The sequence below is a fragment of the Lampris incognitus genome, chromosome 2 (assembly GCF_029633865.1).
Source record: "Lampris incognitus isolate fLamInc1 chromosome 2, fLamInc1.hap2, whole genome shotgun sequence".
Taxonomy (NCBI): Eukaryota; Metazoa; Chordata; class Actinopteri; order Lampriformes; family Lampridae; genus Lampris; species Lampris incognitus.
Genome location: NC_079212.1, coordinates 19882645 through 19983929, shown reverse-complemented (window position 1 = coordinate 19983929; position 101285 = coordinate 19882645). Strand labels below are relative to the sequence as shown.

At 42.6% G+C, this 101285-nt stretch overlaps 5 protein-coding genes across 8 annotated transcripts in view; 1 reads left to right on the top strand and 4 right to left on the bottom strand.

The window, feature by feature from the left end:
• Positions 1–14832: 14832 nt before the first annotated feature.
• On the top strand, positions 14833–57430 carry mitfb (melanocyte inducing transcription factor b). Its single transcript, XM_056275117.1, has 10 exons — positions 14833–15054; positions 33334–33571; positions 46965–47180; positions 47381–47476; positions 47590–47707; positions 48118–48210; positions 48312–48368; positions 53190–53265; positions 53384–53531; positions 56172–57430. Exons 1-10 carry the CDS (start codon positions 14951–14953, stop codon positions 56580–56582), a joined length of 1557 nt encoding a protein of 518 aa, XP_056131092.1. The 5' UTR covers positions 14833–14950; the 3' UTR covers positions 56583–57430.
• Positions 57431–61076: 3646 nt separating this feature from the next.
• On the bottom strand, positions 61077–64839 carry LOC130129094 (2-epi-5-epi-valiolone synthase-like). Its single transcript, XM_056298895.1, has 5 exons — positions 64697–64839; positions 63544–64177; positions 63017–63229; positions 61752–62004; positions 61077–61162 (listed from the first exon to the last, which is right to left on the bottom strand). Exons 1-5 carry the CDS (start codon positions 64837–64839, stop codon positions 61077–61079), a joined length of 1329 nt encoding a protein of 442 aa, XP_056154870.1.
• A 434-nt stretch (positions 64840–65273) lies between these two features.
• LOC130108516 (myoD family inhibitor domain-containing protein 2-like) lies at positions 65274–66786 on the bottom strand. The gene is made up of 2 exons (XM_056275479.1): positions 66558–66786; positions 65274–65683 (listed from the first exon to the last, which is right to left on the bottom strand). The coding sequence occupies exons 1-2, from the start codon at positions 66754–66756 to the stop codon at positions 65421–65423; spliced, it is 462 nt and encodes a 153-aa protein (XP_056131454.1). The 5' UTR covers positions 66757–66786; the 3' UTR covers positions 65274–65420.
• Positions 66787–69133: 2347 nt separating this feature from the next.
• On the bottom strand, positions 69134–86358 carry LOC130107343 (forkhead box protein P1-B-like). 3 transcript variants are annotated; one of them, XM_056273890.1, is made up of 16 exons: positions 86249–86358; positions 82553–82717; positions 76057–76194; positions 75763–75849; positions 75280–75403; positions 74760–74865; positions 74483–74590; positions 73701–73788; positions 72615–72692; positions 72315–72510; positions 72051–72127; positions 71808–71909; positions 71470–71597; positions 71213–71279; positions 70262–70431; positions 69134–70062 (listed from the first exon to the last, which is right to left on the bottom strand). In XM_056273890.1, exons 2-16 carry the CDS (start codon positions 82700–82702, stop codon positions 69900–69902), a joined length of 1782 nt encoding a protein of 593 aa, XP_056129865.1. In that variant the 5' UTR covers positions 82703–82717; positions 86249–86358; the 3' UTR covers positions 69134–69899. The 3 variants fall into 3 exon arrangements, with proteins under 3 accessions (XP_056129865.1, XP_056129866.1, XP_056129867.1); XM_056273891.1 differs by having other exon boundaries at positions 71213–71276; positions 86148–86262; XM_056273892.1 differs by lacking the exons at positions 82553–82717; positions 86249–86358 and adding an exon at positions 78243–78336.
• An 11888-nt stretch (positions 86359–98246) lies between these two features.
• The window catches only part of LOC130107090 (eukaryotic translation initiation factor 4E type 3-like), an 8698-nt gene continuing 5659 nt past the window's right edge, over positions 98247–101285 (bottom strand). For both annotated transcript variants that reach the window (XM_056273496.1, XM_056273497.1), the window contains exon 7: positions 98247–101285. This exon is cut by the window's right edge and continues 1399 nt beyond it. The gene's annotated coding sequence lies outside the window, so the exon portion shown is untranslated.

Here is a 101285-nt window from a genome sequence, read left to right as displayed (position 1 = left end):
GGGGGAAAAACACGAGAGCAATAGAAAAAAGAAAAGACAAAGGAAAATACATCCTACTGTCATGTACCAAGAATAAACAGATCTCAGTGCTACGTACAACCCAAATACCATCTTCGACATCCCTTTATCTCTTGATAATCAGTCCTTTGTACTTCTTGAACTGCATAATGTTTGTACTTTGTTTGAGTTCCATGTCCAGACTGTTCCACGGTTACTTAGAGACAATAATTTATTGTTTTTCACATTTTATTGATTTAACGTGTTAATCATAATAATATGATGGGGGTCATACAATTTGTCTCCTTGATCCGCTATGGTTTGTTTAATTTGTGTGGAGCATGCTCCCAGAGGCATGTAAATACGATGGCCACTAGATGGCGCAAAACTTTTTTTAATGTACTACACATCTCTCCAGAAATTCATACGGAGTGGATGGCTTTTTCGACTAGCATGCACTATTTAGGAATTTCCATAGACTATGATTAGCTCAGCAGACGATAATTAGATTCAGCTTGAATGACTGGTATTTATACAATATGGATGAAGGGAGTGGGAGGAGGAGGCCTGGTTTCAGGAATCCATACCATTTGTCATCCGAGTGCTGTAATTTCCACCAGAACTGCTATTTATATCTCACTGGACGCAGCAGTCCAGCAACCTTAACTTACCATGAGGTTTCTCATTAGCGACCCACAGAAATTCATCTACGGTGAACCCAAATCAAACTAACGTTAAATTTCTAGTATTTCCCGGCGACTCCGGAGTAACGCACGTCATTATCACCAAATGCTTCATTTACAGTTATTGCAAATGTACACTCTGGTCATATGATGAATGATGCAACTATACGGACATCTGGGCCAGCATGTGATTTACTTAACCATTGCCTTACTTCTCTAATTTGTATGAGTCAGGGGTTGCTGGTTATGCTCGCCGTACAACAGACAGTCCTGCTCAGTCAGCCAAGCACGGCCTATTCACTGTCAGTAAAAGAGCCGCCTTGGGCCCATGGGGTTAAGACAGGCAGTAAACCTTTATGGAAAAAAAAAAGCTGCAGGGAAAGATGAAAGAAATGTCAGTCTTTGTGTCTGTCTCTCTAGAGAGTGGGGAGACACATTTTGAGGAGTTCTCCACGGGGAGAGGGTATGGGTCTAGTCTACGAGCCCCGAACATGGCCGGTACCAGACAGCTTGTTATAGTTTGCAACAGCGGAAATAAATCCCTATAGGGGTTGACTGGCGGTGCATCTGCGGCCCCCTTTTGTGGTAGCGGCAACATTACAAATGAACAAAAACATACAACACATAAACCGATCTCCTTCGTTTCAACACAGAAACATATTTACACATAGTGACAGTGATGACTACCAAGTGAAGATACCAACCAGAGAACATGGAAAAACAAAACACTGACCGGACTTATTGCACTGAAGAACCACATCACTTCTAGTTTTCCCCCCGTCCTCTGTCGTCGTCCTGGTTCATAGTGTTTAACACGTCACGCTGGTTAAATGCCATGTCTTTTCAACCTATCTTATCTCCGTTTCCCATTTCCATGCATTATTGATGAGCGCCGGTCTCCCGAACCAGCCAATGTCTGCTCTCTATACTTACATGTTCTTTTCAGCACACATGCTACATTTACACAACCATGGGGATACAGTCCCCTTCATTTATTTAAAAATTACTTCATGGAAATCACTTTTTTAAACTACATTATAAGAGCACTCGTGAAATATATATGTCACTGTTAAAAGTAACTCGCGGAGTATGTCTGCAGTAAGATGGACACAACAACAACAAGAAGGTATCTGTTTGTTGAATTCTCCCACCGAAGCAAAGACAAGAAGTCCAAGGGGGTCATAACATCTTCCTGTGAACTCATGTGGACGTAAACAGGCAACTCAACAGGACGCCCCGTCCAATGCATTTCGGTGAATCTAAGTGCAAAACAACCAAACACTGGCATAAGCATGCAATTTTTGCAGAGCAACAAACTGTTTCAGTGCCCTGGTGATGTTATCACGAGACAAATGGCTGCACAAAAAGAGAATAACCCTCCTGTGGCTGTCGCTGATATGTGAACTGACCTTTGACCTCTAGCCCCAACTGGTTGATGACCTTGAGGCCTGCAGTCAGTGGTGACTTTAAGTCAATTTGAAGACATTCAATTTGTTTGGGAGTGTTGTACAAAAAAGCAGCAGATCATGTTTGCTGGGTCTTCTGAGTCTTTACCATGGGTAACACTGGGCGATATCGACAAAATAAAACCCCACCATATTTTAGATTGAAGACCTCAATATTGATAATGTGACATATGCGGAGATGACTATTTCATAAGATATTCACACAAAAGAAAATGTTTTCTGAGGGGGGATTACCCCCCCTCCTTTTTCTCCCCAATTGTATCCAGCTAATTACCCCACTCTTCCAAGCCCACGCCGGTCGTTGCTTTCTGCCGATCCGGGGAGGGCTGCAGACTACCACATGCCTCCTCCGATACATGTGGAGTCGCTAGTCGCTTCTTTTCACCTGACAGTGAGGCGTTTCGCCAGGGGGACGTAGCCCTGAGAGGATCACGGCATTCCCCCCAGTGCTCCCTCCCTTCTGAACAGGTGCCCTGACCAACCAGAGGAGGCACTAGTGCAGTGACCAGGACACATACCCACATCTAGCTTCCCACCTGCAGACACGGCTAATTGTTTCTGTAGGGATGCCTGACCAAGCCGGAGGTAACACAGGGATTCGAACTGGCGATCCCCGTGTTAGTAGGCAGTGGAATTTTTTTTTATTTTGATTTTTATATACTTTAATGATCCCCATAGGGAAATTCCTCTCTTCATTTAACCCATCATAGCTGTGTAGCTAGGAGCAGTAGGCAGCCGCCATGCAGCCCCCGGGGACCAACTCCAGTTCATCTTGCCATGCCTCGGTCAAGGGCACAGACAGGAGTATTAACCTTAACACGCGTGTCTTTTTGATGGTGGGGAAAACCGGATCACCCGGAGAAACCCACTGCAGACATGGGGAGAACATGCAAACGCCACACAGGGGATGACCTGGGATGAGCCCAAGGTTGGACAACCCCGGGATTCAAACCTAGGACCTTCTTGTTGTGAGGCAACAGCGCTAACCACTGCGTCACCGTGCCGCCCCACTATGATATACTATATAGACTGCTATGCTACCCGACACAAAAGGAAATGTTGACAAATGATCATTAGTAATGTGGATATGATGCCCAAGCAGGTAGAAACATCCATTGTTCAGTTCAGTCAGCTAAGACAGTCGAATAACTTCAGAAAATTGTCTCATTTTACTGTAATGCAGCCTTTAAGACCAGGGCATGACATTTAAATTATATCACCATATTACCAGAACCACAATCCCAAACAATATCTAGAATCATTTCACGATATCGATGTTATATTGATATATTCCCTGGTTCTAATGACAGTACAAAGCTTTATGGGCCGAGGAGTCTAAAGGCATATGGGAGCTTGTTGGTATATGCCAGCTTAAAGGTAAAACTACTGAGAGTACTTTGGGTTAACATACTAGGAAGTGTGGGTTACTGGGCAGAATACATTCTCCCTCATCTGATTTCTCAGTATGACTAATTTGGTCGGCGGTCAAATGGTAACCATCAATTCATCGAGCCAAGAAAGCCACTCCTGCTGGGCTGTATCTGATATCTGGGGCATTCACGGCCACGATGTGGTTCAGGATATTAGAAACGTCAGAACAAAGTGAGATGTAATTTGGGTTTTGTAATATCTGCTTTCATACAGAAATGGCAGACTATGACTTGGGGATGGATGGAATTTATGTGAATGATGTTGTTATGTGGCATGGCTCTATTAACAGCACACTGGAAAAGACGGCTGTTTGAGAGCAAGAAACGTGTAAACCTGGAAGCGGCTGTCCAATGACATATAATTACGGCCTCGCTGAAGGTAGTTGTTCTTTAACAGTTGCAATTATAATAGATCTAATGGAAATGTCAGCTGCTAGGTTGGCGCAATGCAAATAGTAGGAGTAAGAATATAATTATCATTAAAAGTAGTCTTGTTGTATTTTGACACTAATTAAACTAATTACACGTATGAGTATTTGAATAGTTAATCAGCAAATTCTGGCTGTGGTGAAGGACACCCGACTGTTAAAAAGTGTCTAAAAGGGTGTCCGGGTAGCGTAGCGGTCTATTCCGTTGCCATCAACACAGGAATCTCCGGTTCAAATCATCACGTTACCTCTGGCTTGGTCAGGCGTCCCTACAGACACAATTGGTCGTGTCTGCGGGTGGAAAGCTGGATGTGGGTATGTGTCCTGCACTCCTCTGGTTGGTCGGGGCGCCTGTTCAGGGAGGAGGGGGAACTGGGGGGAATAGTGTGATCATCCCAGGGCTACATCCCCCTGGCAAAACTCCTCACTGTCAGGTGAAAAGAAGCAGCTGGTGACTCCACATGTATCGGAGGAGGCATGTGGTAGTCTGCAGCCCTCCCCAGATCGGCAGAGGGGGTGGAGCAGTGACCAGGATGGCTCGGAAGAGTGGGGTAATTGGCCGGGTACAACTGGGGAGAAAATTGGGGAAAAAAATCAAAAAATAAAATAAAGTGTCTTAAAAAGGCCTATATTGTGTTGATAAATCTTGAAAAATGACCTGCAAAATACAACAGGAGACATTTGTATCTTTAGCTGCATTGCTAAGCTAGGTGCTATTAAAGCTACCATTTAAGATCTCAGGGCTAAATTTACTTTAACGATGCGTAAAACAAAGCGTTAGATACCACTACAAGGTTCATTCCTTGAAATAGACGTATTAATTTTGTCTTGATTTCAGTTGTTCGCTGTCAACTTTGTCTCATTTTCATTCTAATTTCTCCCATTGAGAATAAAAAAAGAAAGGACTAGCAGCAGATGAGTAGACTTGACTACCCTCATGGGAAAAAACAGACGAACTCAGAACATAATTAAAGCTTCAGCTGAACCAAATATGGAGTCGAGCAGAGCTCTGAACTTATTTTGTGCTGATGTGTATGCAGACACACATGATTTTATCTGATCCTTACTCAAACAGACAGGTACTGAACCGGCGGGGCCTTGTCATTATAATATCTATAGGGAGTTTTGGCAGCTCACGTTCCAATCATGGCTCCACATTAGTAAAGACTGCAGCCAGGCTGTCAAACTGCTCATACCCCATCTGAGACTGTCTGCACATTACGAGTACAGATTTCTGACAAGTTTCAAATCTCAGACGTGCCTCAATGCCTCTTACTACTACTACTACTACTACTACTACTACTACTACTACTACTACTAACTACTACCATGTTTGACTGCTCCCGTTAGGGGTCGCCACAGTGGATCATCCGTTTCCACCTCTTCCTGTTCTCTGCATCCTCCGCTGTCACACCAGCCACCTGTCGGTCCCCCCTCAGCATATCCATAAACGTCCTCTTTGGCCTTCCTCTTTTCCTCTTCCCTGGCAGCTAAATATTCAGCATCCTTCTCCCAATATACCCAGCATCTCTCCTCCACACATGTCCAAGCCATCTCAATCTTGTCTCTCTTGCTTTGTCTCCAAACCGTCCAACCTGAGCCGTCCCTCTAATACACTCGTTCCTAATCCTGTCCTTCTTTGTCATGCCCAATGAAAATCTTAGCATCTTCAACTCTGCCACCTCCAGCTCCACCCCCTGTCTTTTCGTCAGTGCCACTGTCTCCAAACCAAACAAGCAGCACCTGATACAGTGCTGCTTGTTTTTAACTGTGTTCTGTAAGGTGTCCTTGGTCCTTGAGTGCTCTGAAAAGCACCCACAAATAAAATGTATTGTTGTTATTATTGTTATATTGGGGGCGGGGGTCGGCAACACTTTTTGGGTAGTGTTAGCAGCATAAGGGGAATATCATGAGCTGCTGCGCTGACACCGAGAGCCGCTGGGACAAGCGTGTGAATCCAAGGATGTTATGAAATAGCAGCGCATGGTTTTACCTGGACGCAGAAATCAGTCTGTCTGTAAGGCCCTGCAAAAATCACATGAAAAACTGACGACTGATGTTTATGTATTGGAACGAATTACTATTCAGTGACCTCGCTCTCAAGATAATATGCTTAGAGCAAGCTCCACCGGTCCATTACTGCTATCTGTTATCAGGTCCGTACGCTGCCCATGAAACATACACATCACTATCACCAACTCTGGTATCTACGAGAGACCGTTTCATGCTAACCTTAATGCTCTGCTATGAAGCTGAAGAGTTATATCCTCTACAGGAAGTGTAGGAATATAGGACGCCTTGCTTATCTAAAAATGGAGGGTTTTTTTTTTCTTTCATCACGTGTGTTTCTCAGACTCTCGGGATACTATGGTTCCTACAAGGAGTGCTGAGGTATTGCTCAGCAGCAGTAAACAGGTGAGGGAGCATCTCTTACTCATGTAGGAAGGTGGGGGAAAAATCCATGACAATGTGGGCTGTGTGTCACGTTTTGGTGACACATGTCTATCTTACATATCGAAGAGACCAAAACATGCATGCAGCCACCCCCCTCCTCTGTGCAGAAACAAGACAATAGTGTGTCACTTTGCTAAATGACATTAACTACAGACTGTTTGCAGCAGGACATCCTGTCCAATGACTAGGGAGGGCAGCAACGTGTCAAGGCTGCAGGACAAAAACTATCATATAACCAACTCGTGCATGTAAAATACCCAGTGCTTCGAAAACATCTCTGTATTTCTCTGCCGGCTTTGAAAATAAAACAAAAGAGGCTCTGAAAATGTCAAAATAAGTTTCTATTGCACGGTGTGCAGACATAATCAAAGCTAATATATATGGTGTGTGTGTGTGTGTGTGTGTGTGTGTGTGTATATATATATATATAAATATACACTACCGTTCAAAAGTTTGGGATCACCCAAACAATTTCGTGTTTTCCATGAAAAGTCACACTTATTCACCACCATATGTTGTGAAATGAATAGAAAATAGAGTCAAGACATTGACAAGGTTAGAAATAATGATTTGTATTTGAAATAAGATTTTTTTTACATCAAACTTTGCTTTCGTCAAAGAATCCTCCATTTGCATTAATTACAGCATTGCAGACCTTTGGCATTCTAGCTGTTAATTTGTTGAGGTAATCTGGAGAAATTGCACCCCACGCTTCCAGAAGCAGCTCCCACAAGTTGGATTGGTTGGATGGGCACTTCTTTGAGCAGATTGAGTTTCTGGAGCATCACATTTGTGGGGTCAATTAAACGCTCAAAATGGCCAGAAAAAGAGAACTTTCATCTGAAACTCGACAGTCTATTCTTGTTCTTAGAAATGAAGGCTATTCCATGCGAGAAATTGCTAAGAAATTGAAGATTTCCTACACCGGTGTGTACTACTCCCTTCAGAGGACAGCACAAACAGGCTCTAACAGGTACTATTTAATGAAGATGCCAGTTGGGGACCTGTGAGGCGTCTGTTTCTCAAACTAGAGACTCTAATGTACTTATCTTCTTGCTCAGTTGTGCAACGCGGCCTCCCACTTCTTTTTCTACTCTGGTTAGAGCCTGTTTGTGCTGTCCTCTGAAGGGAGTAGTACACACCGGTGTAGGAAATCTTCAATTTCTTAGCAATTTCTCGCATGGAATAGCCTTCATTTCTAAGAACAAGAATAGACTGTCGAGTTTCAGATGAAAGTTCTCTTTTTCTGGCCATTTTGAGCGTTTAATTGACCCCACAAATGTGATGCTCCAGAAACTCAATCTGCTCAAAGAAGTGCCCATCCAACCAATCCAACTTGTGGGAGCTGCTTCTGGAAGCGTGGGGTGCAATTTCTCCAGATTACCTCAACAAATTAACAGCTAGAATGCCAAAGGTCTGCAATGCTGTAATTGCTGCAAATGGAGGATTCTTTGACGAAAGCAAAGTTTGATGTAAAAAAAATCTTATTTCAAATACAAATCATTATTTCTAACCTTGTCAATGTCTTGACTCTATTTTCTATTCATTTCACAACATATGGTGGTGAATAAGTGTGACTTTTCATGGAAAACACAAAATTGTTTGGGTGATCCCAAACTTTTGAACGGTAGTGTATATAGATATATATATATAAAAACAGTGCATCTGGAAAGTATTCACACCCCTCCACTTTCCCCACATTTTGTTATGTTACAGCCTTATTCCAAAATGGATTAAATTCCCTTTTTTTCTCATCAATCTACATACAATACCCCATAATGACAAAGTGAAAAATGTTTTGTAGAAATTTTTGCAAATATATTAAAAATAAAAAAATAAAAAGTTGCATGTACATAAGTAGTCACACCCTTTACTCAGTACTTGGTTGAGGCACCCTTGGCAGCGATTACAGCCTCAAGTCTTCTTGGGTATTAAGCTACAAGCTTGGCACACCTATATTTGTGGTATTTCTCCCATTCTTCTTTGCAGATCCTCTCGAGCTCTGTAAGGTTAGATTGGGAGCGTCGCTACACAGCTATTTTCAGGTCTTTCCAGAGATGTTCAAAGGGGTTCAAGTCTGGGCTCTGGCTGGGCCACTCAAGGACATTCACAGACTTGTCCCGAAGCTACTCCTTTGTTGTCTTGGCTGTGTGCTTAGGGTCGTTGTCATGTTGAAAGGTAAACCTTTGCCCCAGTCTGAGGTCCTGAGCGCTCTGGAGCAGGTTTTCATCCGGGATCTCTGTACTTTGCTCCGTTCATCTTTCCCTCAATCCTGACTAGTCTCCCAGTTCCTGCTGCTGAAAAACATCCCGACAGCATGATGCTGCCACCACCATGCTTCACTGTAGGGATGGTATTAGCAAGGTGATGAGAGGTGCCTGGTTTCTTCCAGATGTGACGTTTGGCATTCAGGCCAATGAGTTCAATCTTGGTTTCATCAGACCAGAGAATCTTGTTTCTCATGGTCTGAGAGTCCTTTAGGTGCTTTCTGGCAAACTCCAAGCAGGCTGTCATGTGCCTTTTACTGAGCAGAGGCTTCCGTCTGGCCCCTCTACCATAAATGCCTGATTGGTGGAGTGCTGCAGAGATGGTTGTCCTTCTGGAAGGTTCTCCCATCTCCACAGAGGAACACTGGAGCTCTGTCAGAGTGACCATCAGGTTCTTGGTCACCTCCCTGACCAAGGCCCTTCTCCCCGATTGCTCGGTTTGGCTGGGCGGCCAGCTCTAGGAAGAGTCCTGGTGGATCCAAACTTCTTCCATTTACAAATGATGGAGACCACTGTGCTCTTCGGGACCTTCAAAGCTGTAGAAATTTTTTATACCCTTCCCCAGATCTGTGCCTCGATACAATCCTGTCTCGGAGGTCCACAGACAATTCCTTTGACTTCATGGCTTGGTTTCTGCTCTGACATGCACTGTCAACAGTGGGACCTTATATAGACAGCTGTGTGTCCTTCCAAATCATGTCCAATCAGTTGAATTTACTAGAGGTGGACTCCAATCCAGATGTAGAAACATCTCAAGGATGATCAGTGGAAACAGGATGAACCTGAGCTCAATTTTGAGTGTCATAGCAAAGGGTGTGAATACTTATGTACATGCAATATTTCAGTTTTTTATTTTTAATAAATTTGCAAATATTTCTACAAAATCTTTTTCACTTCGTCATTATGGGGTATTGTGTGTAGACTGATGAGAAAAAAAAGGAATTTAATCCATTTTGGAATAAGGCTGTAACATAACAAAATGTGGGGAAAGTGGAGGGGTGTGAATACTTTCCGGATGCACTGTGTATATATATATATATATATATATATATATATATTATTGAAGCATTGAAATAATGTAATGTCCTTTGAAGCACCATTGAATAAAAAAACACAGTTTGTTTGCAGATAAAGGCTGAAAGCTGCTTGGTATTGGTCACTCATTAGCAAAATTTTACACAAAACAAAAGTGGCTAAATTAGAAATAAAAAGTGATTAAAAGTACAATTCATTCAGCGTCATCAGTAGCCATCACATTTCCAAAATCTAATCTCCAAAGGATCAATGCATCTATGTACAGATTATGTAATGGTCACAGCACCTGCTGGAGTCAGATGGAGGTGATATGTAGACAATAAGCTACACACAGTATCCACCTATAGGCTATACTGTTTCTGTCACACTGTAAAATTACACAGCTAGGATTTTCAGTGAACACACACAGCAATGTCAATTTGCTTCTTTTTTTCTAAATTAAAAACAATGCTGTATAATCTACAATGATGAGGCTGTGTGTGAAAAGGACAGTTGTCCCTGGTCAGATAGAGAACAATGAATGTGCTGCTACTGTAGGCTACCTACTGTCAATGGGTGGCTTCAGCCCGAGCCCCTTAGCTGTCCGGCCATACGGCACATATGCGGTCAATGAAATGACATTTCTCGTCTTTCTTACGCGAAACATCAGCCGATAACTAGAAGAAGCCAACCCACTGTAGCGACAGTATGAGCATATATATATATATATATATATATATATATATATATATATATAATATATAATATAATATGGCTACATAATATATTGTTCGGATGGGACGCGCGACTCAGTTTCATTTGGTTCTCTTCGCTGGTATTAATCGCGATCCTTACCTTTATTCTCTGTTCCTTTTTACTGTACTGCAGCCGCTTATATGTCACCGGGTTGTCGGTGAGACCGCATACCGGACACCCAGTCAGTCCCCGCACAGCTCACACGGCGCCTCGGCAGCGTTCATTCTCCGGCCCGGCGCTGCACGCTTCGCCTGTGTTCATCCTCCGCCCTCACCACGCCTTCAGCCGGCGGCTGTGAATGTGAACGGAGGACACCCCCCCCCCCCCCACACACACACACACACACACCCTCTACCCCCCCCCACCCTTCCCCTCACTCCAATCTCACCCCACCCTCCTCATCCAGCAGCTGCCGGGGGTTGTCTCGCATTGACGACGAATAAATGAGGGGGGAATAATACATGATGTACAAATGGATGGGCATTAGACGCAATTTAGATGCACCGGTGTAACGAGAGCCAAGATGCGATGATACCCCGTGGCTCTGTAAATACATATCTGCCCAGGGTTCAACACATTCACCTGTTCCCCTCCTACCAAGTTATTTATTTATTTATTTATTTATTTTACAATGACTGCCATAAACAGCCAAAGTTAATGTGACTATAATGCTCCCCCCCCCCCCTTCTTTCCTCCTTTTGGGGGGGGGGGTGGAGTAAGACGAGTAATAACTCAATCTTCTCATCTGGACAACATGCATCCACATGCAGTGTTTTCAGGTCTACATGGCATTGAACAGCATGCCTTAAGGGTGAACAGTAAGGTTTGCTTGCTGCAGAGGCTATACAGTGTATTTTGGTGTGCATGCATATGTGTGTGTGTGTGTGTGTGTGTGTGTGTGTGTGTGTGTGTGTGTGTGTGTGTGTGTGTGTGTGATGCTGGGATAGATACGTACTGACAACAAGAAGAGTTGCAGACGCTTCAAGTTTGGTTACGACAGCTCAAAGAGCCTTCATTATATGACATAAATAAGTTATATAACCTGACCCGGAAACGTGGTATCTGTGGTCAAAATAAGTAAATTGTAAAATTATAATTTTAGTCAATCATATGGAGAATGTGTGCACCAGTGTGTTATGTTATGTTATGTCGTTTCTGGATCTGCAGACTGTGTGTGTGTGTGTGTGTGTGTGTGTGTGTGTGTGTGTGTGTGTGTGTGTGTGTGTGTGTGATGTTGATCCAGAAGAGAACACATGTGTCTGTAGTGTCATAGAGATACTACATAGTACAATATGATAAAGTCACTGTGCAGAGCCGCTACTTCGTTTCTTGTGGTACATATATACATATAACCAACAGCATTTTCATGTTAATTATATGGCATAACAGTGTTTCTTTCTATGGTAAAAACTTGTATTTATATGGTAAAATATGAACATATGGAATCAAACTCCAACCTTAACCGTAAAATCAGCAGCACTATCATTTTACCATACTAGTAGAAAAGAAAAAGAAAAATTGTTTGAATCAGCAATGAATCTGGCCTATGGAACTTTAAAGTGCAGAACAAGTTGGGACAGACAGTATTTTACATCCTGTGCCAAACATACAAGATGCTGCTGAACCAGATAACTGTCACGTATTATGTCATACATTTCACCTGTTATATTCCTTATATACGCCTCTGGTTCCAGGTTCCAGGTGTGATGGGACTCCAAAAACATTTGCACCCATGTTATTCAGACTTATCCCCCCCTCCCTAAAACAAATTGTTTCGTTCAATTAATTTCAGATATGAAGAGCAAGGTAGCTTATAATGGAAGTAAACAACATGAAGATCAAAATGATTTTTTTTTAGAAATTTGACAGAAACAAAACTAGGGGAACTGTGTTCTGCTGGACATTCTCGCAGTCTGCAGTAAATCCTTGCTTGTCGGGAGAGTCGGGCCTTTTGGTTTTAGTCATTAGACATGAATAAGTATCTCATTAGGTACCCCTCAAACCATCTGTCCAAATGTTTCTCCTCCACAAAGAGAAAGGCTCGCACAAACAACAGCACCGGATTAGCCTCATTAGGAATGCAGCCCTGCAGCCATACTGGCACAGTGTATCATGAGGACATTTAGTGATGCACCCATTTAGTTAAAGACAGTTGATTTAGATAATAACTTGTGTGTGTTGAGAAATCAGTAATTTTACAGTAGGGGGTGAAATGATAGCGTTCATGCTGCAATGTGCATTGCTATGTGACAATGTCACAGAAGTTTTATTTTGGATTCTGGGGAGTGATTTTGCAAAAAGTAGCCCCCCCCCCTTTATTTTGGTAAGCTGCACAATCTGTCATGTGAGAGTTTGTTGACCCATTCTTGGGAATTGCAAATTTCAGGGATTGTAATTTTGCTCCTGAAACCTCTTCTGAAACCTCTTCTGTTGATGTATGTTTTTCACTGCCTTGACTATGTTTTCCAATAGAGAAGGGAACAAGTTTACCATGCAACATGTTTACCATGCAAACATTTCATTTACATGGTTAACACACACTTGGACTTGTTCAGCAGGATGAAGTGGATGCAAATATTGAACTTGCCCTTCCCTTTTTGTCAAAACAGCTTCCATCCATGGACTGGTAAGAGCTCATTTCCTCAGCTACACATTGCCTCCCAGTGGTGATAAAGGATCTGTCATACAGTCAAGAAACAGAAAGCAGGATGGGAGAAGACCAACCACTTCATAGCTGCTGGCACAGTCATTTTGGATTTGCTTTTGCATGGAGGAGGTTTTAGGTTTAGTGTTGCAGTAACTACGTGACACCACGAATCCCACAACTGTTAGTTTTGTGTAATGAGGTCACATTTTTATATCTAATATATTGTTCTATCATTAATATATTGTACTACTACAGGCATCAGCTATTACTATTGTGCCCTTACTTGAGCACTATCATTAGTATTATTATAGGTGTCTATTATGGCAAGCATTTGTCTGTTCTACTGATATGTGACAATATAAATCTGCATTGTATTTTCATTCTTCCTTTCACCACTTCTTGATGATTTAAGGCCCACTTACACTAAATGTACTTGACATACACTCTTTGCTATGATGTGGTGACAAATATAAGACTACAACAACTTCCTATTGTACAATATGACTTACTATGTTGTACTATTACTACTATTACTTCATATAGCACTACTCTGATATTACCACTATTTAGCAAATGTACTATGACTACTACCATCACCAGGATATGATTACCATGTAACAAATGTGCTACTGCTATTGCTACTACTTACTAGGATATTACTATTTAGAAAATGCACTACTACTACTTCATATAGTACTACTATGATATGACAACTATGTAGCGCTCTATGATGTCAGTTGGTAGCATTCAAAATGATTTTGTAATTTCTGACCTGGATAAAAATGTCTGCCAAATAAGTAAATGTAGGCCTAAATGTAAATGTGTATGCTGTTGAAACATGAGTTTGTGGCTGATTGCATAGTTTAGTTTTGGGTGGAGGACCTTTGCCTCTGCTGTCCTTTACACAGAGGTGCAGTTTTTCGAACAGAGCTTCCCCCTTGTTGCAAAGGCTTGGCTATATAGTGCACAAGCTGTACGGTGTCTGCGGCTAGCTTTCAATGGCAGCCTCGCATATTCTGTATTATATACAGTGGATTTGACACTTGACCTTTGGGGCATCTGCTATGAAAACCTGGCTTACTTGTGCATGTCGTGCTTTCTCAAACTCCTGAACGCTTGCATGGTCGAAAATGTTTGTCATTGATGGAGAATTTGCCAATCAATCAATAAACCAGTCAACCAATCAAACAACTTTTTTATTTTACACAACATATTTTGCAGATCAAAATGCAATGCACTTTCAATCAAACAAGCAATCAAGCACTTTTTATTTTGTACAGCATATTTTGTACTAGATTAACATGTAGTGCAGTGCAATGCCATGCACTTTAGTTAAAGTGTTGTACAAATAAAAAGATGTAAAAAGGTGATACACATGTCCATGGCAGGCTTTGGTTCGCTATATGGGCCTACAGTGTAAATTTAAAAAAAACTTGGTCAAGTTATGAGCACAGTGTCAAGAGACAAGAGAAATAAAATCCTGTCGGATTTTTTTAGCCAATGAAAACCTGCTGACATTGACAGTTCTCGGGAGTTGTGGTAGTTGTAGTTTCAGTCTCCTCCGCAGACCGTTGGCGAAGCGCGCGTCGCCGCGTTGGGGGACTACAGAACGACGTGATGCGGAGTTAGCGCTCCGGCTCGCCAAGCGAGGCGGTTTGCGTTGACAGCGGCTGGTACTGTTAACAGCAAACTGTGGTAACACATACGGGTTTGTCTTCTGTCTCCATTTCTTTTTTTTCACTTTTGTCTTTGTCTTACGTTTCCAAAGAGAAAAGAAAAGAAAAAAGAAGAAGTTGACATCTGCAAGTATGCAGTCGGAATCGGGGATAGTTCCCGACTTCGAGGTGGAAGAAGAGTTTCAGGAGGAACCCAAAACGTATTACGAGCTGAAGAGCCAGCCCTTGAAAAACAGGTCAGTGGTTTGCCTGTGGACAGTTATTTTCCATGGTGAAATCATTTGGTTTGGTATTTGGTTGACAATTTAGACGACAGGCGTGTTCCTGTGCGGTTCACATTCCCATGTTGGTCCCATCAGATCTGCCGTTTTAACGAGCGGCGTTATTAGAGCCTCGTTTCCTAGGACGGCTTTATTCTATTGGCTTGAAGTTATGCAACGCTCGGGTGTTGTCTTGTCAACATCAACTTCAAATATTAGTCTGTATTGGAAATGTGGTTTTACTGTGGTGTCTTCTCCTTTTCCTTTTCATCGGAGAAGTCAGAGCTTGACGAGTTACTGTCCGGGTTGACAGTACACCAGTCTGAACTTATTGCCAAATGGACTTTGTTTGGACCCCCGAAGTCTGCCTGAAAAGATATTTGATGCTTTAAATATCATTGTGTCACCGCTGAACATAAACAATAACAGTGCATTTTCTCAATTCTTTGCAAATTCAGAAAATGCAATGTGTATACGATACAACAGATGCTGCTGATACTGCAGAGTCTGAGCTGTTTTGATGAGAAGCATACTACAGCTTATTATTCAACGGTCCTGTTTACTATAAACTGTTGTCTTGTAGACACTGACTGGTTTTATTTTTTTATCTTAAATGTATCAAAGAAAGTTGAATCATTTGAAGAAAGTTGCTAATTTCATCTGGATACTGATACTGATTCAGCTTTATTTGATTTTCTCACCTGGATTATTGAGCATGCATAAAGACAAATCTTAAATGTAATTTAGGTCCCTTAACTCAAACTAGGCTTTCATTATTTTCACCACATATCAGGGTATCTACAGTATTTCTCACATATACAAACACGGACACATGAAGCCTTTTTGCCATTTGTCAAGTCATCAACAAATACACACGCACACACGTTAATCAGAGTTAACTACTGACTTTTTAATAAGCCACTTTCGGTCATAGCATATTGAGGCCATTGAGCTGAGTCAGGTCCGCAGTCTGAGTCGACCTTTTAACCCTATTTAGGTGTTAAGGGATGGCTGTGCTTTCTATTATCACTCTTCCTCTAGTGAATATATGATGTATGAAACGCCATATCCAGATAAGGGTGACACATCTGTTTAGTGTCAATCCTGTCTAAGTCTCTGTGATCCGTGAGTGCTCGGTTTTCTTCTTATTTTTTTCTTTGTATTTGTTTAGTGTTAGCAATACATGGCCTTATTGTCATCGACAGTGGGTGAGAGAGAATGAAAATGTGTGTGTGTGTGTGTGTGTGTGTGTGTGTGTGTGTGTGTGTGTGTGTGTGTGTGTGTGTGTGTGAGGGAGAATGAGAGAGAGAGAGAGAGAGAGAGAGAGAGAGAGAGAGAGAGAGAGAGAGAGAGAGAGAGAGAGAGAGAGAGAGAGAGAGAGAGAGAGAGAGAGAGAGAGAGAAATGACAGCGCTCTACTGTGTCCAGACAGAGCCCTTATTGGAGACCTCTGGTAGACTCCTGCTATTTTGTCCTCACTGGATCTTGGCATTCTGTTGCTGTTAGCACTCTGCGATTGAATAATTTCACCTTTATTTCTCTAAGTTCAGGCAGAACCCTCTGGCTTAGGGAGAAACTATCATCCTGGACAGCCCTAGCTTTTAACCTAATTCTGGATTTCTAAACGAGTTGCTTCATTAGTGAAATGTAATTACATTGTTGAACATATATTTGCTGAATGGCATTTTTGTGCTCAGCGGATTTGTGTTATCGCGATCACTGCAGTAGTGGCTTTTGCAGTAGGACTAAAATGTGCAGAAGACTAGTCATGGCATGCACTTTCTGCCGGATAATGTTAACTTAGTTTGCCTGTCAGTGATATCTTAAATATCTAAGACATTCTGCCTCCCATTCATTATTATTATGGCACTTCAGAGACATTAGTAACTATTGATGTCTTGTCATTGCTGCAGCTTATGTTTCTAAATTTGAAATCCTGTTGATGATGATTTCATTTTAGCTTCAAGAGAGACTCTTTTTTTTTCTTGCCGTCTCAGAATTATCTTGACAGAGTACTCAAACTTTGCAGACAATGTGCCAGACTTTTTGTGCCTAATATAGATGTGAGACTGGCAGTGAAACTAGTCTTCTATGCAGTGTGAATTAGCTGTATAAATTTAGCAGTGGATGTGTTATGTGTGATGCTGAGAGTTTGGCTTCATTTTTTTAATTGCTGTGATGCTTTGCAAGCAAACCAACCGAGACAATGCCTGTCACAGGGAGATTGTGGAGAAATGAGCAACTTGATTTATGCACTCTAATGAATGTAATAATTGTATACAAGCAATTTAGTGTGACACCAACGACAGGTTTATTGATGTGACTGGGAGCACCTGTGTTTAAATACCTGTCTGTGTATGTGTACATGGAGCAGATACCTTGTCGCTTCACATCAGATGTAATTGGGGATGTCATATCTTCATGGGACAGACACCTTATGTGTGGCAGGCACTTTGGCCTTGGAAACCGAATATTTTCACTTTCATTTTGGTTCACTGTTAACATATTAATTGAATGGTTCAATTCAGCTCATTGTCATTGTCATTATACTCTCAACTAACGTCCATGTACAACCAAAAGTAGTCTTGAGAACTCCCTTATGATGCTAATGAAGGGGAAAAGGCATAGCTTATTTTAATGCAAGGATAAAAAAGAGGGGTCGCGGAGATGCTGGAGCCTATCCCAGCAGTCATTGGGCGGCAGGCGGGGAGACACCCTGGACAGGCTGCCAGTCCATCACAGGGTAAACAGATAGGCGGTTTGGATGATGGATGGATGGATAAAAAAGAATAACAAACATAAAGAATAACGTTAATAACGCCTGCCACCCAGTGACTGCTGCGATAGGCTCCAGCATCCCGTGACTCCAATTGAGATAAGCGGCTTGGATAATGGATGGATGGAAAGAATAACGAAAGTACTAGAGTGTGTAATTACCTATACTTGGTCTATAGATAAGGTACAATAACGATGAAAAATGACAAAACCAGGACACGCAGAATGTACAAAATACACACTTCACTTTATCAATGTGAAATTAATATAAAGGAGCACCGATATAAAACACAATGCGCTGCTCATATTCAAAGGGCCGAGTTTCAGATTTGACTGACAGCCAAGTGCGTGGATGTCGGAAAAATAAAAGATACCAAAACAATGCAAAAATGGAAAAAGAGTGCAAAAAAAAGAAGAAGCAATAATTAGACCTAACCATTGCAAATGAATCGTCACTAATCGGTAAAACCAAGCAGTGGTGTATTCACGTGAACATTTTTGGTGGGGGCAAGTACGCCATGTGGTGAAGTAAGAGAAAGCAAAACAACTCCTGAAAGAGAGCCGAGTCAGAGGATGAGAGAAATGCCCACTGGCTCGCTGCAGCAGTCTATTCCCATTGGGGCGGCCCAAAAAAAGGAGAAGCCAGAGGAGGTGACTGCGGTTCGTTGCCCTGGTCCAAGATGTGGCTGATGGGACTCGGGCTGAGTGATGCAGACAGGTGCCGGGAATTTTCACTGAACAGGAAAATAAATCTTAAAACGGAAAACGTGGTTTAAGATCATTTTTCATGTGTGGAGTAAATAGTATCTTGAAACAAGTCCATGAAACCTAGTGTACTTTCCTGAAACAACAAGCTATAATATCCTCCAGTGAGGCAAGTAAACCGTTCATGCCAGTATCTTGAAATAAGCGTTATGAGTCTTCAAACAGAAAATAATCCCCTGATGAGCATGTCTTTTTTTTTGTGCTGTGTATATAAATAAATGAGGACTGAATCATATTGTTCCCCCAGATTTTGTTAACAGACTGCGTGTGAGTCATTTTCACCACTCCCACATCGACAACGCCAGAATGTGTTGATGTGCCACACAAACCTCTGCATCTATCATGGCATCAGGGGTAATTAGAAATACTCTTGTCTCACAACACTGTGTGGCAGCTTGTGGCTTGGCTGCGTCCCCTTCAGAATTTCAACCTGACAAATGCGAACTTGAATATTCCTATTCAGTATTACAATTATGTTTTTGCGCCAATTCAAGACATATTGCGATTTTTCAAGTATCACGATATGAATATTGTGTTTAGATATGAACTGCACTAATCTAAAGAAAATGTTTAACAAAATGCGTTTATTTTAAACCCCATATGTTAGAAATGCTTAAAACTTGTATACTTCCCTGGGTTAAACATTCAAACAATTCAAATTAAGACACATCTCTAAAAATCATTACAGCAAACCTCTTCAGCTGGGCCAGATTATCCAATAGGCATTCAGGGCATGGCACCAGGGGTCCACGTGCACCTGGGGGCCCATGCAGCCCCAAACAAGAAAAAAATTGTTCAAAAAATGTGTTTTTTCTTAAATTTCAGTCATGACACCATATATAACCAATTATAGACATGCTCATATTTCTTTGTACCTAAACGGAAGGATATAATTGGTCAGTAGTCCGTGTTACATTACATTTGACCTCGATCCCCGCCCCCCCTTTCCCCTACGCCGCCTAACCGATTAATGACAAGTTTGGGATTCGACTGAACATGGAATCTGAGGATTTGGCCACTGTTCGTGAACAGGCTGAGATGCACTCTGCGCTTCGTACCCGTCTGATTCGGATCAGAACATCACAGATTATGAAATTATCCAATCCAGATGCTTCGACCAGAGCGAGCAGGATAAGGCTCCTTGAAAACTGCTGCAAGTGCTCATGGAACATGGTCTGCAATCAATTTTCCCCAACATGTTTGGAGCCCTACGTATTTATTTATTTTTTTTTATACTCTGCTGGTGAAAAACTACAAAGGGGAAAGATCATTTTCACAGATGGCAAGAATTAAAAATGTTAAAAATGAGCTCGGAACAATGCAAATGCAACGGCGCCTCAGTGCATTGTCACTGATGGCCGTTGAATCTGAACTTGTCAGGAACTTTGACTTTGATGAAGTTGTGACTGAGTTTGCTGATAGGAAAGCCTGGAAGAGGTCTTTGTAAGGGCAACTGGAGAGGAGAGAAGTGGAGAGGAGAACAGCAAACAGCAGAGAGACAGTCAGCCAGGAGGAAAGAGACAGCAGCAGGTGTGGGTGTGTGTGTGTGTGTGTGTGTGTGTGTGTGTGTGTGTGTGTGTGTGTGTGTGTGTGTGTGTGTGTGTGTGTGTGTGAGAGAGAGGACAACCTACATTAAACATAGTATTATCGTTATGAAAAAGCAAAAAAAAAGAAGCTCTGGCTGCTTTATGTCCCTTTTAATATCAGATACTTTAAGGCTTTTAGTCAGGTAATATTGTCATGGTTACTTTTTATTTTCCAATGAGTTACAGTGCTGTGGCGGTTCCAAGGGGTGGCAGCTGCCATCCCTGAAAAAGCCTTGCCACCCCAGTTGCCACCCTCTTCATAGGCAATTAATTCTTTTTTTTTTAATTTGTTGTTGAAAGTCCACGATATTTCTCCATAGTTGGTGTAAACGTCTTTACTCACCAGTTTAGATTTCAGTTTGCCCCTGAATAAAGGAAAAAAAATGGTTGAGCCCGCCACCCAACCCGGGAAAATCCACCAATCTATGTCACCACTATTTCATCTCATCTCAATCCTTGCGTGCCCATTGACTCTCTGTAGTCCACTGATGCTGCTTCTGCTCATGCTAAGTGTTAAGTAAGTTGTTTTCATTTGTTTATCGTTGCTCTGTGTTCAAAATGATTTTACAAGAATTTGATGGTGTGAAATATGTGTGATAGCGCTAAATTGCATGTGTGTCTCATACTCAGTGTGTAAGAGTTTGCAGTCCTGGGTGTTAATTAGAAATCACGAAATCTACAACAGTAATGGTTGACTGTTCATAGCCAGCTCATAGCCTAGCTACAGCTCATAGCCTGTTAGCTTATCTCATGAATCATGTATCCAATACAGTGTATGTCATGGCTTTAACCTACAAATTATGTTTATTAGAGATGTTTAGTATGACGCGCTCGCAACTACTTGCACGCAGCACAGGTGCGCCGTGGGTTTGTACGGTTTTGTGCTTGTTTTCCATCTTGAATACTGTAGGTCAGAGTAGCACATATTTGGGGGGGAATGAAAAGGAAGGAGAAAAGTTGTGGCATAGCCAGCTTTTTCCAAACAAAAAAAGCAAAGACAGAAGAGCATATGATGTTAGAAATATATGCAATTCAATACTTTATTTGTGTATGTGTGTGTGTGGGCGGGGGGGGGGGTACGGTAGGTGAAGGGATGGGAGGGTGAATTATTATTGCTGTATTATTGTTCTATATACTTGCAGTGTATTTCATTTTTCTTGTGTATATTAGACTGTATATTTAGTCTATATCTGTGATTTGTATAATGTATTTTTACTGTGATGTATATTTTGTATTTTCCTGTGATGCTGCCGCAGACTGCAATTTCCCCTAGGGGACAATAAAAAGCTATCTATCTATCTAATCTATCTGTCTGTCTGTCTGTCTGTCTGTCTGTCTGTCTGTCTGTCTGTCTGTCTGTCTGTCTGTCTGTCTGTCTGTCTGTCTGTCTGTTTGTCTGTCTGTCTGTCTGTCTGTCTGTCTGTCTACCTACCTACAGTATATGGACAAAAGGATTGGGACACCCCTCTTAATCACTGAATTCAGGCGTTTCATTTAGACCCATTGCCACAGGTGTATGAAATCAAGCAGCTAGCCATGCAGTCTGCATTTACAAACATTTGTGAAAGACTGGGTCATTCTGAAGAGCTCAGTGAATTCAAGTGCAGTACTATCAAAGGATGCCACCTTTGCAATAAGTCAGTTCGTGATATTTCCTCCCTGCTAGATATTCCGCGGTCAACTGTAAGTGGTATGATTGAAAAATGGAAGCGTTTAGGAACAACAGCAACTCAGCCATGAAGTGGCAGACCACATAAAGTCACACAGCGGGGTCAACGAGTGCTGAGGCGCATAGTGTGTAAAAGTTGCCAACACTCTGTTGACTCAATAACTGCAGTGTTCCAAACTTCTTCTGGCATTAACATCAGCACAAAATCTGTGTGCCAGGAGCTTCATGGAATGCGTTTCCATGGCTGAGCAGCTGCATGCAAGCCCAACATCACCAAGCACAATGCCAAGTGTCGGATGGAGTGGTGTAAAGCATGCTGCCACTGGACTCTGGAGCAGTGGAAACATGTTCTGTGGAGTGACGAATCATGCTTCTCTGTCCGGCAGTCTGATGGACGAGTCTGGGTTTGGCGGTTGCCAGGAGAACGTTACCTGCCTGACCGCTTTGTACCAACTGTAAAGTTTGGTGGAGGAGGGATAATGGTATCAGGGGTTGGGCTAGGCCCCTTAGTTCCAGTGAGGGGAAATCTTAATGCTTCAGCATACCAAGACATTTTGGACAATTCTATGCTTCCAACTTTGTGGGAACAGTTTGGGGAGGGCCCTTTTCTGTTCCAGCATGACTGTGCCTCTGCACAAAGCAAGGCCCATTAAGACATGGTTGGGTGAGTTTGGTGTGGAAGAACTTGACTGGCCCACACAGAGCCCTGACCTCAACCCTATCGAACACCTTTGGGATGAATTAGAATGGAGATTGCGAGCCAGGTCTTCTCATCCAACATTAGTGCCTGGCCTCACAAATACTCTTCTGGATGAGTGGGCAAAAATTCCAACAGACACACTCCAAAATCTTGTGGAAAACCTTCCCAGAAGAGTGGAAGCTGTTATAGCTGCAAAGGGGGGACCAACTCCATATTAATGCCTATGGATATAGAATGGGAAATCATAAAAGCTCCTGTAGGTGTAATGGCCAGGTGTCCCAATACTTTTGTCTATCTATCTATCTATCTATCTATCTATCTGTCCGTCTGTCTGTCTTTCTACCTACCTACAGTATATGGACAAAAGGATTGGGACACACCTCCTAATCATTGAATTCAGGTGTTTCATTTAGACCCATTGCCACAGGTGTATGAAATCAAGCAGCTAGCCATGCACTCTGCATTTACAAACATTTGTGAAAGACTGGGTCATTCTGAAGAGCTCAGTGAATTCAAGTGCAGTACTATCATAGGATGCCACCTTTGCAATAAGTCAGTTCGTGATATTTCCTCCCTGCTAGATATTCCGCGGTCAACTGTAAGTGGTATGATTGAAAAATGGAAGCGTTTAGGAACAACAGCAACTCAGCCATGAAGTGGCAGACCACATAAAGTCACACAGTGGGGTCAACGAGTGCTGAGGCGCATAGTGTGTAAAAGTTGCCAACACTCTGTTGACTCAATAACTGCAGTGTTCCAAACTTCTTCTGGCATTAACATCAGCACAAAATCTGTGTGCCAGGAGCTTCATGGAATGCGTTTCCATGGCTGAGCAGCTGCATGCAAGCCCAACATCACCAAACACAATGCCAAGTGTCGGATGGAGTGGTGTAAAGCATGCTGCCACTGGACTCTGGAGCAGTGGAAACATGTTCTGTGGAGTGACGAATCATGCTTCTCTGTCCGGCAGTCTGATGGACGAGTCTGGGTTTGGCGGTTGCCAGGAGAACGTTACCTGCCTGACCGCTTTGTACCAACTGTAAAGTTTGGTGGAGGAGGGATAATGGTATCAGGGGTCGGGCTAGGCCCCTTAGTTCCAGTGAGGGGAAATCTTAATGCTTCAGCATACCAAGACATTTTGGACAATTCTATGCTTCCAACTTTGTGGGAACAGTTTGGGGAGGGCCCTTTTCTGTTCCAGCATGACTGTGCCTCTGCACAAAGCAAGGCCCATTAAGACATGGTTGGGTGAGTTTGGTGTGGAAGAACTTGACTGGCCCACACAGAGCCCTGACCTCAACCCTATCGAACACCTTTGGGATGAATTAGAATGGAGATTGCGAGCCAGGTCTTCTCATCCAACATTAGTGCCTGGCCTCACAAATACTCTTCTGGATGAGTGGGCAAAAATTCCAACAGACACACTCCAAAATCTTGTGGAAAACCTTCCCAGAAGAGTGGAAGCTGTTATAGCTTCAAAGTGGGGACCAACTCCATATTAATGCCTATGGATATAGAATGGGAAATCATAAAAGCTCCTGTAGGTGTAATGGCCAGGTGTCCCAATACTTTTATCTATCTATCTATCTGTCTATCTATCTATCTATCTATCTATCTATCTATCTATCTATCTATCTATCTATCTATCTATCTATCTATCTATCTATCTATAAAAAGACTCAAACGTGTTTTGGGGAAAAAACTAATTGTGAATCTTAATTGCAGTGACAAAATATAAATATTATCTTTGATAGTTGCATAAAACTTCTTTTAGAAAGTTGATTTTAAGTTGTTTCATTATTATGTGATTCACATGCATAAAAAAATCACCAGAAGTTTATGAAAACCATATTTGTCTGGAGGAGATAACCTTTGCCCCCCCCCCCCCCAGCTGGAACCTCATGTCACCCTGTTGCTACCCCAGGTAAAACTTGTTAAATCCGCCACTGGCACAGTGCTACCCATAGCAAATTAGAGCTAGTCCGTATATGCCCTGTAAGCTATGTCTGATTTATTAAAGAAAGAAAATGGCCTGACCAGCAAACCAAGTTGGCTAGGGCCCCATCAAACATTTGTGCCCAGGGGTCTGTAACTTGATTCGAGCTTGCTCTTCACAACGTCTGTTCATTGTGGTTCAACGTTGTCATTCAGGGGAAATGCTGCGATATTAAAATTGTCACGGTTTAGTATCGCCATTTTGCACTGAATCGACTCCCCTCCAACCGCTAGAATCTTTTTAGCTTGGTTGCTTGAACCATGAAAACCTTATAAATGCATCTCATTGAGGGAACAGTCTGAATCCAGCCTGCTGGTTGTCCTTGGAGGCTTTCACTGTCATGCCAGTTAAAATGCAGAGGGAAACAGGGTGTTTGAGAACAGGCTGCAAACAACTGCATTCACTTATAAAGGGCTCAAAATCTAATTAGGAAAAATCAGACCGGGCAAGTTCAAATTATCCTAGCCGTGGTATCATGCTGGACAACACCACAAAACTTTGAACCAGATTATCTCTCTAGATGTTTTTAATGGCCTAACCCTGCTGTGTTTTCAACTAGCATTAGGAGCTATCCTTGGCGTATCATGTCAATAATATTTAGTATAAGACACTGCTTAACTCCCTTGTTTTTATCTACAGCAATGTTAGTGAATTATTACACTTTATCTGGATATTTTCAAGACATATTTTGAGAAAAAGACCATTTTAATTATTTAGCCCTTTGTAAATGGAAATTCCAAAATTAAGAGAAATCAAGAGAAACCATATTATTGGCTCAAATAAATAGAAGTGGTATGTACCTGAGTTGTGTCCCATTTTCCATGCTGGTTGGAGAGAGTATATTATTTTGCAGATTTTATCTGTTTGGTCATGAAGTCAGTGGTGTTTTTGTTTGCATTGATTTGATTTTTACATATGTGCAAAAAATGATACACAGCGTAGCTAATGGGTTGAAAGTTACCAGACTTTGGATGCAGATAGTTCCCATTAAACAGAGATGTGGTTGCCAGCATGGGACACCAAACAGTGTGTGCCAGTGTGTTGTGACCAGCAGGGAGTCTGTACAGATCAATGTTGTGTCATGTAAAGGTCATGACCAGAGTGCTGCTCTCCCACAGAGAGGTTGTGTAGTCTGTCAGTACCTCCGGGTTTTCTCTTTGAGCAAGGTACTTGCAGACTGGCAGAGGACTAGCAGAAGGTAATAGAGTAGGCGCTGGCACTTTAAAGGACCTGTGTGTAAGATTTGGGGGGGGGGTCTATTGGCAGAAATTGAATATAACATTCATAAGCATGTTTTCATTAGTGTATAGTCGCCTGAAAATAAGACTTGTTGTGTTTTCGTTTCCTTAGAGCCCTTTATATCTAAAGAGGGAGCGTGTCTTCCTACACGGAGCCCGCCATGTTGCACTGCCATGTTTTTACAGTAGCCCATGTAGGTTTTCCTACCTGGAGGGGTTATCAGTTGGTTGCCATCTGTAACCTCGCCGCTACTTGCCACTAAATCCTACACACTGGTCCTTTAACTCTCAAGGTGTTGCATCAGCAGCGCAATTTCTCATTGCGAGACATGACAGCATGACATGCAGTGTACTCCTGTTTGGTTAGACTATATGATATTGACACGTCATTATGCAATCCAGCTTTTTACTTCCACTCTGACAGAGTAGACAATCGAAGGTAAGGTTTTTCCCACAAGTGGTGCAACACCCTCTTGTGGGGGAAAAAAACAACTCAAGATTGACATGCATTTTCCATACTTGATTGTGACTTCTATTTAAAGTGAAAGTAGACAACTTTTCAACTGTTGCCCCCTAGCGTTTCCAAGTGATAATATTGTTCGCGCCGCTGTCGCAAAGACAACCCGCTGTCGAGAACACAATTGATTTCGTTTTCCTCAGAGCCTAGCAACTCCCAACAACACAGGACACATGTTTACACATTTCTGTGAAGAAGCATGTTCACCGAAGACGTAAAGTGAAATTGTCGTAATTTCATATTGAATTTGGAAGCTAATGGCAACTGTAACAATGTGCTTTGCATAGTAATAACATAGTTTGAGTAACGTTATTGCTTCACACAAACGGGTAATACGGCAGGGGTTGGCGTCGCAGTGGAGGGGGGAATAGTAGACGAAAAGGTTTGGCGAAGAAGCGTGAGTTTATCCATTTATTTAGTCGATATTGTTGACATAAATGCCATTTTATGTGGTTGGGTTTTTTTTGGGGGGGGGGGGGTTCCGCTCCAGTTGTATCCGGCCAATTACCCCACTCTCCCGAGTATAAGAGTACACCTGTCGCCATCTTACAGTGCTGTGATTGCAACCATTCCCAAATCCTCTATGAATAGGACACATTAACACTGAAACTCTAGTTAACGCTCACGGAAATTTGCATTTGAATCCGATCGTTTTCATTCTTATGCCACTGTGTTGTTTATAAGGGTGGGGATACCTGCAGTCAGTTGAGACTGAGAAGGTCACTTAGATGGGTGATGAAACGTTTCTCTCTCAATAAACGTTGTGTCCAGATGAACTGATTCAACTTTCTTTGATTTTCTTACCTGGGTTATTGAGCATGCATAAAGACAGTCTCAGACAGTTATTGTGCTGGATTTTCTTCTTACCCCCCCCAACCTGCATGTACACATTAATACTGTGTTTGGTGACATTGTATGCTATAACTGGGTTTGCGCTTGCACTCAAGCGTGTGCATTAATACTTGAGTAAGTGTGGCACAGACAGAAATGGTTAACAAGCAAAATATGTGTCACCTTGTGAGACATAGTTTTTCGTTTTAGTTTTAAAGTGCTGTGGATAGACGATATGCTTCCCCGTGAGCGCGTGCACTCTCACTCTGCACATACTGAGGTTGCTAGGACTGGGCCGGTCTTCTCTCAGTGGCTCTGTGTGGCGATTGGAGATTCCAGGCCTGGCCCTGGAGCCTCCCCCCTCTGACACACTTTCAGCGCTGCATTACCAGCATGACTTTCACTGCTCTCCAAGGGCGGGTGGTGCACCTTCAGGAAAAACAAACAAACATGGAGGCCTTAGGAGTACAAATGCACAGACCCTGTTCATTTTACTATCTGTGAGTACGGCACCTTAGCATCGGGGATATTTTGAATATGCATGGAGGGCATGGTTTTGATATTGAATGTGAGTCATAACGTGTGTGCAACAATGTGTAAATCAAGGACACAGTGTCCAGATCTGTGTTAAACGTATGCACATTTGTCGCTAATTATAGCTCTCTCCTTGTGGAGTATATTATTGTTGGCTATATTTTGTTGTTGAGTGGTTTAGGTTTTAATATTTAGGAATTTTAATTTTAGATGACGATGCTGGCTGTTTTTAAGTACAAGCATTAATTGCAGTTGAAATTGGCATGTTTTGACACAGGGCTATCGAACAAGTAGGTATGCTCAATTTAACAAATAGCTGTATACATTTATGCTGTGATGCCATTAGTCTATAGATGAGGTTGTTCAGATGTTGCTTCTGTCCATTTGGCAGAGATGTTCTTTTGCCAAAAAAAAAGGGGGGTCATCAGTGTAAGTTAATAGAAAGGGGAGGTCTTTTGTTGTGTAAACTATAGTTATGTTCTAACCTAGTAACTTGTCACAGGTTTCAGATGACTCATTAAGTTGCATTGTGTGTCCATTCCACTTAAGCTGTAGGAGGAAATATACGCTACCATTTTCTAACAGCTCATTGTTTGGCTTTGAGGAAATCTCTGTAGCCGCAGTCAAACCTGTAGAGGGAGGTCTTGGTCTCACTGTATTCCTAATTGATAGGGATCATTCCTAATTGCTACTTCAATTATTTATATCTTCGATTGCTGCCACAACCTATCACATAGCTTATTCCTATTAATAAGATGCCATGATTAGGTTCACAACAATGGTATCCATCTTAGTGATAGCTAACTTTGCTGAACAAACACTGAAGCGTTAAGGAGAAACGTAGCGAGCAGATTCAGAAGATTCATGAGCGGGAGAGGGTGTGGCTCTCCAAGACTGTGCAGCCATTGTTTCTCCTGATACACTCACACACACACACACACACACACACACACACACACACACTCACAAACACAACAGGAGGTGTGTGTGCACATAACAGTGGAAAGCTAAACAGGACAAAAGAGCTTTTTATGCAATTCAGTGGTCTGGCAAAAAGCCATTTTGTAGCCACAGGGGAGAAATAGAGAGCAAGCACTTGAGCTTTCCTTCATAGGACGCCTTCTGACCGTTGTGGTGCGCGCACACACACACACATACACACACATATTCAATACACTTATTCAATACACTGTATAGGTAAACATGTAATTTATTTTTTCACGTATAACACCGACATTTTTGCAAGGATCGAACTGGCAACCCTCCAGTTACCAGACAACCTGCTCTACCTCCAAGCCACTGCTGCCCCAAAAAATATGTTTTCCCTCTTACGTTTATTTTTGGAATGCCTTTGCGTGGATATTTCTTAAAGCCTACTTAATCTACATTATAGCAGCATTATGGCGGCACAGTGGCCCAGTGGTTAGCACCATTGCCTCACAGCAAGAAGGTCCTGGGTTCAAACCCCAGGCCGTCCCAGGTCCTTTCTGTGTGGAGTTTGCATGTTATCTCGGTGTCTCCATGGGTTTCCTCTGGGTGTGCTGGTTTCCTCCTACCATCAAAAAGACATGCATGTTAGGATTAATCCTCCTGCCTGTGCCCCTGAGCAAGGCAATGGAGAGAAGAAGTGGAGTTGGTCCCCGGGTGCTGCAGCTGCCCACTGCTCCTATACAATAGGATGGGTTAAATGCAGAGAATACATTCATTGTAAGAATACAATGTCAAATAAAGTGGCATTCATTCATTTCACAGTCCTATAAAAATGTATGATGGATGGCTAGTGACTACTTATGTTAATCAGTAATATTACAATTTACTATTTCATTTAGCAGACACTTTTATCCAAAGCGACGTACATCTGAGAGTTAACACAACACAAGCAAGGATCTAGTCAGGAGGTGACAATGCAAGTAAGTGTAAAAAAAACTAGGCTCAAGTCCGATAGGACATAGGTGTCAACAGGTAGTGAACAAAGAAAAAGGTGCATGGAAGCGATTTTTTTTTAAATACCATCAGGTGTGGAGGTGTTCGAGAAAGAGCTGCGTGGATATGTCTGTGAATGGTCTCATTCATCCAGGTCATAGTTATCCAAAGGAATTGAATCAAGTGCAACTGGACTTGGTTATATATCCGTGAAGACTTTTCGCCTCTCATCCAAGAGGCTTCATCAGTTCGTGCCTTTCTGACTAGACCAAGCTAGTCTAACTGGCCGGTGAAGAAATGTCTTCACGGATATATAACCGAGTCCAGTTGCACTTGATTTAATTCCTTTGGATAGCTGGGTGGATAATGTCGGTTACTGGAGGCTGTGTTTCCATTCCGGCTCATTCCCGGTATGAGTGTCTAGGTGTGTTTTTGTCTAGCTAGGTGAGTATTTATATTCAGGTTGGTTGGACTGTTGATTAGTTCAGAAACTGACAAAAATTCAAAGCCTTAAAAAAAGCAGAATCCAAGATGAAGGACATGGGTTTTCCTAATGGCAGATTGGGGTTTTACATCCATCATATGTGGAGCAGCTTTTGTGTCAAGTGGACTGGCAGTATCAGACATACGGCCTCTTTATGTGTGACATTTGATTACAGGTGTTGTAAACAGGCTGTAACTAGTAGTCTATCAAAACAATGACAAAAACAATAAGAGTGTTGTGGAGGAAACTCTGATGACCTCTTCATCCATCTAACTCACTGCTAGGTGCTCCTTTAGGGCACTTTAAACTCATATTACAGAGCTCATAAACAGTAGACGGAGCACTGAAAGCCCTTTTTGTGGCTCTATAGAGTCAAGGTCAGGATTCTGGGCCTAAATTGGAACTGCTGGTGGTGAAGTCTACGTGCAATTGAGTTTTGTGTGGTTTCAGCTTTGGGTCAGCAGACACCAGGCTACAAGAGGTGTCCTCAGAACTGGAGCTTCTACGTCAGCTGTTTTGAGAGATGAGGATGATTAATTGCTGTGCTATAAAATAAGTGAGATTCAGTCTGTACTTGTGGTAGTTGACTGTGTCATTAATATGTCAGAGCATTTATAATTAGGCTAAGGTCAAAGCCTGTCTTAAGGTTATTCTCCAACAATGTCTGCTGTATACTGCATGACGGTGTTTCTCACAGATTTGACATAGAAATACTGTCTAGTGGAAGGTGACATTTGTGCAACACAGACGATGGGGGGTGTTTTTGAGAGTTGTTGCCCCGCATCTTCGTGTGTTGGAGGACGTGGTTGGAAAAGCAATGACTAAAGTACACCCGGACTAAAGGTGTCGGTAGATTAGCGGTGGCTATCACTTTATGTGTATAGTATGTAAAGTGTGTTTATAAGAAGCCTCGTCAAAAGACAAAGTCATTTGCCCTTTTTAACTGCTCTTTTTTCATGATAAACCAGTCAAAGGTGAAAGGTCATCTCCCTAGTAGAAGGGGGAGCGTTGAGGAAGTTTATACTGAAGATATACTGTATGTATCCAGTGTGTGCATTTGTTCTTTTCTAAGTGCGATTGCTAAATTGTGTAATACAACGGAAAGTTTCATTCCATACTAAATTATTGAATGATTTATTCAGAAAATATTTCTACATCAGCGTTCTTGGAAAGGCTTTGAAAAAGCTTCTTTGTGTGAATGCAGGATGGTGCCCATAATGCTGAAAGGTGAGCAGTGGTAAAATGAGGAAATTGTGGAAGACGCCAGACAATGACACAAGACATGTCTGACCTTGCCCTGGAGTTTCAGTTTAGGTTATTTTCTTATTATTTTTGTATTTTTCTGAGAATTGCACACGAGATGAAAAGTAAAATGCAGAGTGAGAATGCCAGCTAGCTGTCATTTGTCAGTCCTTTGTAACATTTGTTGAAACAGATCAACTGGCAAAAGGCCTGATGCTCTCAGTCCAATTTACATTGCTGGATTGCTGGATAATAAGAAACAAAATAACCATAATATAATCTGTTGGCACACAAACATGAGAATTTTATGTACATCTGTCTATTAGCAGGAGGTACAAAATAGTGCGTGGCGTTAAGGAAAATATTATCATAGTAATCATAAACTTTTTACATGATATCGATATATGATGTCATCTGCTCATACCTGCAGAAATACCATATTTAAGAATCCAGTCAAAGGTCGTCACATTGAACATCACATTCTGTAATGTAGGTATACAAACCAACACTAGTCTACACATAATAATGCTCCCTCACATATTTCACACCTCATTTTTTGAGAAATTATAGAGAAAAGATTCTCAATAAAAGTTAAAAAAAATCTGCATCATAATAAGACAATATCTAAATTTCATCCAGATAAAATACCAGTGTAAGACGATTAATGGTAATGTTGAATTATTGCCCAGCCGTAGTTCAAAATGATGGACTAGATGAAATCTTTTGAAAGATTACAGCTGCCTTTTGTAAATCACTCATCAGACCCATCAAGAAAAGAGGACGTTCACTGTCACTAAAAACACCAAACAACCTTTAAAAAAAAAAAAGCCCATATAGGCCCCAGAAATATGGAAGTTTTGGTACTAATAAATCCCATCTATTTAAGCATCAACATGCTCTGTCTGTCACAGCATTTATATTCAGCACTGTGTTCAGAGATGACAGACAGTTTATAGTTACACTAACAGAAAAATGAACGGGGGGCTGCTTTTTCCTCACACATCACCTCTGGTTGAGAAATACTGTAGATGCTGACCCGTTTGGCCCGAAAATGTGGATCTAATTTCATACAGGCCCAAGAGCACCTTTCTGTTCTTATATAGGGTTTAGCCAGTGTGGTGTTAGACAATGAGATTATATGCGGGAGGGTGGGGGAGAATTATGGTATGTGTAGGTCTCAAACACTGACTGAATACGCTGTAGACCAAAGCTGTGTTTGACTGCGCTGGCTAATTAGTGCGATTACTGCACAGCTGGATTGGCGAGACATTTTACTGAGTTTTATCAAAAGGATCATTCACTCGATGAGGGCTTCATCCCGACAACTTCTGCTTCAGCAGAGCCTCTCTATTTTAGGACTGCAGGACTCTGTCTGGGGGTGTGCAGGCCTCTAAATTTAACAGACTGGGAAAACTGAAACTAACCGTTATGATAACAGTTCTGCTTTTGCTTTAGATCGCTGTGTAGCTGCATTCCGTGTAACACAAAACTGTTGTGAGTCGCACCGCTTCAACATGTACAGCCATTAAAATGATTGTTTGGTTCATGGGTTAATCTGATGATGAGCAGGGTTTACACTGAGTTACATAATGCATAACTATGTATCTTTGTGTTTACATAGAAATAACGTGTATGCATTTTCTAATACTGTCTTTTTGCCACTATGCCCTCTCTGTGATCTCTTCTACCTATTTCTCTCTTCATATTGACCTCCTTTAACAATATTTTCCTTTCCCTCCACCCCCTTGCTCCCTTTCTCTCCTTTCCACACATGCTGATCGCTCCCCCTCTCATCTCTTGTTTTTTGACCTCACGTTCCTTGTCTGACCTCTTTCAACTCCCTCTCGGTTATCTCTTTATTTTCTCACCGTCTGTTTCACTCTTTCACGCCCCAAATCTCTCCGTTCTCCACATCAACTTCGCTTTCCCGCTCCATATCTGCCTCTCTGTTGCCTTCTGTCACAAGTCATGCCCTCAGTATCTGCCTTTCCTCCAGTCCATCAGACCAGCATGGGTCCTCCAAGCCGCCACTGAGCTCCTCGGCCATGACATCACGCATCCTGCTGCGACAGCAGCTGATGCGGGAGCAGCTTCAGGAGCAGGAGCGCCGGGAACAGCAGAGACAGCAGGCCTCCCAGTACCCCCAGATCACAGCTGCCCAGACCCCCGCCATCAATGTCAGCGCCCCACCCAGCTTGCCCCCGACTTCCCAGGTGCCAATGGAAGTGCTAAAGGTAACTAGACATTGCCAGCAGAGACTGTGAAAGTATAGTTGCTGCCAATGCAAAGTCGATATATTGCTGTACACGACAAAGTTTGAAAGGTGTGTATAGCATGTGTGTGTGTTTGTGAAAAAGCATTTGAGTGGAACGTACCTTTAAAAGCATCACAAGTTGAATTACTGTTAAAAGTTATGGAAGTTGAACCAGCCAATCAGAACAGTGACCATGCATTAGGCTAAATGTTAGTATTATCGGGAATAACATTCGTGAGAATACACAACTTCAAGTGTTCTATTGCTTTTACAAAACAATTCTACAAAAAAAATGTACAAAGTAAAAACAAGAAACTCAGAAATATCGTTTAGAATGGGATATTTGCAGTTTCTTCCACCTAAAAAAGTAGTTCCACCAAAAGTGGCTTGTTGCCATGCAATCAAATCGGAACAATTAAGCAGGAATATGTCACAAGTATACTTTGTATATAACACTTTGTGGCACTCCAAATAACAATGTAATTAGAATAAATAACAACAAAGTAAAGATGAATTAAATAATAACATTATTAAACACTGTTGACTAGCTTGCAAATTTTTAGGTATAGAATTATTTTTGCTGCTATATGTTAATCTGCACACCGCCATTTATTATGCAGTTGGAGGAGAAGGTGTGTGATGTAGGATTATTATCACATTGTTTTTGCCTTCACTGGCCTCCTCCAGAGGTCACGTCAATCCTCTTTCAGATCATGCCAATCATGCCGTAGCGTAGGGATGACCTAAATCAAAATTGACATTTTGAAATATTTCCATTGTTGACATGAACAATGTATGATAGCCGTTGAAATCAGCTATTGATAAAATCAGCTGTCTCAAGCAGGAGATTACAGATGAAGTGATGCGGCTCCTTTGATGTTAAAGTAAATGAAGTAAATTAAACACAGCTCTCGGCCAATCAGATTGCTTGATCCCAAACAGTTCTTATGTTTATGTGTCTCAAAGTGTGTCATCTCTGGAAATAAATGTTTTAAGTGTCCTGCTGCAGCAGAACGGTGTCAGCTGCCTTAACCTTATGAATCTACAGTATGTCGACCAACGCAGCGGTGGAGAGTCAAGCATGGTTTTACGATGAGCGAATGTAAAAAACACGGGAGTGAGTGAAGTGTGTTAACGCACATATATGGGGATTATCTTTCCTGAGAGAATTCCTCTTTAATGCATGCTGTGCTTCCAGCCATTTGGATTTAGCCATCTGTAATCCTATTTGCTCAGCTACATTCACATCTTTTCATAGCTTTGATTCGTTGGCAGTCTGAGGGACGAGAGACTGTTAAAGATTTTCTGTACTGGGAGAGAGAAGTTGCAATTGCAGTGCAACTGAAAACTTGACAAGAATACATTTAGACGAGACGTTTTGGTAAGTTTGGTTATTTGTCACTGAATACATCTTATTTAAAATGTAGATGACTAGGAAATATCGACGGAAACATATTCCAGTCAGTGACGTGTTCAACTTTGTAAGTTATTGTTTGTGATTCAAGGTTTTTCTAGTGTCTAACGGTATAATGGATAATTGGTTACCCAAAGAACTTCCTTTTGTCTGTTTTAAAATGTTTTCACAAAGGAAGTATTCTAAAATGCTTTAGGTATCCCTCACTAAATTTAGTAGAACAGTCTGAATTCAATTGTGTGTTGAAAAATTTCTACTTGAGAAAATCATGCATTTGCATCACTACATCATTTTTTCTTTAAAGGAGGCAAAGCAACTCGTGTGTTTTTAAATACAAAATACTATATATGGCTGAGAGCTTATGGTATGTCACATAGACACTTCACCCCATGCGTGTTCATAGCTTTGGGGTGTTCTTGTTCATCTGTAAAAATCCCTGTCTCTGCAATGTCACATTTCTGAAAGAAAAACAAAAATTAGCTTTTTGTTTTGTGTGTGGCTTCCATTGATTTGTTATTATTTGTGAATCCCATGAATCATAACAAATGCCTGCACCGCTGATAGCTGAAGGTTCTGTGTGCAAACAAGTCTGGTCACGGGTTCCACAAAAAAATATTAAAAACTCGAAAGTTTGTACAAACTTAAGCTCTTTTGCAAAAATATAATAACAGCATTAAATGTTCCAATGACCAAGTCATGAAATCAACAAAAAGGTTAAACTTCATTGTGCCAATGTATCTGAATTTTATCAAACATCATATCTATGGGTATAAAAGGACAAAAAAAAATACTATACACCATAAAATGATACTACTATAAAGCAATTTTGTGTTTAGATGTACTCTATCGCTGCTCACAAAACTGCCGTTCACATTTAAAAGGAAATGTTATATCCACTGTTCCGCGTGTATTGGTAACTATGGAGAAGGGACTTAATTAACCGTATGTATCAAATGATTATTTGCATATCTTCACAAAAATTCTCATATGGTGATGGGTTTATAGTATTGCTGTACCTTAAAAGACTAATTCTTGCGTAACAAAATTCTCCAACATAACTCATTTCGAGATATCCAGAGATTTTATGGCTGTCTTGCTTTGCGCACACGTTCATCATCCTGGATGTGTGTGGCATGGGCCAGCAGTGGCAGACAAATATATTCATTGAAAGTTTGCCCCCCACCCCAACACTGCATAAACATTACTTATTTTCAGTAATCTGCAGGCTTAGGACCCCTGCTACCCCAATACTCACTCTTTGTGTAATACAACAAGTTAGAGTAACATTTGGTGATTTGGCGTGAGCTTACAGACATTCTTCATTGACTGAAGCCCTGAAATGAAAAGGCTGTTCCAGCCTGGCGCTGTTGAGCAGTGTTAACCTGCTCCCCTGTCTGTGAATAGATTAGCAGGGTCCACGTTAAGCTCAGGGGTACCAGGCAGAGCTGCTGGACCTCAAAAGTGCAAACATTAAGCTTAGATGAGTTTATCTAAAGACTGATTGGACCCTTAATTAACCAAATGACCTCTGACCTTCCGAGGAATAAGTACGGGATCAGTTTGGGGATCAAGACAAAGGCAAGCACAGCCTTACCACACACCAAACGCTAATTCAGTGAAGAATGCTCGTAATTAGCCCCCGCTGCTTTCATTCCACGGCATATTTAAGAGAAAAAAAACACCGCTTTGAAATTTATGTAGGATCACTTCCTAAATGGGTCAAAAATGATTTCTAGATTTTTTTTTTCAAAGGAATTAGAGTACCATGAAAAGAACAAAGTATTCTACACTGTTCTGTACAACACTTGGCATTTCTTTTGGATTACACAATTACAGTAGCATGTGACCGTCAGAAAGAGCATCAAAAAGTATGAATACATTTCCCAAAAATTAGCCTAATTGGATTTCCTTGTCAATTAATACAAAAACACAACCCACAGAAATACTTTCCAGTATTTGTAGGTTATGACATTATAACATATTGTAAGAGGGTTAGGGTTAGGATTAGGGTTAGCATTTAAATACTCAATATAAAATTAATGTAGTCTTCATCTGCTTCAAGGCTCTTATGGAATACACATAGCTTACTTTCCTAATCACTTCAAATGAACTACAGATTTTTCTTTTATCAAATTTGCAATATTTCAGATTACTGCATGAAGGGCACGCTATGTTTAATTGCTTCTAAGGGGTCAAAACAGCATCGCCACTCTTAATAACTCAATGAAACAGCAAAGCGTTCCAAAAAAGTTTTGCAAAAAGTTGTACAGAAAGGCTAAAGTTGCCAAACAACGGTTTTCTTACTTGGCTTTAGGTTTGATGAGATCTTGTACAGTAGATTGCCGTCTCAGAGCGGGTTAACGCTGAATTTGGCCAAAGCCTTGCTATTTTACCCATATTTCTAATGGATAACATAGAGTTAACAATGTTAACATCACAGTTGTGTTTAGCAAAAGAGCTGGAGACCACATTCAGCCGCTCCGCTTTTGACACAATGTGGCCTATTCTTCAAGTCTGCTTAGCAAATGGAACATTGCTGTTAATGTGTCCTGCTAAGGGCACTGTGGAGTCCCCAAGGCACCCAGATATAAAAAAGACAAATTGTTGTTTGTCACTTTGCCCTCACCCTGTGTCCTCTCTGCATGTCTCTCAATGAGAAGCCAGTTCAGTATTATGCATGTATTTCTTTTTCAGAATGGTCTTGCCATGGGGGGGGGGGGGGGGGGTTCATGTTGGTAATGGCCTCGGGGTTGTCTTATAACAAGCTGACATACAAAGAGCTCTCTTGTTGTCTGTATTTTAAGATGTCGTGAGGATTGGAGTTGTAAGAAAGGTGGCTATTATGGCTAGCGACCATCATGGCAATTGCTTATGTGTTATTTCCTGAGACAGTCATCTAATTGTTTATTTTTCATCTGACGGATTGGCAAACGTGCTCATTGAAATCACAAATATGTTTAATCTGACCTTTATACAAGAGTAATCAATGTCAAGGATGCATCCCAGCGAGTCCTAGACATCCCACAGCCGAGCACTTACATTAACAACATGGATAGAAATCCATTTGCACAGACTTTACTATGCCACAGCACCTGTCAAAAGTATTTGTAAAGATGCATTCAAGATATATGTATGTAAGATGGCATTCATTTTACTGTCTGCTGTTTGGTATCTTATATATTCGCCTCTGTCTTCAAAGAGGATCCTTATTTTCCCCTGATCAATTTGTCATCATAAAAAAGTCCATTTACACAGCTATTACTTAGATCAGCAGGTTCCAACCTGAGTCCTGCAGTGGGGGTGGTGTGTGTGTGTGTGTGTGTGTGTGTGTGTGTGTGTGTGTGTGTGTGTGTGTTTATATGTTGGGGGGTGTCTATCACATTACCGATGACAATGTAGGAGGTTGGGCCCTTAGGTGAAAAAAAGACTGTTGAAAACTGCTCTTGACCACATGAAATGTAAAAGGATGCCAGTTTTATGAGGTTAACAAAGTTAAGGGAAAAAAACAAGTTAATTAAAGTTAAAGATTAAAGAAATAATCTTTGTAATTGATATGAATTGGCATGCCTCATTAGTAAAGCACAAAGTGTATTGGGAGGAAAACATCAAGTAGAGAATTTATTACTGTGAAGGGCCTAACGAGTAAATCTTCAGTTAACCATCTTTTGCTTTATCTTAAATACAATGCCCTTAATGAACCCTTTGTTGCTGTTGTGGCTATTTTTAGGCAGGAAGCAGACCGTAATGTGTGTGTGCGTGGGTGTGTGTGTGTGTGTGTGTGTGTGTGTGTGTGTGTGTGTGCATGCGCGCGCATGTGTGTGTGCGTGCGTGCGTGGGCGGGGAAAGGTGGGTGGGTGTGTATGTGTGTGCATGTGCTAGTGGGTGTGTGCATGTGACAGTTTATGAGGTTGCATCCTACAATAACTCTTTGTATCTTCAATTCTTTTTTTAGTTTGGAAAGAAGGATTTCTGCCATGTACTGAGTGCTGGGAGCGTGTGTGTAATTTCAAGTGTGTTTGCATGTGTTCTTGTTCAGCTATATTTGTGAGGACCAATATATTTGTCAATTTTGAACCGTCAAGAGTGAGGACATTTTTTTTTTTGTAAAGTGGGGACATTTTAGCCAATCCCATTTCTTAGAGGGTCTATTTTAGGGTTAAGACTTGGGTTTAGGGTTAAGGTTAGGCATGTAGTGCTGATGGTTAGGGTTCGGGAATGAATGTAGTCAATGAGGTGTCCTCATAAGTATAGAAAAACAAACAATTGTGTGTGTGTGAGAGAGAGAGAGAGAAAGCACAAAAGAGAGAGGGAGGGACAGAGAGAGAGAGGGAAGGCGAGAGGGGGGGGCAGATAGAGAAAGAGAGAGGGAAAGAGAGAGAGAGGGAAGGCGAGAGAGGGCGAGGGACAGATAGAGAGAGAGAGGGAAAAAGAGAGAGGGAGAGGGAAACTCTGAGAGAGAAAGAGAGCGAGGGAGGGACAGAGAGAGAAGGAGGGAGAAAGAGAGAGGAAAGGGAGAAGGAGCGGGGAGGGACAGAGAGAGAGAGGGAAAGAGAATGTGAGAGAGAGAAAGAAAGAGAGGGAAGGATAGAGAGAGGGAGGGAGAGAGAGGGAAAGAGCGAGAGTGTGAGAGCGAGAGAGCGAGAGAAAGAAAGAGAGACAGCGAGTGAGAGAGAGCGAGAAAGAAAGAGAGAAGGACAAGACGGTGGGGGTTATGTGTATTTGTGTACAATGAACATGTTTCTTATCACATATTTGGAAATGAAGACCCCTGCGTTGTTTTGTTATGTGCAGGCACATTATAATGGACCATTTGTTCACTTAATTACATTAGATCCTACCAAGTATCCCATGGCTAGATCCTGCGGAAGTTTGTGCATATTTCTTCCAACAACAAAAAAAAGCCTCACACAGTTTCAGTTATGAACAAAGAACATTGAAATATTGAAACAATAAATATTGAAATAATATTTCACAATGTGAGAGCACTTTCTTTCCAACAGCCTCATGGATTATAAAAACGACTTTAATACAGTTGAACTGAGGAAACATGGCTCTCATTTGAAAAACCTTATATGTCCTTGACATGAGATTTTAAAGCATCAAATAATTAAAAATAAAGCATTTTATCAAATGACATGATTAATATGTTTCCAAATTACATAAAGACTTCATTAGAATTATTGTTAAACTATGGTAGTGAGGCGAGAAGTGAGACGTCTGCAGACATGTGAATACCTGTTATTGATGAAAAGGCAATCAAACAAAAATGAAACATCCACACATTCTTACAAACAATAAAATGTCAACTCTATAATGCTCACCTATAATCTATCTAACACAAGGCTGCCCCGGAATGAGGTGATCAGACAGGTTTACTTTACCATTTATAAATAAATCGTTACTCTGTAAATGAGTAGATTTGCAATTAATTGTATTAGTTTTGTTTTTTGGGTTTTTTTTTAACAGCATTCAATGAAGTTGCAATGGGGAGAATGAGAATGCCGATGGCAAAAACGATTATGGAAAAAATAGGGAGTTGCATTGAGGGAAAATAGACTTAGTGGTATTTAATATAAAAACTGTGAATCACATCTGCTTGAATGCTTAAGAACAAATAAGGAAATTCAAAATTGGAATAAATTCACCTCACAAACAGTGAATGCTGTCAAAGTATGGTGTGAACTACGGCGTCAACCAAACCATTTTGGAGAGAGAGAGAGAGAGAGAGAGAGAGAGAGAGAGAGAGAGAGAGAGAGAGAGAGAGAGAGAGAGGAGAGAGAGAGAGAGAGAGAGAGAGAGAGAGAGAGAGAGAGAGAGAGAGAGAGAGAGAGAGAGAGAGAGAGAGAGAGAGAGAGAGAGAGAGAGAGAGAGAGAGAGAGAGAGAGAGAGAGAGAGAGAGAGAGAGAGAGAGAAGGCTAAACACATGCATTGTGTTGGTATATATGTGCATGTCTGAGAGAGGTTGGTGGGGATTTCTTTTAGATTTTACCAGTTTCTATTTTTTGGACAGCAAGAGAGAGACGGACAGAGAGGGACAGATATAGACAGAGAGAGAGACAGATACGGAGAGAGCGAGAGAAAGAGACAGATGCAGATAGACAGCAAGAGACAGAGAGAGCGATATAGACAGAGAGAGAGATAGACATGGACGATGCAGGTAAGCTGCGGGGTGGTCCTGGGAGGGGGGCCAGCGGCGAGCGTTGCAGCAAGATTTATATTTTCCTGCCACAACCTGAGAGACAGTGGGTGACGGCACCTATTGCTACTGTTGTTGTTTAATATCATAATCATTGTTGTTGTTGCTGTTATTATTGTAATCATTGTTGTGTTGTGTTGTTGTTGTTTTACATGCTTTGGCAATATGTACACAAACGTATGTTATGCCAATTAAAGCACATATTGAATTGAATTGATAGACAAAGAGAGACAGATACAGAGAGAGACCGATACAGACAAAGAGAGACAGATACCGACAGAGAGAGAGACAGGTGCAGATGGACAGAGAGACGGATACAGACAGAGAGAGAGATAGACAAAGAGAGAGACAGATACAGAGAGAGACAGATACAGAGAAAGAGAGACATACGGACAAGAGCGAGACAGATACAAAGAGAGACATACAGACAGAGCGAGAGAGAGACAGATGCAGATGGACAGAGAGAGAGACAGATACAGAGAGACAGACAGACAGAGAGAGAAAGAGACAAGTAGAGACAGATACAGATGGACAAAGAGAGGGAGAGAGAGCTTAGGGTGTAAACGGGAGAGGGTGACGTGAGAAAGTGTCGCTGTATTGAGAATGCTGCACTCTTATTAAGAACCTGCCCTGAACTTTGTCCCTTTTCTTTATTAGAAAGATAAGACATCTTGAAAGTGATGGAAATATGTAAAAGAGATAACAAAATTCCTAAAAGCATAAATTATTATCTCAGTGCAGTCTATTCAATATTCATTCCATATTAAAAGCCCTGCGAATAATTAACAAAACAAGTCATTCAGTCATGCTGAGATATGGATGACATTAAAGCCTCACCACATCTTTCTATGCAGATAAAAAACAGCTTTCTCGTGTAATCACTTCTAACTGGCTGGGCCACCTACATAGATAACGCTTAAAACGTTAAGTTTCATATACAATCAAGCATATTTACAAGTATAAGCTTTGTGATTATTTTCTGATGGTTTGGGATGACAATTTTCTGCCACTTTTATATCAAAATTTAAGACAAAAGTCAGAAAAGAAACGATGGAAATTGTTGAAGCGAATGACTCATGTTTCTCTGCGGTGCTTCCTGCGATAACAACATGGCCTAGGCGTCCGGGTAGCGTAGCGGTCTAGTTCGTTGCCTACCAACACGGGATCGCTAGGTAGAATCCCCGTGTTACCTCCGGCTTGGTCGGGCGTTCCTACAGACACAATTTGCGGTGTCTGCGGGTGGGAAGCCGGATGTAGGTATTTGTCCTGGTCGCTGCACTAGCGCCTCCTCTGGTCGGTCAGGGCGCCCCCCCCCGGATCGGCAGGGGGGGGGGTGGAGCAGCAACCAGGACGGCTCAAAAAGAGCAGGGTAATTGGTCGGATACAATTGGGGAGAAAAATTAGGGGAGGGGGGGGATTGAAAAAAAAAAAGATAACATGGTCATGTGACACAATTCAAAATGGCCTTTGAATTTGTTGTTAATGAGTGACGCCTGGTAAAATGTTTGATTTGCGGCAGATGTTTCCCACATTTTCCTCATCCTAGACAGAAAATATGTCAGCCATTCTTTTGTGGTTACAAACATTTTCAAAGTCAAGCCAGGGCTCTTGAGTTCTTTCTTATAATGGTATGGCCCATTTTATAACAGTCTTTCCAGTTTCATTGTTAGTGTGGGCAGTGTTTGCCAACGAGGTTTTTACACTTAAACGCTGTTGACTTATCAAAACGTATAAGTTTTAATACAAATTCTGGTACAATTCATTAAAGGACACATGCTTCAGGGATTTGATGGAGTAACAAACAAAAGCTAGTTCTAACTGAAATGTACGTGTTTTGACTGTAGGCACACAAACTGACTTGGCACACTGTTGACCCGACTGCTGTGCTCGGCTCCTGGCTCTTCTCAGTGTACGAGTGTGGTAGTACGAAGGCAGATATGTTGAGATTATGTCATACGAGGTTTTTAACACAAAAGTTGTGAAAGCTGGGTGGAGGAATACGTCTCGGTGCACACCAGTGTTGCTAGCTTCCTGAAATGGAAATAAGGAATGCCGGTGGGGGGGGGGGGGGTCTTAGACTGAGGAGCTCCAACTACTGTGGACCGATAACAAATATTTCTCCAAAACGACAGGTCTTGCTCTTACACATGCATTACCCCTTCAGTAGCAGACTTTTCTAAAGATGTGACATAAAAATGCCCACATTTACCAGCCTCTCGCTCCTCCTGTGATTTCCTCCCGATGCATGTTGTTAGTCACAGATTCCTTCATGACTAATGGAGAGAGCCTAGTGGCAGATGGTGCACTTGCCCGTGAAAACATTCTCACTCACGTATCCCAGCCACTGGTAATCATTTTACCACTCCCTTCTGTATTTTTATAACCCCCCCCCCCACACACACACACACACACACCACTACCACCAGTGGACTACACTCGCAGGTTGCCATTTTTTTTAAATCTCGCACCGCTGTCAGGCGTATCGTAGCAACACTGTCGCAACCAATGAGAGGCCCGTTCTGTGTTTGGGCAGTGGAACATATCATGACAGGCTTAGGGACAACAGAGCAGGAGGGGTTCCTTCCCTCTCATACGAAATGCACAGCTGTAATATTTATCTCCCGTCGATTTGCACCGAATTGATTCTCAAAAATACGGACCAAAGCATGTCACGTATCAGTTCAATATGGAACACGTCTTTTAATTTCCAATTATGGGATGATCCTGTATTTTACAGGACGGTTTGCAACCCTAAGTGCAGATTCAGTGATTATTACTGACCATTGAAAAGCTCTAGGGGGCGGGTGACCATTTAGTTTATTACAAGTGGAAATATTCCATTAAATGCTAATGACTATTATCCATAATCCAAGCATCCTGATATTGTATATCATCACAAGAAGAAAGAGAGAATCCAATATGCCTGAAATGAGTAACCATCAGTAATCGTTCTCTCTCCTTTTGTCCCTCAAGGGTAAAAGGAGTCAGAGGGGGGTATTGTACTCTTTAATCAGCTACTGACATGTGGTAAATGAGGACCCCCCCTCGGTGAAGTCGGTTTTACAGCCCTGTAATGACTAGCTACATCCCCTGATGATTTAAGAACCCAGACCTGTGGACCTTGCCGTATCAATGTACTTCCATCTTCATGGAAAACAGGAAGTGGGGCATGTTCATGTGCCTCCACTTAACAACTCCCCTATTGCATAGAAAAAGTTGTTCGGGTACATAAGATTCTTCTCTGTTGATAGTGACACACAGCTACACAAATAAACTGACTGCCAGATTGATGAATCAGTTATTTTTTCCCCGTATATTTGGTATGCAGAGTACAACCAAAGAGATTAAAGGTGTCACAGGTGTGGGTGATGCCAGTACTGTTATTTGCTGGTATGTGTAAGTGAATTTGATCAACTTGTGACAGCTTACATAGTTGCTTCATTTTACACATCGCTTTCTGCTCGATATCCGCTCAATTTGGTATACATGAAGTAAAAACAAGGCTGTTGAAGAAGAAAACCATGCATTTAGTTGTTACACTTTTAACAGGACACAGCTAAAAATGCACCCTGCAACACTAACCGGTTTATAAGCAGAAGGCCAGACCAAATGTACTGCAATATAATGTACCAAATATGTCTTTTATGTGGTTTGAGAAGCAGTAGGCATGCAAAAAAAAAAAGGAGCTGGTCACAAACGTGACCTATGCTAAAACAGGCTAACTATCTAATGGTTTGCAGTGCTTGGTTTTGCAATCAGCATGCACACATTTTTAGATATCTAGTCTTAGCAAGAGTAAAAGGAACTTTAAGACCCTCTCAAAGCCGTGTGTGTCCCAAAATATTTGTGATAAGGTTATTTTCGTCCATTTAACTACAGCGCAGAGCCTGGAGGATTTTTCTAAGGGGTAGTAGGAAATGTTAGAGGTGGTTGTGAGATTATCCGGTGGCTGCGGCTTCTTTCTCAAAATCTTCTATTGAAGCAAATCACTCGGGATCTGTCTGAATACACATGTTTTACGTGTTTGGGCGCGGGTTGGGGGGGTGGGGGGTGGATTGAGTTGTCAAGACTTTCTTAACAAAGAATGTGATGTTAAACCAGCTAAGCAAATGTTTCAGATGGTATTTTTAAACTCTGTGTGCTGTGTAGCTGGTTTTGTGAGTGAGCAAAGTATGCACTTCACACATTAATAATCAAATACAAAGTCATTTTAAAGCACATTAGCAGGCCTAGTACTGATAAATAGCAGTGTAATGGAGTCTGCTTTTTGTCAAATTAAGTAAAGAAGACAAGCACAAGTGTCCAGAGGGTTAAAAGTAGAGGGGGCTTCTCGAAAGGCCCAAGGCAACTACCCGTAATCGCAGTGGCCCAGCAAAAAGAAAGAAACTAATTGTCAGTAACCCATTCTGACGTCAAGAGATGCGCCATAAAGACATAAATTCAGATTTTACATAAAACAACACAAACTTGAAAAGGCCCATTGTATTTTGCTGAAATTTCCTAACATGCATAGCAGATTGCTTTTCTCGCCATTTATAAGTTGAACTGGATGAGTCTGCCCTCAAAGCTTTGGCAGAAACCAAGAGAGAACAAGCCACAGCTGGAGTCAACAGTCTTTTTGATAGTCTACGAAAAACATAAGTTTGGAAAGTTAAGAGGATCAAGTTCTTAAATTGGACCACAAATATTTCTAAAAATGCTGGAGATGCTTGGATATTACCCTCATCAGGTATGTTTAAAATAATCCTTGTTGGATTTTTGTAATGTGTTGATTAATTTGTCGTTTGGCTTGTTGGCGATGCATGCGAGGTAGCAACATTAATATGGCCTTATTTTTAAGATCATAAACCGCTTGATTTGCGATAAAATGTCTTTGATGGTAGCACATTTCCGCCAATGGCTACATCAGTGTCAATGCATTTATGAATGTCTCCATCAGGTGGTCCATGATGAGCATCACAATTGTCTTATTTGACCAGAAAAAAAATTGTCCATCAATCAATCACTGTATGTCAAAAGCAAATTAAATATATTTTAACTGTTTTTCTCTATCCATCTATCTATCTATCTATCTATCTATCTATCTATCTATCTATCTATCTATCTATCTATCTATCTATCTATCTATCTATCTATCTATCTATCTATCTATCTATCTATCTATCTATCTATCTATCTATCTATCTATCTATCTATCTATCTATCTATCTATCCGTCCATCCGTCCGTCCGTCCGTCCATAACTGGCTCACAGACGGGTCGATATTGATATACACAGACAGGGATCAATATATACTGAAATGCCAGGCGGGGGGCTTTTTTTTATTTACGTGCCATATCTGTGCTAGATATGAGCAACAGAACTTAGCAAGATCCTTGTCTATAATGTAAGTATGCTATCAATATGCCAGTGAAAGTCACAGTTTGTGATGTGAACCCTTGTCTATTACACACCAGAAACATTTTCCACATATGAGGCATCAATTCCCAGAATAACAAGCCAAAGCAAATCGAGAGCATTTAAAGAGCCAGTGCAAAAAGAGGACACATGCGGCATGTGTCAAAAGCAACAGCAGGTATTTTGTAAGTAGGGTTCTAGGATAGATGCCATTCATAACCACCAATAAGTTCTCAGACCTGACATCACTCAAATATTATTATGCTCTCTAATATGTGTATATGTACCTATATTATCTTTTCTTTCTTACTCACCTCTCTCTTCCTTTCTTGCTCTCTGCCTTTTCTCTACGTTGTTCTGCAACAGGTCCAGACTCATTTGGAGAACCCAACCAAATACCACATCCAGCAATCCCAGCAGCAGCAGGTGAAACGGTACCTGGGAAAGCTTGGGTCTCAAGTGGTGAGCTTGCCCTGCCCCAACCAGCCTTCTGACCACGGGGGCATGCCGCCGGGGCCGGGCAACAGTGCCCCTAACAGCCCTATGGCCTTATTGACCCTCAACTCTAACTGCGAGAAAGAGGTGATTTTACTGATACCGAATGTAGTGCACCCAGTAGATGTGTTCAAAATCAAAGTGAGAGTCTATTTCCACATACATACATAGCCTTTTTCCCCTCAACACCAGTGTAAATTTTGGTCGTTTTTGGCAGCCATTGAATTAATCTAAGATGGATTCAGACATGTCCCATGTTGTTTATGATATATTGTCTTTGTTTGTAGATGGATGATGTTATCGATGACATTATTAGTTTGGAGTCAAGTTACAATGATGATATCCTTGGTCTAATGGACCCGGGACTTCAGATGGCCAACACGGTATGGATAATCTGGCTCTTTTGCACTTAACTTTCAATGTTATCACTGATAAATTATGATGGAGCTCACGCAGAATATTGTCTTTGCTTCTCGTTTTTGGTGCACTACATTAGATCCCTGTGCCTGCTAACCTCATGGACATGTATGGTAACCAGGCTATACCCCCACAAGGGCTGGCCACCAGTAACTCCTGCCCAGCTAACTTGCCCAACATTAAAAGGGAATTTTCCGGTGAGCAGAGCACACAAACTTGAATGGAAACACAAACACAAAACTCTCATTCTGAATTAAACTCTTGTTACTTTAATCAACACACATCCTTTGTGATCCAGAAACATAAGTGCCATATTCAGACCGCTATATTGCATCTGGGGGAAAGCCCCAGTCAAAAACATTTAATTTCAAATTCTTCTCTCCAGGCCTTTATGTAGCGTAGATTGTGGGATTCCTCAGTGTTGCAATCGTATGTAACTTATAGAAATGCAAAAATATTGAGATTTTACAGTAGTTGGCCATAGCCAGCATGACAACAGTGAATGATGAAATATATGCAATATATGTAATTATGCTTGAATAGGTATTTTCATGAATTGGTTTCCATTATGTACATTTTTATACTGAAGACATTATTCATCACATAGTTTCCCAATCCCCGGCCATCATGCACATGCTGGATAAGTCTGGATCCTGTGGCAAATTTGACAACTATCAAAGGCCTGAAGGGTTTCCTGTAGGTATGTCTGATTATTTATGCTCAAAGTGTAGAATTATTTTTCTCAAATTTTCAATTCTGTGATGTCAGGCTGTAACTGTAATTAAAACTATCTGCTTTCAGAGGCTGAAGTAAGAGCCATGGCAAAGGAAAGACAGAAAAAGGATAATCATAACTTGAGTGAGTCTTAAATGCACTTTTAATTTGCCCTATACTGATCTGAATGGGTTACTATGCAAACATGCAGAGGTGTGGTTATGTTATTGGATTATTAAAAAGTGTCACTTCATTTATTACACTGACAAATATTTGTCAAAACAAATTCAGCTCAGTAATTTTGGCGTTTAAGTGTTTCAATTAACTCCTTGACCAATAGTCATGAGTCATGACAGGTCAAGTTATAGTCCACTTGGTATACAATATATATATATATATATATATATATATATATATATATATATATATATATATATATATATATATATATATATATATATATATATATATATAAAATATGCTGAAGCTGGCATTTGTGAACTATTATGTATGCTTACAGATGTCATATACTATTAGATGTTGCATATGAACACACCTAGCCCTTTTTCTCCATCATTTGATCAGCTCAAATGATTCACCTGCTGTATATGTTTATTGAATGTAATATTTAATTCACTGGTAGGTTTGGAAGAAAAGGAACCTTGGAAAACATTTGACATGATTGTGATATTGACAATTAATACCCCTGCTAGGACCTCAAGGAAATGTTACATAATTTAAAGTGGAAGTAGAAGACAACCCCCCCCCCCAGCATTTCCACGTAGTATTATTGTTCATGCCGCTGTCACAACCACAATCGATTTCGGGTTTTCCTCAGAGCCTAGCAACTCCCAACAACACATGCATTTATACATGCGTTTATTTACACATTTCCGTGAAGAATGTTAACCGAAAAGGTAAATGAAATTGTCATAATTTTATACTTTTTGAATTTTAGCTTTTTGAATTTGGGAACAATTGGCAATTGTAATGGTGTGCATTGCATAGTAATAACAGTTTGAGTAACATTATTGCTTCACACAAACAAGTAACTACTGCAGGGACATCGGGGTGGAGGAGGGAGTAGAAGAAGACAGGAGAAAAAGCGTTAATTTATTCATTCATTTAACCTGTAATGGATATATGAATGTTATTTTATGTTTTTACAAAATGAAAGACACAGGGCAATGGAGATGGTGATAACATATTGTGGTGAGCCGGCGTGGAAGAATGAAGAGATAGAGATCTCTTATTCTCAACTCACGTGTCCCATACACCGCACGACCCCGAGGGTGCTGCTTAATTTTGATACCCTATCAGAACCGAATGGAAGTGAGGGGAAAGGAGAGGCAAGGATGCATTTTAGAACGGCAGCTCCTGTGTCCCAGACACCACAGGACCCAAGGAGTGCACCTTTAGTCTGCCCCTCCCCAATAGTTGTCGAAGAATGGCCTCCCGCAACTAGGTCATCACCGAACATTGTATCAGTCACGGTCTTACAGTGAGTCTGTCAAATACTTGTCTACCAGTCTGAGTCAAACATCCAAACAATAACAATAATCAGAACATGAACACATCATTTAACCATAAATCAATCAACAATTTAAACAAACATTAACAGTCCCATGAGCCATTGTGCTCCCCCAGTGTGGAGCCGCTGACAGTCAGAGCGACCACCTCCCCCAGTCACTACATAGCCCCCACCTGAGGGGTCAGTTGTCCCCGACGACCCCATCACCCAAGATATAGTCCCTCAAATGTCCAGGGGGCCGTCGCTGGCAAACAGGCCGCCCAAAGCACCGTGTGCCATAGGCCCTCTTTCGCCGCACTCTGGAGCCAGCCCAGTCCCAGCGGGTGCAGGAGTTACAGCAGTGCACATGCAGCTCCACATTGCGTCAACAGCCAGGCCAGTAGTACTGCCCCCGGAGGCAGTGGAAGGTCTTGGCGTTCTCGTAGTGCCCCGCCCCCACCAAGCCGTAGACCATCTGGAGAACTTGGGGACGGAGCACACGGGGCACCAATAACCACGAGAGGCCACTCTCTCGTCCAGGAGCTTGCCACCTACCTGTCGTGGAGCTCAAATTTGCGAATGGTAGGCCCCCACGTCGGGCCCCAGCACTGACACCTCCATCCACTCAGGGCGCCACCCTATCTCCAGCCAGCCCTTCACCAGCGCAAGGGCCACATCTGCCTCCTGCTGCTGCATGATCTCCTTGTTGCTGACAGTCTGGACAGCTGCCACCGTCGGCGTTATCTGGCCCCACTCCTCCTGCTGCTGGCAGCAGTGGCGCTCAAATGTAGCGCCGGGCCTCGAGCCTCCTGAGCAGCGGTTGCTTGGCGACTGGCTTGCCGGCCTTCAGGGGATGATCAATGGTGGCGGTAAGTTGCTTTCCGGCGCTGATCCTCCCAGCCTCCAGGGGGCAATCGGCAGTGTGTGCTGGTCCTCCAGGGGGCGGTGGAGCCACGATGCATCAGGTTGGGCTGGAAAACTACCAGATTTTTACCAGCAAATCGATTTACGGCACAGGAAGTGCATCAACCACCCAGTGGCGACCTAGGCAACGGCGGACGGGGGAACCATCGAACAACCGAAGTAACTGTTGAAACTCTACCCAGCAAAAGACAAAGAACCTAGTTGACGGAGGAGGCAAAGAAGGGCAAGAGAGAGAGGAGATAAAACGAGTGAATCTCAGACAGGCATTCACTTGATGGTAGTTGTTTGTTTGAAAATCAACAGACTGAGGGGAGGCAGTCACTCCAACTGTCAGGGGCTCCGCATTGGGGGAGCGCAATGTCTCATGGGACTGTTAATGTTTGTTTAAATTGTTGATTGATTCATGTTTAAATGATGTGTTCATGTCCGGGTGGCATGGCGGCCTATTCCATTGCCTACCAACACGGGGATCACCAGTTCGAATCCCCGTGTTTCCTCCGGCTTGGTCGGGTGTCATTGTGCATAACTGTAGTCCGCTGACGTCCGGTTCCGACCGTGGCAGTCATACCAGTTTCCGGTTTATGGGCGGCACGGTGGCGCAGTGGTTAGCGCAGTCACCTCACAGTAAGAAGGTCCTGGGTTCGAGCCCCGGGGTAGTCCAACCTTGGGGGTTGTCCAAGGTCGTCCTGTGTAGAGTTTGCATGTTCTCCCCGTATCTGTGTGGGTTTCCTCCAGGGGCTCCAGTTTCCTCCCACAGTCCAAAGACATTTAGATCAGGTGAATTGGCCATACTAAATTGTTCCTAGGTATGAATGTGTGTGGGTATGTGTGTGTGTGTGTGTGTATGTCGGCCCTGTGTGATTGTCTGGCGGCCTGTCCAGGGTGTCTCCCCACCTGCCGCCCAATGACTTCTGGGATAGGCTCCAGCATTCCTGTGACCCTGAGAGCAGGATAAGCAGTTCGGAAAATGGATGGATGGATGATGTGTTCATGTTCTGATTATTGTTGTGTTTTTATTTGGATGTTTGACTCAGACTAGGTAGACAACCGTCTGACGGACTCACTGTAGGACCATGACTCACGTGTATGTTAGGTGATGAGGTAGTTACAGGAGGCCATTCTTAGACAGCTATTGAGGTGCATTCCTGGGGACGTGCGGCGTATGGGACGCAGGAGTTGCCATTCTATATTGCATCTTTGCCTCTTGCCTCTCCTTTCCCATCAGTTCCGTTCGGTACTGATAGTGTACAAATTAAACCGCACTCTCGGGGTCGTACAGTATATGGGAAACGACAGTTGTGAATAAGAAATTTCTGTCTTCATTCTTCCACACCTGCTCGCCACATTCGTCCCTGAAGTGGGATTGAGCAAACTAATGGAGAGTGGGATTCAGAGACGAGCGGGACATCGAGCAGACCTTTTGGCGCTTGGAAAACCTGGTGTGGCAAAAGATGGATGGGATACAGCCACGAACGGAAGTGACGCAACATTTAAAGCCAGATGAATGATGAGTCGGATGAATTAGTTTTACTTAAGATAACTACAATTTCACGTATTTTAAATGAAATATCACTGTTGCTTGTGTGTAGATACTGCTTCCCAATGCTAGCAAGCCAGCTAAGTCTATATAAAACGGTAGCTAATGTTATCTAGTGTAGCTATTTATCCATAGCGATAACATCATATTTAAAATGTTAATTCTGTGCATTTATCCCTATTAAGTAATCACGTTTGCCACGCTCCGCCAGGAGTGAGGGGCAGGAAATAACCTACAGTGTATGAGATTCATCACCAGTGCCTGGACACCATATAACCAAACATTTGTCCTGCTAAAGTTACATGCAGTGAGATTTTGCATCACTTCCGTCCGTGGCTGTACCCCATCTAGCCACAACCGTAATAATCCTGCCTGGTGGCAGATGGACTTGGTGTCATTATTCTTTAGCCATTACACTGTGCAATCAACATTTACTTCATAATGATAAGGTAAAGCAAAAAAGTTGTCTACTTCCACTTTAATGGGGATAAATTCAAAATTGCTTCCATCTTGCAGAGACACAGATATAATCTTTTTTTATTTTATAACAAGATAATTTTTATAATTATGGCACAATAATTTCTATAATTAATAAATGCCAGCTAATTTGTCATTCACAACACATTTTTCTTCCAATAAAGTGAAATAATATATTGTTAATATCAGAGTTCTTATTTTCTGTTATCCATTAAATTACCTGGTATTTAATGCATTATAATCACTCGTTGATTCCCTCTTTTCATTTATGCTTTATTCTCACCTACTTTATTGAGAAAAAAAAATTTTAAAACGGAAATGCCAAACAAATTAGAAACTCCTCATATAAAGATTTTATATGGAATGGTTTTGGCTCCAAGGAAGGCTAATATGCTCAATGCAGCAGGATTAGCTGTGAATCATTTTCAACCATGTTCTTGTACAAGCTTATAGATGACAGTGATTTTTGCCTAATTTCAACAATAATTCAGTTTCTCTTTTTTTGTTTGTTCTGCAGTCGAGAGAAGAAGACGGTTTAATATCAATGATCGAATCAAGGAATTGGGAACCTTAATTCCAAAGTCGAATGACCCGTAAGTTACTAGTGTTCATTCAAATCAGGCCATAATTCTTCTCCTTACGGTGTTTTGCTAAGGTAACTCCGTTTCCACTGAAGTAAAGTGAGTAATGAATCTCCTCTGCGGTGAACAGGGACATGCGGTGGAACAAAGGCACTATTCTGAAGGCATCGGTGGACTACATAAGGAAGTTACAGCGGGAGCAGCAAAGGGCGAAAGAGCTGGAGAACCGTCAGAAAAAGTTGGAGCATGCCAATCGACATTTGATGCTCCGGATACAGGTGATGAACCTTGAAATCAGAGGGCAGGGTGGAGGAATATGGGGCTTCAAGTTCTCAGTGATGGGAGAACGTGTTTTAATATCATAGATAAGACCAAGTACAAAGACTCATACCAAAAAAAAAAAAAAAAACGAGACAAGACAGACCAAAAGAGTACGAGATCAAAATCAAGACCACTCACAATTTACAGTTGTGCAGATAATAGCTTAGCTCTATTATGATGTTTTGTTTTTGTACCTTTATATAAACAGGCAAGTGATTAAGAATCGATCCTTATTCTCAATGGTGGTCTGACAAGAGGCAGAGCATCTATTGAGGAAAGGGGGAGAGAAGTTTAAAGGACAAAAATACACTCAGGAAACAACATGCATGTAAAATGTATAAAACAACAGATACAGATAAAAAAAATGTACAAACAAGCAGTCATAATGCGATAGGTATTAAAATAGTATCAGGTAGAGGAACACAGAGAAAGTAACAATGAATAATAACAATGCAGAGTTAATGATAGCAGATGTCTGTGGTTAGAACAGCATACTGGGAATGAAATTGTCCAACTTTAGAGTTTTTTTGCGGTTCATTCTAGTCTCTGACTGGAAAGATGATGGGCCAAGTGAGATTTTATTAGTTTAGAAAATTTTCAACAGAACACGGTTGGCTATTGTAAGCAGTAGATTTTGTTTGCTGGTTTGAAAATCCAAAGCGGATTATGGCGCACCACCTTGCTGAATGATTGGCAACAGAAAACAACCCAAAGAGGTGGCAGAGAAGAACTCTGACCCAAACCTTAAATAATACTAATAATTTTGACTTTAACATATTTTTATCTATTTATTATTATTATTATTTTATTTTTATATGTTTAGTTTCTATATTTTTATTTTCATTATATATTTGTTTTATTTTTTTTATTTTTTTTATCATATTTGACTTTATCGTAGCAAAAATTACCATCATTTATCCAGGGAGGTGGAAACAGTTGTCAGTCTATACCAAATCTAAAACGATAGCTTTGCCAGGTGCTGCTATTTCTGGCTTTAAAAACCTGCAACTAAAGTCATTATTTGGGCGAACAAAGCAGTAGGGCCCTGCCCTTTAGAAAGTCAGTGTTCCCCCACAGAACTATGAATCGTCACACATTCGTCTTGAGGCACATTTCAACTTTCCAATATGGAGGAGTCAGCTTTGCAATGCAATGCTTAAGAATCCAAAAAATACAGCAAAAATTACGAAAATACCGTTTCAAAAGTAGAATAAATATGATATGATCTGTGATTTCTTACCTGGATTACTGAGCATGCATAAAGACATAGAATAAAATGTAGGTATCACTTATATGGGGGGGTATGACTTTATGTGAGAAGTTATAAATATTTTACAGTGTTTTACAATATGATTACTTATTTACCTGACATTCCTGCAGGATCTCTGTTCTAGACAACTCGTGAAATTTTGTGATCTTGCTAGCATTTTTCGTTTTATTTGTAAGTCACCGTTGCTCAAGAGGACAGGGCATAGTTTTGTCAACATTCTGGTAATTCCAACAGGTCACTGATAGTGGTCACTAGAGAAAAATGAAATTACTGCTCGTTATCGTTTATTGTCTTTAAACGGTACCATATGAGGATGAAATTGGGTCATTGTCATATCGTTATGCACAGTCTTGTCTAAATTACTGAATGTGTGACATAAAATGTCTCACAAAATTAGGTCTAAAATATTTGAGGCAATATTATTTGAAAACTACGTGTATTTGATTTGATACTAGATTTTAGATTATAATCTAAAGGTAATTACCGAACTGTTCAATGCGATGAGCCTCAGTTCTAAACAGATATGCTATGTATTGATACTGAAATTCGCTATGATTATCATGATAATAACATTTTCCATATTGGCCAGCACTGATTGTACCTTTAAAAAACACGTTGTTCAAGAGTGGAGGTCAAGACCAGGAAAAAAAAATGTGTTCAAGACCGTGAGGCTCCACAATAGTGACCTAATTTTTCTTTTCAATATTTTTATTGGCATCTACTGCTCCTTTGATTTGAATTTAATTTGATGAATTTTTGACTATGTATTTTATGATAGATTTTATCATGTTTATAGTGAATTGTATGGTATGTTGACTGTTAATTTTACAGTATTGGAATGTCTACTTTATTGACTAATGTTTTAATTTTATAAAGCTCTTTGTGGCATACTTTGTGATATCAGGCTTTAGATAACCAAACCTTGACCTTGAGATCAAGATCAGGGACCGCTAGTTATTAGACCGGTCTGGAGACCTACAACCCTGGAATGCAAAATTCTCATCTGACCTAAATTATCAATCTCTCTCTCACTCTCACTCTCTCTCTCTCTCTCTCTCTCTCTCTCTCTCTCTCTCTCTCTCTCTCTCTCTGTCTGTCTGTCTGTGTGTGTGTGTGTGTGTGTGTCTCTCTCACTCATCTCTCTCTGTCTGTCTGTCTGTCTGTCTGTCTGTCTATCTGTCGGTCTCTCTCTCTGTCTGTCTGTCTGTCTCTCTCTCACTCGTCTCTCTGTCTGTCTCTCTCTCTCTCTCTCTCTCTCTCATATCTCTCTCTCTCTCTCTCTGGCTTACCTTTTGTCTCGCCGATACCTGTCCACTGGCCGTGACAGGAGTTGGAGATGCAGGCCCGCGCTCATGGGCTGGCTGTGGCGTCTTCGGCGCTCTGCTCATCTGAGCTCACTGGCCGCTCCATCAAACAGGAGCCATCACTCGGGGAGTGTCATCAGGATCTGTACCCACTCCACCCGCAGCACCAGCACCACCCCGCCTGCACCCCGGACCCGGCCCGGCCCACCGCCCTCGAGCTCAGCGACAGCCGCTCAAACTTCCCTGAGGGCCAGGGGGGCCACTACACCATTCACACCAAGGTAGCCTGCAAACTCAACGATGTCCTCATGGAAGACACCTTATCACCGGTGAGAGGGGGGGACCCTTTGCTCTCGTCCATCTCCCCAGACACATCCAAGGACAGCAGCCGAAAGAGCAGCGTTAGCATGGATGAGAACGAGCAGGCCTGTTAGCACCCTCTACTGGTAAAACATCCAACCTGCATCTCTCCTGGTCCCTCCATCCTCTTTTACGCGTCTTCATCAGCGGCTGGCACACAGTCTCAGCTGCTAGAGGCAAATCCTTTTTGTTGTTATATGTCGTTTTTTTTTGTCATTGTTGTCCATCCCCGCCTTGTTTACATATATTTAATCTTTTCCATCAATGTGCTTTTTTTGTGATATCTACATCCTTTCAAACCCTCAACCTAAATTTAATGGACTGATTTTAAAGAATGTTGTTTGATTTAATCAATGTTGTGATGACAATGAGTTCAAAAGTAGATGTTTTTATATATTTAAAGAAAATGCATTTACCATGGGGTAGAACATGATCATGTTTATTTCTTTTGATTCCAAAGAATCTAGGGGGAGTTAGAGATCATAGACAGAAATAGATATGTTGTGGTGTGAGAAACACTGCTTTTTAAATCAATAGCAATAACAGAGGACATAATAGATCTATTTATTACTGTAGTGCTTTACACTCCTTGTGTCTTAGATTGAACTTGAATGTGCCAAGGCCTTATTAAGATGTGCACGTGCAGCACTGCCGCCGTGTTTGCAGTGCACAGATTCTGTCTGTTAGCTGAGTCTCTGTTAGCCTTCCAAATGAAGTTTCTTCACTGTCAAACATTGATCACTTATTGTATTACCCTTATTCACATATCCATTCACATCAGACATTCCCCTCCCTTCAAAAAACCTCCACCAAATTAAAGGTTATTAATTACCAAAGCAAAAAAAAACAAGACTAAAACCAGGCATTAGAGGGGATATTTTTGTATCTGAAATCAGATTTGGCTCAGTTATTTACAAACTCAAGCAAACAATTAGATAACAAGCTAAAAAGTGTTCATGAAACAAAGTCTAAAAACCATTACTATGTGAAGTGAAATGGAAAACTAGATTGAAAATAAAAAGCTTAATTATACTGGAACACACACTGACAAGTGTTAGCACACACACACACACATCAAAAACACACACAGAGTGATCTAAAATTCGATAGATCTAAAAATTATTTGCTGATTCTTCGTCTTCATATGAATAATGCAAGCAGAGTGACTTAATCATATTTTAATACATTCTCACTGAAAGTCTGTTTTATCTTTTTGTCTAAGCCGCCTCCTTTAGTTAAAGCAGACGGTAGTGAAAGGCATGCCTGCCCAGTTCAGTAATGCTGGTGCTTCTGCAGTCCAGACAGCGCCTATAAACCCTCTAGAAACACGTTGCCTTCACCAACATCTGTTTCTTATGAAGAAAACATTTCTTATTTCTTAAATATTATCCATCCATTTCCTCCATTATCCTATTTTTGTTACACCTTTGTTATGATGTGACTGTCAATCCATTTTGCATGTGAAGTATTCGAGATGTTTTTCCATTATGTGAATGGACATTTAACGTGTTGCCAAGGAGTATAAGGAGACCGCTACGGAGTTTTGTATGACTTGCATGACATTGTCAGAACACTGGAATGATATCCGTCAACCTCTTTTGGTCGCTGTATGCTATACTAACTACTATATTTTGGGTTTCCAAACGTGTACAAACTATCATACGATCGATTTGTTTCTATAAGAGTTGTAGCATATTGCTTGAATATGCCATTTCTTCATACTTTATATATTGAGGAGGCGGTTACAACAACGTGAGTTTTGTGGATGTATGCGGTGCTTACAGTGGTGCCCGTAGAGGGACATCTTTACTCATAGGCTCATTCACACTGCCGGGCCGGTTATCTCATTTCAGTGTTGTATTGATTAGTCTGAAAACACCTAGCAAAAGTGATTTCATGTCCATTGATAGAAGTGCCTTACAGTCTTCGATGTTGCCCCATGATGTTGTTGGAACTGTACACACTGAACACGGTATGTTGTCGGGGATTTTCTTGATGTTTGCCACATTTTGGATTTACTGTAGAGCTGCAAGGCCCCTAAGGGACGTAGTAGGAAAGGGCCTTTTGTTAATTAACACGAGACAAACCCGACGGGCCGTCGTACGCACGTTGTGAGATTTAACACTGGACTGTACCAGAGGGACTCTCTTGGCCATACTTTTTTTTTAAAATGTTTTGTAATGGTCAAAATTTCACTCAGAGGTCAACAATCTTGATCTTAACCAGAATGTTTATCCTCTTTGCTTTTTTCCCCCCCAAATGTAATTCATAGCACACTCCAAAAATACGTTGGCAGGATTAAACTGAAATCTAAATTATGCAAAGAAGGAATGAACAATGTTTTGTACGTCTAAGCTGATTTAGTTGGGTGTTGTTGTTTTTTTTTTGTTTTTTTTTACTGCACAGTCATGAAGCATAAATTAAGAATGGCAGCAATCAGGCCACAAGGTGAAGTACAAACTGATCAATCGATCCGTATGGTCACAGTGATGCCAGGTATTCAGAGGTTAGTACGTGTATTTCTGTGAAACCGCCCTTTTGACTGAACTCAAATCATCTTATCTTCCTTAGGAGGGGTTTCGTCTAACACATTACTGAGTGCCTACCATGAACATTGCTATTTAAAAGTAGCGGGGGCACTTAATTTAAAGCTATCGTGATTGTCGATTGTACTCGATTGGACTCATGCCGAATTTCGATGCCGTTATTCAAATGGCACATTTTGGGTATGGGAATGCCACTAAAACAGAGCCATGTTGGTTCAGTTTACGTCTGCTCCTCTTCCTCTCATTCCACTGGTTGGTATAGACACTGCCATCTGCTGAGGTTGCTACTGTTCCAGTTATTACACTTTATATGAGATGAATGTAGCAATTGTTATGCACTGGTTTCAGCTTGGTGAATTCATTGTCATTGGTACTCAATGTGGAAACTACCTTGTGAGAAAAAAAATAAAGTTTTATTTCAGTAACGATACAGATCGTGCTTTTGTTGCCTTTATTGCACAAATATCTTTAAATTAAGGGTTTTAGATCCATTAGGGTAACAAAAGCCTGTTCCTACTTTTGTCTACCTATGGTGTTCATAGATTCAGACTCCAGTATTTGTGTGAGCTAAGGTGCTTTTCCATAAGAATAGGGCTTAACATTTTATACTGGCCCTATCTGAATGTGGAACCTATGAAAATGTATTGCAAGTACACAACAGAAGCTGGCAGTCTATTGTAATAACATGATATACACCGATCAGCCAAAACATTAAAACCACTGACAGGTAGGTGAATAACATTGATTATCTCGTTACAATGCCACCTGTCAAGGGGTGGGATATATTGGGCAGCAAGCGAACTATCAGTGTTGGAAGCAGGAAAAATAGGCAAACATAAGGATCTGAGCGACTTTGATAAGAGCCAAATTGTGATGGGTAGATGACTGGGTCAGAGCACCTCCAAAACGGCAGGTCTTGTGGGGTGTTCCCGGTATACAGTGGTCAGTACCTACCAAAAGTGGTCCAAGGAAGGACAACCGGTGAACCGGTGACAGGGTCACGGGCACCCAAGGCTCATTGATGCACATGGGGAGTGAAGGCTAGCCCGTCTGGTCCGATCCCACAGAAGAGCTACTGTAGCTCAAATTGCTGAAAAAGTTAATGCTGGCTATGATAGACAGGTGTCAGAAAACACAGTGCATCACAGCTTGCTGTGTATGGGGCTGTGTAGCTGCAGACCGGTCAGAGTGCCCATGATGACCCCTGTCCACCACCGAAAGTACTTACAATGGGTACATGAGCCTCAGAACTGGACCATGGAGCAATGGAAGAAGGTGGCCTGGTCTGATGAATCATGTTTTCTTTTACATTATGTGGACAGCCGGGTGTGTCTGTGGCATTTACTGGGGGAAGAGAGGGCACCAGGATGCACTATGGGAAGGAGGCAAGCTGGCAGAGGTAGTGTGATGCTCTGGGCAATGGTGTGCTGGGAAGCCTTGGGTCCTGGCATTCATGTGGATGTTACTTTGACACGCACCACCTACCTAAACATGGTTGCAGACCAGGCGCACCTCTTCATGACAATGGTCTTCCCTGATGGCAGTGGCCTCTTTCAGCAGGATAATACACCCTGCCACACTGCAAAAATTGTTCAGGAATGGTTTGAGGAACATGACAAGGAGTTCAAGGTGTTGCCTTGGCCTCCAAATTCCCCAGATCTCAATCTGATCGAGCATCTATAGGATGTGGTGGAAAAACAAGTCCGATCCATGGAGGTTTCACCTCACAATTTACAGTACTGAAAGGATCTGCTGCTAACGTCTTGGTGCCAGATACCAGAATACACCTTCAGAGGTCTTGTGGAGTCCGTGCCTTGACAGGTCAAAGCTGTTTTTGGCGGCACGAGGAGGACCTACACAATATTAAGCAGGTGGTTTTAATGTTTTGGCTAATCCATCTAAATACAACTTTTACAAATTAATCATGCCTGGGAAATCCTGAAAAAAAAAATCAGTATTCGTATTGATATAAAAAATGACACATCTCATGGCAAGAAAATGATAGCAATAACAGTAATGATATCATTTGTGGCTAAATGAAGAGAGCTCATCAGTCCATCTCTGGTAAGCTTGACACAGGATATCGTCAGTCACGTCGTGGAAGATCTCTGTAAAAAATAACAACAACGCAAAAGAACAACTTCTGCAAAGAAATAGATATCGATTGTTCATATCGAACTGACATATTGTTTTGTATAAACTTTGATTTCATCATCACCATTTTTAAGACTAACATAATGTTGTAAACAAACAGAGCCGGCCCAAGGCATAAGTGAATTAAGCGGTCGCTTAGGGCCCCCAAGAGCACTTGAAATGTCAAACATGACAGGTTGATAAATATATATTTTTTGTGTGGGTGATATATCATATCAGTAGTAATCACCAAAAAACAAAAACTAAATATTTTTATATCATGTTGTTAACAAACTGACAAATTAATGCTACTGGTTTAATCATTTCCACAGTTCAAAAATAGTTAACTTGTTCAGTAAATGTTCAGACTTTCCAGCACAGTAGTAAGTCATGACAGTTGTATGGTAACGATCAAGCATGGACATAATATTGTCGGTGGTGGGAGGTGGGTTTAGCGGGGGAGGTGAGGCGGGGGGGGGTCCCAAATCAAATTCTGCTCAGGGCCCCACAACGCCTTGGGCCGGCTCTGTAAACAAACATCAGGTCTGTGGTGGATCTCCATACCTGCACGTCCCAGTCCTGTGGGCAGAGGCATCCTCAGAGAGCCGGCCGAGTGTTTCAGACGCTCGTCTAAAGACTTTTTTACCAAAGCAAGCGTGCACTCCTGGTGCCATACAGGCAGCTCCAGCCCTGACATGCACTGGATGATCCGAGACCTCTCCCTTGCAGTGAGCAGCCCCCTCTGCTGGGCCACGTACACCATAAAGGACATGTCGATATTAACTGCCTCCCCATGAAGCAATGCTGGCAAAACTCTCTGCAGAAAGGGAATTGGACAAATCAGATGGGCGCGTTTGTGTGTCAAAACTCACTAAAACATGTTTACATCCTTGATGAATATGTATTATACGGTATGTGGGGGTACCCGTGTAACCGTGTCTAACTATATATGTGTGTGTGTGTGTGTGTGTGTGTGTGTGTGTGTGTGTGTGTGTGTGTGTGTGTGTGTGTGTGTGTGTGTGTGTGTGTGTGTGTGTGTGTGTGTGTGTGTGTATATATATAAATCTGTATGAGGGTAAACATGTGTTCTGTTGTGATAAACTTTTATTTTGATGTTCTGAGGTGAACTTGTATTTTGATATACAGGCTATGCAACAAAAATCCTCAAGTGGGACAGTAAAAATGTAATTTATGAAAAATGGTCGAAACAGCACAAGATGGTTTTGAGAAAATCTCAGCTTGACTGTCATAAAGCTAAATCTTGCTTTGTTGTTTCATAGAACATTATGACTTGATTATTAATGTTTGATTAATGGTCTGTTACAAACTAGCTATAAATAAATGTTAGTGCTGAAAATCACTTTTAACTAGTTAAGTAGTTTGTAATTGTTTCACAGATGCTTCAAGTGGAAACTGCAACAAACCAGCTAATTATGCACTTCTTAACTATAAGAGAATATATCATAACCTCTTCATTAGTGGTGTAGAAATGTTAAAAGTTTTAGTTAAATGTTTTAACTACTCAAGTGGTTTCTATTTTCTTCTTCTACTACTAGTACTACTACCACGACTACTACTACTATTACTGTTACTACTACTGCTACTACTACTACTACTACTACTATCACTACTATTACTACAAATATTACTGCTACTACTACTACTATTATTACTATTACTAATACTACTATTACTAATACTACTACTACTACTTCTACTATACTACTAGAACTACCACATCTCCTGCTCCTTGTCTTTGGCTGAATTTTCAGCCTACCACTACTACTACTAATAGTAATAAATGTAAGTTATTACATTAAATTTTTCACCATTTCTAATTCAGGACTGATCAGGTGACCAAAATCCACCAGCCTGTCCAGATCATCCTCCCAGAGGTTAGGGGCCAGCTCCTCCAGCATGGTTTGGATGGCGATGCATGTGGATTCAGCGGCACTGTCGGAGGACTGGAAGTTGGAGTCAAGCAAGTTCCTGCCTTCAGCCTCCAGCAGCTCAAACAAACACTTGTGCTTCATCAGGGCCATCTATAAAGTATATTTGGATCATCACTGTTGTTAATCGAAGGGACAGTACTCGGGAAAAATATTTCCTATAAGTACAAGCAGAAAGGATAACGCTGTCCTTTACCATAGCACCAGGGTGACTCTGATTATCTTAAAGGCGACTTCAACAATTTCTCAAAAGTGCCATTGTGCCAAGAGGCTAGTTAGTTAAACATGGTCGGTTCTTCTGAATAGGATTATAAATAGACCGTGTGTTTATTAGAGGCACCATACAATGCTCTTATTAGTTTTGCAATGATGGCTGAATAGAGACCACTTCTCCCATCGACGAGCACCTTCAGCATCTCTGCCATCCCGTTAGAAATCTGCCTTCGTGGGAGGGTTTGGAGGAACGAGCGATCTAAAAACGTTGCAGCCGGTGGGACGTAGCTTCCCACTTTGTTTTTGCCACCGGCAAAGTTAACTCCTGTTTTTGCCCCTACGCTGGCATCGATGTAAGAGAGGAGCGTGGTTGGCACCCGGATGTAAGGGGTCCTCCGGCGGTAGAGGGACGCTGCCAAGCCCACCACATCCAGACATACCCCTCCGCCGATGGCTATGATGGGCTCGGCACGCCTGTCGACGCCAAAGCCGTGAATCTCCCCCAGGATTTTGGTCACCAGCTCCATAGACTTGTTCTCCTCGGTGGTGGGCAATGGGAGGATCTTGTGCACAATCTCTCTGGCCTCGAAGTACTGGGCGACTTGGGAGCCATACAGCTGGTTCACAGTCTCATCGATGACAACGAAACGCTTGGCAGGTCTGGGGTTCCACATCGCGGCCTCCAGTTCATCTCGGTCCCCGATGTGACCCCATAGCATTGTGTCATTTCGGGCATCCAGCAGGTCTTTACACTGAACAACTCTGTATGTGAATGTGATGGGGCTGACCACCGTCCAGCAGATCCCCTGGCCTGACTTGTTCTCATAGCTGAAGACAGATAATTACGATTAATGAACAGCGTACAGTTGGACTGTAATGGTTAAAAGGGGGGACAGACAGAGCCAGCTGCAGAAAGGCCATTTCATACGACTCGTACGTAAGCCACTACACACGCTTCCCACTGGAATGACCTCTGTGCCGAAAATAGAAAGGTATCTCACCTCTTGCTGTCACAGCACACTGTACTACCCATGTAACTGATTCACATCAACAAATTACATGAAATGTGCATCAAAAACAGGATTTATTACAACAACTTCGCAGGCCATTAAGGTATGGGGTCACCTCATCAACATCTGATTCAGTTTAAGTGTGTGGGTTGCGCTGATTATACGTCAGCTGGAAATTTATGCTATTTGGGTTTGGCGAGTTATACAGCTTAACATACTGTTGGATAGATTCCCCAAAATAGAAATGATCAAATTACTAAAGATATTCTGCTCTGCCACACTATGTTGGAAGTCCTTGCAGCTTGTCCTCTCTGTCCATATACGTTATCTCACTTACATTTTAGCCGCTGATAACTTTCCCTCTGCCAGCTGGCATGGCTGGCTTCGCCGGACCCACGTACCATTCACTTGGAGCAGGTTAAACTCTGTGTTGCTGGAGGTGTTGACCGAAATCAGGCTCCTTGAATGTTGGTCTTCCATATTTCTAGCTGGGCCTGTTATGTTAGTTTGAGACGGGAACAAGATAGAAGGTCGCCGCGGCTCAACGGGTGCCACGTGAATGACTTGAAACAGGAGATGGTTCAAGTAAGTCAGCTGCCAAATGACTCTAGATCTGACTCTAGATCGTCAAATGACAATGACAACATGGAAGCAGCAGTGATAAATAGAATCCAGATTTTCTCAAAATCCTTACAGCTTCATCTCAAAACACGTTGGGTGCAACCATACCTGGCTTTGGATTTCTCACATGTCACACACTGTATACACACATAAATGCTAAAAAAAGGAAGTAATGATATCAAACCAGATATCAACCACACTTGTCTTCAGGAGATTTCATGTTTTAATGCAAATGAGAGCTGAGGAGACAAAAAACAACCATCTGATGAGATAATTACAATTCGTTAGTTACATGTTTGTGAATGAACACTGGAGGCATAAAAGAAGAAATAAATGACACTGGAGTTTACTGATGATGAATATCTTGGATCACTTTTATGATAGGGTGTTGTTTGCAACCATTGAGATGATCAAGTCAGAAGACAGGTGGAGGTTGCTTGTCAGCGGTAGCAGACCTCTGATATCTCCATGGCCAGCTCCAGGAGCTCGGCGGTGTCCTGACAGGAGCTCCAGCAGCTGCAGTCCAGCTCCAGGTTGCAGCTGCTGCAGTCGCCTCCGGCCTTCTCCTTCCCGCTGGAGGCCTTGGCGTATGTGTAGGAGGGGAAACGGCGGCTCACCGCCCGCTCACACATCTCCGGCAGCAGACCCAAGCACTCATGGAAACGACAGTACAGGCAGGAGAGCAAGAGAGCAGCGCAGTCATCTGAGACCGGTGGCAAGGGAAATGAGAAGAGAGGGAGGGAAAGTCATTGAAAAGATTCATCCACAAAAACATAAGCATTCATCTAAAAATCTACAAATGATCTACTTCTTCATTTAAAATCTGATCATATATTAAATATTAAGGAAATAGATAATATATTATTAACATATAGCAGGCATATATTATATTATCTGACCATATAGTAAATATTAAATAAGAATAGCCTGTGTACACCTTGAACACTCCGCAATAAAACATTCATCTTTTATTTGTAAATCACAAAATTTTGTTTTTGGTTTTTTTTGTGTGTCTTCATCCACAGCTGTTCTCAGTTGGCTCAAGAACTGGGAGGGCGTGGTCTAGTTCATTAATATTTATTAGCTGGGCTTTGAGTGACAAACACAAGCAAGGGTTGATTTCAAGGGTAGGCGGGATTTCATAATTTTATGACTAGCTCTGATTGGCTGTATGTAAATAAGTGTCTGACGACGTCATTGGTATCGGAATAAAACGTATTGGCTGACAGAAGCTGAACTAAGGGGGATCTCTTTTAACAAGAGAAAAATATAAAAATTAAATTATACTCATGGATATTTTTTTCATTAGAAAGTAAATATGACGACTGAAATAATAAGCGACGTTACAACACATTAGCGTTTCAGTTTCGGTCTGACTTTACATTAATGTATATATTATTATAAGTGTAACCAAGAAAGTGCTACATAAGCAAATATAAGTATATGTTATCATTTTAGCGTATAGCAAATGTTAAATAAGAATGGCCCACGTATGCAGTTTAAGGGCTCGCTTTTCGATATGCATTTTATTTTGTGGAATCATCCAAACATGAAATATTTTACAAGAGAGACAAAACCTCCTGAGTCAGGCTGATATGGATCATGACTGCTGCTTTTCATATTCCTGTTGTCAGAACAGAGCGAGAAACTGGATCCGGCCCAAACGCTGACGCCAAGGGAGTCCTGGGAACCAAAATCTGTACCCAGATTGTCTAGTTCCTGTTCGGAGATGATACTCAACCTGCGAACGCCACTGACCACCGTCGTGCCCTTCATCACAGGTGGCTGACCTGCTGGCTTGGCGAGGCCTCCTTAGATGGAAAATACAATACTTCAAATAGAGATCGTGTAAGATAAGAGGTGAATTTCCAACAGACAAAAATCAGAGAAAAGTTCAAATCCATAATTTATTAAGGAATGATGTGTCATAATGAGATTGAGGGTTTATTTCCATGTACGTTTTTTTCAGGTCATCTCTGTTATTCCAGTATCCATATTATGGGGACAGGAGTTTGCATTATTTGATAATCTGGGTTTTTACGTGTCTCACACTCTCACTGCGTTAGAAATTAAAGAGTAACTAAACTCTATACCACTTTTACAAGTTTGCTACCATATAAAGCTAAAAAAAAATCTTTCAGTGCCGGGTTGATCCAGGTACTAAGTGATGCAAGTGTAAACTACTAATAAGACACGTTAGCGCTCAGCTAACGGGTCTGACCCTTTAGCCGAGCGGTTAGTGATGTCGCCTTGTGGTGCAGTACACCTCATATCGAATCCCGCACCGGGCAAGAAAATAACCGGCTACACAAGTATAACAGGATAAACACAGCTACAGTTAATAACATTAATTATGTTTACGTCACTTGTTCGCAAGGTCAGCCCAGCATTTGCAGATGGTTTGGCGCCCGGGTAGCGTAGCGGTCTAGTCCGTTGCCTACCAACACGGGGGTCGGCGGTTCGAAACCCCGTGTTACCTCCGGCTTGTTCAGGCGTCTCTACAGGTACAATTGGCCGTGTCTGGGGGTGGGAAGCCGGATGTGAAGCGTACGCAGTTGGGGAGAAAAGGGGGAAATTTTCCAAAAAAAATTACAAATGGGTTTTCCCCTTTAGATGGTAGCAAACTCACAGAAATGACACAGGGTTTAGTCGCACTTTAAACACCATGCCCAGTCTCCATAGGACAACCTGGTCACTCCATCAAACCTGCTCTAAGGCGGATTTTAATTATTCAAACCACATTAGGAAACAATTTGTCAAGGAGGTGAGACTTTAAAAAGGGCTGTCATGGAGGAAGCCTGCTCCTTATCAAGTCCCATGAAAGAAGATTATTGATTTGTAGGCTTTTATTTGGATCCAGTTTCCTGACCTGAATAGAGGTTTGGAAAATGCTGTGTGAAAATGTGCACGCTTAGGCTACTCAATCCAACCTGGCACAGTCAACATATATCAACATCTATCAATAACAGTCCAAACATACTCAGACTTGATGCCAGGGACTTGATCTGATTAAAGAATAGAAACTGTTAGTGACATACCGTCAGACACAGGACCCCCTGCCATTTCAAGCTTGAAAGTTTCATCATCATTTACAGGTGTCATTGACGGATTTGTCATCTTATGCAAAGCAGAGTGGAAGAACACAAATTAAATGAGATACAATTGCAAAACAGCACGTATTGTATTACAAAAATCCAAACTATGGCAACTAACCACATGCAAACTTCACAAATAATGAATAAAACATTTGACATCTTAATCAGATGGAAATAAATGGACTACTAATGCAACACTTTAATTCCCCAGGAGGAAGTGCTAGAACTGCTCGCACCATTTGAGCATAAAATATCATTAGTAAAAATAGTTATTTTTTACCTGACAAAGAGGTTGTATTATGAAACACAGAGGAAAGTTGGATGAAAATGCAATCCTTAGTCTGCAAAAGCAAAAAAGTCCTTAATGATATCCATTGATTTTCTGTTAATAAAGAGTATCTATCTGCAGCAGTGCAACCACCCAACAATAGAAATGAGCAGCTGAAGCTTAGGCTGCACCAAGCTCAAACACATCAACACGTACACACCCACATTACGCACACACTCCACGATCAATACTGGCCAATCTGGCTGCACCAACATACAGATAGAGAGCGCTATGGCAGGATGATGTGTAAACACCAAACCGGCTTGATTAGAGCATCAACAGAAGAAGCCTTGTCAAGATGGGTGGTTGGGGGCACTTATTTAGCATTGGGCATGCAGATGTGAAAATTAATCAAGGAAACAACGTGCAGAAAAAGAAAAACACCTGGCTCATCATCTTGCCTCAATTAGCGCTCTTTAAAGTTCACTTTTTTTAACGAACCCTTTTGTCACACCTCATCTGTAAGCAGCCGACAAGTTTATTTGTAGTCAAGAAAGTCGACTTAACACAATACAGCAGAAATGGGGTCTGCTGAACAACGCTCTCCCATCTTCTTGCCTCCCCTCCATTAAGCATTTATTACCACTGACCTGGAATGGTAGGGCCGTTATCCGACAGCTAAAAAAGAGCAGCAAGAGTAACTCCAACACTTACACAAACAGGATGGATGTCTTGCAGTACAGTGTTGCTCCTGATAAATCAGAGTCCCCCACACAAACACAAACTTTTCATCAGGAATTTATTATTGATTGTGATGTATTGGTTTACAATCATAATAACGCTGTGATATCTACTTTTACAAGCTCAATTCGAGCAAATTCAGCAATGTCTATGGTTGGGGTGAAAAAAGACAAACAAATATAGGTTACTTATTCTTTTCTTTTTATCAATTGATTATATGTTAGGTAGAAATAACCCAGATCACATTGGCAGTGTACATTTAAAGTCTTTTAAAGCAACATTATTACTTCCTCTACAAACAGATTTTAGTAGCATGTGGAAATGAAAGGGAAAAAAAAAACAAAAACAAAACAAAACCAGAATGAAAATAGACGATGTGGCCCAAACATAGTGTACAAGCAACCATGAGGAGGCAAAACTCTCATTGTGAAGTGCTAAACATAAATATTCCCTTTCCTTTGGTTTCTCTGCTCATCATGGTCCTTCCTGTGTACAGGTATAAAAGACGATCAAGGAAAAATGTGACAATTATTTTTTTTTTTGAATGGAGAACAGACACTTTCACAAAAGCCTTCTTGTGGTCCGACTCTGCTATACAGATAAGAACTGTGAGCCAGCTGAAAAATTCAAAATATTCTATGAAATGCTGACCAATGCAAAAAAAAAAAAAAAAAAAAGTAATCCCCCAAGAAGAAATGTGTGTTTGGCTATGAGTGTGAAGGGCGATGCGTTGAGTCTTTTTGTTAAGAGTCACCAAGGCTGTGAACGTGGCGGTGGTGGGTGGTGACTTGTAGTAGAGAAGTCAGACTTCATCGTCAGAGAGAAGGCACACGATCAAGATGAAGGTTTGGTCTCTCCGGGCTGCCATTATACTCCTCTTGGTTCATCTCTGGGCTGTGACTCTGTTCGTCCGTGCTCTCGGGAGATTCATAGTGAAAATTCTCACAAATCTCCTCATCTTCTTGCTCTTCTTTAATGCTGGGTTGATAAACAAACATAAGGAAAATATACTTAAATAATTTGAAGAAAAGTATTATCTGGATACAGCGGATACCACATAGTCTGTGACTGGATCTTCTTTACATTGCCACCGACCCAAATAAACTAGAATATGTGAGGTTAAATATTCACCAGCCGGTGAACAGGCTGGATGTTAAGCCATGGATGTGACACTTACAAGCCTTGTGGTGGAGACTGTGTTGCACTGCTGTCACTTTGGTATCCAGTGCCGCAGGCAAAGGCCCCATTCACCTGCTCCTGAAGAATGTGGGGCAGGGAGTGCATGGGGATGCTGCCCATGGAGGATGGGTTGTTATAGAAAGGGATGCTGTAGTCTGGATTGCCGATCTGGGGGGGAAGCATCATTCTTTGTATTTATACCACTGCTACAGAAAAATAAACATTTCCAATAGAAAGGAATCTCTCTCTTTTTTTTTATAGACCCCCCCCCCTTTCTCCCCAATTTTACTTGGCCAATTACCCTATTTTCTGAGATGTCCCAGTCGATGCTCCACCCCTTCTGCCAATCTGGGGAGGGCTGCAGACTACCACATGCCTCCTCTGATACATGTGGAGTCGTCAGCCGCTTCTTTTCACTCGGCAGTGAGGAGTTTCACCAGGGGGACATAGTGCGTGGGAGGATCACGCTATTCCTCCCAGTTCCCCCTCCCCCCCGAACAGGCGCTCCGACCAACCAGAGGGGGCGGTAGTGCAGCCACCAGGACACATACCCACATCTGGCTTCCCACCCACAGACATGGCCAATTGTGTCTGTAGCGACGCCCGACCAAGCTGGAGGTAACACAGGGATTCGAACCAGTGATCCCTGTGTTGGTAGGCAACGGAACAGACCGCTACGCTACCCAGACGCCCTAGAAAGGAATCTATGTTTGACGAAAAAAAGAGCTTCAAGTTTACTACTGCAATATCAGGAGAAATTTAGCCGTCTGCAGTTTGGCGTCTTGCTTTTAAAACTGTTCTAATTTTTGCCAAATAAAAAGTAATAATGCATAGCTGTGTTTGCTGCTGTTGAACCATAGTTCTGTTACAACACAAACTATACATCATTTCATCTTTCAAAAACACCATACAGCTTTTCCAAAACACCATACAGCATGAGATCATGTACCTGGGGGGCAGATCCGGCTGAGCTCTGACTATAACGGTTCTGGGAGTTTTTCAGCATTGGAGATCTGCTGAGACAGCAAAATATATTAAAAAAAAAAGTTGTACTTTATTTGGTTCCATTCGAGAGGACATATTTACTGTAAATATTCTGTTCTGTCAGATAACAACAACAACATTGAAGTGTCCCTGGGACGTCCACTTAAATGTCAGCCAAATGACTTCTCCTGATATTGAAGAGTGGGACTGTGTTACACCGACCCATTGCCTGTGGTCTTCTGGGGCCTTCTTCTGTGGAACTCAATCTCATCCACCGTCCACACGGCTCCTTTCACGTTTTCCAAACGGACAAAACACTTATGGAGGCTGAGATTATGTCTCACAGCATTCTGTGAGATAAAAAAGGGAAAGAGTAAAATAAAAGTGTGTCACTGACAAGAGATTTGGTGTGACCAAAAGCAACACAAACAATTATCAAACAAATATGATGCTTGAATTAAAAATGTTAATGCAAATATGCAATATTACAATATCCGTGTTATCTGCAGATATTCTTATACATGGTATCCAAGCATATTCAAAGCAAAAAAGGTGAATACCTTCCAAGTAGCGGCATTACGCCTGAAATATGCAAAGGTTCTTGTGAACCAGTTGTAGATCTCATTTAGTGTCAGTTGCCTGCGAGGTGACTCAAATATCGCCTGCAAAAGATAAAGAGAAAACAAATGACGGGAAAATTAGTGGATAATAGGGATCTGCACCTTGACAAATGTAGCACTGTTACATTTGTAAGCCATTGAAAGAAATAAGATTTAACAGTAAATGATAAAATTGGACTTTACCTGTCTTATAAGTGAAGCATATGTAAATGGAGGTCTGACCTCTGTGCTCAGGTAGAAATCTTTATTGTCAATGATATCTGTTGAGAGGTAAAAACAAACAGTGTTTACACATCTGACATCACCACCATCATTTTGCACTGCATCTTAGAGGTCTAAGTCAGATCAGGTCTTCTGAGTAGTAAAAGATGACAGCCATGTGAGCAACAGTGTGAGGGAGCAAGCTGTCCGTTGGGCTTTATCTTTATGATCTAACTGTTAACTGACCTTGGCTCATAGACCTGCTGTATCGCCTCCGTACAGGGATTCCAGTGTACATGCTATTGGGAGTGTGGACCGAGGGGGATTCGGAGAGCGGTGTCAGTGGTGTGGACGGGGCTGTGGCACTCTGGGAGAGGCTCATAGGAGGTGGTCCCTTCGGCAATGTTGCCTGGGAGAAGGACAAACTGGGTGCCAGATTCACCTGGGAAAAGGTTATGTGAGAAAAATTTGAATCTATAACTACTTTAACGGACAAAAAAAAAAAGTTTCTTCAAATGTAGGCATATTTCCATGGCAGGTACTTACAGGCTGTGCAGTTGGTTTGGGCTCAGAGGATTTGAGATGAGCCATCATAGCTTGAAGTCGCTCTTTGTCCTTCCTCAACTATGTAGGAAAGAGAAGCACCAAAACAAACATTATAATTCTGTTTATCTTTTTTCAATGTTGGATTCTGTAAATTGTGCAAACACAACATCCATTGCACGTTGCCCGTCTTGGGAGAGAGATCCCTCCTCTGTTGCTCTCCCTGAGGTTTCTTCCTATTTTTTCTCCCCGTTAAAGGTTTTTTTTAGGGAGTTGTTCCTTATCCAATGAGAGGGTCTAAGGACAGGATGTTGTGTTGCTGTAAAGCCCACTGAGGAAAATTTATAATTTGTGATATTGGCCTATACAAATAAAATTGACTTGACTTGACATTATGTGGTAGCAAGTAAGTTATGGTTCATGTTACATGAAAAAACGATTCATACTGAGAACCATTTTGTATATAACGAGGAGGTGCCATCATTCAAAATTCAATTTTGGGTGGGGGGGGTTCCTGCAGAATTGAATGGAAAACTTACAGATGGGTAACCTTACAACACTAGAAACAAGTAATAAAACTATTACTACTACCACAACTACTTTCAGCTGCTCCCGTTAGGGGTTTCCACAGCGGATCATCATTCTTCCTGTCCTCTACATCTTCCTCTGTCACATCAGCCACCTGCATGTCTTCCCTCACCACATCCATAAGCCTCCTCTTTCACCGTCCTCTTTTCCTCTTCCCTGGCAGCTCCATATTCAGCATCCTTCTCCCAATATACCCAGCATCTCTCTTCCACACATGTCCAAATCATCTCAATCTTGCCTCGCTTGCTTTGTCTCCAAACCGTCCAACTTGAGCTGTCCCTCTAATATACACGTTCCTAATCCTGTCCTTCTTCATCACTCCCAATAAAAATCTTAGCATCTTCAACTCTGCCGCCTCCAGCTCCGCCTCCTGTCTTTTCATCAGTACCACTGTCTCCAAACCATATAACATAGTTGGTCTCACAACCATCTTGTAAACCTAATTATTATTATTAATTATTATTATTTTATTAATTGTAAACAATTAATAAAACTAAGTACCTGCAATTCCAACTGCTGGACCACCTGCATTTGAACACGGCACTGTGCTGTACTCTTGTCATCGAGTGTGTGTTCGCTGTTCAGATGTCTGTGGATGGACACGTTAAAGTCAGAAACGCACATCATCATCATCATCATCATCATCATCACCATGTCTTGGTAATACCATCTGTTACAAAGCTTGATGGCTGTGGAAGGGAAGGTGTGCAGTACAAGCAATTACTGATATCTATATTTTATCCTCACTGTGGTTAAATAGAGACACACATCAAAATTAAGACAGAAAACACTTTAATAATGTCAAATGTAAAGAAATAATTTGGCAATCTGTTTCATGAATTGTGTTCGTAGTGAAAGAAAAAAAGCATACTATGGCAGAAGAAAAAAATGCACATGAGGAATGATGTGACTTCCACTAAGAAAACAGCTGTCTTGTGATGACAACAACTCCATATAAGATGGCATGGAACAGGATACGGCTTGGACCACAATGGCAGAAAACTTGTCTTACTACATCCTTGTGAAATTTATGGAAATACACTGACATGGCCTCCAGCATTTAACTCTCACAAGTAATTATATATGGCAATCTATCATAACTATGAAAGTGAGCTTTCATCACAAGAGTGATGTTTACGGAGTTTTCTGTGCATGCACACTAATGAGAAAGATGAAAAATGCATATTTCATTTCTGAGTGCTTATTACAGCCATGCCAAATGACACGTGAATAAACATCAGACTGGATTACAGTTACGGAAACCCAAGGACTTCACCACTCACTTGAGAAATGCCTGAAAGTCCCCAAAGACCGTCTCACAGCCAGGCCACTTACACATGCCATTTCCATACAGAGGATGAGTATTCTGTGTGTAATCATCCAGAGTGCCGCTTCAAGGGATAAAACAGTAGGCTGTCAGTGACACATCACTACATCTGTTGTGTGGAAAGACTGCACTGTTTAAACTTGAACAGAACAGGATTCAGAAAAACCACAACAACAAAACCAACAAAAAAATATCCGAAAGAACCAAAGGTTTCTCAGAGTCAATGGACTAACCTTTCTTTTCTCTTCAGAAGTGTGTGATGGCCGTTGATGGTGTATTGCTGACTAGAAGACTCTCTGGTCTCTCCACCACAAGTCAGGCTGACGCCATTCTCACAACCTGTAATTAGATGCATACATGATACATCAGTGGTCGCCAACGTGTGTCGCGGCACACCAGGTGTGCCCAGGTGTCACCTACAGTTTCTACATTTAAACCACAACAGTTTGAGACCACAGGGGTTTTCTTCAAGTACCATTTTGTAAAAGCATTGTACAGACTGTCCAGGTTGATTTTAGAGTAAGCCACATGCTCATAAACGTCACATAAAAGCCCTTACAATTGCACACTTGCGTCACATCTGGCTTAAGTGGGCTACCGCTCCGAAAGCGACATCAAGTGAAGGTAAGATGCCGATAAAAACACATTATGTAACAACACTGCTATTTAATGGAAATGCTGAACACACCCTGGTCTTCTGAGAACTCGGTACAAAACTGAAACACATCAGAGAGCAAAGAAGCATTAGCACACCTTGGGCTACAGCAGCGGGACTGGTGGGCAGGACGGATAGCAAGCCTTGTCTCTGCAGGTTGAGGAGATGCTGCTGCTGGACCTGAAGTAGCTGCTGCTGGATGGCCATCTGCTGAGCTGTCAACTGGGGAGATGGGGGGGGCTCATATGTCAATCAAATAAAGCAAATGTCAACAGCCGTTTCCCACCAGAGAGAAGAAGCATTTGTTGTTTGGGCTGATTGGTAACTGGTTCATACAAAACAGCAACCCCCAAACCCCAGGGTTAAATTGTGACAGAGAACATGCCCCCGCCTTGTTCAGGAACTTGGTATCACTTTGGTTTTAAACCAGGAAATGAAATTTGTGGTTTTTCTTTGATATTCGCATGGCATATTTTTTTCTTTTTTAAGACAAACACAAAACAAAACAACAGTGTTTGCATTTAAGTCTTTAAACTGACTGGCTTTTTTTTCTTCCAACGATAAAGATGATTAAAGTTTACCTCCTGGCCGACAAGCCCAGCGCTCTTCTGCTGTAGCAGTTGCATATTGAGCTCCTGCTGGTTCTTGAAGACTTCTTGTATTTGTTGCTGCAGACATGCCGGGTAAATCGAGATGAGAAATACACACGTTTATATAAAAACACGTGGAATTAAATGTGGATTTCGGCAGGCAAGTATGTTTATTTGACCACACGCACGCACACGCACGCACGCGCGCGCGCGCACGCACGCACGCACGCACGCACGCACGCACGCACACACACACACACACACACACACACACACACCTATTACCTGGTGTAACATGAGTGCTTTCTGCTGCTGCAGCAGGGCTTGGAGCTGCTGCGGGTTGAGGATGGGCTGCTGTGACGTGGGCTGCAGCTGCTGAGGGACCTCCGCCGGAGGGGTCATCACGGGCAGCAAGACTGGGACCTAAGTAAACCACACACCAATGCACACCAGTAAAAACAAAACTCCATTCCAAGGACAAAACAAACCACTCCCTGGAAGCCAGAGGCAAAAAAAACCCCACCCCCATCCACCCCCCACATCAAATCGAATCTAATAAATTTAACGTGCCCTTTTACCAAAACAAGTCTGTCACATCTGGCTTTGTGCAGCAAATAAGAAAGCATGAGAATTGCAGCAATAAACAAGCAGAAAAACAAATCGTATCACAAGATATTGTGTGTGTGTGTGTGTGTGTGTGTGTGTGTGTGTGTGTGTGTGTGTGTGTGTGTGTGTGTGTGTGTGTGTGTGTTACTTCCATCAAGATCAGAGACTCTGAAGGGATGCTGAGGGAGTGTATAAACAGCCAATAGACTCTTTCAACTCAGGCATGACATAAACTAAAATAGGAACCAACATCCTCGCAGTTGTTCCTCACATTCAAATATGGCCAATTCATTGCACGGGACTACTTGGTGGTGGAGGGCAGCCAGACACCCCGAGTTTCGACTGAATGATGAGGGGCTGGGATTAAAAAAGAACCTGGGGGTGGGGGGGGGGGTCCAATATCTGTTGGGAACGGTTTTGAGTTAAAACACATAAGTGTCCGGGGTAGAAATAAAACAGAATTTCCTTATTGACCCCCGCAGGTCGGTGTGGATGTTCTTTGAATTGCCACTTTTTCTTTTCCCCGGCCTCCGCTCAGCAGACCGGTCAGTTGAGATGAACTCGACTGTGCCGTTTTTGAAACTAAAAATAAAACAAACAAAGCGAGCAGCAACAACAACAACAACAACAACAGCGGGTGCCTCAGGGATTTGGAGCTCCAAAACAACAACAACCACCACCACCACAACAACAACAACAACCACCACCACTGCAAAACCATCCAGCAATTACACCCCTCCCCCCCTCCCCTCCCTGTCAGGCACTCCCAGCTCAGGGGTTGTTTACCGTAAACATAAACAGAGCAATCAAAGTTGCATAGGGATATAAATAATGAATTAAAAAGAAAGAGGCAAAAAGAAGAAAAAGAAAAAAAAAGAAAAAGCACACAGAGCGTGTTTACGAAAACAGAACCCGAGACTCGTATTTTAATTAAGGTCTGAACCACAAACAAACATCTCTCTCTGAGGCCGGTTCTGCTTCGGCTTGGGTAAACAAACTGCCGGAGAATTTCACAGAGGGCTCTGGGCTAACAATAACAGACGAATTGCTCCTGAGTCGGTCCCTTCTCCTCTCATGAAACGCAATGCTGAAGAGGTGGCCGCCGCCGCGATGAAAATACACCCGTGCCCCGACACACAGAGCCGCTCGGCCCCCTCTCTGTTTTTTTGTTTTTTTCCTGCGGACACCGACGACACAACAACAGCCCTTGCCTAATCCCCGTTGCCATGGCAGCCAGTGAGTCCAAACATCCTCTGTTGTTGTTATTGTCGAAAGTCATACTAGTGAGCGATGGAGTGTAAACACAGAGCTGTTCCCGCAAGACAGGTCTTGTGAACTCTGAGTTGACTGACAGTGAAATAAGAGGAAAAAAAGAAAAAAGGTTGGTGAGCACTGCTGAAAAAACAAACATCATGTCCTTTCTAAGAAACCTCAATGTGTGTGGCATGGTACCGAGTGGTGCATCATGCATGAGTGCAACAACATGCTTTGGTAATGATGAGCCTTGACAGAAAAAGGACAACAAAAAAAATAAAAAAATCATAAATGCAAAAAATGCAGAGCACGAACACACACACACACACACACACAAGCATGCACAAACACACACACACACACTTGGGTCAAGACATGCTTATGCAGAGGTAGTATTCTTACTCTCTCTCTCATGCACTCACTCACTCTCTCACACACACACACACACACACACACACACACACACACACACACACACACACACACACAACTTTCAACCAAGTCTATCACAATAGCCTGATTAAAAATACCTCGCAGGGGAGGTAGGATCTTAGAAAAGTAAAAAAAAAAAAAAGAAAAGAAGCAAGAAAGAAGCAGAAGTCCTGACAAACCTGATCATTTCCATTAGAAAGTGTGTGTCTGGGAAGCGGCGCTGCAGCAAGTGCTGCTGAGGAACAGTGCTGTGCCTGCTGGTACGGCAGAGCCTCGCTTAGCCTTCTTGATGCGAGTAGGAACAAAACTGACAAAACAACACTGATCCCTCCCCCAGCAGGAGTTCTGCACCCCCACCCCCCCCCCACACACACACACCACGAACACCACCACCACCACCACCCCTTCCCCTCTCGCTGTGGCTGAGAGCTTAAACTTAATCTCCCCCATCGCTGTCCCCTTCTTTCAACATAAATATGAATAGGACTGCAAACACTGCATTCTGGGGAGGATGAGGCAGATGACTTTCAGAGGTAAAGTTTTCTTATTCCCCCCCCCCTTCTCCCTCATATGGGAACAAAACACAGCTGTGTCAAGAGTGCGTCAATCCCCCCATTTGAACAGTGTCCAGGATCATCCATGTGTGTAAAAAATGTAAATATGGCAGAGAAGCGATACTGTGCTCGGAACTTGCAAATACCTTTCTCATGTCAGTAATGTAATTATATTTGACTTACAGATTAATCAAATTAAGGCAGCTGCATGATACACCCCATCCATTGGTTACCTTGAGGAAGACATGGCAGCTAGACTTGGGCTAAGGGACTACAAGTCTTTGCTAATGTTCAAATGCAGCTTGCAGGGCAGGTGTAGGGTTAAAAGCTGCAAAGTCAAAGCAAAGCACTCAGACAGTAAACATTTGTTTTTCTATACACAACATCATTTGTTTGAGTATGGACATACCATCACACAACTCAAAAATGGTGCACAGAGTGTAGTTCAGGATATAAATGTAATATTTCATGACCAATCCCTTAACTGTGACTCCCCATAGCTACTAGTAACTCTCTATGTATATGTATCATTACTGGCCTATGTTGTTTATTTATTTATTTATTGACACCCCCCCCCCCCACTTTTTCTCCCCAATTGTACCCGGTCAATTACCCCACTCTTTTGAGCCATCCCGGTCGCTGCTCCACCCCCCCTGCCAATCTGGGGAGGGCTGCAGACTACCACATGCCTCCTACGATACATGTGGAGTCGCCAGCCACTTCTTTTCACCTGACAGTGAGGAGTTTTGCCAGGGAGACGTAGTGTGTGGGAGGATCATGCTATTCCCCCAAGTTCCCCCTACCACCCGAAAAGGCGCCCTGACTAACCAGAGGAGGTGCTAGTGCAGTGCCCAGGACATATACCCATGTTTGGCTTCCCACCCGCGGACACGGCAAATTGAGTTTGTAGTAACGCCCGACCAAGTTGGGGGATTTGAACCGGTGATCCCCACGTTGGTAGGCAACGGAATAGACCATTACACTACCCAGATGTCCTATGTCGTTTATTTTTGATTTGTTAAAACTACATTTAAAAGTAGATAGCTGTAACAAAACCTCGAGGTTTGAGACCCAATTTAGGGGAGAACAAATCAGCCCAAACCTTCACGATTCATGACCTTGATCATATCAGTCGCCGACCTAACGAAAAGACAAATTAGATTCCCTGTCTTTGCAAACAGCCTTCAAAATTTCAACACATTTTAAGGCCCCACAACAACCATACGGCCAAAAAATGGTACCCCCCCCCCCCAAAATAATGTGTCAGTTCCTCACACCCGTCACTATCATTTAAAATATACTGGCATATTCCAGTCACCCGTCCTGGCTTTAGGAGTGTTTCTTCCGTTCACTATAAGTGGACATTTAGTGACAAAGCAGGTTCAAGTTTCACTGGTATAAAACTCTACCAGAATAGTCAGAATGGGATGGTCTGTATGGCCCAAATACTGTGACTCAAATGCAACTTCAAAGGTATACTGTAAATCTAAAAAAAAAGTCCATAAAATTTAGGGGACATATCTATAAGAACGGATGTATAACCCATATTATTATCAACATTTTTTCACAACAGAAATTACATGGATGGATTAAACTACACTACCGTTCAAAAGTTTGGGATCACATTGAAATGTCCATATTTTTGAAGGAAAAGCACTGTACTTTTCAATGAAGATAACTTTAAACTAGTCTTAACTTTAAAGAAATACACTCTATACATTGCTAATGTGGTAAATGACTATTCTAGCTGCAAATGTCTGGTTTTTGGTGCAATATCTACATAGGTGTATAGAGGCCCATTTCAAGCAACTATCACTCCAGTGTTCTAATGGTACAATGTGTTTGCTCATTGGCTCAGAAGGCTAATTGATGATTAGAAAACCCTTGTGCAATCATGTTCACACATCTGAAAACAGTTTAGCTTGTTACAGAAGCTACAAAACTGACCTTCCTTTGAGCAGATTGAGTTTCTGGAGCATCACATTTGTGGGGTCAATTAAACGCTCAAAATGGCCAGAAAAAGAGAACTTTCATCTGAAACTCGACAGTCTATTCTTGTTCTTAGAAATGAAGGCTATTCCATGCGAGAAATTGCTAAGAAATTGAAGATTTCCTACACCGGTGTGTACTACTCCCTTCAGAGGACAGCACAAACAGGCTCTAACCAGAGTAGAAAAAGAAGTGGGAGGCCGCGTTGCACAACTGAGCAAGAAGATAAGTACATTAGAGTCTCTAGTTTGAGAAACAGATGCCTCACAGGTCCCCAACTGGCATCTTCATTAAATAGTACCCGCAAAACACCAGTGTCAACATCTACAGTGAAGAGGCGGCTGCGGGATTCTGGGCTTCAGGGCAGAGTGGCAAAGAAAAAGCCATATCTGAGACTGACCAATAAAAGAAAAAGATTAAGATGGGCAAAAGAACACAGACATTGGACAGAGGAAGACTGGAAAAAAGTGTTGTGGACGGATGAATCCAAGTTTGAGGTGTTTGGATCACAAAGAAGAACGTTTGTGAGACGCAGAACAAATGAAAAGATGCTGGAAGAATGCCTGACGCCATCTGTTAAGCATGGTGGAGGTAATGTGATGGTCTGGGGTTGCTTTGGTGCTGGTAAGGTGGGAGATTTGTACAGGGTAAAAGGGATTCTGAATAAGGAAGGCTATCACTCCATTTTGCAACGCAATGCCATACCCAGTGGACAGCGCTTGATTGGAGCCAATTTCATCCTACAACAGGACAATGACCCTAAACACACCTCCAAATTGTGCAAGAACTATTTAGAGCAGAAGCAGGCAGCTGGTATTCTATCGGTAATGGAGTGGCCAGCGCAGTCACCAGATCTGAACCCCATTGAGCTGTTGTGGGAGCAGCTTGACCGTATGGTACGCAAGAAGTGCCCATCCAACCAATCCAACTTGTGGGAGCTGCTTCTGGAAGCGTGGGGTGCAATTTCTCCAGATTACCTCAACAAATTAACAGCTAGAATGCCAAAGGTCTGCAATGCTGTAATTGCTGCAAATGGAGGATTCTTTGACGAAAGCAAAGTTTGATGTAAAAAAAATCTTATTTCAAATACAAATCATTATTTCTAACCTTGTCAATGTCTTGACTCTATTTTCTATTCATTTCACAACATATGGTGGTGAATAAGTGTGACTTTTCATGGAAAACACAAAATTGTTTGGGTGATCCCAAACTTTTGAACGGTAGTGTATGTATATGGTCCATTTTCAGTTTACCCCTACTGCTCTGTGTTGGCACGTCACGTTTCGGGTCTCACACCCTCTGAAGTACACAAGTGACTTGTAGTGTTGGCTGTCGACTCCACTGTCAAGGGCTATTGTCTGATGCAAACTTTACCATGTGAAAAATTTCACATAAAGGATTTTATACCCAGGATTTTTGGCAGTTCAATTAATGTTGTAAGACAGACAACTCAGTTACTTGTGCTCAAGCAAGAAAACTATGGCTCTATAACTACAGCTCCAGTTCGAGGCAAACCTCGAGGCTGATTAGCTGATGGTAAACTGCACATCAAGTGACTATGCGAGATTTGTATTTACATTGGTTTGCAAATGAAGTGCTGATAAATATGAGCCACAATATTTGCCCACGTCCTTCATGAAACCACTCTTGACGCAGCAATTATGTCAACAAAGTTTCTTCCTCATCCCTCGCTACCAGAGATCCGGGCACCAGGGTTTGTCCCTTAATGCCATCAACCGGAGTGTCTCGACTTGCTGATGTTTGCACCGAAAACAAAATCCATCTGGCCGTGATAAAAAGAATAACGCATGCAATGTGTTTGTAACTTAAATTTTGCCTAAACTAAAAAAAAAGAAAGAAAGAAAATCCAAACGCATCATCGTCAAATGACACTTTTAAACGTAATGGTGATCTGATGGAGGATAAACTGGCGAAAGAGTATTGACCTGGTGCTGCTGGGAAGGGTTGACCCAGGACGCCTCTGGAGGAGGGGTCTGGCTGCTGCTCAGACGACTCTCATTCTCAGTAAAAGTCCCGTTCTCTGTCTGTATAGCTGGGCTGGTGTGGCTCGTCTGATCTGACCCAGACTCATGCATCTGGACTTCACTGACCTGGGAAAGGAAATAAGTGCATATGAAAAACGGGAATGATCTGCACAACGCATTGAAATATAGCCAGCAGATAGACTATGTTTCCCTCCACCTGTCGGATGATTCCTGACAAATGCTGGAATTACCCGAATTTTATGAGACGGGGCGACTGCATGAAGAGAAGTTAAATGAGTAGCCTGCTCTGACAGTGTCCTCGGAGTAAGCCGATGATGGAGCGATTCAATTGGGAAAACAGTTCAGCTGTACTGTTGAACGACAAAATTCAGAGCACTCCAACTTTAAAACTACAACTGCTCTTCCCACAAAGATAAACAGTGTCTCCTATAAGGGAGAGACGAACATGCGAGGAGTATTTGTTGAATAAGTGATTGCTGCCATGACTACTGTAAACACAGGGGCCCTGTGTCTGTGTTTATGTGCAAACACATCTTCCTTCTGGAGCAATTTACCATTAACCAGGTGGTACGATAAACGGCTCTGGCAGGTAGTACAATGAAAAAGTAGACCTTTATGTATACAGCTTGGGAGTGTTTGAGTCAGACGCTAAGCAGCATAAACAAAAGTAAACAAAGGAGGGCAAACAGTTAATGTGAGCAGATGGGAATCTACAGATAGAATAGAAATTGTTGGTGGGTGAGTCTACGCAGAGCAGACACGGCCAACCCTGTCTCAAGAATATCAAGAATAATGATACAAGCTTTTCATGGACTGCCTGACATCATTGACGTAAGAGGGAATCTGTCAGACAGTGACTGTTGAACATCCATGAGAATCGGTCTACTGCAAATCTAGCTAAATCTGACAAATGACTCACAAGTAAATCAGGAAGTTCCTGTACTCTCAACGTTAGCAGTTTTTTCACCCAACACACTGACACTATACCCAAATCAGATTCGTAAGATTGATACAAAATGACTTACCAGAAATAGTTACCTTTATGCAAGTAAAACAAACAACTAAAATAATGAGTCCTGAGTTTTCAAATGTATGGAGGTACTTTAGTCTGAGGGTGGTTTATGCACTATAGCAAGCAGAAATTTACTGTTTTATATTCTGGTAGTCTTATGCCACCTCACATAATTTCAGTATACTTTATGGTCCTTGGCAAAATCACTAAGAATCGACTTAATTACTCTAAAACGCTACTTTTTAGTAGTAAGATATGGTTCACAGAGGGGTTTTTTGTCATAAAAGGAGTTTATAAAAGGTAAAATGTGGTTTACTTTAGTCCAAACAAAACCTGTGGCTGCTCCCGTGACTCTTCTTTATTTATAATTGACTAGCTATATGTTGGTGCTGTTTGTGGCGCCCAGTGATGCTTCAGCTCGCCATGTTACCAAACACATTGTTTCAAGACATGTCAGCAATTGAATGTTGCATGAGAAGAGGGAAAATACTTTCAGAAAAATGCAAATCTCTGATACAGATTAGGGTCTGATTAACCGATAGAGGGTGACAATGATGAGTCACATACATATACACTTCAGCAATCTTGATAGCTAATTTAAGTCTGCATCTTGCCAATTAAAACTGAGACATGTTCTGTGTTAACCAGCTGCGAGCCTGAGCATTTTGATTATTTTGACTTAGAATTGGGTCTGGGAAGAAAAAAAACAACCAGCTTTTCTTGTTGTTTTTTTTTTTGCGGATGTGGTGGATGGGGCCCACTCAAAGGGTAATTTTCAGTAGATGTTTCAGTAGTTCTCAGTTTGACATTTATATAACAATTCATAAAAACCTGGGCTGCAATTTGTGGCATCTGTATTGTTTCATTGCTTTTGGACAGGCTAAACAATATGAGAAAATTAGAAATGCTCATTTTATTTTTATTGACCCATGGCTCACAAGCACCACTGTGAGTACTTTTTCATAGAATAAAAAAAAATTCCGAGTACGCTTTAAAAAAAAAAATCAAATGACAGTTTTCCTTTTTCGAAGAGTTAGACATCCTAAGCATCACGGAAAAGCTTCTTTCGAGGATTTAAATTAGTGGACTGAAAACTACCGTGCACAATTACTTTTGACACGTTTTGCTGAGAATGATGGCTGAACTTGAGCTGAATTCTCTTCCTCCTACTACTCACGACGTCTTTTTTTGTGTGTGACAAACTAAAGCAAAAACTGCTTTGTTTTGCCTTGCTTTTTATTTTAACCAACGTCTCAAGCAGCTAGCTAACGGAAAGTAGGCTTCTGTTCCTTCTCTTCCTCTGTGCAAAGTGCGGGCTGTACACCGAGTGAGAGAGGAGGGGCTGCTCACAATCTGGCATTGGCGAAATGCACTGTCACTCAAAAAAAATATGACCAATCATCATATGGTAAGCAAAAAAAACAAAAACTTTTTATTTTTATTTGTCATGTCCTCCCCCCCCCCATCAATTTCAATAGTGTAAGGAATAACAACAAATATTAAGATTTTTTTTTAATTTTCAGCTAACTCATACATTTTTATTATTATGCTAGGTGTACAGCTTGTGATGTAGATGGCACAGGCACATCCGGGTCCACCCGTGGCTACGCGGTTGGAAGCACATAATTGCCCACCATTTACGGTTCACTTTGTTCTCCTTGACAAAATACAGACCTCTGGATTACTGTTTAGTTTTAGGATGCTCACAATCGTTCTGTCCAATTTCGTAGGCGATCAAGCGGAGGGTCAGTGAATATTCAGAATAGTCAATGGGCAAGAATCTCTTTAGGCAAGATCCAGTCTCTCACGACTTCAATTTGAACAATACCCCGATGTTTACACTCCAGACAACTGTCCCGATCGTCACCAGTTTCGGCGTAAATTATAAAGAACAGGCTTAAAAGGAGAATGGGAAGAAGAACATTTCTTCTCATTTCTACTCAGAGAGCTAAAACTGCATCTCACTGTGAACGTGTCCTTTCGGATACTAAATGTTATCCCCACCCCCCACCCCCATAAGACCACTTCATTGCTGAATCAATCTAGGACTAAAGGATATCAAAATAAAGTAAAACAAGTCCAGTCTTTCCGCGAACATATTCAGGTTTAATGTAACGTACATGGCTGTAGAAAGATAAGACTGCCTTCCATCTGACCACACTACATCTGAGCCCCCACCCCAAAAACCGAGCATAATATCAGCGTTATGCCACACGAACAGACACGGTGGTCATTATCAATAGCCTCGTATGTTTGAATAAACCCAGGTTTTGCGTTATTGAACGACTCCCAGCGTCAAGTTGGAGCAGAAATAGGGGAAACGTGAAGCATAACGTAATGGGGGGGGAGATGGTACAATACAATGCTGTCCAGTATACAAACTCAACAGCTAATTCTGCGATCAAATCGTTTTGCTGTTGTTTAGCTACATACAGGGAAAACAACCGTTTTCGTAAACCGAACCGCACGAGGTTAACGTGAACAGTACGACAGAAGCTAACCCTGTAGCAGACGCAGCCTCACCTAACGCCAGCGTAGCGGACGACTCGGCGATGGAAGAGTTATCCGGACTCCCCTTTTTGATTCAATGGTTTTAATTCGCGGTACGATAAACGTTAACTTACCGGTTAAAATCAACACAATCTTCCACCCGGGGTGGTGTCTGGAGAAGCCTCGGATCAAGAAACCTCGCAAGGTAACCAGCTAGCCACAAATTGCTAACAGAAGAAGGCGGGGCTTAATGAAAAGTAAACAATGGCGACGTCATTGCCGCACGCGGGGAGCGTTTCAGATTATCTTGACTTTCGCTGCGCTGTAAACTTTAACATTTTTAAGATTTAAAATGAATAAATGTCGCAATCTTTTCCATTAAATACATGCGTTGAACATGTATGCCACAACTGAAAAAAAAAGCACTGGCGATATTCTTAAACACGCTCAACAAACTCAGCGAAGACAGTCACCCAATAAACCTAAAATATTTTATCTATTAGATTTGACAATAATAATGTAACATTTCGCAAGCACTTTAGTGACCACTTCAATATGTATCTCATGAACAACACACACACACACACACACACACACACACACACACACACACACACACACACACACACACACACAGAGTAGCAAAAACATTAAAACCACCAGAGGCCACTGCCATCAGTACACCATGAAGGGATGTACTTGATCCGCAACAATGTTTAGGTAGGTGGTACCTGTCAAAGTAACATCCACATGAATGCCAGCACCCAAAGTCACTCAGATCCTTACGCTTGCCCATTATTCCTGCTTCCTACAAATAAACTTCAAGAACTTCCTGTTCACTTGCTGCCTAATATATCCCACCTTGACAGGTGCCATTATAACAACATGTTATAACACCGCATGACCCCAGGAGTGATCCTTTATCCTGCCCCTCCTCAATGGTTGCTAAACAATGGTTTCCCCTAACGAGGTCACTCTGGGACACACAAATAACAAGTCATGGTCCTACAGTCAGTCAGTAAAATTGTCGTCTACCCAGTCCAAGTCGAGCATTCGAACAACACTAATCAGTCTCTTTAAGATATCGTGTTTCCGGGTTGACAGGGTGAGCTACAGTGATGATTGGTTGGAGCGGCGTCAAGTTGCTGGGGCTGTTGGTTTGTAGAGGGAAAAAAGACCCACGCGTTCGTGTAGTCAATGAGAGAAATTGTCCGTCTTTACTTTCCTGCAATTTCCACATTGGTGACCCCGACGTGATCTGAACACGCAACCTTCGGGGCCTTATTGGGGGGTGAGGACAGGGTAGGAGGACGCCCCCGCCGTGGGGGCTGGGTAAATCCAACAGGTCGGTCCAAGTCCAGGTCAGCCGGTTTGAGGCGATCCACTGAAATACGCTCTGGCTTGTTGCCGACTTCCATCACAAAATGCTTGTTCCCGGTCTCCAGGACACGGAATGGCCCGTCGTAGGGAAGCTGCAGGGGTCCACGGTGGGCGTCATGGTGGATGAAAACGTATTCCGCCGACTGCAGACTTCCGGGGATGTGAGACTGTTGGAGGTCGTTTTGCGAAGTGGGGACCGGTGCGGAAGCTCTGACGTTATCCAGGAGCGTGGTCCGTTGATGGGCTGCAGACCAGGGAACCGCGGTGTTGGGGACGAAGTCCCCTGGGACCTGCAGCGGCTGTCCGTAAACCAGTTCAGCGGACGAGGACTGGAGGTCCTCCTTAGGGGCGGTCCTGATGCCCAGCATAACCCACGGGAGCCTGTCGACCCAGCTGCTATCCTTGAGGCTGGCCCTAAGAGCGGCCTTCATAGAGCGATGAAACCACTCACGCAACCCGTTGGTACGCGGTGTAGTCCATGGGCCAGAGCCCAAAATTTCCTATTTCGGTACACTCAAGGTGGCAAAACTTACTTATAATTTTTTGAAAGGATCCATGTCTGTAGATGATATTTTGGTATGATAACCATTCCTGAGTGGCAGCTGTATCACAGTTATCAGCTCATGAAGTTAACCACCCCCTAAAGTAAATTGCATTTTAGACGCTGGTGCATATCCTGGTTTAGCCTCATGGTCAGGACATTTTTCAATGTTCTATAATATTGTCTTTGGTATCATTTTAAAGGGGACCTTCTTAGCTTTCATTCAAGCCCTGTTGTGGATATTTCTCACAAATATAGAGGTCACTTGAGCTCTTCAACCCGTCAATAACACACATCTTTCTGCAATGTTCGCCTAAACTATATACTTTCTTTTAGCCCTGTGGCATCTAGGAATATCAGGGACACAAAACACAAAAACTGGAATACTCACAGGACTGTAAAGATTCAGGAAATGTATAATATACCCATACTATTTCATTGTGTGAGGTGATTGTGAACCTTAAATTAGAAGGGCATTATTACTAAGAAACTAACTAGACCAAAGCCAGTTAGTCCATGGGTCAGACCAGATATCGATATCACCCAAGGTGACACAACTTCACTGGTGCCGTTTTATTTGGTACACTAACAGAAGTAAAATAATACATGATAACCTTTCCAAATGAGCAGCTATTTCATTTTTCTTTCAGGAAACCTGTTTCTGTGCCTCTCACGATTGTGTATTTGCCCAGATTTTTACAAATATAGCATTTCAACACCCCTGGTACTGATTAGCCTAGCTTAAACTCTGGGACAGTTCTTAGTTGGCCAACAACCAAGGATAACCAGTACTGTGTACTTCCATTCATTGTGCTAAGCTAGGCTAACGTGCAGCCAGATAGCTTTCTACTAAACACATATAGAGGAAACTGGTATCTATCTTCTTGTCTCACTCTGGAGAAGATTGTAAGCTAATTTCCCATAATGTTAGCATGTTCTTTTAATGTATATGTTAATATGATTAGTTAAAGTGGCTACGAGGAACTTTCATCTTGTGTTGATTTTAGCGGCCTCATGTGGACAAAATACAGCTGTTGCATAGCAACTAGGTAATGTATCTATTTGTGGCTATGTAAGATAAATAATGGTAATATGACGCTGGTGAAGCAAATTAAACTTTGTTTTAGTAGTGTTCATACACCTAAGTTACATGTATTTGTTTGTATGTGGCAGGTGAAAACTGACTGAATATGGCCACTGGTGAACAAGCAAGTTTTTACCCAATACCAAAGCGCCCACGGGTGGAGTGCATTATCCACTGTTCTGATGATACAGATAAGCTGGTTTCACTACAAAGTGTCGACTCATGGAGAACTCTGCTCAGGGCAGCTCAGATACGAAATCATGCACCAGTTTTGAAACTGGCAAAAGACATTCCTGAGGGACAGATTCCAGCAATCTACTACCACAGAAAGTGTCGCAGTATCTTCACTATGAAGCAAATTCTTGATGGCCTCCTTGCAAAAGAAAAGAAAAGTTGTGTCTCTGCTGAAGAGAAACAATCTAAGAGAGTAGCTCGACATGCTCCAAGTACATCTAGGACTTATGATGCAGAGTGCATATTTTGTCAGAAAAACAGCAAATATTCCAAGAGACAGAATACGAGAGAAGTACTGGTGCAGTGTCGAGAACTGCGAGCTGATGCAAAGATCAGGAGTGCAGCCACAAAGAAAAGGGACAGCAGAATCCTTGCCATTGTGAGTAGAGACCTTGTAGCAGCTGAAGGGCACTACCACAGGTCATGCTATAGACTTTACACCAAAGAAGAGGTTTCCAAAGGAGAGGTTGCCAGCAATGAAGATGATGATGCTGCAGCCCAGTATGAAGCTGCTGTGAATAAGGCATACAATGAGCTGTTCCTCTTCATCAGGATGGAGCTTTTTTGCAATCCTCAAGTGATGACAATGACTGATCTCTCTTCTAGACTGGTAGCTTCAATGAACTCCCAAGGCATTGCCCAAGTCAAGGAATCAACCAAGAAGCACATAAGGCGAAACCTGGAGAGTGAGTTTGCTAGAGCCTTGCAGATATTCCCTGATGAGAAAGGAAAATTCCTCCTCTATCCCGATAACTTGTCCATGAGGGAACTTGCCAAAGAAAATCAGTCTCTCAAAAGGGAGCTGCAGACCCTGAAAAGTGTCAGTGCACAAGATGTTATAGCCAAAGCAGCCATCAAATTGAGAGCAGACATTAAAAGTCAAGATGTTCCTCAAACCTGGCCGCCTGAAGTCAAACCAGAAGCAGAATGTCCTACCATTCCAGAGTCGCTCATTATCTTCCTGTACTCTCTACTCACAGGCTCAAATGATCCTGATCATGCATCCCAGAGAGTGCAGTGCCTTCTGCAGTCATTTGGCCATGACATAGTATATGCAGTGACATGTGGAAATACCAAGCCTTCCAAGCACATTGTTCTGCCATTCAGTGTCAAATCGTTGACAGGAAATGTAGAGTTGATAAACATCCTCAACCGACTTGGTCACAGTGTGTCCTATTCACAGATGGAAGAGATCAACACTGCCCTGTGTCTCCAGAAACTCTCATCATCAGGGAGTGGCATTGCCCTTCCAGCTAACATCCATCCTGGCATATTCACAACTTTAGCCTGGGACAATATCGACCGTCTTGAAGAAACTGTCAGTGGTGAGGGAACATCTCACAGAGTCAATGGGATTGCTGTGCAAGCAAAGCCAGTCAACCCACTTCCTGTCCAACCCATGCCCACTGTTCCCAAAACAAAGAAGAGAAGCATTGATGGACCCCCACCAATGTTACCAACTTACAATGCTGGACAACGGGTAGGGCCACCACAAAGCAAAAAGTCAGATGCCGATACTGCAGCCAATACTAAGCTTGCCAGAGAGAAAAACCTTCTTTGGGTCCTAGCACGCATGTCACAACAAGAAGAACAGTCAGTCAGCAGCTGGACAGGCTTCAACATCCTGACTCGAGGAGAGATGACGGTCATCCCCGACAATATAGGCTATCTGCCTACCATCAATGCTCCAGCGACACAAATGTCTACTGTCAACGAGGTGCTTAACCAGTCACTGAGCATCATGCAGTGCTTAGGCCTGAGGAAGATTGTCTGTGTCTTTGACCAAGCCCTGTATGCGAAGGCTGTCGAGATCACATGGAAACACCATGACAAGTTCCATGATATCATCGTTAGGCTTGGGGTATTCCACACCATCTGCACACTGCTGGCAATAATAGGAAAGTGTTTCCAACATGCTGGACTCAAAGACCTCTGCATTGAGTCTGGCATGATTGCAGAAGGCTCAATTGCTGGTGTTATGGATGGCCGCAAGTACAACAGGGCAGTGCGACTACACAAGCTCCTGTATGAGGCTCTCATGCGACTGACCTTGAATGGTTTCCTGTCCTGGTTGGAAGAAACTCACAGGAATGACATGGTTCACCTGAATGAGACACTGAAGACCATTGACAGCCTTGGGAAAGAAGTCTCACAACATGCTTTGAAGGAGGTCCTCGAGAACAGCTCTTGTACACGCATCATGGATCTATTTGAAGTCTACCGTGAGTTCCTTAGAGGTGGAAACGGCACCCTTTCGAACTTCTGGATGTCCTATTTGGACATGGTTGAAATCTTGTTGGGGCTCATCCGAGCATCCAGAGAGGGAGACTGGATGCTACACTTGGCTAGCATTCGAGCAATGATCCCATGGTGCTTTGCTTATGACAGGATGAATTATGCACGCTACCTCCCCTACTACTACGCCCAGATGTCTGAGCTGCCCATCACACACCCAGATGTGTACACAGAATTCATGGAAGGAGACTTCTCAGTCCAACTGGGCTCCACCAATCCCTTTGGCCGAATCCCTGTTGACCAAGCTATAGAAGAAACGGTGAACAAAGACACCCAAACAGCTGGAGGACAAAGGGATTCAGCTTGAAGCCAGGAGCTGTGACCAAATATTATCTCACAGCTGAGTATAGAAGCATGTACCTCAGACAGCTGAGAGACCTGACAGGTCAAGGCAGGTGCAAATGGTCTCATCCAGATCTACAGAGTCCAAGGATCAAGAGAGATGAAGCAGATGTCCAGTCTCTCATGGACCTTATGGAGAATAACTGGCTCAATCCTATGTCCCCTGATGAGATTGATTTGGTTAGCCTCTCCACTGGCAACATGGCTCCACCTGATGTGACCATAGATCTCTTGAGAGCTCTTGAGAAAGGAGAAGAGGCCTACCAAGCATTCCAGCAAACAAGGTTAGATGCAGACCCACCACCTGTGAAATTCCACGACAAGATGACCAAGCAAAGTCTGAAAACATTCTCCAATGTCAGCACAAAACAAGCTCATGGAAAGAAAGCACAGGATGTGGTTCTGAAGGCAGATAGAAACATTTTCAGTCACATGATCCTGGTGGCTGAAAGCAGGAAGGTGAATCTGAAGGATGTCCTTGCCTACCCATTGGGCCCACTACCATGGGCACTGGCAAATGCTGATGGGTCCTTACGAAAAACAAACAAGGCTGCACTTGCCAGAGAGCTTGAAAAGAATGTATCTCCTGCAGAAGACATCCCAATCCCATCTACTTCCATCATTGATGGGATGAGCCTGGTCCAAAAAATGAATGGCAACAACAAAACCTTTGCACAGGTGGCAGAGTCAGCCTTGACCCAGGTCCTCCATGAGGGAGCACAGAGTGGGAGGATTGATGTTGTTTTTGATGTCTATCACCAGACTTCGATCAAAGATGCTGAACGACTGAACCGGGGTGGAGACATCACTCTCCAGTACAAGAATCTTGCAGGGGGACACCACGTCCAGCAGTGGAGAAAATTTCTGTGCAGTTCCTCCAACAAGACCAGTCTCATCAAGTTTCTGGTGGAAGAGTGGAAACTCCCACGATACAGAGCTATGCTGCATGGCAAGGTGTTGTACATGACCTGTGAGGAAACCTGCTACAAGTTGACAGAAGATGGGTGTGAGGAAGCAGCAGAACTGCACTCCACACATGAAGAAGCTGACACCCGTCTGCTGCTGCATGCATTGCATGCAGCAAATGCGGGCTCAAAGTCAGTTATCATCACAGCTGAGGACACTGATGTCATGGTGCTTTGTCTTGGCTTCCAGAAGGACATCACCTGTCCCATCTACCAGAAGTGTGGGACTCAGAACCGCACACGGTTTGTCGACATCACCAAACTGGCAAGTTCACTTGGAGACAGCATCTGTGACAGCCTAATTGGCTTACATGCCTTCACAGGCTGCGACACTGTCAGTGCATTCGCTGTTCGAGGGAAGCTGAATGCCCTGAAGATAGTGAGAAAGCACACTTCCTGCCAAGAGACTTTTAGTCAACTGGGACAGACATGGAATGTGAGTGATGAGCTGTTCCAGAAAATTGAGCAGTTCACCTGTCGGATGTATGTTGCTAATAGCAGCACTGCTGGGGTGAACAAACTGCGTTACCAGCTCTTCTGCACCAAAAGGGGAGAGGTTGAGTCCAGCCAGCTGCCACCATGTAGAGACTGTCTCTTTATGCATGTTCAACGAGCCAACTATCAGGCAGCAATATGGAAGTGCTGTCTGCAGGCTAACCCTGTGGTGCCAAGCCCTACTGAGTATGGATGGACAGACGATGAAGGCAAGCTGGCCATTTACTGGATGCGCTCCCCACCTGCACCAGATGTGGTCTTGGAAATGCTAACATGCAAGTGTGTGCATTCATGCAAAATGCCAAGCTGCATGTGCCTGTCAAATGGACTTCCATGCACAGACATGTGCAGGTTACAGACCTGCAGTAACCAAAAACAGCAGGATGGTCCAGAACTGGACTTTGAACTTGGGGAGTCAGATGATGAGAGAAACGAGCAGTTTGATGAATGACAGTGTGATGATTCTGATGGTATTACTGTGGTAGTAGTCTATTGATGCACAGGATGTTGATTCTGGACTTGGTTACCCAGAGCTTGATAACAATAATGTAACCATATTCACATATTCCCATTACCCTACCCATTACCATTACATATACCCAATAATGATATGGGATTACATGTATCATTGACTAAGTATATGTAAATGTCAATGTTGTTTAAAATATTAAAATAGTTCATTACCTCACTATGGTATTCCTTTTTATCATGTATTTTGATTGTGTATTTAAACAAATGTATAGAGACCAGTTTGTGACCTAACTGGCTTTGGTCTAGTTCTCATTTAAGGCTCACAATCACCTCACACAATGAAATAGTATGGGTATATTATACATTTCCCGAATCTTTACAGTCCTGTGAGTATTCCAGTTTTTGTGTTTTGTGTCCCTGATATTCCTAGATGCCACAGGGCTAAAAGAAAGTATATAGTTTAGGCGAAAATTGCAGAAAGATGTGTGTTATTGACGGGTTGAAGAGCTCAAGTGACCTCTATATTTGTGAGAAATATCCACAACAGGGCTTGAATGAAAGCTAAGAAGGTCCCCTTTAAAATGATACCAAAGACAATATTATAGAACATTGAAAAATGTCCTGACCATGAGGCTAAACCAGGATATGCACCAGCGTCTAAAATGCAATTTACTTTAGGGGGTGGTTAACTTCATGAGCTGATAACTGTGATACAGCTGCCACTCAGGAATGGTTATCATACCAAAATATCATCTACAGACATGGATCCTTTCAAAAATTATAAGTAAGTTTTGCCACCTTGAGTGTACCGAAATATCGTCTGGCCCATGGACTAGTGGTGCGGTTGAGCGTCACCCCTATGCTCTCTGCGACTGCGTTCCAGAGCTCAGACGCAAACTGTGATCCCCGATCTGAGGAGAGGTCAGATGGGGTGCCGAACTGGATGACCCAGGTCCCGGTGAACGCCCGGGCTACACTCCACGCAGGTGTCAGCCCAGTCTCTCACGTCTTTTTTGAGCCCATGCCAAAAAAAAACGTGGCCGCCACTAGTCTTTGAGACGGCTTTTTGCCAAGGTGGGAGAGGCCACGGACAGCGCCGAAAACACGCCGCCTCCGGCCAGTGGGAATGAGGGGCCGGGGCTGGCCCATGGAGACGCCGCACAGGAACGTGGTGCCAGCGCCGTCGAAAGCCACGTCCTCTAACTGCAGCCCTGTGACAGCCGTCCTGAAAGCCTGTACATCCGGGTCGACGGCCTGGTCAGCTGCCATGCGGGCATAGTCAGCACCCAAGTGGACGGCCCCCGTAATGGCCCGGGAGAGGCAGTTGGCGACGAGGTTGTTTTTGCCAGCAACATGATGTACTTCCGTGGTGAACCCCGAGATGTAGGAGAGCTGTCGTTGCTGACGGGCAGACCACGGCTCAGCCATCTTGGCCATGGCGAATATCAGTGGTTTGTGGTCCACAAACGCAGCGAACTGGCGGGCCTCCAGCAGGGAACGGAAGTGTCAAACGGCGTATGGCACCTTCGATCGGGAGAGCGAGGACCTCCCGATTGAAGGCGCTATACTTCCGTTCGCTGGAGCGCAACTGTCTGCTGAAGAAAGCGGGCGGCTGCCAAGCCCGTTCACCCACTGCTCGTGCACTGCCCCGCCTGCGTAGTCCGAAGCGTCTGTAGTAATGGCGATCAGAGCCTTGAGTGATGGGTGCGCCAGCATTGCTGCGTCAGCCAGAGCATTCTTAGCGTCCACAAATGCCTTGTCCCTCACCGCGGACCAGTCCACTTTGTATTTGGTGGCCTTGCCTTTCAGGGCCTCATACAGTGGTCGCATGAGTTCAGCACCTCGGGGGGATAAAGCGGTGGTAAAAGTTCATCATGCCGAGGAACTCCTGTAGGGACTTGACTGTGAGCGGTCGCGGGAAGTTCACGACGGCCACGTTTGACGGGAGGGGTACCGCCCCGTCTTTGGTGGCTCAGTGTCCGGGGAAGTCAATGGTGGTCAGCCCGAACTGGCACTTGGCTGGATTGACGATCAGCCCGTGCTGGCTGAGCCACTCGAAAAGAGTATGGAGGTGGGACAGGTGTTCCGCTTTGGAGGTGCTGGCGAAGAGGATGTCGTCTAGAGAGACGAAAACGAAAGGCAGGTCCCGTAGCACCGAATCCATGAGGCGCTGGGATGTCTGCGTGGCGTTCTTGAGGCCGAACGGCATGCGCAGGAACTCGAACAGTCCAAATGGGGTGATCATCGCCGTTTTGGGGACATCCAGTGGGTTGACTGGCACCTGTTGGTATCCACGGACGAGGTCCACTTTGGAAAATATGACTTTTCCAGCCAGGTGGGCGGAAAAAATCCTAGATGTGTGGGACTGGGTAGCGGATCGGTGTCGTTGTATTGTTGAGTCGACGGTAATCACTGCACGGGCGCCACCCGCCGCCAGGCTTCGGGGCGATGTGGTGGGGTAAAGCCCACGAGCTGTTGGAGCGGCGAATGATGCCGAGACGCTCCATATTCTCGAATTTCTCCGTGGCGGCGGTGAGCTTGGCCGGGTCGAGGCGCCGAGCCCGAGCATAGACTGGTGGACCAGTGGTGGCGATGTGGTGCTCCACTCTGTGCTTGGCAGCGGAAGACGAGAAGGTGGGCTGCGTGAGGACCGGGAACTCAGCCAGAAGCCGGAGAAAATCGTCTGTGACAGAGAGCATGCAGACAGTCTGATGGAGTCCGCTCCGCTGAGAGTACACCCATACGAACAGAAAGTCACAGCGTCGATTAAGCGGCGGTTTTTGACATCCACCAGCAGTCCATAGGCGTATAGGAAATCCGCGCCGAGGAGGGGGACGGTCACTTTTGAGTCCCAACCGAACCGGGAAAAGACGCGGCCGCGCAGTGCTGTTGACCAGCCAGGAAAAACTTATCAGCCTCCTCGGCCAAGAGCACGACCGTCAGTGATAGCGGTGTTGGCTAAAGCAGCCCGTACCTGAGAAGGCAGCTGTCGCAGAAACAGTTGGATGAAGAGGAAGTCGTGCTTGTGCTCTACCAGGAGATACAGCATCCTGTCAATAAGTTCAGACGGCTTACTGTCACCGAGGCCTTGTAGAGAGAAAAGCCGGCTGGACCGCTCAGCTTCAGAAAGTTCAAAAGCTTTCAACAGGTGAGCCTTGAGTGTCTCGTATTTATCCTGCTGCGGAGGATTTTTGAGGAGGCGCAGCACCCTGGTTGCTGTTGAACTGCCGAGAGCCGACACCACATAACAGTAGTGTAACGTGCACGGATAAGTAGACACGTTAGCCCTTGGCTAACGAATCGGACCTTTTAGTCGACTGGTTAACGTTGTCGCTCGTGGAGCGGGAGACATGGGTTCGCGTCCCTGCTGTGGCGGTTCCCGGGCTGTCCCCCTAATTCGCTACAATATGTTTTGTATATAATCTCTAAGTTTATTTCATTTCATTTAGCTTTTCTGTTCTTTGTGTTATTTCTTTCGAACATATTGCACACATTGCAGCGTTTCTGTCTTGATTGTTTCAATAACAGATAAGTGGGGGGGGGGGGGCTATTCAGTTTCTTGGCGAATTCGAGGTCGAGGGAACTGGAGTTTTTACATATATTTCGAAAATATATTCCACTGTCTTTTAGTACTGAAAATGAAAATCACATTCATGTTCTTACTGACAAATCGAAGAATTTTTTTTTTTAATCTTGAGCAATAAACGGGATGGAGCTTTAGCATGTTAATTACTAGTGTATTACTCTTAACAATTATAACTTGATCACGTCCCAAGGGTAAAGTTATATGCTAGGGTAAATCATAAACTTCCCTAAAATAATAATTTCAAATACTTTTGATGTCAATACTAATTACAGTCAGTAACCAGGGAGATGGTTTTAAGACATGAAATCCTCTTGCTTGATTCAGTGTAATGTCCCCACTAGAGAGCGCCATGGCCCATCATACCGGTTACAGCCGATGAGACGTGACTGGGCACTGTCAGGTCTTTGGGGTCAACCCTCACTTAAAATAGCAGCTTTTTATGCAACCGCTTCAAGTTGAGTATTACATTTCAAATTGAGGGCCATCACTTAGTTATTCCCAGAGTACAACACTTGACCTGATATTTGTGATAAATGGGAGTGAAAATGCTGACCATTATTTCTTGACCCCAGAAAAAAAAATGCAATTGGTAATACCATCCCCAAAGAATTTTAGATGCCATAACAGACCTGTACCACTTTGTGTTGACTCTGTATTCAGTATTTCCTTATGAAATAGGTGTGTCTTTCTCAATAAGATATTGATATTTCAATGACAGCAACATCACGACCAGCACCATCTTAGAAAGACTTTATTTTCTAACATCTGTTAAAACGAATACATAAAGTACATTGTTGGATACAACTTCAGCAAGGTGGCCGAGGGTAAACATGACATTCTCAACTGCTGGTAAATGAAAGGCACCATTTCAAGATAAACATCAGTTGCCGGGTCTTGAGATCTTAACTGGAACTCTATCTGTGTGTGTGCTTGTGTGTGTGTGGGGTGGGGTGGAACAGTTTGGCTTATTACTCATAATTTTGTGCTTCAGTGTTATTTCCTTTACAACAGAGATCAGTACTGGAACTGGACAAAGCAACGTGAACGGGTTTGGCGAGGTTCACGCTTACAAACTGACTTACTCTCCTGTGCATGTGTCTTTTCTTACAGCTGTCCACTTGTGATCGGATCAGCCAAGACGCATGTTAACGCCAGGTATAAACGGGGCCTTTGACACACAATACTTCAGGCTTGAAGCCAACAGCTTTCCAAAACGTTCATACAACATTAGTAATAGTTGAAGACATTTGGGCTGTTCTGTGGGGTTCACCCACGGACCCCGGATATATTTTCATTAACAACAGCCTCTCAGGATGGAAATGTAAATCAAACTGATAACTTTCCTCTTTTTTAGAGGTAAAATGTGGGTGATGACCCTGCTCACAGTTCTTTAACATAGAAATTTATGCAAGACAGACCAAAAGGGGCCCTAACCAGTCCCTCCAGAAATCTGTGATTCATGAATGCTAGTTAAAAAAATAAAAACAAAAAAAACAGCATGAATTTTAGACCAACTGTTGCAAAACAATGCTAAAATTATTACAACTTCACCACAATCAAGTCAAATAAGAAGCGACATATGGTAACTTTGTGCTTTTACAGCTTTCACCAAGTCTCTCACTTTAACAAGAACAGTACTCCAAACAGTAAAGTGCCATTGACTCCATCAGAAAAAAACTGCCATCAAATGGTATTTTTTGGTCTTAAAAAGCACATAGAAACTTCACATATTCCTGGAGGGACGGTTGATACCTTACACAATATGAAGAACATGATGCTTGATCTGGGACAAACAGTATGAATATGGGGGGAAAAAAACCCAGACCAAAACCACAAAAAAAAGTTTAAAAATCCACCGAATACAAACTTATTGCATATATTTCTTCACAGCTGTAAATTAGTAGTGAAATAACGTCATTGTTTCTAGATTAGTTAAACTACATTCATATCCTTAATAATAAAACTGAGTACAAGACTGTGCAATATTTTCTTGCCAGTGTTACTAGTGTATATTCTTCCAGGTACAAACAGCTTTAACATATAAAACAGAGAGAAGAACTGATTTGAAAGTGTAATATTGCATTGAGAAATAAAGTTTTGCTTGCTGGAACTTTTCTCTGATCAAAAATAAAAACTAGTTAAAAGACCTGTTTTCTTCTTTGCTCTTGAGACTGCACAAAATATGGTACTGTATATCTACAAAACCTGACTGTACATAATCTGCTATATTCCACTTAAGGTACTGCAACGTTTCATGGTATAAAACACAACAACATGGAAACAAAGCCATAGCCATAAATGAAACCTATGCCGATCAGCCAAAACATTAAAACCCCGAGGCCACTGCGATCAGGGAATACCGTTGCCATGAAGGGGTGTACTTGGTCTGCAATGATGTTTAGGTAGCTAGTACATGTCAAAGTAACATCTACATAGCGGTCTAAGCATCGGCTTTGTGTCGATGCAGTTGCCCACTGGGGTTCGCGCCCCGGTCTCGTCAGATCCGACTATGGCCGGAGTCGATGAAGCAGCAATCATTGGCAACGCTGTCTTCAGGAGGGGGGCGGAGTCGGCTTGTGTTCGTCACGTGAATGCGTCTCTGTGTGTGTCGGAAAAAACAGTGGTTCGGCCTGGAGTCGCCTTGTCACGAAAGTGGGGAGGCGGTCTCCTTCGAGACTGCCGGCCGGAGAGATGCAGTTGGCGAATGCATGCAGTACGAGGGTGGGTGTTTGAATTAAAATAGGGATCGATTGGCCACTAATTTGGGAGAAAAAAGGGAAAAATCAGAAATAAAATTATTAAAAAAAAGTAATATCCACATGAATGCCAGGACCCAAGGTTTCTGAAAAAATGAGAAGTGCCAGAGGCGCATGACCATTCATGGCAGAAGCATGACTTTTTCATGTCCACAAATTGTCTGTATCTATGGCGGTGGTGACAAGAAAAGTCAAGTTGAAGCAGTGAGGGCCGGGTTGGACATTGTGATTGCAACGCCAGGACGACTAAATGATCTGCAGATGAATGAGCTCATCAACCTATGCTCCATCACCTATTTGGTGTTGGATGAGGCAGACCGCATGCTGGACATGGGCTTTGAGCCAGAGATTATGAAGATTCTGCTGGACATTCGCCCAGACAGACATACTGTCATGACCAGTGCTACCTAGCCAACTGGTGCGAGGAGATTGGCAAAATCCTACCCAAGCAATCCTATGATCGTGTATGTGGGCACCCTGGATTTAGCAATAGTAGACACAGTGCAACAGGTCATGCGGGTAGTCAAGGAAGAAGAGAAAAAGTTACATGTCTTTGACTTCATCTGCAACAAGTTGCCCCAGGATAAAGTACTCATCTTTGTTGGCAGGAAATCTGTGGCTGATGACTTGGCCAGTAGTGGCCTTTGCCTGCAAGGTATAGTGGTGCAGTGTCTTCATGGCAGCCATGAGCAGTGTGACCATGAGGAGGCCCTGAGGGACTTCAAAGAGGGTCGTGCGCATATCCTTGTGGCTACAGACTTTTGGGGCCTGGATCTCTGTGACATCACACACATCTTCAATCATGACTTCCCTTGACACATTGTGGAATATGTACACCGCGTGGGCCGCACGGGTCAAGCAGGACAAGTCAGGAGCAGCTCTTACATTGGTAACCAGTGAGAACTCAAGGATAGCATCAGAACTGACTTCCATTCTGGAGAGATCCAGACAGGACACCCTTGAGGAAGGTGTGATTATGGCAGAGAGATATGAAAAGCACAAGAGCGAGATGTGTAGGGTGG

Bases quoted from the DNA above. Each gene is read 5' to 3' on its own strand.
- LOC130107343 (XM_056273890.1), bottom strand. From the start codon at position 82,702: ATGCATGAGTCTGGGTCAGATCAGACGAGCCACACCAGCCCAGCTATA. The intron at 72,511-72,614 runs GTAAGTACCTGC...ACCTTTTCCCAG, and splicing joins CCAAACCAACTGCACAGCCT to GTGAATCTGGCACCCAGTTT. The intron at 70,432-71,212 runs GTACATGATCTC...CTTCCCCCCCAG, and splicing joins CAGCCGGATCTGCCCCCCAG to ATCGGCAATCCAGACTACAG.
- LOC130108516 (XM_056275479.1), bottom strand. From the start codon at position 66,756: ATGAAGGGCACGACGGTGGTCAGTGGCGTTCGCAGGTTGAGTATCATC. The intron at 65,684-66,557 runs GTTTTGTCTCTC...CACCGGTCTCAG, and splicing joins ATATCAGCCTGACTCAGGAG to ATGACTGCGCTGCTCTCTTG.
- LOC130129094 (XM_056298895.1), bottom strand. From the start codon at position 64,839: ATGGAAGACCAACATTCAAGGAGCCTGATTTCGGTCAACACCTCCAGC. The intron at 63,230-63,543 runs GTGCTCGTCGAT...TATACTTTATAG, and splicing joins GGATGGCAGAGATGCTGAAG to ATGGCCCTGATGAAGCACAA. The intron at 61,163-61,751 runs GTATGGAGATCC...TATTTTTTACAG, and splicing joins CACAGGACTGGGACGTGCAG to AGATCTTCCACGACGTGACT.
- mitfb (XM_056275117.1), top strand. From the start codon at position 14,951: ATGCAGTCGGAATCGGGGATAGTTCCCGACTTCGAGGTGGAAGAAGAG. The intron at 47,181-47,380 runs GTGATTTTACTG...CTTTGTTTGTAG, and splicing joins ACTCTAACTGCGAGAAAGAG to ATGGATGATGTTATCGATGA. The intron at 53,532-56,171 runs GTGATGAACCTT...TGGCCGTGACAG, and splicing joins ATTTGATGCTCCGGATACAG to GAGTTGGAGATGCAGGCCCG.